The sequence below is a fragment of the Piliocolobus tephrosceles genome, chromosome 7 (genome assembly GCF_002776525.5).
Source record: "Piliocolobus tephrosceles isolate RC106 chromosome 7, ASM277652v3, whole genome shotgun sequence".
In the NCBI taxonomy this organism is placed as follows: Eukaryota; Metazoa; Chordata; class Mammalia; order Primates; family Cercopithecidae; genus Piliocolobus; species Piliocolobus tephrosceles.
This window is the reverse complement of record NC_045440.1, coordinates 8,777,808-8,921,986: the sequence shown is the minus strand read 5'-3', so window position 1 is coordinate 8,921,986 and position 144,179 is coordinate 8,777,808. Positions and strand designations below refer to the sequence as shown.

Below are 144,179 nucleotides of genomic sequence, written 5' to 3'. Positions count from 1 at the left end.
AATACTTTAAAATGTCAAACAACTACATTGATGAAATTACTGACTCTTGTGATAAAAAGTGGTTATATTTTATCCTTCACTAAACATGTTCTTATTGGCTATTAAAAGGTATCTGTACAAAAACACACTATGGGGAAAGGAATTCTTATTCCATAAATGGTGCTGGGATAACGGGTTAGCCATGTGCAGAAGATTGAAACTGGAACCCTTCCTTACCTTTTGTACATGGTACTTTTTTGTACCATGTACAAAAATCAACTCAAGCTGGACTAAAGACTTAAATGTAAAACCCAAAGTTATAAAAACCCTGGAAGACAATATAGGCAATATCATTCTGAGCATAAGAATAGTTCGAAGACTTCATGATGAAAATGCCAAAAGCAATTGCAACAAAAGCAAAATTCGACAAATCAGATCTAATTAAATGAAAGAGCTTCTCCACAGCAAAGGAAACTATTAACAGAGTGAACAGATAACCTACAGAATAAGTGAAAACATTTATGCTATGCATCTGACAAAGGTCTAATATCCAGAATCTATAAGGAACTTAAGTTTATAAGAAAAAAACAATCCCCTTAAAAAAGTGGGTGAAGGACATGAACAGGACACTTTTGAAAAGAAGACTTACATTCAGCCAACAAACATATTTAATTTTTATTTACCCATAAAATGTTTATTTCCCTATAAAAAAAAAACTGCTCAGTATCACTGATCATCAGACAAATGCAATTCAAAGCCACAATGTGATACCATCTCACACCAGTCAGAGAGGCTATTACTAAAAAGTTGAAAAATAACAGATGCTGACAAGGTTGCAGAGAAAAGGGAAACTTTAGACATTGTTGGTGGGAGTGTAAATTTGTTCAGCCATTGTGGAAGCAGTGTGGAAATTCCTCAAAGAGCTAAAAATAGAACCATCATTCAACCTAGAACTTCATTACCAGGTATACAGCCCAATGAATATAAATCATTCTACCAAAAAAACACGTGCACCCGAATGTTCATTGCAGCATTATTTACAATAATAAAGACATGGAATCAATCTAAATGCCCATCAGTGGTAGACTGGATAGAGAAAATGTGGCCCATATATACCATGGAATACTATGCAGCCATACAAATGAATGAGGTCATGTCCTTTGCAGGAACATGGATGGAGCTGGAGGCCATTATTCTTAGCAAACTAATGCAGGAAGAGAAAACCAAATACTGCATGTTCTTACTTATAAGTGGGAGCTGAAGGATGAGAACTCATGGACACAAAGACGGGGGAATAGACACTGGGAGCTACTTGAGGGTGGAGGGTGGGAAGAGGGATGGGAGCAGAAAAAATAACTATTGGGCACTGGGGTTAGTACTTGGGTGATGAGATAATCTGTACAACAGACCCTGGTGACACAGGTTTACCTATATAGCAAACCTGCACATGTGCCCCTAAACTTAAAATCAAAGTTAAAAAAATTAAAAAAAATAAAAGGTATCAGTATAAGTCTCAATGTTTATTTCCCTATTTAAAAAAGTAAAAATAAGATTAACCAAGACACAGAAGTAATTTATCATGTACAAGTCAGAATAGAAGCATAGGTTACGCTGCGATGACACGTGCGTCCCAAAACATGGAAAACGCCAACACAATTGTACTTTTCACGCATGTAATACTTACAGTGAGTCCAGGCAGTTCTTCCTCATAACTTTCCACTGTATGAGTCACACTCAGTGTTCCAGACTGCTTCCGTCTTAGAACTTTTCATCAATATGTGCTTTTCTTAGCCCAAAATGGAAAAAGCCATAGGAGAGTTGAATTTTGACAATTAAATGCTTCCGTGGGAAAATAATTAATGTTGCTTCCATTTGCATTTCATTGGCCAACACAATTCCTATTTTTTTTCCTAACTTGCAAAGTGAAAAAAGAAAAATCATCCCATGTGCCTGAAGTAGGAGAGAACCTGATATCAGTGAACAGTCAACAATGTCTCCCCTGCAGAAATAATTTTTCAAAATGTATAAAAACAAAGTACATTTTCAAAACAGTAGCAAAATTTGACAGGACAGCAAGCAGTCTCTTAGTTATGAGTTAGTTTCCATGAAGTAAATATCCATCTATCAAATGCTCCGTGTCATGGATCCACAGCAAATGTTAGTGCTTCCAATGAAATGAAAAGAAGCCAAGGATCTGTCATCAGACAAGAAGGCATCACAATGAGTTATGATAATGTTTGTTTCCAGGTGCTTAGAGTTTGGACTCTGGTCAAGAACTTCCCTTGAGTTTCCCCCTATCTCTTCATTATTTGTATTTTCCCCTGTTTTTTTTTTTGTTTGTTTGTTTTTGTTTTTTTTTTTTTTGTTTTTGTTTTTGTTTTTTTTTGCTTCAGCTTTCCTACAATATCAATACTACCTTATCTTCTAGAAAACTAAAGAATGAAAATGTTAAACTCTTCACATGGGCACTCTTCTGGGACAACAGAGCCCCACCAGCAGGCCTGCAGGGGCCCAGGAGGAAGCCCACCCCCATCCAGGGGCAAACACAAGGACAGAACTAGCAGGGTGTCCACCCAGCTCCCACAGTTTTAGAGTGAGAGTCACTCAATAGGTGGTTGACATTTTGATGAAAAATTCTATGACTGTGCTGTAGATGAGGAGTATTGATAAACTCTACTCAGAAACGCAGGGTCGTGATGTCCTTTCGGTGCAGCAGATTGATTAGCCTTGGGTCCCTAGAAAAGAAAGCCTGAAGACCGTCACACATGCCAATGCATTTTGGGGTCAATTCCCAGGCATTTGGGAAAAAGGGAAGTGAATCAGACAAGGAGTGAAGGCAGTCATTGCAATGTGAAATGTCTCCTTTCGGGCACACAAGTCACTGTCCTTCATAACTCTCTGTCGAGACGAAAGGAAGAGCTGCTCCGCTTGATTTTTTGAGTTTCAGTATCTCAGGAGTCAGTGCATTCCATGGGTCGGTGAAAGCCCTTTGCTCATCTGAGCCGTGCTGCCGGGATCCTCTAGGAAGCTGAGGAGATGGAGGTTATATCCACAACGCAGAGTTAGGTCTGCATTCAGGAGGCTTTTCCAACTCCATAAGGCTGGAGAATGAAAGATTCCTCACTGCCAGACTGCCGGACTGAAGCCAAGAAAGCCAGCAGTGCTTGGAGATGAGATTCTGGTGTCCATACCCCAGGGTGTTCCATAGAGCAGGCAGGCGGAGCTGAGGGAATCTAGGGGTATGTACAGACTGGGTTTGATGTTTAGGTTGTATCTTTCACATCACCAAATATTTAGATTTAGTAGCAGGACTTTGATCCAATAGGAAGGAGAGATGTTTTGGGTGTGAAAGTCGGGTGGAAACAGGCCCAATGTCCGTGATTTTATCTGTCATCTTGAGATAGCCACCATTATGGGGGGTGTATTTCAGGGTATTTATGCAATGGCTTCAAATACAGCTTTAAGATATAATAATTATTCCCTTAAAATGTGACATAAATATGCCAACTTCACCTACAATTTCAACTCAGTAAACTGTAAATTTGGGGTGATCTTCTTATTAGACAGAATTTTTTTTTTTCAATTTCAATTATTTTTAGTTTTTGTGCTTCTCTATTTTATGAGGGTTCTTATGGTAATCCTCATATCCTCATGCAAACTTAAATCTCTCCTTCAGTTTAATCCTTTAGTTGATCATTCGGAGGAGTAGACAAATCAGTGAATTTTGCTGCTTATGTAAATTCTCTTTTGATTCCCCGCCACGTAGATATCCACCTAAACAATTAGTCATTGAGAATTAGGACATGGTCTTCATCTTGAAGTTTTACATCATTTTTCCCCTTAAGCAAAGACATGAGTGATTTTCCAAAGTAGGTATTAGCCCTGCAGTGTATAGAGAATCTAGAATTCATGAAGGGTTTTGTTAGCTTACCTACTGAGAGAAAGGCATCCCATTTCCCATACTAAACTCCTCCCCAATAGCATATAATGTCTAACTTCAGAAACTAAGCAAGTATCTAAGAATGTCTTAATTATTTTCTCTTGAAAAACAATTATGTTTCATTACAAGGATCTTCTGGTTTAAACGTAGCAAAACAAAGTAAGTGTTTGATCGAAGCATAACTGTCATTCCCATAACCACACACTCCCAGATTGTACTAAAAACCTCAAAGACTACGCACAGAGAACCACAGAAACAGAGTTTCATTTGTCCTATGAGAAAATTTCTAAGATCAAATTATTATTATTCATAAATGTGAGAATAATGGTGACAATGGTTCTAATTTGTTCCTTTTATTAGTTCCACGGAGACATCTCTGCTTACATTACAGAGTGTCCTAATGGTTCATATGGGTGTTTACCAGGATGTGACAAATGCATTAACCTTGAGGAAAAAAATAATGATTAAGGCAAATTGTATAATTTTCATCTTTATCATTACAATGCTGTTTGGGGGAAACAATTGCCTAATAATTTCACCCCAGGAGCAATCAAGGAATAACATGAGGATGACTAATGCTATGTTTAAAATGGGACTGAAAATGCCTTTGGTGCACGTCTGCCTCCCTCCCTCACCACTTAGCCAATTATTCTCCAGGAGTAGGCACAGGTAATTACCTAGGGCTCTAACTGAGAGATGTGGCTGTGAGAGTGAAAACAGCTTAAAAGCCGGTAGAAGAGAGAATTCCGGTTTAGCGTCAAATCCATGAGCAAATGTTGAAATCAGTGTCAGAAAACGTTAAGAGAAAATGATAGATGCTATGGGCTAAATAAGAGAACAAGCAAATTAATTCCATTTTATTCCTATGTGCCCTAATCTTACACAAAATTTAAGAACATAAAATCTTCACGTGCTGGTTTTAAAACACATGTGCAAGTTCTTTGACCTGTCTCCCATCCAAAGGTTGAGCTGACATGGCTTCTTCTTGAGCCTGGGAGAGTCTTTTTAACTGCCTTGAGGAATAGAATAGAATAGAACAGAACAGAATAGAATAGAATAAAATAGCCTCTGTGTGACTTCCAAAACTAGATCAGAAAATGCCACTCAGCTTCTCCACTTTCCTTCAGAACCCAGTCACCACGGTGTGTGGAGGCCCAGCCCACAGGGAGGGGCTATGCAGGGGCTCCGGGCAGCTGCCCCGCTGGGGTCCCGGCCAACAGATGGCAGGATGACTTCAAGAGAACTCCAACCACGTGTTCTTTAGAACCTTGGAAACTCAAGGCGAGGATCACATCACTAGCCAGACAGCATAGAACCATGAGAGATCATGGAAATGTGTGATTGGCTTGTTTTCTGCCCCTGAGCCCTGAGTGGGTTGTTACGTAACTATGGATACTATCCATAGGCCACTGTCTCCTGCTTCAGTTACGGGAGTATGAGGAGAGAGCCCTGAATGACTGGGTTCCATGAATTTCACCCCAATATTTATTTTTGTATGTGGATGAATGGTGGTTTGCTCATTTATACTTTGGGTGAAAATTTAAAACAACAACAACAAAAACCCATAACTCTGTAGCTCTCTAGGGACCATCAGAGTAAAGAGCTAGCAGACATCTCTGGTCAAGGCAATGAAACGGACTTTCAGTTTTCCTCAGAGATTGTTCAGTGCAATTCCTTCAGGTAAGACAGGGCACATGTCAGTTAGAAGCTCTTCATTTAACGAGCTTACATATTTGGCAATATTGCATTAATCCTCATCCTTCATAAATGTGTGATGGGTGGAAAAAATGAATGTCTCCACAGTCCAGCAGACACCAGTATTTGTCTTCACTGAATACCGTAATATGGACTGGTTTGCTCAGCCATCACAAGCTGTAATAATGAAAGCCTTTAAACTCTGGGCCACATCCTACTGGAAGAAAGCAAAACCCTTGCACCAGGAGAAGATTGTGAGAAGGACACAGACCTATGATGGAGACAGGGCTTAGCATGAATAGTGGGACATTCCTAGGAATGTAGTGGACTTCTAATTTTCTTGTCATCAAACAAATGTGCTTAAGGTAGAATTTGGACCCTTCGCCAGTTTCATATGCATAGCACAGATTGAAACATACTACCTTTCTTTTTCTTGTTAATTTTTTCCATTTCCAGAATGGCCCAGAAATATAGGCTATTAATATAATGAGACAACTCCTTCCCTACTATCAAGAGAAATTTAAAATTTTAGATGAAAAACCTGGGCACAAGTTTGATACTGGCCATAAAACTGCATGTCTAGTACAGCCTCTATGGCAGGTCTCAGAAACGTGACCTCAGTCAGATTGGTTCTTTTTTGTTCTCAAACCAACTATATTTCTAAAGGTATTCTAAGTGTTTCCCAGTATCGATATCATAGACAAAAATAATAATAATTTAGATGATCAGTATAGAAAAGCATAGCATCTCTAAAGGAACTCTAATTTCTTACTCCTTTCTTGAATTAATATTGAACTTTTAAAAAATACTAACATTGTAAATTTACTTATTGAAGGCCATAGGAGAAGAGAAAATCAAGTTCATCGAGAGTTCTACACAAGAGTGAACTCTTACAGTGAGTAAAGAAACAGAAGTCCAACAAAACTGAGATACACTGAGAGTTTTGGATTTCACTCTTTATAAACTCTGAGGAAACAGTTGGAAAGAGCTGAATGTTTGTGATCCTCACCAAATTCATATGTTGAAATTGGCATTAGGAGGTAGAGCCTTTGGGAGGAGATTAATTCATGAGGGCAGAGCCTGTAAAGATTTGTTCCCTTATAAAAGAGGCCCCAGAGACCTTGCTTCTCCTTCAGCTATGAGAGGACTGAGAGAAAAGGTGCTATGTCTGAAGCAGGAATTGAACTCTCAGCAGACACCAAAATCCACTGGTGCCTCATGGACTTCTCCGTCCCTAGAACCATCAAAATAAATGTTGGTTGTTTACACACCCAGTTAGTGGTATTTTCTTGTAACAGCCCAAGCAGATTAAGATAAGAGTCCCTGGGTATAGCAGAGGGCACAATCTGTCCAAGCTCCACCCCTTCCTGCATATACGTATTGGCCATTTAACATTCAATCCCTTCCCACTGTGGGGAGGATGGGGCGAAGCTACCCCTCACCCGAATCCAGCCGAGGTTGTGCAAACGCTGCTAACCAGAGAGCCTCGAGTTAGCCCAGTTGAGATGAGCAAAAGCGTCCACCGTACACGCTGACCCTCAGCCAAAACAGATCCCCAAAATAAATTATAATTGCTTTTCTTAGTTTTCATTTTATATTTTCATAAAAAAATTTTAAAATTATACTTTAAGTTCTGGGGTACATGTGCAGAACGTGCAGGCTTGTTAACATAGGTATACGTGTGCCGTGGTGGATTGCTGCACTCATCAACCATAATTGTTTTAAGTCATTGACTTTAGGGTGACTGGTTTTAGAAACAATATTGTGTACACAGGTAACAGATAAAGTTGATTAATAAGGTATTAAATTGCCATGAAGAGGTTCAATTACCATGACTGCTGGCTTCTTCCCTCAGTTAATCTCAGAGGAGTTGCTGAGCAAAATTCCTAGGAAATGGTGAAAAACCCATGAGTTAAAAGATCTGTTTCAAATGAGTGTGCTTGGTTTTTGTTTTTTGAGATGGAGTCTCACTCTCTCACCCGGGCTGGAGTGCAGTGGCACTACCGACTATGTGGGATTACATGCAGGTGCCATCACACCTAGCTAATTTCTATATTTTTAGTAGAGACAGCGTTTCACCATGTTGGCCAGGATGGTCTCCAACTCCTGATCTCAAGTGATCTGCCCGCCTCGGCCTCCCAAAGTGCTGGGATTACAGGTGTGAGCCACCACACTTGGCCAGTGTGCTTGTAATGGAGGGTGAATTTGGCATAGGGATGGAAGTGGACAGGCACAACTGTGGGAGAATACCCTAACAGGAAATGAGATGTCAGAGAGCTACCTTAGCTTCCTCTCACCTGGCACTTATATCTGAAACAAATGAGACTTAGACCTCAGGTACAAAAGATTCCTAGTAAAATCAGAACCAGGCATGGTGGCTCACGCCTGTAGTCCCAGCGTTACGGGAGGCCGAGGTGGGAGGATCACTTGGATCCAGGAGTTTGAGACCAGCCTAGGCAACATAATGAGACCCTTGTCTCTACAAACAATACAAAAATTATCCAGGCGTGGTGGTGCATGCCTGTGGTCCTAGCCACTCTGGAGGCTGAAATAAGAGGATTGCTTGCAGTTTGAGGCTGCTGGGAACTATGGCTGCACACTGCATTCCAGTCTGGGTGACAGAGTGAGATCATGTTTCTAAAAAAATAAAAATAAAACATAGAAATAAAACCATATTAGCTTGGACGATGAGCTGGGAAAGGCAGATGATGAGGTCAGATAAGTTTTAGGAGGTTAATTTCTATCTATCTATCTATCTATCTATCTATCTATCTATCTATCTATCGTGTCTCTGTAGCACATGCCTTTGATTATCGTAGCTTTGTAGTGCATTTTAAAGTTAGGTGATGTGAGTACTTCACGTTGGTTTATTTTTTAAGTTCCTCTGTATGGGGGTGGGGAGGGGCTACTGTGGGTCACTTGCATTTCAATATTAACTTTAGAACAACCTTGTTAATTTCTGCTTACGCTGCTGCTGAGATTTGATAAGTATTGCATTTAATCTGTAGAGCTCTTTGGCAAGTACTCGTATGTTCCCTACTTTATGTATCCACATCTATGAATGTAGGATATTGTTCCACTTATACATATTTTTAAATTCATTCTATAGTGACTTATAGCTCAGAATGTAAGATTTGAACTTAGTTGGTGAAATTTATCCCTTCAGGTATTTTATGATTTTTATACTGTTGTAAATGGATTTTTTCTTAATTTCATCTTTAGATTATTCATTGCTAGTATATAGAAATTACATATTAATAACAGTTTGCGATTGTTAACAAACATTAATAACATTTTAAATTAATAATAGTTTTAAATAGAAGGTTGTTATTTTGAACAGACCGTTACCTGTTAGATCAAAAAAGAAAAAGAAAAAACAAAAAAATTATTTCACGGTTATTTTCCTCTTCTCAACAACCTTCATTTCTTTATGTATATCTGAGTTTCTGACCTATATCATTTTCCTTGTTTTGAAAAACGTATTTTATAAATTTCTTCTCAGTTTTACCGTTACAAACTGTGATACTTTTTTTTTTTTTAGTTAAAACTTAGTTATTTCTTTGTGGTTGATTTAAAGAAATGGAATTAGGACACTTTTGTCAAAGGGAATAAAAATATTTACAGTATTTCATAGAAGTTGCTAAATTATTTTTTTACTAATAACTGGATAGATAAACTGAAAGGCCGAGAGGAAGTTGGTGGACACAGAAGGCTATAGGAAAATGAGTCCAATTGGACCAGCCGGTATTCAGTGCCTAGCAGGTTTGGTCCATGTTACAGTAGGTCTTAAAATCAAGGCACATGTTTCAACTGGAAATAGAAGGAAAAACAAGAGACATCATGAGTGGGAAAATTGAATGATAATAATGGTATGTTTAAAACAGCATCTATCAGTGTTATGGATTGAATCTGACAGAAAGTCAGCAAACTTATTAGCCTTTGGATCCAGTACGCTTTTTTCTGTACACCAGGTTGAAGCAAGCATTCGAGTTCAAAGTGGACCTGCAGCATGCTTTGAAAGGAATGTAAACAACAACACTTAGTAAAAATCCCTTGCTGTGGAAACTTTAATATCTGTTCCTTTCATGCTGAGCATGACATTCCCTGCACAAAGCTTACGGTAATTAGCAGTGTCATGATCTAAAATTAAATTTCCCTTTCTCCACTCCTAAGAACATCTTTATGAAGTTAATAAAGCTACTGCAACTTTCTTTTCATTATTAGAGTTAGCATGGTATATCCTTCTTGATCCTTTCACTTGTAATCTGTGTTTTTATATTTAAAGTGGGTATCTTCTAGAAAACGCTGCATTTCTTTTTCTTTATTTTTTGTCTCTGATTGTTTTCTGTCTTCTCTGGTTTTATTTCAAAATTTTATATTATTTCATTTTTTTCTCTTAGATTATAAATTATGCATCTTTTTATTTTTATTTTGTTATATGTTTCTGTGGTTGCTCTTGAGTTTGCAATATACATTTGCAACTGATTGATCCCGTTTCTAACAACACAATACCACTTCCTGTGCAGTGCAAGTATTCCCAACTACTCCTTCCTCTCATGTTTTAACATTGCTATCATTCATTTCAGGTATCTATAAGCGATAATCACCAAATATATTGCTATTAGAGTTATTTTGAATAAACTGTTATCTGTTAGATAGAATAAGAATAAAAAAATAAAGATTTCATTTCACCTTAATTTTCCTCTTCTCAACACTCTTCATTTCTTTATGTGTAGCTGAGTTTCTGACCTGTACAATTTTCCTTCTTTTTGAAGAACATCTTGTAATATTCCTTACTAGCCAAATCTACTGGTGACAAATTCCCTCAATTTTTGTTTGTCGGACAAAATGTTTATTTTTTCCTTCACTGTTGAAGTATACTGTTTCCCAATAAAACACTCTAGATTGGTTTTAATCTTTTTTCTTTCAGCACTTCAACTGATTTACCCCATTCCCTTCTTGCTTTTGTGATTTCGCAGAAGAAATCCAATGTAATCCTTATACTTACAGTCTATAGGTAAGGTGTATTTTCCCTTCTGGCTATTTTTTTTTTTTTTTAAAGATTTTCTCCTTGTCTTTGATCTTCTGAACTTTGAACATGACAGGCCTCAGTAAAGATTTTTTGGTGGTTATCGTGCTTGGTGTTTGCTGAACTTCCTGGATCTTTGCTTTGGTGTCTATCACTAATTTTGAGACATAGTCATTATTGCTTAAAATATTTCTTCTGTTTCTTTCTCTCTTTCTTCTCCTTCTGGTTTTCCCATTAAACACAAGTACACTTTTTTTTTTTTTAATTGTCCCACAGTCTTGGATATTCTATTCCACCTTCTTCAGTCTTTTATCTCTTTGCATTTTGGTTTGGGAAGTTTCTATTTACCTATCCTCAAGCTCATGGCTTTCTTCCTTAGCTTTGTCTAGTCTGTTATGAAGCATCAAAAGCATTGTTTATTTCTGCTACAGTTTTTTTGTTGTTGTTGTTGTTTGTTTGTTTTGAGATGGAGTCTCGCTCTGTTGCCCACGCTGGAGTGCAGTGGCTCGATCTCAGCACACTGCAACCTCTGCCTCCCAGGTTCATGCTATTCTCCTGCCTTGGCCTCCTGAGTAGCTGAAACTATAGGCACCCGCCACCACGTGCTGTTAATTTTTGTATTTTTAGTAGAGACAAGGTTTTGCCATGTTGTCCAGGCTGGTCTCAAACTCAGGTGATCCACCCACCTCAGCCTCCCAAAGTGCTAGGATTACAGGCGTGAACCACCGCAGCACCTGGCCAGTTACAGCTCTTTTTAACTCTAGTATTTCTTTTGAATTCTTTCGTAGAGCTCCTTTGCCTTTTTCTGCATTGCCCATCTGTTCTTGTATGGTGCTCACTTTTCCATGTCAGCCCTGGGCACATACTCATTGCAGTGATTTTAAATTCCTGGTGTGTGTCTGCCCCATAGCTGAGTTCTGATGCCTGCTCTGTCTCTTCAGACTGTGCTTTCCATCTTCTAGTGCACCTTGTAACTTTTTTGTTAAAAGCCAGGCATGATGTACTAGGTAAGTGGAACTGGGGTAAATGCAACTGAGGCCAATAGGTGTTTATCTTGAGATTGTACGTTTCTATGGCAGGAGTTAGACTTTGTCTACTGTTTGCGGCAGCTGCTGGTGTCAGCAGCTGACGTTTCCTCTGGTGTCTTTGTTCTTGTCTCCCCTGTTTTCTCTGGGTTTTCCTAGAGACTTCTCCCGAAACTAGGTCTGAGGATGCGATTCTTTCAGATTGATTTCCCCTGTTGCTGGTTCCAGTGAAGCAATCTTCTGCAGTTAGATGTGATTCTCTTTATCTGCCTCTCAAATTCTTGTGGTAGCGTTTCGCCCTGTGATTTCCATTGTTTGTTGGATCTAGCAAGAGTCACTGATTTTCAGTTTATCCAGCTTTTTACTTGTTGTAGGGATGGCACTGACAATGTCTAAGCTGCTTTCCTTCCAGCCTGGAAGCAGGAAGTTTAAGAGCCATTTTATGAATTAGTCTGAGTATGTTCAAGAGCAGATTGAAAGTAAAGACTTTGTGGTTACATAGGAATTAAGAGGTCAACTCCTTTGGGGCTAAGAGCTGTAGAAGTAAAAAGAACATTTAAGTTCATCTAACCCAATTTCTTTATTATACAAATGATTAAGATTAACTGACCACTTCAAATGAGACACCATGTTTTCTGTGACAGAAATAGAGTATAACTTCATTTTCTGAACTCCTTGATCATAACCTTTCAGCCACTCCAAAACAACTCTTTCCATCTTAGGTTTCTGAAAGGACTTCTCACATCTGCAGGAGAGCTGTAACTCTAACAATTATACGGTCAAAAAGGCGAAGAAGAAAAGCGTGAAGAATAACTTTAGAATTTGAAAGTGGGTAATCCTGGAATCTAAGTATCTTGAGTGAGATCATTAGAATTAGTTTTCTTTTTTTCTTATAAGTCTGACAAGTGGGTCTTTGAATTTGACTCCATCTCAATCCCTGAGCAACGGGAGGTAATTAGAGCTCAGGCTAAAATTCAGCTTGAATAGATGAATAGACATAAACAGCAGAGTGAAAATCCCTTGAGAACAGATGGTGGGGTACAATTTGACACACAGGGAAATGTTATATTCACATTCTAAAATGAATTAAACAGCCCAATTTCTCTCCCCCTGTGTCTCCTCTCTTTTGTTCCCCTTTGTCTATTCTTTGTCTATGAAGAGTGGAAGGAAATATAGACATCCTCAAGCACCCATATCACAAGACCACACAACATCTGCATCCTCTTATTCTGATAACACATCTTGAACGTCACTCAGAAAATGGGATTTGTCTGAGTCATAGCTCGTGTCAATACACATGTGTTACAACAAGCAGAATGCTTTTGTCAGTTTTTAGAATAATGGTTACATCCAAGGTCATTTCTTTACTGCGGATCTGCACATCCTCTCAGTAAGTCTTTGTCATGTAATGATTAAAAATAGACTGTCTTCTGACGGTTAATAGCGCATTTTGAATTCTTTTTCCACAGTACAGTATTTTCCTGATAAAAATATAATACATTTTATGTTGTTATAATTAGAATTAATGTAAAGAGGAAATTGTAAAGAGGATATTAGAAATGATGCATTATTCAAACATATACAATTAACTACTGGTAACATCTACTTTGGTACAGTTACCTCTACTTTTTTTTAAGTATACATAAACAAACTCAAAGGCACAAAACCACACATTCTGCACTCTATTTTTCTCTGAGTTCATCCAGCACCTACCAGTTGATTGGTCTGACCTTTATCTTTTGCCTTGCACATTCTTCTTTTTCTATAGAGATAAATTTTGCTACCTATACTTACATAACAGCACTTTCCATTGAACTGTGACTCTGACTCATTTGCTCTTGGCTTCCTGGGTGTAAAAATCGAATCATCCCCACCTGTGCAGTCTCCCTCTGACCACAGGTCACTTGAGGATGAACCCAGGTAAGTAGAAAGAGGGGTAGTTAATGAAGAGTGTGATGACCAAGTAGCAAATTCTCCTGTAAAATGATGTGTGCTTAGTTGACAAAGACATCAGTTGAATGATACTTTGTACCTGTGTCTATCTATCTAACTCTCTCTCTCTCTCTCTCTCTCTCTGGATCTTATCAGCACTTTCCTGTGTCTTTGAATATATTTAAAATCTAAAACTTTTTATTTAAATTTGTCTTCCAACTTATTATTTTGATCATTTTCAAACAAGCAAAAAAGTTAAATCATAGAATCAACAAATATGCTTTTCACTTAGATTAAACAATGCTTAACATTTGCCATGTTTTTGTTCTATGTCTGTCCTCTCCTCCTTTTTTTGTCTCTTTCTCTCTTATCATTAATAAATAAATTTTTAAATAGCAGAAAATATTTTACTAATGAAACTCCATATAATATCATCGCTTAAAATGAGAGCATTGTCATAAATAATAACAGTACCATTTGTGAAATCTAAGAAAATTAATAATAATTAAAAATGTAATATATTTAAATATTTTCTTTTGAGTTAATGATGTTTCTTGTAAATTACATCCAAAATCTAATACTGGATCACACATTGCCTTTGCTTACTATGTATTTTTACTTTATTTTAATGGCAAATGTTCTCTCTGACTCTTTTTTTCTGTTTTTTGTTTGTTTTCACAGTAACAGTGTTCAAAGATTGAAGATCAATTGCTTTGTATAATTTTTACTTATAAAAATAAATTCACATTTGCCATATTGATTAATAGTTATAGTCACAAAAATATTTTTGGCAAGACTACTACTAAGTGATTAATTTTGCTTTTATTTACTTATGTGAGGAGGCAAATAATATGATACTATATAAATCCACTGATTGAGTGGCTGTGTTCCCACCCAAATCTCACCTTGAATTTTAATAATACCCATATGTCAAGGGCAAGCCTGGGTGGAGACAATTAAGTCATGGGGGTGGTTCTTTCTCATGCTGTTCTCGTGATAGTGAAGAAGTCTCATGAGATCTGATGGTTTTATAAAGGGGAGTTTCCCTGCACATGCTCTCTCTCTTGCTTGCCGCCATGTAAGACATGCTTTGCTTTTCCTCTGTCTTCCACCATGATTGTGAGGCGTCCCCAGCCATGTGGAACTGTGAGTCCACTAAACTTCTTTCCTTCACAAATTACCCAGTCTCGGGTATGTCTTCATAAACAATATGAGAACAGACTAATATACCCACTAATGATGATTAATTTGATCTCTTGGTTAAAATGGTAATGAGTTAGTCTCTCCATTTCTCATTTCTCTCTTTGTAATCAAGAAGTTATCTGGGAATGGGTGCAACTGACTTTTACCCCTGAAGGCTGATGTGGGTGCTCCCTTGCTGAAGGTCCTCCCTCCCAGCAGCAGTGACCAATGTTTGTTTCTTCCGATTTTTAAAGCTCATCTTTCTGTGTTTCACCTCTGTCTGCTTTGTGCACTCTCAGGAATCCGTTTCTACCTATCTTCTCCCTTTCCAGAGAATCCTTGGTCATTCTCTCTGTATTTACACAGGACGTGGTCCTCCCTTTTGCAGAATAAATGCTCACTTTAATTTGAATTTCTTTGATAGAGACATTGAGCTTTTTTTTTTTTTTTTTTTTTTTTTGGTATTCTTGTCAGCATCTGAATGTCTTCTTTTGAGAAATGTGTGTTCTGGCCTTTTGCTCTTTTTTAAATAGGGTTATTTTCACGTTATGGAGTAGTTTGAGTACTTTGTCTATTTTGGATGTTAGCCTCTTAATTGATAAAGGTTTGCAAGTATTTTCTCCCAATTTGTAAGTTGCGTTTTTACTCTGTTGTTTCTGCTCCCTTGCAGAAACTTTTCAGTTTGATGCAATCTCATTTGTCTATTTTAACTTTCATTACCTGTGCTTTTGTGTTCTTGTCCAAAAACATCACTACCCTGACCAATGTCATACATAGAGCTTTTCCTTCCTGCTTTACTTCAGTAGTTTTACAGTTTCAGGTCTTATCCTAAAGTCTTTAACTCACTTTGAGCATGGTAACTTATAATCAATATTAATATATGGATTATAGTTAATAATAATGTACTGCATATTTCAAAATAGCTAAAAAGGGAGATTTAAAATGTAATTACCACGAAGAAATGATAAATATTTGAGGTGATGGAGATGTTAATTAGCCTGATTTCATTATTTGACATAGAACAAACAACATCTTGGAGAATATGCAATTAGTTTCACCTTCCTTTTATTTGAAAGATAGGTGCTTGTTCAGCTGACAGCATGATGAAAACCAATTGCTTCAAAGAACAAAACACTTGTAAAGGTAGGACCAAGAAAATGTACTTTTTAAAACAAGATTTCCCTTGTGCAGTTATGCTTTATAACACAGCAATTCATGTCTACGTTATTTTCTATTTTCCTGTAAAATTCATAAACAGAATTTCAAAACAAACTCAAGAATTATGTGTTTCCAGAGATTTGCAGTACTTGAAAAAGTACACATGTATTGAAGTATTGCATTGTGTTACATCAACATATACAATTATTACTTGTCAATTAAAAATAAAACTTTAAAACAGAGTAAACAAACACTTCCTCAAATTCACAGTCTTCTCTAACTCAGTCCTCTCTATTCTCAGACAAACTCGAAAATGTTTTCTACAACTGCTGTTTTTCTGTGCCTACTTTGGCCTACTCCCCAAGCCTCTGCAATCTGGTTTCTGCCCATATGATTTCCTTACGTAGCAGAGTTTCCTTGGGGGGAGAAGGAGCTCTGGGAGCACAACTGTCTTTTATCTGTTTTGGTTCTGAGGCAGGAGACTCCTTGTTCTTGAGTCTTCACCATCTCATAGAGACCTTTTGTGCATCTAAACCTCATTAATTAGTGCTCTTCCATCAAATTTTTCTTAATTCTTAAGTTCTCAAGCTTCAATAATCAGCTAAAAAAAATCATGTTTCTCATGGCACGTGTGCTTATTTCATTCTCTGGGAAATGTGTGTTTTCACCTGATAGACTGAGGAGTTCATATAAGAAGAAGCTGGGGGTGGGAGGAATGACAGAAAGTGGTTTGAACACAGGCAAACTCTTTCCAGGTTTTCCTCTGAAAACCTTTAGAAGTGTAAAATTCTGAGTTAGTTTTAGAATTCTGTTCATAGATTTTATAGGAAAAGGGAAAATAACATAGACATGAATTGCTATGTTATAATGTACAACTGCATGAGGGGAATCTCGTTTTAAATAGTGAATTTTCTTTGTTCTAGCTTGACCTGTGTGTTGTTCTATGAGGCACCTTTTTCCCATTGTGCTCAGCTGAACAAGCACCTATCCTTCAAACGGAAGGAAGATAAACCAAATTACACATTCTGCTACAGTTGTTTATTCACGAGACATTTTTTTCTCCCATATTTGTACTGTTTGGCCTTCCCCCCAGCAACATCTTCTTATACGTTGGCAACTGCAGTTTTATTAATTAAAAATAAATAAACCAGTTGGGTTCAATCCATTGCCAACCAGCAGCTTTTCAGAGCCCCATTTTTCTCATTATGCAAATATTCAAGCGCCTAAAATCATGATAGAATTGACCAATAAAACCAGAAATTCTTTGAGTAAAACTCCTTAATGTGGATTAAAAGCCCACAGCATTTGGCTGGATCATAAACACTATTGATTTATCTGCTAGACAGCGAGCTCCACTGAGCTCTTCAGCTGTGGAATGGGATCGACGTTGCTCTCAGCACCTCTGCTTTATTTTACAACCTGTTTCCTTCTGATAGCTGTCCATCGTGCTTCATTGTGGGAATTTGTGTAACGCACTTCATTTACCTACCATGTTCTCAGTTCCCTGAGGACAGGCAGGGGAATGTGTCTTACTTGGAGTTGCGCCTTCTGTGTCTGGAACAGAGTGCAGAACAGAAAAAGCTGTCAGTGCCGTCATAACCCTTGGAGGTGGTGAATCTTAATATGTGCACCTGACTTGGCTGAGGGCTGCCCTGATAGCTGGTGAGGTATTACTGCTGGTGGTCCATGTGGTGTTTCTGGAAGAAATCAGCATTGGAATCAGTGGACTGAGTGAAGAGGATCCCTGTCCCCGTGTGGGCAGGCATCATCCAATCCACGAGGACCCAGGCCGAAGAGAAAGGTGGAAGAACGGTGAATTCAGGCTCTCTCCCGGTGAGCCGGGACACCCACCTTCGACTGCCCCGGGACGTGGGTGCTTCTTGTTGTCGGGCCTTCGGTCTGGACTGGAACTACACCACGGGCTTCCCCAGTTCTCAGGTTTGCAGGCAGCTTCCCATGAGACTTCTCATCCTCCGAAACCGTGGGGGCCGATCCCTCATAGTAAATGTTCGAGGCTTCTAGTGCTAATAGGCACTGTGGACCAGCGACGGAGGCCGAAACCCTGATTTCCTTGCTGCTGTGTGACACCCACTTCAACCTCGTCCTCGAACTTTGGGAATGCTTTTGGGGACGACCGTTCTGAAGAACATACATTTTACAATTGCTCTGCAGAGAAAAGAACGCTGGCTTTTCAATCACTTGGTTGAAATCTAGTATCTAACTGTCACTATTAGAAGTAAAATATTTGGCATATTTAACCCCTGCCTATATCAGTTTCTTCATCTGAAAAAATGGATTTAATGCCACTTTTCTTGAGTTGTGGAAAAGATTAATAATGATGATGCACAGAAACCGCAAACCACAGCACCGGACACATCTTCAGTCATCAGCAAGCGGACTGCCCCCGTCTCACGCCCTCTCTGAATCCCAAATTGAGATTCACATGCAAAGCTCTCTCATTCCTATGTGATGCTCTTTCCAGTTCTGCACGTAAATGAAATCGTTTTTAGACAAAATGAAAAATGAGGAAAAATAGTACATTTTGATAATGACAAAGTGTATGATGATGACGTCTGTACACACCAGTGGGTGTGTCTGTAGTGTGTGGTATGTGTGTTGTGTGTGTATATATAGTTTACTGAAAGAAAGGAAAACAGTTTTGGTTAGAGAAGAAATCAAAGCAGTTTCTCCATGGAACACAGTGTGGACTAGATTTTGTACCGATTTTTTTCGCCCCACCCTCCTCATGCCTCTGGTTTTCTAGTAGACCCTTTCCTGCCAGGGACAGACTCTGCCCACTTTTGCCACCAGAAAACACTGCAGAGAACCCACCAGCTCCCAAATGCTGGGAGACAGTAACTACTGCCTAAACACATGCATGTTGAAGAATGCTATTTTGAGCATTTCTTCATACATAATTTTATTTTTGAAATACAAGTATAACATGAAGGATACACTTTTACAATCTGCCTTTTTTGTGTGTTTGTGGCAGAGTCTTGCCGCACACACACACACAGGATCTCAATTTTGTTTTATAGATTGTTATGCTGCTGAAATAAATTATTGAAACTAAACCACTAAAATTATCCACTGACATTTCTCTTCTTTCTCCTCTTCTTCCCCCTAAAATAAACAGAAGAATATTAGGTCACCATCTTCAGTCTTTGTTTTAGTATTCACAAGACACTGCAGAAAAGGCCTGACTTGGCAATAGATTGATTACACTCTCTTTGGTCTGCAGGGCAAAGGTGAGTCTATATTTTGAATTTGGGGATTGAGAGTATACATTTATCATATCAGTTATTATGAATTGTGAAAAGTCTGAGGTTTTACTTTACTTGTAAGCTAACAGTTTAGACTACCATAGTTTCATGGACACTGGCAGAAGACATGAGAGTCCTGGGTCAGAGACAAGGACTGTATTACTCACAGCAGAGCAATGAACTTGATGTCTGCATTTCCCCCAACTTTCCTTGTTTCCCAAGTTACATGGGGAGGTGTGAAGGTCGACCCAAGTGTGAGTTGTGCTCCCAGTGGGTTTATCTCACAAATGAGCAACCCCAAGTTTAGGAAACTTCAATATTTTAAAGGTAGCTGCCCAAACTTTGCCTTAGAAAGGGACATTGTCTTCATTATCTTCATCAGAAAACAAATCCGCCCTCTGCCTGGAAGGAAGATGCTGTTGCTATTATTGTATTTCAAGGATACTTGCTATTTAAATACCCTTTTAAAAGATAGTCTGGAACATCTTTCACCTGCAGAAATGTGAGAGATGTTTCCAAGGAGAATAGTATATGCATAGCTCTGCATGCATCAATTTTCAAGTGTGTGTACATCCTAGATACAATGTTGTGTTATGGTAAGAAGATCCAAGCTTGTTGCTGTTTGCATTGATGAGAGATCTATTTAATAGTTTAAATATGCTATCAATGCAATAAATGTAAGAGTAGTAAAGGAACACCCATGTTCATAATATTTAAGTATATAATTTGAGTATATCAATCATAATTGAGTACATCAGCAATTTAGAAAAGACTTTTCACAGTACTATTGTTATACAGATGAGTAATCACTGTTACTTTTGCCTTATAGGTGAGAAAATTTCATATTTATATGATTAAATGATGAATAAATGTACACAAAGCAGCAGCAAAACACCCTACAAATATCCAGATTTGGTTTATTAATTCTTTCCTGCATTTTTACACTTAAAAATATTAATTGTGGAGCAGACTGTGGCAAGCTCCGCGCTCATTACCATGAGGTCCCCAAACCAGTTAGTAACATCAGTGTCTCCCAGGAATCTGCTAGAAATGCAGATTTTTGGCCTCTTATTGTTGGCCTAGATAATAGAAATTTAGCACTTGTATACTTTCTATTGCCTGTCTTCAAGAAAGTTACAGTCTAATTAGGGAGAGAGTTTTTCAAGTGAACTGCCTGTTGCCATACATTGCATCAGTTCCACAACAAGGCTTGCTACTGGGTACAGGGGGAGAACATTGAAAAGGCACTTGCCTGAGCCTTGACATGGCTGGAAGGAGAAAACATCAGAGGCTTCCTAAGAAGGTAAAGCTGGTCTGATCAGAAACAGGGGCAAAAGAGGACAGGTCAAGGTCAGATCATGTGGGCTCTGCTGCTGAATTTCATCTTTATCTATGGACAGTAAGTGGGTTGAAGAGTTTAAGCAGGAGAAAGACATAAATTGAATTTTTTTGGAGAAGTGGGGGAGATAGGTGGTGAGCTGATACATGGTAATGATGATGGGCATAGAAGGAGATAGAATTGAGTGAAGAACTATGGAAGTTTATGACTTGACGTGAATGGATTCTGGCAGCGAGGGAAAGGAAGGTGGAAGACGCATTTCTAGCTTCCCGATGGACCTAACTCCATGGATGATGGTGCTGTTCAACTTGGTGCCATCTTGCTGCATTTTGGCCAGTACTATTTTGGAAACTTCGGGATTTCAACTTTAGTGTTTCTTCTGAATGTCACGCACTTCCTCCTTGAGGCATCCTTCCAATAAACAAAAGGAATAGATGAAGAGTACAATTTTCTGAAAGATAGCAACCCCATAAGTTGGAAGTGTTTAAGAAAATATTTTGAGGCTGGGCATGATGGCTCATGCCTGTAATCCCAGCGGTTTGTGATGCTGAGGTGGGAAGATCACTTGAGCTCAAGAGTTTGAGACCCGCCAGGGCAGCAAGGTGAGACCCCGTCTCTACAAAACATTTTTGAAAATGTAGCCAGGCATTGTGGCATGACCTTGTGATCCCAGCTACTCAAGAAGCTGAGGTGGGAGGATTGCTTGACCCCAGGAGTTTAAGGCTGCAGTGAGCCGTGTTCATGCCACCACTCTCCAGCCTGGGCAACAGAGCAAGACACTGTCTCAAAAAAAAAAAAAAAAAAAAAAAAAAGATAAAAAGAAAAAGAAAAAGAAAAGAATATACTATAATTTCTTTTTTATCAACTCAATCTGGAAATAAACTTGAATGTGGAACTCATATTCATAATCAATTCATGAATATATATCTCATAATAGTTAAAGACTAACAACCAAAAAACTATGGGCAAAATTACTGTTCAAACTTTTCACATTCAACCAACTACATGTGTTTTCTTCTCACTTGATCTTGAACTAAAATTACCATGATTATAAAGTGATTTTAATAAGAATCTGTGGAAAAGAAAGCAAAATAATTTAAAAGTCATGAATAATTTCATATAGTGATTAAATATGCTTCCCTTGAAAGAACATTCTTCACTATGAGAGTTAATAGAATGCCTTTCATTTCACAGAATTTATTAAAATATCCTATGTGTGAAGAGCAACCCTGTTGTAATGAAGAAAAATAATTAAGAGCTGAAATTTTATTTTGAAACACTGAAAAGGACAAAGAGAAAATGAGTAATAAGAGAAATGCATGCTTGTATTACATTGAGTATGATTAAAGTACCACACTCACATCATTCATAGTTCTACTAATTTGATTTGCAATTGAAGTAGCAAAATGGAAAACAAAACAAAATAAAACACAAGCGCATACACACCTCTGACTTTACAGCGTTCAATAAAAGGGAGGCAAGATTAACATTTATCTTTAATACAAGATCTGTGAAAGGGAAAATATTTATGCATTGAATTCTTGGAAGTGTTGAACTTGGCGTGTCTTATTTTTCTAGGTATCCCAAGCAAAAATATAAGGTTCACATAATTAAAACAAATTGCTAAAATTTATACATTTAAGTTGAGGGTAAAGGCAATGCTGTGCATTGTATTTCATTGAATAAATATTTTATGTTTTCAATTTAACAGATAAATTACTAACAATGTAAATTTGTGCAATGATTCCTTTTTTTATTCAGTTCAAATACATTATGACATCCAGATTTTTTCCACGGGTATCTTAACCAGTATACTAGCAAATCTCTCCTATCAGATGATTAGCTAGCTATTAGGAGATCTCTAACAACAATTTATTTTTTTCTATTCATTTAAGCTGAGGTTAAAGGCAATGCTGTGCATTGTATTTCATTGAAGAAATATTTTATATTTTCAATTTGATGGATAAACTACTAACAATGTAAATCCGTGCGATGATTCCTTTTATTTATTTATTTATTTATTTATTTATTTATTTATTTATTTTATTATTATACTTTAAGTTCTAAGGTACATGTGCATAACGTGCAGGTTTGTTACATATGTATACTTGTGCCATGTTGGTGTGCTGCACCCATCAACTTGTCAGCACCCATCAATTCGTCATTTATATCAGGTATAACTCCCAATGCAATCCCTCCCCCCTCCCCCCCCATGATAGGCCCCGATGTGTGATATTCCCCTTCCCGAGTCCAAGTGATGTCATTGTTCAGTTCCCACCTATGAGTGAGAACATGCAGTGTTTGGTTTTCTGTTCTTGTGATAGTTTGCTAAGAATGATTAATTCAAGATGGATTAGAGACTTAAATGTTAGACCTAATACCATAAAAACCCTAGAAGAAAACCTAGGTGGTACCATTCAGGACATAGACATGGGCAAGGACTTCATGTCTAAAACACCAAAAGCAATGGCAGCAAAAGCCAGAATTGACAAATGGGATATGATTAAACTAAAGAGCTTCTGCACAGCAAAAGAAACTACCATCAGAGTGAACAGGCAACCTACAGAATGGGAGAAAATTTTTGCAATCTACTCATCTGACAAAGGGCTAACATCCAGAATCTACAAAGAACTCAAACAAATTTACAAGATTCTTTTTTTTTTAATTCAGTTCAAATACCTTATGACATCCAGATTTTTTCCACGGCTATGTTAACTGGTATACTAGCAATTCTCTCCTATCAGATGATTAGCTAACTATTAGGAAATCTCTAATAAAAATGTATTTTTTTCTAAAGAAAAAAAAGCTTAACTTTCTTATTTGCTGACTTCAGTTCCCATCATTCTTTTTCACTCTCATTAAATCTACGGCCACACTGTATGCTGAGTAAATTATCAAAGACAATTTATTGGTTTGAAAATTCTAAGATAGAAATTACAAAGTATGATTTGGTAAGTTTTCAAGCAAAAGTTTTATTTTGTTTTTTCTTTCCTTTTTTTTTTGAGACAGAGTTTCACTCTGTTATCTGGGCTGAAGTGCAGTAGTGCAATCTCAGCTCACTGCCACCTCTGCCTCCTGGATCCAAGCAATTCTCCTGCCTCAGCCTCCCTGGTAGCTGGGATTACAGACATGTGTCACCATGCCTGGCTAATTTTGCAGTTTTAGTAGAGATAGGGTTTCACCATATTTGCCAGGCTGGTCTCCAACTTCCGACCTCAAGTGATCTGCCTACCTCAGCCTCCTAAAGTGCTGGGATTTCAGACATGAGCCACCACATCTGGCTCACTATCTTTTTCTTTTTCTTTCTTTTTCTTTTTTGAGTTCAGTAATACATATTAAGAATTTCTTAATAATGAATTTCCCCTGTAAATGTAATTTTAAATGTTTAGCTATTACTTCTCAGTTTTCAGAATTTACATGAGAACTTCCTCAACAAGGAAAATTTGAAATTGAAATCAATATCATTTACATTAGCATTCCCAGAATAAAATATTTAGATATAAAACTAACAAAATACATAAAATACCTATATGAAAAAAACTCCAAAAAATCTGTTGAAAAAAATCAACTAAATGAATGGACTTCAGAATTAGTATAAAGCTGCAATAATCAGGACAGTGTGGTATTGGACAAAGAACAAACAAATCAGTCAGTAGAACAGATTAGAGAGCCCAGAAAGAGACCCACATACACTCAACTGGTTTTTGACAAAGGAACAAAAGTAGTGCAATGGAAAGGGGATGGTCCATTCAAAAAAACAGTGCTGAAAAAACCGGACATTCATATGCAAAGAATGTGAATCTAGAGACAGAAGTTACACCCTTCCCAAAACATTAACTCAAAATGAATCACAACATTTGGGGCAGCAAATTTGTTCATGCAGCCCTTTCACTACCCATAACTTCTGCCGCAGTCCAGACCCTCACAGTCCCTTAAAGGATCCCCACACCCAGTCACCACCCCAAAAACTGGAATGCTTGAAATATTGATTTTTAATGAGGCAAAAATTTTCATTTAAAAAATGAGCACTGGCAGGTGCCTGAAAGAACTTTAGATTATAAAGCACTTAAAATATATACCTATACGTGTATATATTAAAGCTTAAATGCACTAGTACCAAGAAACTTTAAGATACATTCAACAAGAACAAACTCAGGATAAGTTAAAAAAAAAAAAAAGTGCAGTGTTCAAACAAACTTTACAAAGCACTTTTTACAAAATTTCTAATATTCTTAGAAGACATTTGAACATGAATGGCTTTATAGAGAAATTATCTTAAACACTAAAGAATTCCCTTTCATAGTAAAGCAAGTATTCCAATGTTTATACAAGTGTTATACTCTATTGATGTGATTTTATTTGTTTCTTTTAAAATATGATTACTTACATTAGCTCATGGCTAGCTTATTTGTTTTATGTTTACTAAGAAGATTTTCATTTTGGGGCCAGGTCCCGTGGCTCACACCTGTAATCTCAGCAATTTGGGAGGCTGAGGCAGGCGGATCACTTGAGGTCAGGAGTTCGAGACCAGCCTGACCAACATGGCAAAACCGTGTCTCTACTAAAAATACAAAAACTAGCCGGGCGTGGTGGCGGGCGCCTGTAATTCCAGCTACTTGGGAGAATCACTTGAATCCAGGAGGCAGAGATTGCAGTGAGCTGAGATTGTGCCGCTGTATTCCATGTACTCCAGCCTGGGTGACAGAGTGGGACTGTCTGGAAAAAAAAAAAAAAGAAGTACCCTGTGAGTATCTGAATGACATGATTCTTAACATCTAGGCACACTTATTCATGAGCGCTAGACTTACGTAGGAAGCCATTACGCATTTTACTCCATATAACTGTCACTGAGCAACTCCTGGTCTTATTGAAAGATTATTAGGTAAAGCACATTCGTTTATTCACACGGTTACTTAGTAAACACCAGTATGACATTTACTTTGTGCCAAGTGCTGTCCTAAGCACTTTGCAATCTCAATTTATTTAAGAAGATTAAAGAAGTATAAGTATACACATTTAAAATAACAGCCCAATAACAATTAGGTGCATCTACCCTAGGAAAGACATTTATCAGTGGCTTTCATTTCCTGGTAATCTGTAATAATTTCACGTAGCAGTCTGTAAATTACTGGTTTAAATCTGCTGCACATCCAGATTGCTGCGTAGTTGGTCTTCTTCCCTGCCATCTATTATAATTACAGCTGACACAGCCACGAGACACAACCTCCTTCGCATATGTTGTGCATCCAATTGCTGTGCTCGGTAGTAATCCAAACATATCATTAGCAACTCAACGGCACAGCTCAAAGCTCAACAAACAAAACAGCACTGTTGATTCCCCAATATAAGAAAATTTGATGTTGCAAGAATATTTGTTATGATTCTTCAAATTATAAGTTATTTTAGGGACATAATATTATTTCTACCAAATGGTAAGGCGAAAAGGGCGAAAGTTAGATTTAGATCATCCACATTCATAGAATAAAAGAGTTAAACTACAGCCAATTATATTTTATGAGATCCTACACATCTTTATTCTTATATTCTTGACTGTATGAAAGCAGTTTGGGAGTAATATACGAATCATTCCTTTAGATTATCTTCTCCTTAGTTTTTTAGGTATGGATTTTTTCCCTGAGGTTTATATGCACAGAAAACCATCATCAAACCTATGTATGTATCTTTCACTAGTTTAAAAATGAAGAGCTGTGGTTTGTGGATTCACTACCTTAAATTTTCATTTAAAAAAAAAAAAAAAAGAATGCTTTTTTTTCATTGCCAAAAGACTCACAATGAATGTGATGGAGAATGATGCTAAGCATTTTATTACCAATTTGCGTGTTTACTAGGCTTAAGTAAACTTACTTATCGTGAAAGTCTATTTTCCTAACAGATTGCCAGAATCCTGTTTTCTACTTGTCTTGAAAATTTACAGTTCCTATGAAAAGCTTTCAAGTAACATAGGAGAAATTAATGATCATTTCCTGTCTTTAACTGCTACTGGATTCCAAAACCAAGTTATTATTTATCACAATGCTAGCAATGACAAGCACTCAACAGATATTTTTAAATTAATGAATAGATAAAAGTATCAAAAAACTGTATATACAGAGCAATAGCTATGACATAGTTGCTTTTTATGTTATTAATTATTGTCTCAAATTTGTGCAAATTATAACTTCAGAGAGATCAATTATCTTCCTTGCCTAAGGTCGCAAATGTCGGGCCTGGACTTGCATTCTGGATATTTGTGAATCCATAGCCTTTCTTCCAGACACCACACTGTATTCACTACACGTCAGTCCATATCTTACTTTTCTCATGTGAAACTCCCAGTAAACTTTAACAGATTTGTAAAATAAAAGCCCTGGTAGACAAACGGGAGGACAAATTCTATCTCAAGGCTTTCCCTCATACAGGGAAGTAGACGACCATGGAAGTACGTGCATTTAAAACATTCTGAGGGCCGGGCACAGTGGCTCACACAGCACTTTGGGAGGCTGAAGCGGGTGGATCACGAGGTCAGGAGTTTGAGAACAGCCTGGCCAACATGGCAAAACCCTGTCTCTACTAAAAATACAAAAATTAGCTGGGCGTGGTGGTGCGCATCTGTAATAGCAGCTACTTGGGAGGCTGAGGCAGGAAAATCGCTTGAACCCCGGATGCGGAAGTTGCAATGAGCCAAGATCATGCCACTGCACTCCAGCCTGGGCAACAGAGTGAGACTGCATCTCAAAAAAAAAAAAAAAAAAATTCTAAGAATCACATAGGGGAAACGAAGACAATGCAAGTGAGACCATTGGCACTAAGGCTGGGAAAAGGGCAGTGAGTCTCCTTTGTCAGAAGCTGGAACATAGTCACAACTTTCCATGCATAGTGATGGCAGGACCAGGCTACTCTCAGCCTCAACCACCTTCTCCCGAGCCCCCCACCCCGAGAAAGACACACATTCATGAAGAATGTGTGGGAAGTGCCACAGGACCACGTTAAGAGCCCTGAACTTGGAGAGGTGAGGGTGAGAATGCAAACAAGACAAGGAGGTCGCTGAAGAGCAGACTCTGTGCAAGTCCCTTGTTCCTGGGTCATCATACTAATTTGTGGAGTCACTGGATGAGAACCCCGCCTGGTGTGATATCAGAGTCCTACACCAGGACAGGGTCAGAGCTCACTGGGTGAGAACCCCGCCTGGTGATCAGAATCCTACACCGGGACAGGGTCAGAGCTCACTGGGTGGAAAAGATACTCCACAAAGCAGTAGGCAGAGAAGCAAAATCAGAACATCTAGGAGGTGTTTACTGCAAAATCTAAAATAAACATGAAATCTCCATGTTGGAAACCGATTTCTGGCCCGTGGATGAGAGATAAAAAGGGTCATTATTCCAAGAGTGCCCATGTGCCCTTGAATAAGTTTTGGATCACTGAATTGGTAATGTAACTTTACATCCATCAATACCAGATTAAAATGTAAAAGCGAGGTTTCTTCTTAACAGCTTGTGCAGAGAGGAGATCAAAGAATAAGTCGACCACCATAGATTTTGAAAAATACTTGGCTTTTATTGTATTCTTTTGTTCAAAGCTGTGACAAAAGCTCCCAACGTCGGAATGATGAAAAGAGTCAAACCTGCACGTTATGCACATGTACCCTAGAACTTAAAGTATAATTAAAAAAAAAAAAAAGAAAGAAAAGAGTCTACAGTATGAAGAAAAAAGAATATGAACCCTGCTATATTTTTACTTTATTTTATTTATTTCTTTTCAAAATTTTTTATTTTCTATTTTACTTTTCCATAAGGTATTGGGGTGCAGATGGTATTTGGTTACGAGTTAGCTCTTTAGTGGTGGTTTGTGAGATTTTGGTGCACCCATCACTCGAGCAGTATACACTGCACCCTAAGTGTAGTCTTTGATCCCGCACCTCCTTCCCATTCTTGTCCCCAAGTCCCCAGAGTCAATTGTATTGTTTTTATGCCTTTGTGTAAAAAAAATAGATTTACCGTTGAGGAAATTTTTTAAAAACTATAGAAAGTTTCTATATTGTATTTTCAGTAACGTTCAAGAAAACATGAATTTGTGAATAAGAAAAATGTCAGTGGGCTGAGATAAAAGGACTTAACTGAGTAAGATTCAGCAAAATTAAAAACAGAGCTTGGTAAGAAATCAAAATTACAAGTAATGGTATTGAAATCAGCGTAAGAAGGACTAACAAGCAAAGCCACCAATTTAGCAAAGTATAAAAGTTCTGGTGATTACAAGCATGAGATGCAAGTCTAGAATAAAAAGCAAAGGATACTGATTAGAACACAGCCCATAAACAGGAGAAAGAACAGTCTAGAATCTGGGTCAGTTTTATTCCTAAAGAAAATTTTACAAAACATCATAGAAATAACAAAGAGAGTTTCCTGGTATAAAGAGAATCTCTGTCTGTAGCTCAAAACGGGTCACCGATACTAAGAAACACTTATTTTAAATAGTCAACAACACCACCAGGTAGTTCAAATAGCTAAACACCTTCCAGCAAAGTAGCTTTACTTCCAGCAATAATCTACAGCTTGAAAAGCAATCAGGACTAGAAAGCATCAATCATGACTAGTAATGACGAGGAAACCATTGGAAGTCCCCTAAATTGGTCATTCTATTTTGTTTTCATCTCTGATTACACACACTGGCAAACAGAATGTCAATGTTCCTTGGAGTTGCCATGACTAAGTCGTTCAATACTTTAACTATATTTTACTCACCAGAAAAATAACTTTAGGTGGTCCGGGTTCTATCTATATAGTTCTACAGCTCCCGGCGGGGCGGGGGCGGGTTCTTCTCAAGAACTCTGAAGGACCTGAGATTTTACCATGCGCACAAGTTGATGAGTTAGCCTACCAGTTCCATGGTGCTGGAGGCTCCTGGGCAGCCATTCCGCACCATTGAGCAATCAGCATCAGCTTCATGTTTGCAATGTCACAGCGTTGTGTGGTGCAGTGCAGTTGGGTGCTGCACGTGAAGTGGGTTTGCATCACTGCTGAAGAATAAGGCCAGAGATTGTGCATTAAGAAAAATGAAATTATTAATAAGTTTTAGGAATTAATAAAATTTAATGCAAAGGCATTAATCTATGCAAAAATGCAAATAAAACAATATAATAACAGACCCATTTATATTTCTTTCTACATTTAGAAAAGATGGAATATTTTGTGACTCTGCTAAGGTGAATCACTAACTTTTCAAAAAAAATAAAAAGGTAAAATTGGGATTTTAATTTACACAGTACACAAAAAACTGTAAGAAGTTGATTAAAGATACAGAGAATTGCAAGCTTAGAAGCCCCCACACTTAACGCGGTGCAAGCAGAACTGTCCTGACATTTGTTCCAGATGCATAGATTATCTGTGTTACACAGTAGTCAGTAGACAAGTCAGCCCTCTGGCCTGGGCATGACCACATGTCTTCTGTCTTTTAAGGTAAATCACTATACAAACATCCTTTGGAAGATATTCCAGACCAAAGCTGCCCTTGCGTCTGCATGCCGTGTTGGCAGAAATGCAAGAGACCCGTGGAAAGGTGTCTCACAACATTTGGAACTGTTGTTGAAGAAACATGTAAGATCACTGCCTTCCGAGCAACCCTGCACATTACAAATATTCCTTCTTTCCAGATTATTGTTCTTCCCGCTGTCTGCTCACTGTCCCCCGGGGAAGCCGTCCTCCTGCAGAAGCATGTGAGCCTGCTCAATGACTGACTGACTACACAGGACATCCAAGAGAATTTGTTCAGACTAATTATTAAATTTTAATTGGGAGTTCAGTAAAATTGGATAAGAGTGCAAAAACAATAGTGTCTCTACCCTCCATAAAAAGCCAGTTTAAATTGGTGGTTATCAAAACAAAGACTCCATTCACAATAAACTCAGAACCACCTAAGAAAATTCTCACAAAAGATATACATGACTTTTATGTTGGAAACTATGTATTTTATGGGGGATTAGCATCAATTCTGAATATATTAGGGGACTTCTCCTGCATCTAGAAAAGAAAAAGAAAATATAATAAATGCTCCTCAAATTAATTCAAACATTCCAAGCAATTCTGTTTGAAAGTACAACTGATTATTTTTCAGGGACATAACAATAAAATTAATAGTTAATCTTCACAAGGAAGCATAAATGACCAAGAATATTTGGTACTAACTTGAAAATGAAGAATAAGGATAGAGACTGTACACTAAGAAAAATGAAATTATTAATGAAAAGTTTTAGGAATTAGTAAAATTTAATGAAAGAAATATATGCAAAAAACAATAAAACAATACAAGAACAGACCCATTTATATTTCTTATTACATCTAGAAAAGATGGAATAGTTTGTGACTCTGCTGAGATGAATCACTAACTCTTCAAAAAAATTGAAAGATAAAATTGGGTTTTTATTTTACACAGTACACAAAAAAACTGTAAGAAGGTGATTACAAATACATAGAAATAGTATAACTTAGATTTTTTTTGAAAATATAGAAACATTTAAAAGCTTTGATATAGATGGATTATTTTAAATAAGATACAATTTAAAGTTTAAGGAAAAATGGATAAATTTAACTCTACTGATTTACAACATCGGTAGGAAGGAACACCAAAAGTAAGTTGGGCCGGCCGCTGGGGCTCACACCTGTAACCCCAGCACTTCGGGAGGCCGAGGGCCGGGCGCGGGGGCTCACACCTGTAATCCCAGCACTTCAGGAGGCCGAGGTAGGTGGATTGCTTGAGGCCAGGATTTTGAGACCAGTCTGGCCAACATGGCAAAACCCCATCTCTACTAAAAATACAAAACTTAACTGGGCATGGTGGCGGACACCTGTGGTCCCAGCTACTCAGGAGGCTGAGGCAGGGGAATCACTTGAACCTGAGAGACAGAGGTTGCAATGAGCTGAGATCGCGCCATTGCACTCCAGCCTGGGTGACAGGGTGAGACTCAGTCTCAAAAAAAAAAAAAAAAAAAAAGTAATTCAGACAACAGTTACAGGATTTTATAAATTTCTTTTTTATTTATTTATTTATTTATTTATTTTTATTGTTATACTTTAAGTTCTAGGGTACATGTGCATAACGTGCAGGTTTGTTACATATGTATATCTGTGCCATGTTGGTGTGCTGCACGCATCAACTCGTCAGCACCCATCAATTCGTCATTTATATCAGGTATAACTCCCAATGCAATCCCTCCCCCCTACCCCCCATGATAGGCCCTGATGTGTGATGTTCCCCTTCCCGAGTCCAAGTGATGTCATTGTTCAGTTCCCACCTACGAGTGAGAACATGCGGTGTTTGGTTTTCTGTTCTTGTGATAGTTTGCTGAGAATGATGGTTTCCAGCTGCATCCATGTCCCTACAAAGGACACAAACTCATCCTTTTTTTATGGCTGCATAATATTCCATGGTGTATATGTGCCACATTTTCTTAATCCAGTCTGTCACATATAAATTTCAATAGAATTGCATGAGAACATATCTTACCATTCAGCAAAATGATATGCAATGAATTATGTAAAAAGATAAGAATCTCCTTAGGAGTCAGAAAAATGTAAATCAAAATGTCAATGACACATCATTTTAGACCCAACAAATGGGCAGAATATAAATTTTCCCTGAAAATACTAAATGCTGGCAATCATGTGAGGAGAGACTGTTTTTAGAAACTATTAATAGAATGTAACCTGTTACAAAGTCTTTGGAAATCAACTTGGCAGTATTTAAAGATTTGAATATGTACACTGTCAATGCACAGATTTCTATTTTCAGGTATGAGTCCTAAGTGACACACTGACATGGAGTCCTGAACAGTGATGTTTGTGGTAGCATTTGGTTTAGTCACCAGAAAACCCTAATATTTCACCAGATTGACAAAATGGATAACTAAATTGTGATTCATTCACAACGTTTAGTATTTTGGAACCGTTTCAATAAATAAATTAGCATACATAATTTCAGTTTGTAGAAATCACAAAATCATCATGTTGAATATAGCAAAGTACAAAATTCTACATACACCATGAGGCCATTAGTGTAGAAATAAAACACCAATGTTCACATACAAAACAAACCTGGAGTACAAGATTGTGGACATAAACATGAGAATGACATGTCCCAGCTGTCAGATCAAACAGAGGTATGTAGGTGCAATCAGCCTCTAGTTGTATTGTGATGTTTTATTCACCTTATACTAAGAAAGAAATCTGAGAAAAAAATGTTGGAAACTGTCTAATCTGTGTGATGAAAATATGGTTATTCACTACATAATATTCTACACTTTATAATTAAAATTGTGAAAATAACATGCGTTCACAGATTGAAAAACCATGAAAACGTATATTAAGCTTTTACAATTCCATAGAACATATATAATAATTTGCTTCATGTAATGACTCAGATAGAAAACAGGAAAGCAATTTGTCTCATTTCTTGAAGAAGCGATGACTGATATAATGGATTAAATGGTATCTGCCCAGGCCTGGCACGGTGGCTCATGCCTGTAATCCCTGCACTTTGGGAGGCCAAGGCAGGCAGACCACGAAGTCAGGAGTTCGAGACCAGTCTGGCTAACACGGTGAAACCCTGTCTCTACTAAAAATACAAAAGTCAGCCGGGCATGGTGGCAGACTCCTGTAATCCCAGCTACTCAAGAGGCTGAGACAGGAGAATCACTTGAACCTGGGAGGTGGAGGTTGCAGTGAGCCAAGATCGCGCCATTGAACTCCAGCTTGGGCAATAGGAGCAAAACTGCGCATCAAAAAAAAAAAAAAGGTATCTGCCCAAAATTCATGTCCAGCTGGAAGCATGGAAGGTAACCTTATTTGGAAACAGTATTTCCAGACGTAATTATGTTAAGGACCCTTGAGAAGAGATAACTTGGATTTAGGATGGACAGCTAAATCCAACGACTGATGTCCTATAAGCAAAGAAAAGGGAGACGTGAGTCACACTGAAGGTGGTGTAAGGATGGAGGCAGAGGTCATGGGGTATGCCTCTAACAGCCAGGGAACAGCCAGGATTTCCCCCAGAGGCTGGGACACACGCTTGAGCAGGTGCTGCTTCGGGGCTTCCAGAAGGAACCAATCCTGCTGACAACTTGATTTCAGACTTCTGGCCTCCCTGAAATGCGAAGGAATAAATTTCTGTTGTTTTAAAATACCCACTTTGTGGTAATTTGTTACAGCAGCCCCAGCAAACTAATAAAAGTGAGTATGCATTGAATTATGGGGGAAAGAATATACATGAAATCCAAGTATATTTTCTGTTTGCTTGGCATAATAAATCGTCCGTCACAACCACTGCTACTTTTAGAAATGCTGTCAATATATTTCTTTACTTCTTAAAATGGAAAGTCTGAATTTTAAGGATTTCCTTGAGTATACATATAATTCTAATATTATTCTAGATATCGAAGATGCATGCATCAGACGTGATGAGGTGAAGATTCTAGCTCCATCCCACCCCTCTGAATTTTAGTTTCCAGATTCATAAAATAATGCTGTTGATAGAGTTACCCTAGAGAGTTGTGGTCTAAAGTCATACAGCTGGTACTAGAAAAATTTAACCAAAATATTTACAATCCGCATGTCCATGTTGTCTTAGGCACGGCCGTCCAACGATGTTTCATTTTGTTGCTCAGATGTCTCCCCAGGATGTTTAATAACCAAACACTGTGCTTATCCCTGGCTTCTCCACCTTTTCAAAATACTTCTCAGTCGGTCATTTAAAGATAGTTTCGAACTTCTGTAAATAGATCTTACTCTTTAAAAAAATTACTGGCACTACTACTACTAATATTGTAACAAAGCCAAACACTTATAGAGTGTTCACCTGTGCTGTTTTGCAAATGTAATCTCAGTTAACTCCCACAACAACCCTATGAGGCAATAGAGATAATAATGGTATCGGCTGTAAGTATTTTTGAAGATTAAGTGGTAGTGAGTATATAATATTCGGAGGAATGCCTAGTATACATCAAATGTAATATCCAGTAAATCTCAGCCCAGACTCATGATGCACCGAGATTGCCCAATGGTGGGTTTAAGTGACTGAAGTGAGTAGCTCATTTGTAATTTAAACTTACTAGTTACCACACTAAATTTTAAGGATCAGATTTCAAGTTCTAACGTAAGAATGGAGATTCGTGTGCACTTGCAAAGACAAGAGAAAGGCGACAGTATTCACAGGGATGTCCACTCCTGCCGCCTGTGCTTTGCAGATTAATATACCATGTGGGAAATGGAACCTGCTGAGGGACTGCCTCGGGTGCCAATAGCCACAAATGCTTTCTGCCCCACTGGTGTGAAGAACATTGGGTGATATGGTTTGGCTGTGTCCCCACCCAAATCTCATCTTGAATCGTACTCCCATAATTCCCACGTGTTGTGAGAGGGTCCTGGTGGGAGATAACTGAATCACGGGGCCAGTTTACCCCCATACTGTCCTCATGGTAGTGAATAACTCTCATGAGATCTGTTGGTTTTGTAAGGGGAAACCTGTTTGCTTGGCTCTCACTCTCTCTCTTTGCCTGCTGCCATCTATGTAAGATGTGACTTGCTCCTCCTTGCCTTCTGCCACTATTGTGAGGTTCCCCAGGCATGTGGAACTCTATATCCAAATAAACCTCTTCCTTTTGTAAATTGCCCAGTCTCAGGTATGTCTTTATCAGTGGGTTGAAAATAGGCTAATATATTGGGCATAACATGGTTTTTTTTTTTTTAGAGTTTCTATTTTTTTAATTAATTTAAATTTCAATTCTGAGGTACATGTGCGGGAAGTGCAGGTTTGTTACATAGGTAAAGGTGTGTCATGGTGGTTTGCTGCACCTATCAACCTATCATCTACGTATTACGTCCAGCATGCATTAGCTATTTTTCCTGATGCTCTCCCTTCCCCCACCTCATCCCCAGACAGGCCCCAGTGGGTGTTGTTACCCTCCCTGTGTCCATATGTTCTCATTGCTCAGCTCCTACTTATAAGTGAGAACATGCAGTGCTTGATTTAAGCTCTCTATTGCTTAATTCTGAGCATGTGTTACGGTTTTGCATGGGTCATGATTGCATTTTCAGTTTCTTGGGTCAAAATATCAGAGGCTTTTCCAAATGCAGAAACTGACAGAAAACTCTAGGACAGCCTGCTGTGGTTCCGAAGAAGAAGCTCCAAGAATTCACAGTGACAGAGAGTATTTTGCATAACAGATAGAAAAGGTTTTCACAGAAATAAATTGCTTAAAACTTTCTAAACAATTTACAGAATGCATGATGAGGACTGAATAAAAAGGACCATGAAACTAAAACCAGACAGGTTTGCACAGCTCAAATCCAACGAGCAGGGGCACCATGATCTTGCACTCCCAGTGGGGCCAGGACAGAGAACAGTCATTTCATCATATTGCTTAAGAGATGAGGCCAGTTACATAAAAAAGAAAACCTGAAGATAGCTACTGTTATCCAATGTAATAGGTTTTGGTGAACTCCTACTGTTATTATAATTTTTTGGTATACAAACCAGTAAAATGAACTACATACAGTCCTAATTACAAAATATCTATTCAACCTTTCTCCACAATTTCTTTTCCCTTCATGAAGTCCAACCAAACTTTATTCTAGCTATTGTCTTTATGTGCATACAAACCAGAAAATTCTACTAAATTTGACTTCTGCTACAGTGAAAATTCTGGTAGAGTCTGTGAAACTAGATTTAATGAAACTTACTATATCCTTTTCATTTTGTATACAAATATTTTTGTAGAATTTTAGCTTTCCAAATCTTAGCTTTATCATGGCATGCTGCAAAGTAGATGATACTGAACAGAGAGCAAGTTTGATTTACATTTACACAAAACACGCACACAGTGCCCCTCACAGGGCCATTGGCTAGCACTCCTGTACAATTTCTAAGACTTTGATAGGAGGGTATCTGAAAAGTTGACCTAAAAGATAGGGAAGAGGATAAGTAACTATTAGCTAATAAATAGGGAACATGTCAGTTTGTGGAGTTCGAAGTACAGGAAAATATCTGTGCTGGCTGCTCTGGTCCCCAGATATAGCCTTAGACCCACAAGAGCTGTGAATCCTTAGAAATTACCCCCTACTGGAGAGAGCATAGTGGGAGACCTGGAATAGAGTGTAGGTTGACTTAATTATGTCGAAAAATACAGGCCGGTGTTTCTTTCTCTGTTAAAGACACCATTTTTGCTTATTCATATATTTAATCCTTTATGGCCTAAGGGAAACAATGTTAAGCCCTAGGCTAACAGGAAATAATTTATTTCTGTGATTTTATTAAAGTGTTGGAAAATAAACATTCTGAGAACTAGGGGAAAAGAAAAAAAATTGAGCTATTTAGATTTGAGTGGAAAACAGGAGTTAGCTTATAATTACTTCAAAATAAATAGTCTGTTATATAACATACACTTACCAATTGTTCACTGTCTCACAATGAACTGAAGGACAGAAAAGAAAAATGAGATTTAGGTTAAGACTAGGAACAAACATCTTAAAGCGTGATTAAAAACAAAAAACAAAGTTTCCCAAAGGAACACACAAATTACTTTTCAAGGAGTATATTAGTCCGGTCTCACACTGCTATAAAGTAATACCCGAGACTGGGTAATTTATAAAGAAAAGAGGTTTACTTCGCTCCTGGTTCTGCGGGTTGTACAGGAAGCATGGCTGGGGAGGCCTCAAGAAACTTACAATCATGGCAGAAGGAGAAGAAGGCACACTTTTAAACAACCAGATTTCCTGAGAACTCTATCATGAGACCAACACTAGTCAGATGGGGCTAAACCACTAGAAACTGCCCACAAGATCCAATCACTTCCCACCAGGCCCCACCTCTAAACTTGGGGATTACCATTTAAAATGAGATTTGGGTGAGAACACAGATCCAAACCATATCAAAGAGTGTTTTACATAGAATAGTGTTTCCCTTGCTTAATATTTCTATACATTTGTCAGTGTGTTACACGTGTGAACATGTAATATCCCACGTAGTTTATCTCACAATATCTGCCAAAAGAAGAGGCCAAAAGTTTGAAAATTTACGCTGAAACTATTTGCCATTAATTGTCACAACGAAACAAACACAGATGTGCTAATCCCCACAATCTCTGTGCAACCTTAGTTTCTTGAAACACAATTTCTTCTCATTTGATTTTAAAACCTGTGTTTACAATTTCTGACAAATACAAACATGTTTATTTTACATGCGTTTACATTTGGATACATGCATTTAAATTATGACAGCTTAGCATTTTCTCTTGAATTATAAACAATTCCATGAATACACCACTCTTCTAAAATTAAACAAAATAATCTTGGCCTGTATTTTAGTTTGCTTGTCAGCTAATAAAAAGCAAATACAGGCTGGATGCAATGACTCACACCTGTAATGGGGGGGCTGAGGCAGGAGGATTGCTTGAGCCCAGGAGCTCCAGGCTACAGTGAGCTGTAATCACGCCACTGCACTCTATCCTGGGCAACAGGGTGAGACCCTGTCTCAGAAAGAAAAGTAAATACATGTGGCACACACCTGTATAAAGTCACTGTACTCGTTTTCTGTAGCTAGAATATAGAATTTATACCTGCTTTTCTGACTTCAATAAACAAAAACACTGCTGGAGATAAGATTATCCATTTCACTATTATTTTCTGCCTTTTTCTTCAAAGTCAGATCTCCTTTTACCTGAGCCAAGGTAAGTGAAGACCTTCCTGCTAAACTCAGATGGCAGTTGCTACCAGTGAGGCTCCCTGAGAATCTTACAACCTGGGGTACAAATTTGCTGGTCTCAGTTTATTCATTTATATTTAAATAATGAGTTAATAGAAAAGCAAATTTAAACATGTTATGCAGCATATTGCATTACATTTAACAATACAAACCTTACCAAATTATTACTAAGTAATTTCAACTGTAATCAAGCAAGATTCAAGGGATGAAATCATCAAACTTGATTTTTGTCTCTTCTTACCTCTTTAAAATTGTTCCGGGAAAGCCTGTTCTTTAATGACTCCCATCATTTCCAGGGAATAAATAAATCTCTTTTATTTGTCCAGGGCGCTTTCTACATGAAGATGTCAGATTATTAAACTCCCTTCATCATGACCCCAATTCCTGACTCTCAGGAGTGCAGTTGGAGCGAGCCTTGGAGGGTGCAGGTTTTCCCTCTCGTTTCGCCCACTCTCCCCATTTTTCACGGCTTTGCTTTTCCTCCCTGCCTCACATCTGCAGGTTTTACCCCATCATGACCTCTGGAAGGAGAGCTCACATGGAGTCTGCCCCTGTGCCGCTGAGTCCCTCAAAGACGGACCCTGTTCTTTCCTTCCCCTTACTTAGGCTCTTTCCTATCCTGCTGATAGTGGCAGGTGCCCAGTCTCTGTTGCTCACAACCTTCCCTGTTGCTCTCTTCTCGCTGCCCCACAAACTCAGGAGAGTTCAGAGTGGGCTCCCATAATAATAATATGATTATGGGAGCCCATGATGGACGTTAATCATAGCATAATTTTGACTCTAGTGGCCGTATCTTTACTGAGCCATCAACGCTGGTGGCAGGAAAGCCAGTCACTTACCTGTGTTTCTCAGGCGTGACTCGGACTTCAGCAGCTCCAGAAGTGGCATATTTGTCTCTGAGAGCTTCTTAAGTATCTCCTTCTTGAGGTGGATCTGCCTTTGACATCAGTAATAGTCTCATGATTTCACTTTCCTGACCCTTTGTACCTGAAACATGGAGGAGAGACTAGGTTAGAAGCAATCTTACATCTTTACAAATATTGCATGTCTGTATTTCTCAGCTGAAATAGAAACCAAAATAGTTCAATTTTAACATCCTAGTATATATAGTAAAAGTTGTGACTTCGGGGCACAAAAAGAGGAAATAAATCATTCATTTCTCTGAGTTATGACAAATATTTCTCAAATACAGTTTATCTGGGGAGAAGGAATCCAGGGAGAATGCTCCAATGAACTACTTCTGAAAGACCTTTAATGAACAGAAGAATTAAAATTAGTATGTGTTATCAATGCATTCGTTTTATTAAACATAATTTAAGATTGTTGGATTTTTTTCAAAAATACCAAACATTAGGCATTGTTTCTCCAAAAACAGAAGTAAATTATGGTAACAGATAAAGAGTTCCAGGATTTAGAGAGTAAGGGATAGGCAGAGAACTAGAAAGAAAACAAAATATCAGTAAAGAGAGTAATTAGATATTTTATGGAGAGGAAGCAACACAATGATGACTATTTGGTGCAGAAATACTGGAACAAGGTATGGGTAGAGGTTCTTGCTTTGCAGAATAGACAGACTGATGATGGGTGATACCCTCACAGACGTTCTCAAAGCCCCCTCCCACTGCTGACCCCACATCGAGAAGCTCAGCCTCCACTTTTCTCAAACTCATCCTTCCCCTAACTCCTGCCACCACATCGCTGTTCAAGACCCCTGGCCTAGAAGAGCCTAGCCGACCCCTCACGGCTCTGCCTCACCCAGCTCCGAGAACGCAGCCATGTTGCAGCACAGTACTTTCAAATCAGCATTCCTAAAACACATTTATTACAACGTGTCCTCTTGTAAATTCATCAGTGCTTCTCGGCAAAACATTTCCGTAAAAATGCTCTCCACAATCTTTCTCCACCCCTTATTTTCCACAATTATCTTCTCCTCCCCTACAGGCAGAGGCCACCAAAGATCAGCCCCGCATTTTACTAAACACAATTTTTATTTATCCAATCGCTGCAAAACAGTAACAATGATATTGACCCATGCATTCCACATAACAAAATCCAGTATGAGAACTACCTGGGGGCCCCTTTGAGAACATGGTACCCCAATATATGGCATGTTAGAGATTAAGAAAATGCAGGAGCAAGGTCTGACCTTCCTTTGCCTTTCTCCCCAAAAGCAGGCCATAAAGGAATTTTCTGACCAATCTTGCCTGAAATACCCTCATTCCAGATGGGTCCTGCCCTATACCCAGAAGCCAGGGGAACTCTGAACACACAGGCCCTGCTAAAGTCGCCCTAGTTTGTCCAAACCTGTTTCCTCACGGTTGTCCTTTCTTCATTGAACCAAAGCATAAACATGTACAACTTTCCCTGGGTCTTTGGGTTTCATTTCTAAAGGCTCCCATGTCATATAAAATTTTGATTAAATAAATGTGTTGGGCTTTTGGGTTTTTCTCTCATTGATCTGTCTTTTGTTGTGGGATGTCAGTATGAACCTTGCAGTGGGAAAGGGAAAGATTTCTGTCTCCCTTACACATATTAGCATTCAAATCTACTGCATTACCAGGTTTGCTTTTAAGGTCAAATTCAAAGATTACCTCCTTCTTAAAACTGTCATTGATTAACACACTTCCCTGGTCAGAAGAAATGCCTCACTCCTCTACCCTCTCAATGCCTGTAAGGATAGCTTTTCTCTCTTCTTCAAACTCACTAGCACACAATTTGTGCATCTGGTTTTTTATTTACCAGATTTAAAAAATGTGACAGTAGTTCCTAAATAAATATTATTGGATTAAATGTGCTATTTGTACTGGTACCACGCACCAAAGTATTAGATTGATGCAAATGTACTTCTGTATTTTGCCACTGTAATTGCAAAAAACGCAATAATTTTTGCACCTCCCTACTACTAAAGCATATGTTGTGAAGTGTGTGTGTGTGTAGTGTGTTGAGAAAAATCTAGCAAATTCCCTTAGTGATCTGTTTTTAATAGAAATTGGTTTTACACTCCCAATCCTACTGACTCCTGCTTCTAATCAAATCATAAAATGGAGACAGATTTGGTTTTTGGAAATTTTTCTTTCTAATATGTACTACTTCAAAATGAGAAGAAAAGATAACTCACAGTCATGTAGGAATGGCAGAACCTCTCAGCCTGCAGGCTGCTGCTTCCCACGCACCTTGTGCTTTGCCTAATTCATACTGTATAAGCACACAGTGATGAATATGCATTGTTTCTTGGTGAGCACAGGATGGTCCCACAGAGGAACACTGATTCTTGTTCTCTCATTTGCACTGTGCTCTTGAAAGCATTTAACACATTCCACACCTTGGATTATATCCTTTTCCAAAAATAGCTTTAAAAAATACATTTTGCTGGAAGTATCCTACATTCTCTTTTTATATATAAAAAATAAAATAAAAATCTGCGCCCTTATGGTATTCTGCAACATTTTATGTAGAACTTTGTACTGTTGTTTTCAACGTTCAAATGATGGGAGGAAATTTACACCTGGACTCCACAGTCTCCCATCACTTGTGGAGAAAGGATTTATAGCAAATCAATCTATGACCAGAAGATAGATGTGGGTACATTTTCCTCAATTCGAGAAGCAACATTAATCTACTGTCAGCGGCCATGGAAAAACAATGCAGAGAAAGATTGTGGAAGACAAAGCCAGAGGAGAACAGGAGCTGGAATCCTCTACCAAGGGCGGCAGCTCCGATGTGGGATTCATTAATGCAGTTAGAGAAAGACAATGCTTTGTTTATAGTCTGGCATCCCCTGGTGAAGACAATTTTGTATGGGATTTAGCATTGTCATCAGACTTCTTAAGCCCTGCAGGGGAATTAATATGGTATTAGGGGATTCTTCTGCAGTTTTCGCCTCTAGTGTTGTTTTTTTAGGTGAGTTTCAGGCTCCTTCCATTCTAATGAAGGCATTAAGAATTCTCTTGGGAGTGTTGTAAGTTAGAACTGAAACTTATGCAAATATTTTTCCCTGTAGCAGTTTGGGTGTACCACAGTCTCTAGCTTCCAGTCTTTGCTCGCTGAAATGAATGTTTCAACAGCTTCATGCCAGTCTGGTCACCACAAAACCCTAAGTTGTGTGTAATATTTTATGCTAGTGATCAGTCGCATGCAACACAAATAAGACTGTTAGGCTCATAAAGTTGTTCAGCTGACATATTTCAAAGGAACCTCTTCTAAAATAAAACCTTTCTTAAGGTTAAAAATGCATTTTTCGTAGTACAGAAAAATAAACAATAACTCTGTAAAATGCTGTTATTGTTGACTTTAAAAATCACACATTTTTGTCTTTGATTTTTATCATGCCCTTATTTGAATATGACAATTGTTTTTAATTTTTTTATTTTTTTTATTATACTTTAAGTTCTAGGGTACATGTGCATAACGTGCAGGTTTGTTACATATGTATACTTGTGCCATGCTGGTGTGCTGCACCCATCAACTCATCAGCACCCATCAATTCGTCATTTATATCAGGTATAACTCCCAATGCAATCCCTCCCCCCTCCCCCCTCCCCATGATAGGCCCCGATGTGTGATGTTCCCCTTCCCGAGTCCAAGTGATGTCATTGTTCAGTTCCCACCTATGAGTGAGAACATGCAGTGTTTGGTTTTCTGTTCTTGTGATAGTTTGCTAAGAATGATGGTTTCCAGCTGCATCCATGTCCCTACAAAGGACGCAAACTCATCCATTTTTATGGCTGCATAATATTCCATGGTGTATATGTGCCACATTTTCTTAATCCAGTCTGTCACAGATGGACATTTGGGTTGATTCCAAGACTTTGCTATCGTGAATAGTGCCGCAATAAACATACGTGTGCATATGTCTTTATAGCAGCATGATTTATAATCCTTTGGGTATATATCCAGTAGTTGGCACCCTTATCAAGCATCATTTGACCATGTATGTGAGGTTCTATTTCTGGGCTCTTTCTTCTCTCCCATTGGCCTATATGTCTATCTTTTTGTCAGTAACCACAGTGTTTGATTACTATAGCTCTGTAGTAAATTCTGAAAGAAGGAAGTGTGAGTCCTTCAACTATGTTCTTCTTTTTTAAAATTATTTTGAGCTGAGCACTGTGGCTTACACTGTGGGAGGCCAAATTGGGGAGATCACTTCAGCCCAGGAGTTCTAGGCCAGCCAGGGGAATAAAGCAAGACCTCATCCTTACAAAAAAAAAAAAAAAAAAAAAAATGTTGGCTATTCAGGATCCCCTAATACTTCACACAAATTTTAGGAAAATTCATTTCTATTTCTGCAAAAAAATGCTGTTGGGATTTGTACAGAGATTGCACTACATTTGATCTTTCTGGGTAGTATTGGCATCCTTAACAATACAGCCATGTCTATAAGTATTTGTTAGAAAAACAAAAAAAAGCTAAATATTCCAACTTGTGCTACTGCACATAGGAACTGGATGGCTAGGTAAAAGCCGTTCCAGAAAAAGACTATTCAAAGACATTAAATATATTTACAGGAAAAATACAAAACTACAGAAAAGTACAACTGTTAGAGTAGGCAGACAGCCAGACATAAGCAGGAGATGGGGATACCTGAGAAAAGGAGGTCTGGAAAATCTCTCACCCCAGGGACCACCCAAAACCTGCATGCTGGGTATATGCAGAGAGTGGGGGAAATACCTAGGCAGAAGGGAACACCCCTTAAGATGCCCAGCAGTCGCTCACTCTGCAGTTAACCTGTCAGAATGCAGCTGGGTGTCAGTTGATAAGGGGAAGAGGGCAAAGAAGAAATTCCTAGGCGATAACACAGGCACCGTTTATATCCAACACTTGGCCTGTGCATGTGCACTAATAGTAAGGGAGGGTCCCACAAACCTGGGAAGGAAACTTAGTGGGGAGAACGGGAGGACTTAAGGCAGGAGTGGAAACACTAGTCAAAGAAAAAAGGAGGGGACTTAAGGCAGAGGTAAGAACTTCAAGAGAGTATTTTTCATCATGAAAACCCAATACAGAACTCACAGGCTGCTGCGGGCTCACTCCCCTCAGCAGCGAGCTCTGCCTCTTCTTTTCAGCATGCATTGTCTCTCTAAATAAATTCTCTACTATTTTCCTTTAATTTTTTTTTTTTGATAAATCAGTCACTTGGCAGAATTCTTTCTCCAAGAATAAGAACTGATGATTCTTGCACTTCCTGTAACACAAGGGGAGAAAAGCAGTATGATCATCTTAAATGGTATTCCAGATTAGAAATTACACAACTGAGCCAAGTGTAGTGGCATCCCAGCTACTCAGGAGGTTGAGGCAGGAGGATTTCTGGAGGCCAAGGGTTTGAGGCTGCAGTGGGTTATGAGTGCACCATTGCGCTGTAGCTTGGGCAACAGAGCAACATGCTCTTTCTAAAAGTTAAATGAATAAATAAACAAGCAAAAGGAAGGAAGGAAGGAAAGAAGGAAGGAAGGAAGAAAGGAGGGAAGGAAGGAAGGAAGGGAGACAAGAAAGGAAGGAAGGAAAGGAAAGAAGGAAGGAAGGAAGACAAGAAAGGAAGGAAGGAAGGGAAAGGAAAGAAGGGAGGGAGGAAGGGAGGCAGGGAGGGAGGAGAAATCATAACAAAGAAATGTTAGAAAGAAAAACAAGAAATAGAGTATTTGATATTTATTTTAGGAATAATTTGGAGAAAAGAAATGAAGTTAGTAAATAGATTAATAGAAAACTAAGGAAGAAAAAACTAAGGATATTACAAACGTATAAAGGTATACTTAAAGACAAAAGAAAAATAAATTTTGGGGGCATATATTGCTGTGTAAGAAACCACCCCAAATCATTGTGGCTTAAAACAACATGCATTTTGTCTTGTCAAAGCTGTTAAAGGCCGAGCCGTGTTTTCAGGGGAAGAAACATGAACTTTAACTACTGGTGAGGGGAGAGATCCTTGTACCAGGAGAACTGCGGGGAGGTCATATCTGGAAACCTCCTACCACCCAAGATAGAGCCGTAAATCCAAACGAGAGAGCAAAGAAAATAAACCACATAGGATGCAGATGAACAACAGAAACAACAGCAATGTAGCAAATACATATGAGTGTGTAGCCTGTGTCCGGTGTGTAGCATAATGGGCACAGTAAATACACGTGAATATGTAGCCTGTCTGCAATCATGAGGAAACAATTAGAGAATTGGAAAAACCGAGCTGTGACACAGACCAAAAGATGACCTGGTCTTTAAAACAATAAAAATAAACCTATGTTGTGAAAGACAGAAGAGGGGAGAAAAGAGATACTGGTTCAGACAGCACTGACCAAAGAGACTTGTCAACCAAATGCTCTGGGGGAGACACTGATAATGAACAGTGATTCTTATAGTCATTTGGGAAATTTGAATTAGGATTTTATTTTAAATATTAATATTTTATCAACGAATTGTTGGCTATGATTACAAAGTGTTGACATATAGGATATCAAATGATCCTAAGTGAACAGGGAATGAGACAAGGAAGAACAATATTGTATCCACAAAATTTACTACTTCAGAAATAAATCCTAAGTGAAACATAGAATCTTTCTGTTTGACTATTTCCTCAAACTATTTTTCCTTGGACAGCAGGCATCTGCAAATAAGAAATTGAAAGGGAAGCTTCATTAAACACTCAATGAGATTTACCAGGACTCCTGAAGCTCTGTTTTGTGTTGTGGTTAACAGATCCGTGGTTATGTCAGAAGCCCTGGTCTGACCTGATGAGAGTCCAGGTCGTGGGGGAAGGGGGTAAAGCAATTGATTCCCTGTAGTAACACTGAGACAGGAGACTTCTCTTGACCCCCTCACAGGACTTGTGACAGGGTGGCCCATTTGTTTGGCCACCATGCTGAAACCCTTTGTGGGAGGGGGAGCATGCAGGTGAGCAGGTGCAGGAACCAGGGTGAGTGCCTTTGCACACCAGCAGGAATGAAACCTGTATCAGCCTGTGGCAGCATCTAAGAGTTGCCCGTGACCTATGAAGCCCCAGAGGGTGTGTTACAAACAATGCTCTTTTAACTTTGCCATCTGTGGATGGTTTAAGTGTTAAACAGCTCAGTGAAGAGTCAGTGTGACAGCCTTTTTGGGTTCCTACTCCCAGTGCATCCCAAATTCTTGTCTGGCATCCAGGAAGAATCAGGTCACACAAACAGACTGAGGGTGGTATATGTGGAGGGTTTTATTGAGTGACGGGAGTGACAGAAGTGACTCTCAGCAGGATGGGGAGGTGGAAAGGGGATGGAGTGGGAAGATAATCTTCCCCTGAAGTTTGGCAATCCCCAGCCAAACTCCTCTCTGACCATCCCCAGCCAAACTCTTCTCTGACTGTCCCCAGCTGAACTCCTCTCTGACCTTCCCCAGCTGAAATTCTCTCTGACCGTCCTCGGCCGAACTCCACTCTGACCATAGTCTCTGATATCCAGCTGCCTCTTCTCTCAACATTCAGATGCATCTTCCTTCTCTCCTTTTCTGTTATTCCACTCTGCTCTTCTGCCAGTGAAATTTGGGGGTTTTATAGGTACAGGTTGGGAGTGAGGTAGGCCAGGGTTGTTTTGGAAAAGGCAACCCTTGGGTAGGAAAACAGGAATGCATGTTCTCATTTAGAGCTGCGGGTCTGGGCTTGAGGGTGGTGCCCTTGTCAGGGACCCCCCTCTCTTCTACTGAGTATTTCCCTTCCTCCTGTCCAGATCATTGAGAAACCAAGCCATGCAAATATGTGTTACCTTCTAGCATGTAGAGAAACCCTCTAGATAGCAACTGATAGGACCAGGGGCCAGGCCTAGCAAAGGGCAGAGCTGATGAAAAGCAAGACAGTCTAAGAATTAATCCTGCCTGTCTTAACATAAAAGATTCTTATATCATTTTTAATTTTAATTGAATATATAATGAACTAATTCAGTCTACTATGAAAAGTCATGGGAAAAAACCGTATTCGCCAAATTTTAGAATATTATTCCATCTGTCCCCACTGACCACTCATACTTTCTCTTTTCTTTTCCCCCTTCTAACTTATTAGAGTTATTATAAGGACAAAACTAACAACAAAATATTTATAAATCATAAAACATCATTTATTTTGAAGTATTTTTCTTGTTCTATTTCTATATTCTTCCCTGATTCATTTTCTGTTTATCCCTCTCTCATTCCTCTTTTAAGCACAGATAAAAGATGTGTTTCCTTATCTTAAAAGATACCACCCCAAGAGATTAATTAACATACAGAGAAATCATTAACATGCAAATTAACCTACTAAATGCCATGTTTTCTCATGAAAGAAGCCTGAGGCGACAGTTGCTCAACAGCAACCAGCAACCTGTGGCCTCAGGGAAACGTGGCAATGACTGTCTTCCCCAAGAGAATGCTGGCACGTGAATTATATCCGGCAAGCAGGATACAGAAAGTTTCTCATTGGAAGATGCTCTTCCCACTTTTATTGCTGGAATTTTGCTAAAACAAAGAAATCTGTATTAAGATGAGTGCAGCTGCATTAGAAACAAGTGTCATACATGTTGAAATGTATTTATTTTTCCAACTCATACCAACAGAAACTCAATTATTCTTCATTCTGGAAGATCTGCTAAGTTTCCTTAACTTACCGTGTCCTGATATCTGTGGTGAAGGCATGGACTGCATTGACTGCGCCGCAGAAGAACTCTGATGTCAAGAGCTGCATTTTATTTAATTCATTATTATTATTATTATTAATAAATGTAAAAGGAAAATAAAATCTCAGGACTCCAAATTCACTGTGCCAGAAGGTAAAAGTTAAGTTGGAAGCTGAGTCATGAAAAAACCCAAAAAATCAAACTCCTTTAAAGAGTTTGATTCTTTTTTATAAAAGACTTTAAAGACTTTAGCTGTGATAACAACACTTAACATGAGCTCTATCCTCTTCAGTGTTTAAGTGCTATCCATTGTTGTTGATTATTCGTATAATGCCATACAGAAAATCTTAAGAGCTTATTTATCTTACTTGGGTAAAACTTTATGCCTCTTAATTGGTAACTCTCCATCTTCCTCTCCCCTGCAATTCTCTGCCCCTGAGTCTCTGAAAACCACTCATTGATTCTATGATTTGAGTATTGAAGGTCTCGCATATAAATGGAATCATGCAGTATTTATCTTTCTGAGACGGCTTTAGTTCACTTAGAATAATATCCTCAAGATTTAAGCATGTTGTTACAGAAGATAAATTCTCTTCTGTTTTTCAGGGCTGAATAGTATTTTATTGTATATATGTAATGGGAGCATTATCTGACCACCCTTGCAGGGAATGCAACAAGGTAGTGGCTCATCTGTTCAGCCAGGGATGCTTAAACCCCCGGTGGGGGGAGCGGGGGACAGGGGGCATGAGGACAGTCAGGTGCAGGAGATTTGGTGAGCACTTCTGAGCTCCATCCCCATGGTAGCATCTAGGGGTGGGTGTCTGGGACTCCCAAAACCCCAGTGTGCATGTTACAGTGCTCTTTTAAGCTCTGACCCCATGATAGCATCTAGGGGTGGGTGCCTGCAACTCCTGAAGCCCCCGTGGGCATGCTACAGTGTTCTCTTGAGCTCTGATGTCTGCAGACAGCTCAAGTGTTAACCAGCTCAGTGCCCTCTTGGTCCCTGGGTTCTTGTCTGGCATCCAGGAAGAATCAGGTCCCATACGAACTTGAAGGATGGTGAATGCAGGGATTTGGCTGGGCAATGGAGATGGCTCTCGACAGGATGAGTGGGGTGCTGGAAAGGGGATGGAGTGGGGAGATGATCTTGCCCTGGAGTTTGGTTGCCCTGTGGCCAATATTCTCTCTGACCATTTCCAGCATATCTCCTCTCAACATTCATACACTCCTTCTCTGCTGCTCTTCTGCTCCCTTCTGTTCTGTTTGTCTGCTTATGTGCTTGTGGAGTGTGGGGTTTGGAGTTTATATGGGTACAGGATAGGGGGATATGGCTGGCCAAAGAGGTATATTTTTAAAATGTTCAATGTTACTGCTAATCAGGAAAATTCTAAGAAAAACCATAATGAGATACCACCTGTCAGGATGGCTATCAACAACAACAACAAAAACAACAATGACATACACGCACATACAAAAGAGAGCAGGTTTTGGTAAAGATGAGAAGACGCTGGAGGGACACTTGCACACTGTTGGTGGGAAAACAAAGCAAAGAAACTGCTATGGGAAACAGTTGGAACAGTACTCCCAACGCTAGAAACAGAAGTGCCATTGGATTCAGTTATTCCACTTCTGGGTATTTATCCAAAATTATTGAAATTCAGGATCTTGATACTAGAAAGACTTTAAGGCAGTTATTATAAATATGTTCAAAGCTTTCAAAGGAAATATAAACATGTTGAAGAGAGAAATAGAAGATACCATAGTGTAACAGAATTTCTTGAGATGAAACAATGAAATATCTGAAAGAGTTATTTAACTTACTAGGATTCATAGCAGTTTATAAAATGCAAAAGAAAAAATCAGTGAAATTTTAGAACATTAGAAACTATCCACACAGAAACAGAACTTACACCTCAAATATGTGAAGAATAATTGTATTACAATAACATAGAATATCCCCCAAAATCCTTAATAGATTTTAGAACAGAAAGAAACAATAATTTAGAATATCCCTCAAAATCTGTAATCGATTTTAGCAAAGAAATAAACAGAAAACAGATTTTAGAAACAGAAAGAACTGGAAGTGGGAGCATGCTCAATATCATTAAGAATGTGAAAGGAAAATAAATCTTGGGACCCCGAACTCACTGAGCCAAAGGGAAAGTCAAACTAGAAACTGCATCATGAAAATCTGCCTCCCATTTTATTCCTAAATAAAACAGCTACAAAAATAAAAAAGCAACATACCTCCCCCACGGTTTTCCCAGTAAGAAATCCCTTGTGGGCCCCAAGATTCTTACCCTAAAACAGTCCTGTTGAATTTCACCCCAGCAGGAAAAATTGACACCTTATCTTCAGAGGTATGACACAAAGGATGAGACTCAAAGTCATATCTCTGCTCACTCGAGACAATGCATATTTGATTGCTTCCCCTGACCTATGCTTATTTCATTTTATGTAAAAATGCAGATTCAGTGAGCTAGATGAATATATAATTGACTATTCCTCTACCGCCTCTCACATGTGAATGTCTGATCAAAGACTCAAAGGAATGAAACCATTTGCCTCTTACCTACCCACACCTTTTAAAATGTCTTCCTCTTTTCCCAGTATCTGTCCTTTCCTCTTTAAATGTTGAAGCCTTCAAAATCATCTTTAGAGAAAGGTACCTTTCTCTAAAAGTGGGATGTATCTCCCATGCTCACATCCTCATCCTTGGCAAAATAAACTTCTCCATTGATTAAGACTTGTCTCAGATACTTTTAATTAGTATCTGTCTCAGACACTAGGTAAATGCAAATGAAAACTACATCAAGATGCTACTACATACATATTACAACAGCTGAAATTTAAAAGATTGAAAATCCCATTGGTAGTGACCATGTGGATCAGTGAGAGAACTCATCCATTGTTGGTGGGAATGGAACATGGTTAAGTGTCTTAGAGAAAATTTTAATTAATTTGTATTAAAAATTAAATATATGCCATGTGACACAGTCATTCCATTCTTGGGGAACAGATGGAATTTTTAAATATTATGCATATTGTCTAAAGTTCACTCAGACTTTCCAAAACATGAGAGTTAAACACCTTTAATACTGTATTTTGTGAAAGCAAGCCTTAAATGAGAGTCCACTTCTGGTCAGAGTGTTGTGAGGGGTCAGTTGATTCCCCTCTGAATAAAACAAGTATAATCTTAGACAAATTTGTCAAAACAACTATTTTTATTCTCTGAACATTTACGTTATCCAGAGAATCAGACACCAGTGAAACAATGTCCACAAATTAGAAAGCATTAATCTTTAAAAAACAAAAAACAAAACAAAAAAAAAAATAGAAAAACCAAAACAGTTATAATTTTAGGCAAGCAATGAGCAGATGGCTTTCTTGACCACCATGGCCAAAGCTTTCTCTGACTGGGATTGGATGGAATCACAAGCAGCTTTGAAGAATTGCTAGAGATTGCTAAGCTCACTGAGTTAGGACATAGGTCATTCATAAACTCATAAATTTGTTGGCTAACAGTAGCAGATTTGGTACAGAACAGATGCAAAAAATCACGCAGCTTTCTTAGCCTGAGTTTGCAGACTAGGTTCTGGGTAAGTGGCAGTGCAGCCACAGACTTAATGGGAAGATTCTAGAAGTAAGAGAACCATGGAAGGGCTGAGATATGCTGGCCTCCACTCTCTGCCTGTCCGCCACACTACGCTATGCAAGTGTGAGGAGACCCAAGGCATTCTGACAAAGGAGAGCCAAGACAGACTTAAAAACTGTATGCAAATTCAAATGTGTTTCTCAACCCGTGAACAACTCAGTTGGAAGGTTTACAAAATGAAATATCTGACTGCAACCCCTGTCCAAATCACTGGAACTGATCACCAAAATCTGCAGAGATAGGAACAACCCCAAGGACCTAAGGAAAAAAAGACAACAAAAAAGGGAGCATAACACATCAACAGCTGAGCTTCGGAGAAGAGATGAGGTTTTCCAGTGACGTCCAGGGAGGTTTCCTAAAAATAGTCCAGCAGCCCTTAGGAAAAAAAAAAAAAATATATATATATATATATATATATGCTTTCTGTTTTCTTTTCCTTTTATCTTGAATGTCAGTTTTTAACCAAAAATTACACAATACACAAAGACTCAGGGAAGTGTGAGGCATATTGGAAAATAAATTTTAAAAAGATAGCATGAACTGACTGGGTAGGGCCAGTTGTTGAATGTAGCATAAAAAGAAAGGCAGTTGTACATAAATTCAGCACATTGTCCTTTCATAAAAGCCAGTGCTCCTCTACAAGCTCTACAAGGAGATGGTCTGTTTTCCAAAGGTGTGTGCTATACAAATTTTCTTTAAGACGGTGCCAAACAGAAGGCAGTCTGTGCTTGTGCTGTGCAGATGTGCGTGACACCTATGGGTCATTGTTTTCTGACAGACATAGCAGGCAAATCTTAAACACTACAATTGTGCCTTTACTTACATTTTCATTGGATTGCCCTCTGCTCCATATTTGTAAAATCTCATGACAAGGATGGTAAAATTTTAGTTCCTTTCCATTGATATCTATCCCTCAAAAAGTAGGAAGCCCAATACAGGCCTTATCCCAGACCTGCCACTTTAGAAGCTCTTCAGGGAAGCCGTGGAGTTTGCATTCAATTAAAAATCACTTGACTCCTAAACACAGTAAAATTTCGGAATCTCTGCCTACAGAATCAAACAGAAACTTGTAAGCCTGACGTAGAAAGCCTTGTTGCACTGACTGCCCCTTATGTCCCTCTCAGTCTTTCCTGTTCTCACATCCTGCAATCCCACGGTATCAAAGTGCACACAGCTGCCAGTACTCACCATGTTCCTACATGGCTATCCTTTGAAAGTAAGTGGAAAATAAGCCCCAGTTTGAAATGATTGGTTTGATTCTAAGGTGTTCACAGATTGAAATACTGAGTTTCCTATTCATCAATGAGGAATTAAGCTCCAATTCTAAAATGTGATTTAATTTCTTATTCCCATAGAAATATAGGGTTTTTGCGTTTTATACATAGTGGCTGGAGTTATAAATCCTAACCGATATGTTACTTGTTCTAGGCCAATATAACTAACATGTCTTTGAGAGTAAAAATAAAATGTATAACTTTAACTTTTTTCTAACAAAGAAAAGGAAGGTGATTTATAAACCAGAAAGGTCACAGTCAGAGTATAATGTCTTATCTCTAGTCTGATAAACTGTTTTAGCTCAATTCAAATACCCATTTGCTCAAAATTTTACCTAGCCATGTGCAGATATTATGCAAAGCAAAAAAAAAAAAAAAAAGATGAATTTATATTGAATATTCTGTGTGTATCCTAATATTTCTTATGTCAGCTGTAAAAGAAATTTTTCTATTTCTATAGATTCTGAAGCTATAGTCAGATACGTATGGGCATAGATCTCTTGGATTTGTTTCTCTGAAGAATTCTGATTAATGCAGTCGGCAGGTCTGTAAAATAAGCAGACATGTATCTGCAATAGTTAAGTTCTGTGCTACTTAGACAAAAAAATTTAAAAAATAAAAATTACAAAAGACTTTTAAAAAGGAAAAGGTCCCTGACCAGATCCCAAGCATCATCAATTAAGGCATTATTAACTATATGTTATAGGGAACCACCTTGTATAGGAGAGAAAGTAGGCAGTGTGCCGTGACTCACGCCTATAATCCCAGCATTTTGGGAGGCTGAGGCAGGTGGATTACCTGAGGTCAGAAGTTTGAGACCAGCCTGGCCAACATGGTGAAAACCCATCTCTACTAAAAATGCAAAAAAATTAGACGGGTGTGGTGGCATGCACCTGTAATCCCAGGTACTTGAGAGGCTGAGACAGGAGAATCGCTTGAACCTGGGATGCGGAGGTTGCAGTGAGCTGAGATCGTGTCACTGCACTCCATCCTGGGCAACAAGAGCGAAACTCAGTCTTAAAAAAAAAGAGAGAGAGAGAGAGAGAAAGTAAACAGGAATTGTATCCTCTGCCTCTCATATAAATCTCCTCTTTCTAAATTAAGATGCTCTTTTTTTCTGGGGATAATGGTTTTTCCAAAAGGAACAAAAATTCAAGCCTGGTAGAAACTAACCACGATGATTCTCTTTTGGTTGCAATAATATGTGGGACTTTCACTTTCCATATAATAGAATTCTATGATAATTGCATTTTGTAAGAAGCATGTATAAAGCCAGAAAGGGAACTGAAAAAATGTATGTATTTCTTTCATAAACATTTAAAACATAAAGATATCAAATATGAAAATCTTTTGGGATAAGAGAAATTGCCAGCATGAAAATCAAACCATTATTCTCTATTGTTTTAATTATCAAATTGGTTGACTTAGTTCATTTGTGCTGTTGATAACAAGACACCTGTGACAGACTAAGTCATTTATGAACAGACATTTCTAGATCGCAGTTCTGGAGGCTGGAGGTCTGAGGTCACGATTCCAGCAGATTTGGTGTTTGGTGAAGGCCTGGTCTTTGCTTCATAGATGGTGCTTCTGATTTTATCCTCACATGGCAGAAGGGGCAGAAGGAAGGACCAGGCAGCTTTGGTAAGATCATTTTATAAGGTCGTTTAATCCCATTCGGGAGAGTGGAGCCCTCAGGACGTAACCACTTTTGCAAAGGTCCTACATTTTACTACCACAGCATGGGGCATTCAGTTTCAACATGAATTTTGGAGGGACACAAACATTCAAACCCTAACCCTGTTTTTGTTGATAGTTTGTTAAAGTTTATTTCTGTGTTTTGAAACTGAAGTATCTCATGTAATTGGCAACAGTCCTTGGAAGAGGGTTCAATAGTGAATGGAAACCTTAGGAATCTGTTTCTTATTTACAGATCCTCCTGGATTGCAGCAGGGAACACTGCAACAGCAGCAGCACACTGTTTTAGAGTGAAAATTGATTTTCCTTGCTAAGTTCTCTTTCAATTAACCTCGTTTCTTATTTCTCATACAGTTAATATATTATTTTTCCCTCTATGCCTAAAAACTTTCTGAGAGATCTGAGAAACCCCACAGCTAACTCATCACCACTACAACATGCAGCTTTCTTATACTGACCACAATTTTAAATTCAACTGAACATACGGAGTCAACTTACTAAAGGCTCCATATATTGTCTTGTTAGCACAATCTCATTTATAAAAATCTCACACCCAAAATGTTTTTAAAGTTAATATATAAAATAACCCATTTAATTTCTAATATTTATCTTTTAGCACTTATCGTCTCAGCCATTAGTAGGCATCAAAAAGAATAACCCTGTTCCAAGTTTTCCTTCCTTCTGACTTTCAACTTCATATCAATAAACAAAATACTGAAAATCACCTAACTTTACCAATTACTATAGCATACTGGTCTGTTTTCATGCTGCTGATAAAGACATACACGAGATGGGGCAATTTACAAAAGAAAGAGGTTTGATTGAACTTACAGTTCCACATAGCTGGGGAAGGTCCCACAATCATGGTGAAGGGTGAAGGCACTTCCTACATGGTGGCAGCAAGAGAGAAATGAGGAGGAAACAAAAGGGGAAACCCCTTATTAACCCATCATATCTCATGAGACTTATTCACTTTCAGGAGAACAGCACAGGAAAGACCAGCCCTGATGATTCAATTACGTCCCCCTGGGTCCCTCCCATAACACGTGGGAATCCTGGGAGATACAATTCAAGTTGAGATTTGGGTGGGGACACAGCCAAAGCATATCAAATAGTGATGAACAATTAATACGTGTGAATTAAAAGTCTTTCTTCTCTAATTGACACTAAAGTTCAATGTTATTATGTGTTCTTTCTGAACTTTTCTATGAAAATGATAATGCATTTGTATATGACAAAATATATTTGCTTTTTAGTTTGAGTTTCTGTTTTCACACTAGGGATTAGATTAAGTAAATATACATTAATGAGCAAATAAGTTTGATGTATAAAGATACTCTAAAATAAAATTGAAAGTATTGTATTTGTCAATTATAAATAAATATAAAACACAAAAGAAAAAATGCAGTTGTACTGCCTAATAACTCAATAATTAGTTTTGGGTATAGAAATCAACAGAAGTACAGTATGATAACGACAGGTATTTTGAAGGAGAGGACAGATTATGAGGGTAAAGAGGACTGCACATTCTTTGTTACTTCTACAAACAGAAATGAAATCAAATTATTCTTCCTTTGATTTCTGGTCTTGGTCTCACTGTGAGTTGCTTGACCAATTGAAGTGACACTCTGGGTCCTTCAAGCCTGACCCGTAAGAAGCCTTGCAGCTTCTGCCTGGCCTCTTGGAATCTTCTGTGGTGGGCTGTTCCTGCCTGCCAGCTATTCTTACCAAGGCCCCAGACTTAGAACCATGTGGACCCTTCATCCCAGCCAACCTGCCATTGGAGGAGGGCTAGGAGATTCCTCCCACCTCCAGTGCCAAGTGGAACACCCGGTGCCCAGGATGATGTCATGAAGCAGTGAGTTTAACCACGGCCCTCAGCCAGCAGTGGGCTGAGTAAGGATCCCCCAGAGGTGCCGATATCCAGCTCCCTGGACCTGAGACTGTGTTAATGACATAGGAGTTCAAAAGAAATTATTTAGGCAGGTAGTGAGGGTAAGAAAATCCTCTGTAAGGTTTTCCTGTTAATGAAAGGCAGCCTCCAAATCATTTCTTTTCTAACAAAAGCAGCCTGTAAAATCAAGCTGCAGACATGAATAAGCAAACTGGAAGCTTGCAGGGGTGAATGCCGGCAGCTACGCCAGTGGGCAAGGGGCTACCTGGGAGCTGGGCATGCTCTACACAGTGGCGCCATCTTCTTTGTCACAGAAGCAATGGGAAATCAATACACACTGTGATGGAAGAAGTTGCAACTCCTTGGAAATCTAAAACACATACAATGATAAAGGCTTTAAAACATCCATTAATTGTGTTTTTACTGCTTGTTGATACACTCTGGACTGAATTGTTCCTCTTTAAAATACATACATTGAAACTTTAATCCCCAGTCTGACTGGTTTTGGAGATTGGGCTTTTAGAGGATAATGAAGGTCAAAGGGGGTAGTAAGGGTGGAATCCTAATCCTACAGACTTGGTGGCCTTATAAGAAGACGGAGAGAGACACTTTTCTCCCCCTTCTAGTGCATACACTGAGAAAAGGCCATGGGAGGCCACAGCAAGAAGGCAGCCACCTGCAAGCCACGGAAGGCGGCCGCACCAGGAACCAAATCAGCTGGAAACTTGGTCTTGGACCATAAACATCTGTTGTTGAAGCCTCCCCCCATCTGTGGTACTTAGTTACAGCAACTCTAGAAGGCAAATGCATGAAAATGGATGCGGTTTTACTGACTGAAGCAGTTAATATTTGTAAGCAGCTTCCAGAGAGGTAGGATAACCTGGTGATTATGAAGCAGGCTCTGGACTGCCCAAGTTTGAGTCCAGGAATTCCTATTTACTGTAAGTGACTATGGGCAAGAAACTGAATGTCTGTATTTCGACTTCTTCATCTGTAAAATGGGATTCGTAACAGTGTGGGAATTTGTGATGACCACAAAGATAACACACGTAAGACTTAGGGCATAGCTGGCCTGCACTAACAGATTCCTATTACCACATTTCAGTTCACTGAAGCAATAAAATGTTTGTATTTTTAAGTAAAATAGGATGGCATGGTGGTGAAAACAAAGGACTAAGATACAGAAAACTTAAATTCAAATTGTTTTGAACTTGAGTACATTACAATCTCTCTGTAAATTCTGTCCTTTTCCCACCCTTATAAATGAGGGCATTGAAATTTAAATATCACAAGATCATTGAGAGGATTAAATGAAATGATATCCGTGACTGCATTGAGAACTAAGAAGCACTATAAAAGTGAAATTAATAGGTGTCATTTAATGAATGTGATTATTCATGTTACTGTTACATCTCAGGAAACAGAAAATACCACGCTCTTACATGTTCTCACATTTACTGTGCCATTTGGGAAACTTGACCCTTAGAAGTTTTCATATGAAGTTTTCTTCTCCTTTCTGCCGAGCTCGCTTGGGTGGTGGTCACCCTGCCATTACCTCCCTGAAGCAGAAGGGGTTGAGGAGGAGCCACAGGGCTGTCCCTGGCAGTCTCACCAAAGCCCTGAGCTGTGCAGATAAACCAATGCCTGCAGGTGGAGGGGTGGAAAGAAAGCTTCCCTGCTGTCTACTCTGAAGGTTCTCTGCAAAGAACTAAGGGCAGACAGTTCAAAAAAAGGCAAGCAATAACTAACTTATTAGTGTGTACAGGGCACAGGAATTCCACAAATATGAGATGCAAAGAAGGTCTTGAATGCAGCTTCGATGTCCCACATGTGGGAAATCCTGGAGGCCTGTGCTGTGGACTGGTCTGCAGTGTCTCAGAGAGCAGCATTCACACTCCTGACAGAAACATAAAGCACCTTGATTTTCTGCCCCACGTGCTGAAACTGCGTGAAAAATTAATGAATCATTGAGTGTTGTATTTCACAGATTATCAAGCACTCATATACTCCCCCTAAACACCCTAGTTCTTCCTTTCTACCTCATTATATGTACTTTTATTTTATCCTGAACAAAACCCAAAACTCTACAAAACTGTTATTTCTCAGAGACACCAAGGAGGAGTAAGTGCAAAGCCTGGGGATTGCATGGTCAGGGTGTGATACAGCTGGAATACGAAACCCAATGTATTATTGACCCTTTCCTCCTTTATACTTTATCCCCTTTTGCTGGTCTTTATCAATACTTCCAGTTTGAATGTGGTTAAACTGGAATCTACATTGAAGAATCTGGTGGACGGGGAGACGGCTCAGAATACATCAGCGTTTGGATATTCTGCAAGTAAAATGAGGTATGTTTTATGTCATCATTGATGTTTTTCTCATAGTGGTGATTTATTTTGCTCTCATTCTGACGATAATTACTTTAGAAAAAGAAAAAGAGAAACAGCAGTGAAGTCCTCAGTCTTTTCAGTACTTAAACTAAGCTCTGAGGTCCTCCCAGGACTGAGAGAGGATGGAGTGAAGGAGGCACTTAGCTTAGCTCAGGCACAAAAGTTAGAGGGAAAAAAAGTCATCAAAACATATAATATTTAATGCAATTTTTTCTTTCTTTTTTTGAGATGGAGTCTTGCTCTGTCGCCCAGGCTGGAGTGCAGTGGCACAATCTCAGCCCACTGCAACCTCTGCCTCCTAGGTTCAAGTGATTCTCCCACCTCAACCAAACAAGTAGCTGGGGTTATAAGCACCTGCCACCACACCTGGCTAACTTTTGTTTTTTGAGTAGAGTCAGGGTTTCAGCATGTTGGCCAGGCTGGTTTCAAGCTCCTTACCTCAGTTGATCCACCTGCCATGGCCTCCCAAAGTGCTGGGATTACAGGTGTGAGCCACCATGCCTGGCATGCCCATCAATTTTATCATTGACTCAGGAGTCTAGTAGTTCTTCGTAATTCTGTAGATAGCTATGACCTCACTCTGTGTCATTATTTTATTTTATTTTTTTTATTTTTTGAGAAAGTCTTGCTCTCTCACCCAGGTTGGAGTGCACTGACATAATCTTGGATCACTGCAACCTCCACCTCCTGGATTCAAGCGATTCTCCTGCCTCAGCCTCCTGAGTAGCTGGGATTACAGGCACCTGCCACCACACCTGGCTAACTTTTGTGTTTTTGGTAGAGATGGGGTTTGGCAATGTTGGCCAGGCTGGTCTGGAACTCCTGACTTCAGGTGATCCACTCTCCTTGGCCTCCCAAATTGCTGGGATTACAGGCATGAGCCACCATGTTCGGCCCTAATGCAGTATTTTAAAGTCTTAGTGCAAAAAATACATGATAAATAAAATTCTAAGACTTTAAAGTCAGGATCCGTTTTCTACCAGAATAATGAACATAGACACATAAACCACACCCCATGAACCCACACAGTTTTGCCCTTTGCTTCCAGGAATTCATGAACCCACAGTTTTGCCCTTTGCTTCCAGGAATTCAAGCAAGTACTTAGTACAACCAATTCAGCACACTCCTAAAGGTCATGAAAACACATTTAAGAACCACTAGCGTAGAGCATTTGTGCCTTTAATTCGTTGGCTTTGAACTTTTTTGTAACATAAAATAAACGATACCTTAATTGTTTTAATTGAATGATTTTCTGATTAGATTTCACAAGGCAATAATAAAAAAAAAAAAAAAGTAGTTAGGTTTTAGCCCCTGGGACATCTCATTCCTAGTAAACAGCAGGTAGCTTGTCTTCCCTGAGGGTAATAGGCTCTGAAAGAAAAAAAAAAATCCATACTCTCTTTTCAAGATCGATGGTTATGGAGATTTATGGATGGTAAAATGTGGGACGGGACAGCAGCCTCAGCAGCATCTCCCCCAGTCATATGTGGGTGGGTGTCTGTGATAACAGAGTTAAGAGGAAATCATTTAGACAGATAGTGAGGATACAGAAGTCCCCTGTAAGTCTTTCTCTTTAATGAAAAGCAGCCCTAAATCACCCTCTTAACAAAGAGCAGCCTGTAAGGCCAAGCTTCAGACACAGACAAGCCAGCTAGGAGCCTGCACTGGTGAATGCCGGCAGGAAGCTGGGACTAGACGTGTTCAAGATGGCGGCTCCATCTTCCCTTCTCTGTGTCAGCCACGTGTACAGGAAGAACCAAACAAGATGGCTCCTAACAACTGGAAAGCCTATTTGCATAATAAGATTAGGGTGGGTCCACCAGCCTTCCCCAAGGCTATGTAGACCTCATGCCTGAAGGAACCAGTCTGGGAGCCCTAGTAAATCAGACACCGCCTCCTCAAACTTGACTATAAAATTTGGACCGCCCACCACCTCCCTTGTTTCTTTCTGCTCAGGGGTTTCTCTCTCTCTAGAGAGAACTGTTTCTCATCCTCTTCTCTTCTGCCCATGAAACCTCTGCTCCTAAATTCCTTGTGTGTCTGTGTACTAAATTTTCCTGGTGCGTGGTGGGGAACTCCAGGCTATATACCCCAGTCAGCATAGCCACTTCATTTGCACATGTGTGTGCTTATGTGTGTGTTTGTGTAGGGGGGAGAGAGAGGACAAAGGGGAAGAGGAGGAGGAAGGGGAGAGGAGGAAAAAGGGGAGGAGGAGGAGGAAAAAACGGAGGAAGAGGAGAAGGAGAAGAAGAAGGGATAGAGATAGGCAGATAGATAGAAAGACAGATAGTTAGATAGAGAGGTACATAGGCCAGCTGTGGAGGTTCATGCCTGCAGTCCCAGCACCTTGGGAGGCCAAACTTGAGGCTAGGATTTCTATACCAGCCTGGGCAACAAAGTGAGACACCATATCTATAAATAAATAAATAAATAAATACATAAATACATAAATACATAAATAAAAAGGTAGATTGACAGATAAACACTTTCAGGATATGTCATAGAGTATTTAATAGTACTAGAATATTTCTTTTTCCTAAATCAGGAACATGTTTCCTACCTTTTCGGTAACATTCAGTATGGAAGGAAAATTAAAGAAAATATGAAATTAAGAGGGTGCAATTCTTGTCAGAAGTAGAATAGGGGAATTCTAGTTGAAGAAAACAGGTATCCTTGACTATCACAGAAATCTTGGAGGGCTGTTCCTCTGAAATATACAAAGCATAATCTTAAGCCTACCTGTGTGTATTTCTTTGTTTTAGGAATCTCTGAGTTGAGAAGTATGGAGAAAACCTCAGATGCTTAACTTAGAAAATGACTCTTGTAATGCAAGTATGGAATGGTACAATGCATGACAAAACTGGAATTTTTTTGAGGCGGAGTTTTGCTCTTCTTGCCCAGGCTGGAGTGCAGTGGTGCAATCTTGGCTCACCACAACCTCCGCCTCCCGGTTTCTAGTGATTCTACGGCCTCAGCCTCCTGAGTAGCTGGAATTACAGGCATAAGCCACCATGCTTGGCTAATTTTGTATTTTTAGTATAGACAGGATTTCTCCACGTTGATCAGGCTGGTCTCGAACTTCCGACCTCAGGTGATCTGCTGGCCTTGGCCTCCCGAAGTGCTGGGATTACAGGCGTGAACCACTGCTCCCGGCCCTGGAATATTTTTAAACTGTTATTGTTTAAGGGAAGGAAACATTGAAAGAAAGGAGACATTTGATTTTGTCTGAAGAATGTTCCTGCTGAGAGAGACTAAGTAATGCCAAAGTGCACACACCGTTTTCATTCCCATTAGTATTTAAATGATTTGATTACAAATGATAAGACTCCTAATTGAACTTTCAGAATAATAACTAAGCAAAACTGTTTTCCATTATTAAAATGAAACAAAAATAGGAAATTAATGAACACAAAGTTTCTGAACAGTGTGGTCTTCTAAGGTAAAGCTTGGCTTCCCTGGGAAAGAGGACAGAGGAGGTGACCAGCAGCCCACATTGGAAGGTGACGGGGGCAGAGAGTATTGCAGGAAGGAGGGGCAAGTTAAACACTGGGACAGAGCTTCTTCAGAGCACTTCCTACTAATAACATATTTTCCATTTTTGTCTACATTATACACATTTGAAGAGTTTTAATGGAGAGGATCTTCCCCATGGATCATTCATGTAAAATTGCTTCATACTATAAGGGTCATTTCAAAATTATTTCATGTGAATTTCATGTGACATGCCCTACACTTAATCAGGTTGGGTTTTCTCCCCCTACTTCTCACTGATCTCATTAATTTCATCTGCTCCTTTTTTTTTTTTTTTTTTTTTCGCGGAGTTTCACTCTTGTCACCAACCAGGCTGTAGTGCAATGGTGCGATCTTGGCTCACTGCAACCTCCACCTCCCAGGTTCAAGCAATTCTCCTGCCTCAACCTCCCAAGTAGCTGGGAACACGGGCAGCCGCCACCATGCCTGGCTAATTTTTGTATTTTTAGTAGAGGTGGGGTTTCACCATGTTGGCCAGGCAGGTCTCAAACTCCTGACCTCAGGTGATTTGCCCACCTCGACCTCCCAAAGTGCTGGGATTACAGGTGTGAACCATCATGCCTGGCCTCATTTGCTACTTGAAAGGTTGCCCGTAGGAAACGTGGATATGCCAAGGACAAGAGCCGTTTTCTGTTTTTATTCCTAATATCTAGTATCCTTTACAAATATTTTTAAGTAAGAGAACAAATAGATGAATTAATTTCATGATTTGGAAAGTATTTCTCCTTTCACACAAACAAAATAGGAAGCAAGTCCTTAAGATTTAACACAGAGATTTTTTTTCCAAATCTACATTAGATGCACAGATGAGGGCACAATTCACAAATGTAATTAATTTGGATAAGCTGCTGGTTACCCTAGAATTCAAATGGCAGACTTCTGAGGAAAAACACTTATAGGGTAAAGAAAGAATAGCTCTATCAATTTCCAATAAGTATTACACTCGCCCAGGGTGGGTGCAGTGACTCAAACCTGTAATCTCAACTCTTCAGGGGCTGAGGCAGGAGGATCACCTGAGCCCAGGATTTCAAGGCAGCAGTGAGCTATGTTTGCACCACTGTATTCCAGCCTAGGCAACAGAGTGAGACCCTGTGTCCATTCTCTGAGTCCATTCTCAGGCTGCTATGAAGAAACACCAGAGACTGAGTAATTTATAAAGAAAAGAGATTTAATTGACTCGGAGTTCCACGTGGCTGGGGAGGCCTCAGGAAGCTTACAATCATGGCAGAAGGCACCTCTTCACAGGACAGGAGAAGAAGCGGGAAATCTCTGCCTTTATTTTCAACAGGGACAATTAAGACTCTTTGTAGCAATAAGATACCAAATTCCAACCTGACCATAGCATAGCATCACATGACAGGTAGCCGTTCCTGAAATAAATAAAAATATTTTGCCCCAAAATATATCTTTAACAAAAATTGAAATGACACTGCAGTGCTGTCTCTGGTGGAGGAAATCTACATTCTGTAGAAAATCACCTTCCCTGTCCAGGTCTTTTTCTGCTCCTGCAGAGGTGATCTGAGAGTCTTGTAGCTTTTAAAGGTCTAAATAGAAAACATTTGCCATCTATTGCCTCTATGGGTGGCCACCTATGAGACTTCGTCTACATAATAAGACCTGTGGGCTCCACGACACCTGATGTTAAACCAGACACTCCTTTCTATTGATTCCAGATTCTCAGATACTAACTTAACTAATTCTACCAATTGCCAATCATAGAATCTTTGAATCTACCTCGACTAGTAAGCCCTCACCTCCAGTTGTCTTGCCTACTGGGACCAAACCAGTGTATACCTTACATGTATTGATTGATGTTTTACATCCCCCTAAAGTGTATGAAACCAAGCTGTAACCCGACCACCCTGGGCATGTTCTCAGGACCTCTTGAGACTGTGCCTCAGGTCATGGTCACCCACATTTGGCCCAGAATAAACCTCTATAAAATGTTTTACAGAGTTTGACCCTTTTTATCAACAACATTAAGAAAAAAGCTATGTAATAAAGTACTTCAGCCTTGGTAAACTCTATTTCTTTTCTTTTTTTTTGAGACAGGGTCTCGCTCTGTCACCCAGGCTGGAGTGCAGTGGCCGGATCTCAGCTCACTGCAAGCTCCACCTCCTGGATTTATGTCATTCTCCTGCTTCAGCCTCCTGAGTAGCTGGGACTATAGGCGCCCACCACCCCACCTCGCCTGGCTAGTTTTTTTTTTTTTTTTTTTTTGGATTTTTTAGTAGAGATGGGGTTTCACCGTGTTAGCCAGGATGGTCTCGATCTCCTGACCTCGTGATCCACCCGTCTCGGCCTCCCAAGGTGCTGGGATTACAGGCGTGAGCCACCGCGCCCAGCCCAGTAAACCCTATTTCTAATGAGTCTTTTCTGTCTTCAAAGACTCCTTTTTCAGAGACATGGGCTGGTAAAGATCACTCATAGAGAAAGAAGAAACCTAAATTTTTAAATTCAAATACCCCTCCAGGTAGCCTAAGACAGACAGGTGGGGACTGGGCAGACCCAACATTAATTGTCCCCTAAGGAAGCCAGAAAAAGGACAACTATCAAAAGATCTGGAGAGGAACAGAGCGAAAGTGGAATGTCACTGGTCTTCTCACCATTTTAATTTACCGAAAACTGACTGCATCCAAGGGAAGGAGCCACTGGCTAGGAACCACACAAGGACAGAATTAACATTTCTGTTAACTTAAAATTACATTTAAAAGTTGGGTAAATTGATGCACACAGGCCACAGTGTAGTCCACCCTTGTATTTGTATGTCTACACTTTCCTCTAGATCAACTCCAGCTCTGGCCGTGTGTTTAGGCATTGCTGTCTGTCTACCTGACTTCCTCTGGTGGACCCAGAAAAGGATTCAGCTGCTGCTGCTAGTCTGCAACTTCAAAATGACACATAATCATCTTAGCCATCTCCACAGAGTTTTACACCACAGAACAATGCAGGACACACCTAGATAAATGCCTTCTTTATACCTGACAGTGGCTGGCTGAGTGGGTCATGGTGACAAGGATCAGAAAGGCAGGGCATTCTCCTCACTGCTGAATTTGCTTCTCACAAAAGAGGGTGGAGGAGAGCTGTCAGTCAGCAGCAGAAATGTTGAATAAGTTTTATTTATTTAAATCCTAATGCCTTAATTAATTGCATCTCAGAGTACTAAGGAAAGGCAAAGCAAAATCTACTGTTCTAGAAAAGAAACATTAGACAAGTTCAGGGACATTTGATTATTTGGAAAGGATTCTTTGTGGAAATAATTTATTAATAAACTAAGCTTTCATACTGAAGTCATGACTAAGATTTATACAAAGATTTATACAAAGAAGCTTATTTGTTACAGAAAGTACACACACACACACACACACATGCATATATACAATATGTGATTATTAGCCAGAATTTTTTGTTGCTGTTGTTTGTTGTTTGAGACAGAGTCTCCCTCTGTCGCCCAGGCTGGAGCGCAGTAATGTGATCTTGGCTCACTGCAGCCTCTGCCTCCCAGGTTCAAGTGATTCTCCTGCCTCAGCCTCCTGAGTAGCTGGGGCTACAGGCATGCACCACTATTCCTAGCTAGTTTTTGCAGTTTTAGTAGAGATGGGGTTTCGTCATCTTGGCCAGGCTGGTCTCGAACTCCTGATCTCAGGTGATCACCCACCTCCACCTCCTGAAGTGCTGAGATTACAGGCATGAGCCACAGCTCTCAGCCTAACCACAGGTTTTAGAACCCAGAGATTCACAATTCGCACTGCATAGTACCATGTGATTCTTGATGTATTTTCTAGCTCTTTGATGCATTCATTTTCAAGCTAACGTGGGGAAGGAGTATGATTGTTAGTTCATCTTCAGATATTGTGTACGAAGTAATGGGTGAACATCACGAGTGAGACGCCCATGGAGCTTGCAAACACTTCCCTTAGCCAATGTCAGCATTAGGGATCTTCAATCCAAGAAGTCCACTTTCATTTCCTCACTCTTTCCTCACCCGCTGGTAATGTGCTGACATCCTGTGAAATCGCCTGAGGGTGAGGAGCTCTGGGGAGAAAAGAAAAAAGAGTATGATCACTTTAAATATAACTAAATTGATAATATTTGGGTATTTTCCTCTCTAAACTCAATACAATACAGCTATCGAATCCACTGTAGCTATAAGAGTACATGTATTTTTTGGATTTGAGGTAGATATCCGGAAGAGATTTTTTTCCTCTGTGTCCCTAGACCTGCGTTCTTTCTAAAACCGTTCTGAGATGAAGGCCTCCCTCCTGTGGTCCTGAGGATGGTGTTGCTAGGCAGCGACAAGATCCTCTTGCACCATTTCCAGAGCCAGTCACTGCAGCCTGCCTCAGTGCACACCTGGGCGCCAGGCAGGTGTTTGGAAGTGACTCATTCTCTAAAGAACATTTGCCTCTAGAATTTTTTTTAGAAATTCATTTTAAATCAGGGCATATAAAATAAGCCTTAATAACCGTGAAGGTATTAATATAGTTTTGAGAAATACAGGGATTGACAGCTTGGATAATCAGGAAAGAGTGAGAATTAAATATAGAGAAGAGGATGGTAACTAATGTTAGCTGAACAAGTCATTTCAACTGTGATTTTAAGATAATAGCTTTTGAAGTATGGTCCTTGTGGAAAAGTCGAAGCAAAAGTTTATGTGACTCTAAGGCAGAAGCTCAGTGTTTAAGAGAACAGAAATATGCTTTTAATTAATGTGATGACTAAAAATACAAAATGCTTTGGTGGGTCTTTTCTTATTTGATTACAAGTCTTTGTTGAAGCTGTTATATGTCACTTTTAGCCATTTCATGTAATAATTTTATGCCGCAAATTAAAAATCTGGTATATCAATGAAGAACATGTTGATTAAATGGTTTATATGAAAAGAAAGCAGGAAAACAACTTGAAAATATTAAAAGCATTTAGCATTGTGATGATTACCAAAATGACTAATTAATAATACTGGTATTTTTCCTTCTGTCCATTTCACAAATATAAAGATTAGAAAGCATATTAATTATATTAAAAGGTACCAATCAGAAATTGACTTTTTTTACTTGTGGAAATGTCTAGGCAAAGACTAGGTACATCTGTCTTTTTATTCCTATTTTCAGAATGAAGATTCATTACTCTTAAGAGTTGAATTGTCTCCCCCATAAAAAGAGATAAGGTGAAATCCTAACTCCGGCAACGTCAGACTGTCACTTTCTGTGGAAATAGCATCCTGATAGAGAAAGTCAAATTAAAATGATGAAGGAGGAACCCAATCCTGTATAACTGGCATCCCATATAAAAAGGGGACTTTTGCACACAGGCAAACGCAGGAGGAAGATGACGTGAAGACACAGACAGAAAGTCACGTGAGGCTGGATTGATGTGGCCACAAGCCAGGAGTCCCTGGTTGACCAAGAGCTGGAACAGGCAGGAAGGACCCTTTATCTCCAAGTCTCAGAGGGAGCATGGCTCTGCTGACACCTTGATTTTGAACTTCCAGCCTCAGAACTGTGAGACGATATATTTTATTTTAAGCCACCTACTTTATGGAAATTTTTATGGCAGCCCTAAAAAACGGATACAATCGTACTTCTGATAATATAAAAATGCACCCTCAGCCTAAAAATAATCTCATTATAAAAATACACATAAGTATATATAAAAAAGAAGAGATTAAAAATCTTCAAATATCCATCCAGCCTTTAAACAAAAGCCTCTTTTGGTGATCATTCTTTTATTTCATCTGTCTATGAACATATGCCATCATGCAGTATATGATTTTAGCCTATGCATTTCAAACAGATATTGATTTTGAAGATGAATTAGAAGTATTTGTAGTCCTCTTACACAGCAAAGCATAGTACTTGTGATATATAGAGGCTGACCTGTAAAGTTATATTTTGAAGTTCCAATGTGTGCATGCGTGTTCTTCTCAAACATCCTGTAGCAGGACTGGATTCCAGGGACATCAAAAGAGATTACCTTTACCATTTACCAGTCAATTTCTGAAAATGTTCTTCTATTAGAATCCCAGGCATTTATTATAAAATTATTATCTCTGTGAGAATAAAAAAAACCTATGTGAAGGTAAAATACTTTAAACTTGCCAAAGTTTGATGATTAATGTAATAGGATTATTGAAATAATAATCCTGTATTAAGCAAATTTTTCATAAGAAAGAAGGAAGGGCTTGTCATCTGAAAATAGCTTGAGAGATCATGATGAAGGGCAGGTGGAGAGAACTGTGCGTTAGAGATGAAATATTCCCACTCAGAACTTTGCACATCCTGACAGGTATTATTTGAAATACTTTCATGAGTTTGCAGTTTATTTTCCATTTTCTATGGCCAATACATTGTCACATTTAATAATCTCCATCTTGATTACATGTGTAATTACCATTTCTCATTTAGTGAGACAATATTTATGCAGCGTGAGGATTCTCCTTACTCGCTACTTCTTTTATGACTTTTTAACAAAGCTTTAATATTTTAATATATATGTATATGTAATTATATTTTTAAAACACAGCAGCACGATTTCCATCCTGAATGCATATAAATTGGAAATACTGACCAGAAGCAGCTTCCTTTATCGTACACTTCCTGGTGACTTCAACTTGGCCGTGATCTCCTCAGGGTAGGAACTTTGTCTACCAGGTATTTCTGTGCACACATGTACATATTTATCTGCTGTAACATAGTTCATACGTGCTCCTGAAATGTTAGTTTCACTGCATTTTCTATGCGTTAAAATCAATGAATCAATGAAATCTTGGGTTGGATAAAGAGGAGTAAAAGGACAGTATCTGGCAGGTATGAGATGCGATTACACCTCACAGAGGAATGAGGTAAGAAAGCAGGAGAATTCTTTCACAGCTTCCACTTTAATGTGTAAGAAATGTGTCTTTCTAGTGGGTGTGGATTATTCATCACTATTTCTCTCAGGTTGATGGTTATCTTCAAATTTGTTCTAGAAGTAGAAGTGGTTTTGTATTATAGACAGGTGCTGAGACCTTCCTGCCGTCTTCACTCGAGGGATACTTGCTGAGCAGCTGTTCTGTAGCAGACATTGTTCTGGGGGCTGGGGATAAATAGCAGAAGATAGCCAGAGCCTCTCCGCCCTGGCATCTGATAGCAAAGGGCAGTAAGTGATTGTGACAATTTCAGGTGTTAAAAATTCTACTGGTAGAAAAGGGACTGGAAAAGGACTAGATAGAGAAAGGATCAACCAATAAGCTCAGGGCAGAGTAGGTAGAGACCTGCCCCCTTCTGTTAGCCAAATCCAGACACTTTTCACTAGATCACAATGTTTTCTGGTTAAAAGGAGGGATGGGAAGAGTCGTCATTTTTATTATTATTATACTTTAAGTTCTAGGGTACATGTGCACAACGTGCAGGTTTGTTACATATGTATACATGTGGCATGTTGGTGTGCTGCACCCATTAACTCGTCATTTACATTAGGTGTATCTCCTAATGCTATCCCTCCCCCCTCCCCCCACCCCACGACAGGCCCCAGTGTGTGATGTTCCCCTTCCTGTGTCCAAGTGATCTCATTGCTCAATTCCCAACTATGAGTGAGAACATGTGGTATTTGGTTTTCTGTTCCTGCCATAGTTTGCTGAGAATGATGGTTTCCAGCTGTGTCCATGTCCCTACAAAGGACACGAACGCATCCTTTTTTATGGCTGCATAGTATTCCATGGTGTATATGTGCCACATTTTCTTAATCCAGTCTGTCACTGATGGACATTTGGGTTGATTCCAAGTCTTTGCTATTGTGAATAGTGCTGCAATAAACATACTTGTGCATGTGTCTTTATAGCAGCATGATTTATAATCCTTTGGGTATATACCCAGTAATGGGATGGCTGTGACCCTGTTTTTCTTTTCTTTAATTAAAAAGATCATAGTAGTTAGCCTAGCTATTCAGCTTAGTAAAAATTGCATGGTGCTCAAATTTAAATAAATAAAAAGCAAATGAACACTTTTTTCTGAAAAATATTAAAGAATATGAGAAACAATACCCTGAAATAATTTTCTCAAGAACATAAAAAACCTTGCATCAGCCTGGCGTGATGGCTCACACCTGTAATCTCAGCACTTTGGGAGGCTGAGGCAGCCATATCACAAGGTCAGGAGTTCAAGACCAGCCTGACTAATGTGGCAAAACCCCGTCTATATTAAAAACACAAAAATTAGCCGGGCATGGTGGTGGGTGCCTGTAGTCCCAGCTACTTGGGAGGCTGAGGCAGGAGAATGACTTGAACCCAGGAGGCAGAGATTGCAGTGAGCCGAGATGGCACCACTGCACTGCAGCTTGGGCGACAGACAGAGTGAGACTCCACCTCAAGAAAAATAAAATAAAATAAATAAATAAAACTTGCATCATAGAATAATGAAAAAACGAAAAGATGACCATTAGAATCTTCTAATGTAATTATCTCTGGGGAAAGAAGCAGAGAAGGAGAATGAAAAATCCATTCATTTAACAACAACAAAAAATACGATCTGGACTTTGCTCTCAGTCCTGGCAATGTAGCTACTGAAAAACATTTTCCTTCATTGAAATTACATTCGAGTGACTCACAATGCATGAAGGTTCCTGCCTGTTTTCCACAGCGGGCACAGGGATCTTTAGGGGTCTTGCCGTCCATCCATCCTTGCAGCTCTTTGGGGGTAGGTGGGTCCATTGGTTTCAATGGAGAAGAAACTGTCTAAGGTGATGTGCCTTGTCCAGCATCACACTCAGGCTCTACACCTTAGCCAGTGCCACACACTGGGCTACGCCGTGGACCTTCCTCTGACACCTGCGTCCCCTTTCCCTGAGGTCAGCCCCATCCACAATGGCTGTAGCCCCCAGCATCCGCCTGCAGACTGATGTCTTCTGTGTGACACTCAGGGATGGAGCAGGGGGAGGGTTCGCAGGGAGAGGACCTCTGGAACCAAGCCAATGACCTTCATTGGTGTTAGCAGTTGTGCTGTCTGGTAAGCTCTGCATTCACTTTCCCAAGGATGGCCCTTCACTGTCCCGGAGCTGTAGAACTTGGTCTGTTCACACCCTTGAATACAGAAATGAATAGGGTTTTCCAGGAAAACTTCTGGACAGTGTAGAAGTCCTTACAGGATTGTGGAAGATGTGCGCTTTCCAAACAAAAATATCACCCAAGAAAGAGAGAGACATTGTTTCCGGGAATACTGGGTTGGACCTCATGGTGCTGTCTGGGCCACAGGCCTGAAAGTAACCATTCGCCATCAGACCGGAAGCAGGGAACCCGGGAGGAAGGCTGCCTCTCAGAAGACGATTTGGGAGAATGGAAATATGATGGTTAAAATTGTGGAATACCCAGAATACAATGTAGATACATATAGAAAAATATGCAAATAAAACAGCATAGTTAATGCAAAAAAACCACAACTCTGCAGAAAAGAAAACGCAATTTTAACATACTAGACCCACACAAAGTTTGTAATTTGACTAAGAGGGTGATATAATTGTAGTAGCGAGGGTGAGGAACGAAACAGACCCAAGGAAGAGCTGATCTGCCACGGTCATTAAAAAACAGTTCGTATGCCCCAAATGGATACATCCCTAAAGGACAGTGTGAGAGTCTGTTTAATAAATCTGAAGGGTACCACGGGAAGATTCCGGTGACGGAGTTCACAGCCATTGTGTCTAGTGTCCAGTGAGCTGGAGTGTGAGAAGGAACAGAAAAACAACTTTTTATTTCTCAAAATGATAAATAAATCTCACCACTAGTTAAATTCTTAATATTGGATAAGTACTAGTCTGATAAAAATTAAAATACAGGGTGGGTGCGGTAGCTCACATGTGTAATCCCAGCACTTTGGGAGGCCGAGGTGGGCAGATCACCTGAGGTCAGGAGTTCGAGACCAGCCTGGACAACATGGTGAAACCCCTTCTCTACTAAAAATACAGAAATTAGTTGGGTGTAGTGACAGGTGCCTGTAGTCCCAGCTACTTGGGAGGCTGAGGCAGGAGAATCGCTTGAACCTAAGAGGTGGAGGTTGCAGCGAGTCAAGATCATGCCACTGCACTCCAGCCTGGGTGACAGAGTGAGACTCTGTCTCAAAAAAAAAAAAAAAAAAATTAAAACACAAAGAATTCATTTTATTTAATTGAACTTGCTCTTTTAAATGCATTAAAAAATTGTGAAAAATTCAGAAACAGAACGTGTTTCTCCAGATTCCCAAAAATCTCAGGATGACACATATATATATATGTATTTTTTTTTTTTTTGCCCTGTTAAATACATATTTTTAGTGATCCAGCCACTGCACTGGGCACCAAGGACTCCAAGTGGAAGATGATGTCATCCATAATGGCCTCTCCAGGGGAATCGATTTTGATGACTCCAATCAAGGACGGTGAGTCAATAACAGTGAGCACTGAAGATGCTATGGCTTGAGAGGGAAGGAGAGAGGCAGCCGCTGCCTGAGGTGAGCTGTGGTGATTCTGGACTAGGAGGAGGGCTAAGGCAACTGGCGGGGGCACTGGGTCAGGGCAGAGAGTCAGATCCACATTTTTTTTTTTTCTTTTTTTTGAGACGGAGTTTTCCTCTTGTTGTTGCCTAGGCTGGAGTGCAGTGGCGCTATCTCGGCTCACTGCAACCTCTGCCTCCTGGTTGCAAGTGATTCTCCTGCCTCAGCCTCCTGAGGGACTTTAGCTGGGACTACAGGCGCCTGCCACCATACCCGAATAATTTTTGTATTTTTAGTAGAGACAGGGTTTCACCATGTTGGCCAGGCTGGTCTCCAACTCCTGACCTCATGCTCCTCCCTCCCCAGCCTCCCACAGTGCTGTGATTACAGGTGTGAACCACCGCGCCCAGCCCAGGCCCACATCATACAAGGCTTTCTGCCTGTGGGAACTGCAAACGCATTAGGACTAGTGGCAGCTGAGCTCAAAAGCAATGGAGAAAAGGGAACAGGTTAGAAAGGCACCATGCCTTTTCCTATCATTCCCACCTAAATCAACTGTAGAGGAAACAGATATCTATACTGGAACCAATAATGTATAAATGCTGTTACTGGTCATTTATTTTAATATTTCTATCTGGATTTTTCAGTTAAAGATGCAGCTGGTATGTTTCATTTCTTGAGGTAAAATTCATAGGGCAAACCTGGTTTTTAATATAAAAGTAGTGGTTAAGACTATGAGCTTCAGACTCCAGGCTAACATAATATTTGAGTAAGGTTTATAACCCTTCTTGAATCTGATGGTCTTCACCATCAGAAGAACTATCAATTGTATTTACTTAATGGTGTTGCAATGTGGTTTAATTGAGATAACATATCAGAGTAATCCAAAGGAGCCTAGCAAATAAGAAATTCTCACAGAATTCATCTCGGTCCTTCTCAGATTCTGGGTTTATTGAATCCTTCCCTCTTCCTCTGTCTCCCACTGGCTAAAAGGAATAGAAAAATGGATTAGCTCACTTTTAACAGACAGATCCAGGATTTAAGATAAACATTTTAATATAAAATATATCCTTCTTTATACTCTTTTGCAATGAGTAATCCTGTAAGATTGAATATAACATGGAAACGTAAGCCAGAATATGTTAAATTATTCTTGGCTTTATATAATGTTCAAAAACACTTAGCATCCAAATGTGCAAAGTATGCTTTAAAATTCACGTTAAGAATTACTTTTGCTAGACATTTCTTTCTATCAGACATTATTTCAGAAGTGTTAGTATAAGTAGGGTAGAAATAGTCTGACAAAAATCTTTCATGACATTTAGTCTTGAATATCCTTGCTTACAAATGCAGGAATACATTGCATTCTATGCTTCTTTAATACTTTGTCATTTCATCCTTTTAAAACACATATTTTTTCTTTTACGTCATATTTGTAATAACTAAAATTTATCTTTTTCACTGAATGAGGAATCAACATATAAATGAAATGCATTCAGTTACCTTAGTCACTTTAGCATGATTTCGCCTTTAGAAGCCTTGCACACCTCGATAGATGTCAAGGCAAAATCAAGAGAGGATGCAGATGCTGGGAGCTCCCAGTGGGACAGCCCTTCCGGGGTCCTTACCAGCCCACTGAGCACGTCTTTGGAGTCAGCTTTTGCGACAGCTGTGAGATATTTTGCAGGTGTAGCAAAAATAATCTGTGAGCAAGGGAGGAATTCAGGACAGTGATTTTCACATTTTCTTGGTATTCCTAATTTTTGTATTTTTTTCTGTATCTTTCATTTTACTTTAAGTTCCGAGATACATGTGCAGAATGTGCAGCTTTGTTACATAGGTGTACATGTGCCATGGTGGTTTGCTACACCTACCAACCCATCATCTAGGTTTTAAGCCCCGTGTGCATTAGGTATTTGTCCTAATGCCCTCCCTCCCCTTGCCCCTCACCCCCAACAGGGTCCTGTGTGTGTTGTTCCCCTCCCTGTGTTCATGTGTTCTCACTGTTTAACTCCCACTTATGAGTGAGAGCAATCGGTGGTTGGTTTTCTGTTCTTGTGTCAGTTTGCTGAGAATGATGGCTTCCAGCTTCATTCATGTCCCTGCAAAGGACACAATCTCATTCTTTTTTATGGCTGCATAGTATTCCATGGTGTATATGTGCCACATTTTATTTATCCAGTCTATTATTGATGGGCATTTGGGTTGGTTCCAAGTCTTTGCTATTGCAAATAATGCTATAATAAACATACATGTGCATGTGTCTTTATAGTAGAATGATTTGTAATCCTTTGGGTGTATATCCACTAATGGGATTGCTGGGTCAAATGGTATTTCTAGTTCTAGATCCTTGAGGAATCACCACACTGTCTTCCACAATGGTTGAACTAATTTACACGCCCACCAGCAGCGTAAAAGCATTCCTATTTCTCCACAGCCTCGCCAGCATCTATTGTTTCCTGACTTTCTAATCATAGCCATTCTGACTGGAGTGAGATGGTGTCTGAATGTGGTTTTGATGTGCATTTCTCTAATGATTGGTGATGATGAGCTTTTTTGTCATATGTTTGCTGTCCACATAAATATATACAAAAATTACCTCAAGTTGGATTAAAAACTTAAAAGTAAAACCAAAAACCATAAAAATTCTAGAAGAAAACCTAGGCAATACCATTCAGGACACAGGCATGGGCAAAGACTTTAAGACCAAAACACCAAAAGCAATTGCGACAAAAGCCACAATTGACAAATGGGATCTAATTAAACTAAAGAGCTTCTACACAGCACAAGAAACTAGCATCAGAGTGAAAGGGCAGCCTACAGAATGGGAGAAAATTTTCACAATCTACCCATCTACAGGAACTTAAGCAAATTTACAAGAAAAAAACAACCCCATCAAAAAGTGGGCAAAGGATATGAAAAGATACTTCTCAAAAGTCTTCTTAATTAAAGAAGTCTTCTTTTTTAAATGGAGTCTCATCTCCCTCTGTCGCCCAGGCTGGAGCTCACTGAAACCTCCACCTCCTGGGTTCAAGCAATTTTCCTGGCTCAGCCTCCCGAGTAGCTGGGATTACAGGTAACTGCTACCATGCCCAGCTAATTTTTATATTTTTAGTAGAGATGGGGTTTTGCCATGGTGAACAGGCTGGTCTTGAACTCCTGACCTCAGGTGATCAGTCGGTCTCGGTCTCTCAAAGTACTGGGATTACAGGCATGAGCCATCTCGCACAGTCTCTTCCTAATTTTTAATACTAAATATCTCATGGGGATTGAGAATAAAGCAAGTATTTCCAAAGTGGCAATGCCCCTGTTGTAGACCATAAAGGTCTTGGTGGAAATTTGGAGTCACACAGACCTGGGTTTTCATGGAGTTTTACTCACTTTACAGATTACAGACCCTTTGACAGGGTATTCTCTCCCTGCCTCTAGTACTGCCTCATCATATTGTTTCTTGGATATTTTTAATAGAACACAGCCAGTGACAGGCACTCCACATAATGACGCTGTGTGCGTGGCCTGTGAGCCTGGAGCTCAACGTGTGTCACCCTTGGGTGCTTCACACCCCTCCCCAAGCCCACATAAATTCAATGTACTCAACCAGAAGGACATAATCAGAGAGAATAGCCTGGCATTTCTTTGATTTGGTACTTATCTTTTCAGTTCAATAGAATGGAAAGAAAATAAAACCTTTCTGAGCTCCTACTTATATGACTGAATATACAGAAATGAAGAAAGAAATAGACTCACATTTTCAATAACTTGAAGACTAAAGAGAAAAGAGAAGCACCGGCCACCTGGGGAGCCCTGACGTTGGAAAACACTAGACCAGGTCTGCACAACATGGCAGAAGAGTCAGACCTCGGGGTGGAGCAGCTTGTTGACCTGAGATGAGACTAAGGCAAGAACATTCGGAGACGGAACAGCCTGAGCAAAGTGAACCATGTGAACGGTTCCGTGATCCTGAAGAACAAAGTGGGTGCGGCAGGACAGGAGGCTGATCAGGCAGAGGCTGTGAGGAGGAATCTCGTCTGTTGCCCTGAGACCTGGTGGACAAGGTGGAAACACTGAAAGGCACCTCCCTTCAGGCACACACATTAAAGACTGACTGAAGGACGTTGGTTGGCATAAAGTTAAAAAAGCCCTTATCACAAAATGTGTATATGCAATGCCTGGTACCCGTAATTAGTGTTGTGGAAACAGTTCTCAGTCAATATCTCTAAGTCAGAGATAGCAGTGGATTATTCCTGTCTGTATTTTACATTATCATAATTTTTGTATAGACAAAGCCAGTATCTTTAGCTTGTCTCCCTCATCTGTGCATATGTACAGAGCATCATCACCACCTGTTGGAATGACCTGAAGTGCAACAAAACTCCGTGTCAAAAAACCAGATCTCTAACAGTGAGGCCAACAAGTACCATTCTTATTGGAGGCAAGCACCCAATTCAATTAGCATCCAAATGTACAAAAATGCATAATGTCCATGTCATCAAAGTAATGTGTGTGTTCTGAGGCCACGTTCCCTTTAGTCACAAACAATGTCAACACATGTGAATCTCTGTCTTGTGTTTACAGATTCACAGTGTGTAACTTACAACAAGAAAATCATATCAGAACATTTTATGGATATTGTTCTCAAGTATTTTAGTGTGACTCGGCATAAGGTAAATGAGAAGGCACCACAGAGGGAACTTGAGTTGATTGCATCTGGTGGGATAAACCCCAAGAAATTCTGGCTTGAAGACATCAGGCTGATGGGAGCAGAGAGAATGTGAGCCTGGGAATCATCAGTGGGAGAATTTAATGAGATAAAATGCTTTGAAGTGGTTTAAAGTAATTCTTAAAGTGATTTTTAAATTGCACAGCTAAAACTTGTAGAAAAATACAGCTGTTTTGTAACAAGTTGAACTCAGGAACAATATTTGTCACTTTTGTTTTTCTTCTATGCCATGGAATCTGTCTTTGCAGTTTTCAGAGTCTTCAAATAAAAGAAAGAGCCATTGTTATTATTCAGGCAGATAAAACTCAATGACAAACATAGCTTATTTAAGCTAGAAATCTGGGAAAAATAAAAAATGGAAATACCCCTCGCACCTTCAGGGACAAATCAACTTGAAGAATGAAACTCTTCATGGAATCCCTACTAGGGCCATCCAACCACTTCCCAGTGAGAGCATATTTCGTTCAACACAGGCTGATGTGCAAAGTATAAAAGACGTTGCTATTCCCATCTTCACTGTAAACATACAGTCAAATGTCACAGCAAATTAATTAAATCGATTAATTAACTAAACCTGCGCTACTTCTGATTTGGATTTTGTCTTTCCATTGCTCCTGCCATCCCAAGATCAAATCCTGCCAAACAAGCTCTATCTAAGCTGTTTTAGGTGGTTTTTACTCTTCATTTTTTCTTTCATACTCTTACCTTTCTGTATGAAATATTTTGTGGTGAACACAGCTATGTTTAATCTTGCCTGGCCTCAGTATTTTTTTGTGTGTGTGCTGCTGTTTTTAAACACAGGAATAGGAAATTACATTTATAGGGAAAGAAAATTATTCCAAGTCTCATAATTGTTTAACTTGGGAACAGAAAATTATGTTGCTTTCAGGCTTCATGCCCTAAACATTTCAAATTGGTCTTACCTTTTCTAATCTAAATTATGAGCCCTGCGTCCTTCTCAATCATGTGCTGTATTCCATACACAATAATACAAACCACAGTCATCCGTTGGTACGTGCATTTGCCTATCAGATTTCTCTAGAATAGAATCGCAATAAGGGTGGTGCTCAAACACCTCTTGTAAACACTGACTCTCAAATACCTAACTCAGAGCCTGAGACATGTCTTGTGCTAATAAATATGTGACTAATTAGATAAATTTACTTTAAGGCATAAGAAGGGCACATGTAGACAGTGGCACGTGATTTATAACATATATAAGGAATTATCTTTGCTTGCTATTTATAAGATAGCGTGCAAAACTCCTGCTCATTAAACAGGTGTTTATACAACACCCACTCATTGAACTGTGAGATTTCTCCCAGTGGCAGAACGTCCATTTCCGGAGAGGGTGTCGTGTCTGAAGGGCTGAGCTCTGGAAGCCTAGGCTGTGCTCAATATTTCTGCTCACTCTCTGTCCCTCCTTTTCTTTCCATGTGCTGTCTCTGTCAGAGGATTTTGATGTATGTAAAAAAATCACATTTCGCCAAATTCCTGGTTGGCTGGATTATGGATGCAGCTTAATTTTTCATATGAGACATTCTTCTGAGGGATTAGGAAGTCAAAACAGAAGTGGAGACGTAGAGATATGTGTGGATTCTCAGGCTGCAAGAGAAGGCATACAGGAATGGAATATTTAACTGATCTTGTCAGATTTTCTGAAATAAATACATTAGCTTCCATAGCTGAAAGGCGATCCAGTTTAGTGTCTAGTAGTTGGATAAATTTAGGTCTAACTGGCGACCTGTATCAAATATGTGTGCAGTACTTGAGCATCCCTGGTATAAGGCAGAGAGAAGTATTTAAAGGCTTGGATGGAAATCCTGGGATAAGTGACCATGAACAGCTCCCACCTGCCTCCTCTGCTTACATCTCCAGGAGAGTCCAGGAGTCACTCAGGTAATTAAGGTGCATGAGTGACGGGAACTCCAACATCCTTAAAGAGCTCAGTAGTAACTGATTTTGAAGGCCAGTGATAATGGAGGGGAAATGACATCACCAAAATGAGGTTCTGGATGTCAATAAGCATGACGGTACACCAGAGGACGGGGCGGGCATGATGGTCCCAGAGGGTGGCGGGGGTGGTGGGGAGCCTGACAGCACCAGAAGGTGGTGGTGGGGGGGCTGATAGCACCAGAGGACAGGACAGGAGCTGGCATGATGGCACCAGAGGATGGTGGTGGGGGGAGGCATGATGGTCCCAGAGGACCGGGAGTAGGGCGTGATGGTACCAGAAGGTGGGGGTGGCCGTGATGGCTTCCCAGAGAGCTGACACACAGAGCTGGAGCTCACCAACCAGAGAGAAGGTAGACCTGGTTACTGTAGTGAATAGTAAGGTTGGGATAACAATTGGGATGGTTTGACCTGCAGGGAGCTGCAGCTAATTGATTATGGTATCTATATGAGTGTAAAAGAGAGGCTGAAAATTAAACTTCGCTTGATTTTTTTTTACCTTGGCCTCTTATGTTCTATTTATCCTGTGAGATATAGGTTTTATTCTTTTCTAAAGTGATCTGGGTCAAAATTAAAACAACAATAGGAACAAACCTCCTTGTCATTGGCTTCAGTTGGGTTTGTTCAATGAGGAGACCTGGTTTGGTGGTAGAAACTAAAGGGAAGCAACAATAAAGGCCAGGGTATTTATTTCCCATAACACCTAGCCAGGCCCTCTCAGGACAGCCACATCCCTGGATTAAAGGTAACTGTTCTCCTCATTGCAGCCAGACAATAGGAACATCTACTTGCATTTTCTTCAACCCAAACTCTCCCCCTTATCAGGTCTGGAGTAAGTGAGATTTGAGAGAAAGGCTCTCCTGCTGCTAGTCTCAGAATTATTTCTTGAACATCTCCCACACCCTAACCTACACCTTTATAAACAGTCCCTCTCCTTGCCAAGGTTCTGGAGAAGGCACAGCCCAAGGCTATGATGTCAAGGTATCAGCTTAACTGGGAGGGAGAAGCACCCAGCAGTGAATGCGAGGGGTTGGGGAGTGAGAGAGCTTCACAGAGGCAGCCGGTTCGTCTTCCAGCTCTGCTGTCTTGGTGCTCAGGAATTATCCTGGGGGGATGCAAGTAGAACCACACCTCGGTCTCCAAGAGAGGAAAGGATGGGAAATGTATCTGACTAAATCTCACTAGTGTCCCATTCTCCCAGTTTGCACCATGGGTCCGTGGCTAATTCCACACACCTGCCCTCTGGCCTGGCATTCGCACCAAAAGCAGTTATCCTGTGTGGTGCTGTATCCACGTGTGGAGGCTGAGGGGCCACCTCATTTAGGTGTCGTCCCAACTGAAGTAGGGAGATGATCAGAAGAGTATGAGAAAAAACACAAGATTGGTGTACAAGCCGTTTCGAATATTAACTCTTCTTGAGCAATCTCATTTCAAATGAATGCTTCATTTCCTGACGCTACTCTAAGTGATACGGTAAGAAAAAAGAAAAAAAAAAAACCAATATGCAGGTTGATGATCACGAGTGACTTGACATGGGTCCACATGGAGAGTCTAGTCCCTCCATACCGACAAAGCTAAAGCTGAAAGGTTGTCACACTTTCAGTCTCCCGCAGGTAAGCACAGGTGATGGAGGAGCTTTGGAATGATGGAAGTCTCCCAGGTCACCCCGGAATATGCTGCCATTCCTTTTGCCACCAGACTCACTAGGCTTCCAGCTCTAAGTAGAGACCAGAGCAGAGAGGGTTCTGCTGCCACTCGAGGCATGGGGCAGCTGCTGTTTCTGCGGAAGACTTAGGACTCAGGAGGTCACATGTTTCTGAAAGGGCTATGGGAGCACAGAGGGTTCCTGGTCAGTGGCAGAGCCGGCAACGCTGCAGATCTGGGGAGCATCTGGGGAAATCGTTAGTTGCAGAGACTCATGGGCTGGGAGGGAGAGGGTGCATCCACCTGAATGGGTGTTTCCACAAGGCTTGTTCTCCGGATCCCTGGGTGTGGCACACTTGAGTTCTGGAGCAACAAAACAATGGCTAGCGCTCGTATTGACAGATTTCTTCAGTAGTTCTCAGGATCAATGATTAAAAACAAAACATCAGCAACCACAAAACAAAAAGAAAAATAAACAAAACAAACCGCACACATACAGGGATATTATAATAAAAGTTAATGTCTCTAAAGCTAAACAATAACTGGTAAGATCTCAATGAGTAAAAAAAGTTACACAGAAGAGAAAAACTGAATCAGACTAGCAGTAGTCAGGGGTGCCAGATAAAATACAGAACACAAGTTATTTTTAAATTTCCAAAGAATAATATATATTATATATTTTTATTAGGTTGGTGCAAAAGTAATTGCAGTTTTTGTCATTCAAAGGAATGGCAAAAACCGCAATCACTTTTGCACCAACCAATATATAAAAATATGTATTATGTATCTATAATGGGCATGCATTATATATCTCAGATACTGAGATATATATTATATAAGTATATCTATCTCAGATATTGTACAGGATATACTTAAAGGATATTACTTGTTTGTTCCATAAAAATAAGTTTGAAAGTTAAATGATAGAACTTGAACAAATCCGATATCCATCAAAGTGAAATTTAAGATTAAAACATGAATTCGTGAAATAAGTTGAAGACAAACATTAAATAAAATTTCATATGGTATGAAATGGCATAATGAAGGGGGCATACCAAACATTAACCACTGTAGTCCAAAGAAAATAGCAGTTCAATTTTCAAAGGAAAGATGGTTCTAAATTTGGGAGAACTTTATAATTTATAATCTTGGTAGATGATAATCATACATCTCTTCTAGAATATAGCTGATATAATAAGGCAAAAATTAGTAAGAATACAGAGAAACAAAAACATATAATAAACACGTTTGGTTTAACAAATGTCTGTGAAATGATATAGCCTATACATAACTAAAATCAATATTTATGTCCATGGAGAAGTTCCAACATTTTTTCAAGGACTGACAAAGTAATTTTGAAATGCTGGAGATTACCTTTTTAAAAAATCTAATAAAAATACCAATTAACAATAAAAACAATAAACCTTTAGCATCTGTGAAGTTACTCAAGTCTCTCCAAGATATCCTTACATCAAAAGATGCAATTGTAAATTGCATAGAATTCAATGAAAAGCAGAGTACCACTTACTAAAATGATGCTTAGTTATCAATGGTTGTGCAGTTTAATAAAAAGGAAAATTTTCCTGCCATTGTATCATATTTGAACAACATCACCAGAATAAACCAAATGGAACACAAACTATAAAATAATAAGAAAAAAGTTTAAATTAATAAAGTAAGAAACGAAAAGTAGAAATAATAAGTAAGTATAAACCCTGGTTCTTTGTAAAAATGAAATAAAAAAGGTATTGAGCACAGTAATGCAAAAACAGAAAATATAATTAGAAATGAGGAAAACATAAACATAATATAACCATAGATATAGAAGAGATGAAGTATTATAGGCTAGTAATGCATGCAACTGTAGCGTTATATCATCTAATTCAGAAGCCTGGACAAATAGCTTGATTTTCTACACAGAATATATATTACCAACGTTGATTCAAAATTTAATAGAACATTTGAATTAATCACTGAAAGTACCACTGAAATTTTTGGAAAGGTGATTAAGGAGATATCATTAAAGAGAGGTTCATTTTGTTACTGAAGTACAACTTAGGCATGGATTGTTGTATATGCTGGGATGTTGGACAGCTCCCTGGTTCATTTTATGGTGGCAAAACCTAACTATGGGAACAAGACAAAGTCAAAAACAAGTCAAACCAAACTAAACCCAAAGAGACAAAGAAGTACCCAGAGATCATTTCCCTTTTCCACTGGATTCGAGAGCTCCTCCACCACTGGTGTCCTCGGACGAATATTCAACATGAGCCACACCACCCACCCCAAGGCATCTGTTCATGTGTTCATGTTTCTCTTTGGGGTGAGTTCTATCCTTTTTTTTTTCTTCAATTCCCTAACCATTTACCCAAACAACTGCAGTCTTCCAGCAAAGGGGGCTTGTCTCCCTCGGGAGAAACTGGAGAACAGCTTCACTGGCAAGGGAGACATGGGAGGGAATTCAGAACACACATGTCTAAAAATCATCTGAATTTTCCCAACAGCTCCATTCTAAAGCTTGGCAGCCCACTACCTCTCAAACAGTGTCGTCATTTGTACATGACGTCCTCGAAGCCCTGGGGGTTCAATTTACATCACAATTTTGCAAAAACACAATTAGATTTAGAGTCTTGTTTATATCCATATAAAAACTCTATAGTTAAAGAGATAAGAAATCCCTTTGGCTCCTCTGTAGAAACTCCGGTCCGACTGTACTTTGGGCTGAGAGTTCAAGTTTCTCATTTTCCATGTCTATTTGTCCAGCGCAGTTGGACGCAAGCGTTCCCTCCATAGACCTGAGTTAGAAACACTCAGCACCCCTGGGGTCCCTTCACGGGCCACTCTGACAGAGCAACCGCAAGGAAAGCTACGTGGTTATGAGGCCACTGAGCCAGGCATTACGCACTATCATGGAGTGGCAAACAAGGGCCCCAGGCACAGTCCTGAGACCATTACTGCCACAAATCACTGCACCTGAAAGCATCCCCTCAGGAGAAGCGAGTCACTCTCAGTTCCACACAGAGGACGTGTAACATAGGGCCCGGGTGATATGCTGGGGGAACTAGGAAAGTGGAAAGGAAACAGGGAGAGGTTGAGGAGCAAAAGGGAGACATGGAAAGATAAGAGATTGTGTATTCATGGAGATACAGGGAAGGGGACAAGATATTTCAAAGCCTAAAGGAGCAGACCTGGAAATAAACAAGACTGGGATTCAGGCACAGCTACACACCTGCTTTGACAGAGGTCTTGCTCCAGCAAAGGCTGCGACCAGCGTTCAACCTGACTCCACTTACAATGAGCAACAGAAACACTGAGCTACACAGAGCCAGGGCGCACAGACACCGGGAGTCCGTGTGTACAATGAGGAGAGAGAAGGCCCCTGGGCTGCTCAGGGAGTCCTAGTTTCTGAATGAAAATGAAGCCACTTTGTGTCTCTGCCACCCTTTCTCCCTTTCTCTGCCTCTGTGTCTCTGTTTCTCTCCTTCTCTAACTCCCCACCTTCCCTGTTTCTCTTGCTTTCCGCTGTTCTCTCTCTTCCCCCCACTGTCTGTGCTGCCGTCTCCTCTCCTGCCTTTCTCTATTTCTGTTTTGTCTCCTCTCTCTCTCTGTGTCTTTTCTCTTTCTCGTGGTTTCTCTCTATACATTCCTCTCTCTCTAGATGTAGCTCTGGCTCTACACCTCTCTGTGAACTAGTAACAAGATGCAGCATCTAAAGTTATTTTCTCAAGTATATATTAGTCTCTGTAAAAAACATTATTTTTTCTCTCACAGTATTGTACATGTCAATGTGATTTTATTAAAACCTATTCCACTCTTTGATTTATAAAGGCTTTTCCCCCAAACTCTATTATTTATAATTCACATGATGGTATAAATCATTTTGTAGGTCAAATAAGTTTGGGACCTGACTTCATAATCTTTACTGCCCTGATAATATATAATAAGCTCAGCGGGAACTATTTTAAACTCAAATGGAATTTCTGTCAGCTAATTCCTGAGATTTTTAATCTGACTTATAAATTGTCAAGTCTCAACAAGTATCAGTCACAAAAATATGTATAAAGCACATGAAGAAAATGATTTCAGTGGTAATACCAGTTAATTTGTCAATTATCACATCATGATAGAAAATAATGTATTTAATTAAATTTTCTTAGGTGTTGATTATTTCTTGTGGGTCAGAAATGATATTTTGCTGGAAAATAAATCACATTGCATTGTATAAAATTGGCAGAAAATTAACTATTTTTGCTGTTCTGTACATATTTTAAACAAGACATTTTCTTTCTACAAAATCAAAAGATGGACTTTTTGGGCTAGAACTTTCAAGTATGATGTCTTGTGTTGACATAGAGAAATCTTATTTTAAGAACTGATTATATGAGGCAGCACCAACGCATGCTAATTATTTATCAGCCTGACTAACGGTTATGCTTTTAAGCTACTGAGACTATGTCATTGTGCTTGCAAATACTATTTTAGCTGCAGCAGTTGGTTTCTGGTGGAATTGTATCAGCGATTTACTCCAAATAAATTTAAATGCATCAATTTCAAATGCAAACAGGACAATGTTACATCAGATGACCTAAATGGAAAGGACTAAAATAACGACACAGAGGGATGGTCCAAGGTTGACCAGACACCAAAGACCCTGAGATGGACAGCGGGACCGAGGGGAGTTCTCTTGGGTGCAGGCTATGTAGTAACAGAGACCTACCCCCAGGTTCAGGACATATGCGGGGCAGTCCCTGGACAAGATTTGGGCATCGATGTAGAATCAGAATCAGAATAAATGATTACATCTTCAGACTAAGAGGGAGTAGCCCTTTTAAATAGCAGATGAAGACGATGAGAAGCCATTTGTTCACCTGTCTGTCACACACATTGAAAAGTTACCCGGACTTCAAAACACAGAATGGAAATGTGGGGGGTGTTTGTGCCACGCCCTTGCCACTCCGAGGTGAACAAGCCCACAGCTAGGAACACAACAAGAATTGTAATATCACCACGGGGTGGAGAGCTGAGTCCACCGTGGCTCTGGCTGTGGGCTGCAGCTCTGAAATTCTCAAGGAAGGTGGTCTGGGTCACTCTGCTGTCGTTGAAGGGGTTGGAACTGCATTACCTGCAAGAAAACAAGAATTACAATGTTCTCCTCATTGTCTGTGAAGTGAGTAGGAAATACAGAGGAGAAAAGCAAGAAGAATCTCTCCTATTAAGTCTTAAAAAAATAGCACAGGCCGGGTGCAGTGGCTCAAGCCTGCAATCCCAGCACTTTGGGAGGCCGAAGCGGGCGGATCACCTGAGGTGAGGAGATGGAGACCAGTCTGGCCAGCATGGTGAAATACTATCTCCACTAAAAATACAAAAAAAAAAAGGCCGGGCGCGGTGGCTCAGGCCTGTAATCCCAGCACTTTGGGAGGCCGAGGCGGGCGGATCACGAAGTCAGGAGATCCAGACCATCCTGACCAACATGGTGAAACCCTGTATCTAGTAAAATTACAAAAAACTAGCTGGGCGTAATGGCGGCGCCTGTAGCCCCAGCTTCTCGGGAGGCTGAGGCTGGAGAATGGCATGACCCTGGGAGGCGGAGCTTGCAGTGAGCTGAGATCGCGCCACTCACTCCAGCCTGGGCAACACAGCGAGACTCCATCTCAAAAAAACAACAACAAAAAAGGACAGCCTGTCAAATGGGCAGGGCCATGACTGGAGACAGAAAGAACTATTGACAGGGGGGGCCCTGATTTCTCCCACGCACCTGCTGAACTGCTGGAGCCTCCCCCGGAGCCATCCCTCACAGCTTCCCGAGGTGGGGCCATAGCGGGTGAGCCTGACACAGGTTCCCAATGACACAAGACACAAACAGCATGAGGAACACCAGAAAATAATCCTCCTCCCAAATAAAGTAATTATGAGTGAGAAACTAAAATAAACATCTTCACATGTTCAAAAAGATTAAAAAAACCAGTAAAGCAAAATCAAATTGTTTAAAATGATCAGAGAAATGACTTTTGAAATGAGAAATAAAATCATTGAAGTTAATAGCTCAATGGATGATTTGAAGTAGGAGCCAAAAAAGCCAAATAAAGCACTAGTGATTCATTAAATAGAGCAGAAAAAAATACAGACGAGAAAAAATATGGAAAATATTGAAATGATCTAAAGGCATAGAAATGATAGAACAAGAAAATCCAATATACATCATAAAAATTAATGGAAGATTTGGGGAAAATGTAATATTCCAAGGTACACTTCATGGCAGTTATTCAGACATGAAGAAAGGAAATATGTTCTCATATTAAAATTTTACAAAGCTTTTTTAAAAGGTGTTTTACAAAAACACCTACTCCTGAAGATATTACAGTAACATTACTGAGTATTAAAAAAAAAAAAAATCTTCATAGCCACAGAAAAATCAACCAGCCAACCAAACACAATCTAAAACAGAAGTTGGAGGACAGCAGATTTCTCATCAGAGCATGATCTAACAGTCCTCCTCCTTTCCCCTGTGGTTTTTTGTTTGTTTGTTTGTTTGTTTTTTGAGACGGAGTCTTGCTCTGTCGCCCAGGCTGAAGTGAGCGGCGCGATCTCGGCTCACCGCAAGCTCCGCCTCCCGGGTTCCCGCCATTCTCCTAGCTCAGCCTCCGGAGTAGCTGGGACTACAGGCGCCGCCAACGCACCCGGCTAATTTTTTGTATTTTTTTAGTAGAGACGGGGTTTCACCGTGTTAGCCAGGATGGTCTGGATCTCCTGACCTCGCGATCCACCCGCCTCGGCCTCCCAAAGTGCTGGGATTACAGGCGTGAGCTACCGCGCCCGGCCCCTCCATGGAGATTAGTGATGACGGTTGGAGACTGCATTACCTTTTGAACTGTGACTTTCCACTAAAATCACAAAGGAAAATGTAGAAAGGAAAACTCGTGACTGAGGAAACCAACCACAAAGATGATTTACATGCAGCAGGCTCTTAGAAAGCATCGCACGAGTTCATGATGTCTAAACTCTCCGCTAGCCTTAGAGTGTAACTCCCTCTCCACCTTCGGCCCAGCATTCGGGGTCCTTCCCAGGCGTCTCATAGCTCCACCCTCTCCTCCATCACCAGGAGGTGCCCTGCTCGTGCATCCTGACCTCAGCAGACAGAAAATCTCTCTCGACTTCCCCAACTCTTCCTGTGCCATCCACACAATCTTGCCTTCAATTTTTTTTTTTTTTTTTTTTAGGAGGTAGGGTCTTGCTCTGTTGCCCAGGCCAGAGTGCAGTGGTATGAACAGGGCTCACTGCAGCCTTGATCTCCTGAAGTTCAAGCCATACTCCCACCTCAGCCTCCATAGTAGCTGGGACTACAGGTACGTGCCACCACACCCAGCTAATTTTTATATTTTTTGTAGACATGGGTTTTTGCCGTGTTGCCCAGGCTGGTCTTGAACTCCTGGGCTCAAGCGATCTGCCCACCTCAGCCTCCCAAATTGCTGGGATGACAGGCGTGAGCTACCATGCCCGGCCTTGCCTGGATTTAAATCAAAAGAGGTACAGAAGTCTTTGTATAGTCCACAGCAGGCCACAGGTGTTTGCTATCACTGTCATTGCGTCCTTAGGTCACAAGATTTTGCTAGATAATCGTATGTTTTCTTTAAACTTTATTCTTCTGGTGAATACTAATAGTCATCTTTCTACTCCCCCCCAAAATTAAGTTTTTTGAGTTAAAAAAACTAAAAGAAACAAAGAAACATTTTTTACTCTCATCCATTTTCAAGAACTCATTCTACATTTTCCAGACACACCAAGAAAGCACTTGAAAATGTAATGCACTTAATTTTCAAACTCATGTATTTGATGTATGAAGCTTCACCGTAACAATGGAATTTTCATTTTTCTAATCCTCTTTATTTTAATCCAGACATGAAGATTTTAGAAGACGTTCTGCCTGTGTTGAGGCTTACGCAGAAACCACCCAGCAAGCAGGACCCTGACCAGATGTTCTTGTTTGACTGGTTTCTGACTAAACACTGATTTGCTTCTTCAGTGTCTTCTGTCTGAATAAAGAACATTTAGAGTCTGACTCAATGTGTTACTCATAAATCCTGAAATCTCCAACTTAAAAAAATATATTTAGGATGGATCTTAATTTAGCCCACTTTTGAAAACCTCATAAACCTCATTTATTTTTATTTTGCATTTTAAATAGGGAATAAATGTATGATTCTAATTAAAAAGGTAAATTCTGCCATATACAAATAATTCTTAGAAGCTGAAATTCTCCAAATGCACTTTTCTTCTTGTAAGAAAAATATAACGAATACTGAATTCCTCAAGATTACTTTGCCACGTACAACAGTCTTTGAATGTGAGAAAGCAGAATATGTGTGAGATGATGGGTGTGTAATTTGGGTTCAAATGTGGCATTTATCAATCTGTTTTATGTTGATTGTTCTCGTGTCAATTCTGGACTTTTCTCATTTCAATTCTGGCTATTTTGATGTCTTTTCTGACCACTGTGTATTCAAAATGCTTATGCACAGCTACTGTGGACATCTAAACCTTTGGGCACTTTAGACAAGAAAGTATCAAATAGGCTTTGGTGAAGAAAGAACAAAGATTATATTAAATTATTTCTCTGGAATAGGTTGTTTTAAACTATGAACTTTGCAATTGGCTCATGTATTTTAGAAGCACAGATACGTATACACAAGGCCCCTTCATATATATATATGTACATATACATGTGTGTATATACATATATACACATATACACACACATATATAATACATATATAACTATTTTATCATTTTTATATATATAATTAAAAGCTATAAAGGAATGGTTATAGCTGTTTGTATCTGTTGCATATTCATCATAATGGGCCAATAAATAATAATGTTAATTCAACATTTTGGACTTACAGTGTAATGAGAAATAACATTTAGTTCATATGAAAATCAAAAGAGGAAGTCATTTGAGGTTTTTATAATTTGGAATCATCAAATTAAATAATGTAAATATTTCTGATCCTGAGTGAAAAATACCTATTTTTACATATTTTTAGTTATTAAAATATATTATGATTGTTAATTATTACATAAAATAGTTGATGTTTCCTTTATGACACGACATAGTGAACATTAGTAAAGAATAAGGATGCTTCGATTAGAAGCTGTCAATGGAACAGCATTTCCAGCTTTACATTTTTAACTGAGTATCTTAATCTGAGAGGTTTTTCGTTGTTGCTATTTTTGGTCTGGTAAAAAGAGATATGCCTATTTGCCTATGATTTATAAGATTCCTGATATCTAAGGAATCCAGTTAAAATCCATATGGCTAGCAATTTTGAGTTCTGTGAGGCGATGGTTTTCTTAGCTTATTTCAGACAGATTTTTCCAGTTGGGGATGCACTCCCAGGTCCCAGGAAGACACCTACGAGAAGTCAATCGTTGTGGCTTATTGCTGACCGGCTCAGATAAGGTCCTTAATGGAGCCATGATCCCAGTTCATCCGCAGAGAAGAAAATGGGGGAGCGTTGAATCACAAAGACACAAGGATTGTGTCATTGGAAAATGTACACTCAAAGCAGTTGAGGAAATGATTGTATTTGCTGATTTTTCAAAGAATGCTAATATATATATACACACACACACATGTACACATACACACACACACACCACAACAGAGAGAAATGTGTTTGATCCCCCTCAGAACCAGTGCACTAGCAAGGGAGGAAACCACAGCTGGACTCACTGTTAGTGGAAGTAGCTTTGAGCAGAACCTGTGAACAGTGGTAGGAAGCAGGGAAAACAGCACACCCAAATCAGTTCTCATGTGCTAAGTCTTCCTTGCAAACTAAATGTGGCATTTGCACAAAACATTGTAATCCTTGTCATCAGTGGGGTACTAACAAAATGTAAAAATTTTGTTTATACTTCATTCCATCTATTAATCCAATCCATCTGTCCATCATCCATCCTTTTTTTTTTTTTTTTTTTGAGATGGAGTCTTGCTCTGTCACACAGGCTGGAGTGCAGGGGCGTGATATCAGCTCACTGCAACCTCCACCTCCCAGGTTCAAGGGATTCCCCTACCTCAGCCTCCCAAGTAGCTGGGATTACAGGCACCCACCACCATGCCCGGCTATTTTTTGTATTTTTAGTAGAGATGGGGTTTCACCATGTTGGCCAGGCTGGTCTCGAACTCCTGACCTCAGGTGATCTGCCCGCCTCGGCCTTTCAAAGTGCTAGGATCACAGGTGTGAGCCACCGTACCCGGCTAATCCACTCATTTTCTGTAAGAATACTGTAGAGATTTTGCCCCTCGTTGTGCAGGGACCTGGACTGCCAGTCTTGTCTCCTTAGTACAGAAATAGTGTCATCTAGCGGCCTTTAACTGCAGCCCAGCTCCCCCACCTGCTTCCTGGAGCCATGGCTGGTCAACTGTTCTATTGGGATGCAGTGGCTCGGGCACCCATCACCCCATCATGTGGCAGCTGCTGTTCACTGAAAATACACTTAAAAAATGAGTGACCACCTTCCCTATGTAGAGTGGTTCTCTGCCAGGACAGCTGTTTGAAATTGGCAGTTACACACATGAGTCCATTTTATACAATACCTGAGTAGCTGGAATTGAAAATAGTTGTAGGAAGATTATATTTTAGACCATTTCATCATAATTCCATTTTTCTTTTCTGGGGCCTGAAAAGATGTCATAACTGGCTTCTCTAACCTGCTTCGTGTTCACCACTTTTGCCACTGAGAGGAGATCGGGTACCAAGCATTGTGGTGTGCATGCCCCTTGTGTGCAGATGTCATTTCTGAAAACAATTTGAGCACTTCTAAATTGTCCCCACACACTGGTCCATGTCCCGGAAGGGCTCCGATCTTTCTTGTGTGGGCAGGATTGCCAATCCTCATGCTGATTCCTGACTGCAGGGTTCGTCGCAGAGATCGTGGGATGCCTGTGTGAGTGGATTATTAGGAGCCTTTCAGAGACTTGATTGTGCTCGAGCTTCCGTAAAGACCACTGGAGCCTCTGCCTTCCCTGCGGCTATTTCTAACTGCCCAGGCATCCAACGAGCAAACAGGGCCAGCAGCAAATTATCCCGTGGACATCTCATCCTACTGAAACATGACAAGACTGTTTTGAACCTTTCTGCCTAAAATATATTTATGTTACCTTCAGACTGAAAATCCTGCAATTTGACTTGCATAACATTGACATGACTCCAAAATAAAATAGCCTCCTTTCCTAATAATTGAGTTAACACTACGGTGTAAAAGTCAATAGAACAAATATTGCTAAGAAATGGAACTTTCCATTGATTTGTTCAGGAATAGACCCAACAAGTATGTGCATACTACCTGGAGAAAAGCCATGCTTTGCTTTCAGAATCAAAACATTTTAGGGGAATAGTGTAGAATTAATCTTCAGTTTCTGCACTGGGCACCAGAGTATGCTGGAAACAAAATTAAGCATAAATTACAACTTTACATAAAAGAGTTTGGGAAGGAAACAGATGACGGATGAGTAACTATAATAATAATTATAACAGGATTTCTTTAATTTTCAGTTAGCATTATACCTCATTCATCACTTAACACCTAATTTTCTTGATTCAACTAATTGTTACTTTATGTACTCCTCAAACCATGCAACCAGTATTGATCTAACACCTCCCAGGCATTAGGCAATATCATGTATTAATAAACAGTGTTTTCACTTACCTCATTTCTGATTCTACTAAGGACGAAACACCTTCTTTATTTAATCTTTTCTGCCTAAAATGCAAAATAACCTTGAATGAGTTTTTCAAAGCTCCAAAATGAGGAAAATGCATTCGATTATGTTTTTATAAGGTCAATAATTTTAAATTTTTGATCAAAACTTCTTTTAATGCCACTTTGAATTGTGGTTCCAAGTGTTTTGCTGGGTAAACAGCATATTACACAGCCAGATTTTTCTACCATTTGATCCGCTGACTTCATTACACCATGTTTTGAGTACACAAAACTAGGATGGTCTTGGTTGCATTTGCTGCACTGAGGAAAAGCTAAACTTTTTCTCTAAAAGGAAATGATAGCAAGGGAGACAAACATCGCACATTTTGAAGACTAACCAAAATAACTGTTGATACCATTATTTTATGAATGAAAACTGATTTGTAATCTAAGGCATGTGGATTGTATGCTAGTTCTGCCAGTCATCGGTTGTGTTATTTCGAGTCATTCTCACCATGGCTTGGTTTCTGTATGTGTACAATGAAAATAACTATTTTTACTTACAGAATATAGGCCATAATTATACTAAATACATTACAGTGAAATTTATGTATGTCAAGAACTATGTTAAAATATTTTGATTCTGTCTTACTGAAAATAATGAGTATTAATGACTCTAAAGAAAATGGTCTCAACGTTTAACTTACCCATCATCATGGGCAAAAACAGATCATGGGCAATTTGATCAGATAGTCTTCCCGGGGGCCATCAGGAGTCCCTAGATGTTAGAAATTGTAGCAACAACAGTCAAACCCCTTGAAACTGTATTTGGCACCCACTTTTTCCAGCTCTCAGCACTTGAAGTACCTGCAAGCTCCCGCCTTTCCTGTCTTTTGAATGCTATCTGGTATTACAGTCTTTTCAAATTGAGAATTGTATTATTTGTGTTTTGCAACTTCTGCAAGAAATAATGACTAAACATATTTCAATACTGAATACTAAAATTAATAGATCAGGTTTAAATATGATCTGGGGTTAGAGAACGTACTCATTTTGAAAACAGATGAATACATAAATCTCCAAACTATTGATGGTTTAAATCTAATAGCTTTCTTCAGAGATCAGTAAAATTGCCATTCTTCTTCCACTCATCCCTAATCATTCCAATAAATGTTGTACTCTCTAATTAATTTTTGAAAACATCAAGACTTAATGAGTTGCAGATTTTTTAAATCAGGGACAATTTGGGAGGCCCATAAAGAGTGAAATAGGTTTCCTGTGTTTATGTTACACGTACTTGGAAGCAAAGAGTAATTACTTCAAATCAGACCCTGGAGGAGACGAAAGGAGGTGAAAAGAGATTACTAGCTAATTTTAATATTGATCTTAATAGGAATATAAACAATGACAGAATGACAACAGTGATAATAATAACAATAATTCGGCAAAACAGGATTAAGTGTATCATATAAAGGTACTTGTGTAAGAGTGATTGCTAGAATAATAACATAAACTTCCATAATAACCAAAACATACTAAAAAAGGAGAAAAGAAACTCCTTAGTGAAAAAAAGGTGAACCCAGAGAACGTGGATATGTATAATATAATGACACTCAGAAATGATGTCAAACACATTGATTATATCAGTGAGTGCAGTCATGTGGGTAAATATCTACACACACAACTAAACAGCATAAGTTCACAGAGTCAGAGTTTCTAGGAGAGGTCAGGAGAAGCAGACATCCACATTCTCTAACAACGTGGAAATTTCATCATCAAAATAGAGCCAGTGGACAAAAGTTAACGAAGACATATAAAATTTAAAGATCATTCACAAAATAAATTTTAAAGAATATTATATGCCAATCTCTGAGACCCCCCCACCAAATAAGCTAAATATCCTTCTAGTGTTCATGGAACTTTTTAAAAAATCATACATTAAACCAGAAAACTTGTCTCAGAGAAGAAATTAAAAAAAAAAAAAAAAAACAGCATTCACATTTCTGGACGCCAGTGAGGTATGCATGAAGCTCCGAAGTTGCCACTCTGTCCTAACAAGGAGAAAACTGAACACACTGAAAATCCACAATGCTTCTCAGGTGCATAAGAGAAGCAAAGTCACAGGCAAACTGCTGAGTCCAAGATGGAAGTGAGACAGGCAGGTGGCTACAGAGAACCACAGCTTCTGAGAGCAGAAAGCTGCAGGGAGCCGGTGCAGGGGAGGAAACCCAAACTGTCATTGAGGAACTGCTGCAGACTCCCAGTGGGTGAGTCTGAGAAAGAAAAACACAGGGAGACCCAGTTAACGGGGGCACATTTTTCAGTTTTACTTCTAAGAGCTTGGCAGTTTCTCACAGTGAAGATCAGAGAAGAATCTCCTTGTGCATCTCGAGGGCAGAGGGGAGAAGCAATTTTGAAATGCCCAGAGCAGCCATTCTTAGCAAGGTTTGCTCTCAGGAGAAACCAGAGCTAACCAGAGCGTGGTGTGCTGGAGTTTAGGGATGCCTGGTGGTCCTGGGACAAAGGAAACAATTCCATGGGCCACAGTGATCCTGCCCCACCTCTGGAGAGAAACCTGAGCAGTACTGGCAAAGCTTCCACTCCCAGGACACAGGCTTATCAAAGCTTTGGACCTGATCACAGGAGTGGGAAATGCTTTCCCTCCCCGACATCTTACCACTAATCTACTAAAGGCCAATTTACCCAGTGCATATGTCCAGCTCTCAGAGAAAAATCACAAGGCATACAAATAGCAACAATCACAACAACAACAACAAAACACAGTTTGAAGAGATAGAGCAAGTGTTAACAGCAGACCCTAATATGGATGTCAGTATCATCAAACCATGAATTCAGAGAAGCAGTGATTAATATGCTGAGAGTTCTTTTTTTTTTTTTTGAGATGGAGTCTCACTCTGTCACCCAGGCTAGAGAGCAGTGGCTCGATCTCAGCTCACTGCAAGTTCTGCCTCTTGGGTTCATGCCATTTTTCCTGCCTCAGCTTCCTGAGTAGCTGGGACTACAGGCTCCTGCCAACACACCCAGCTAATTTTTTGTATTTTTTTTAGTAGAGACGGGGTTTCACTGTCTTAGCCAGGATGGTCTCAATCTCCTGACCTTGTGATCCACCCACCTCAGCCTCCCAAAGTGCTGGGATTACAGCTGTGAGCCACCGCGCCTGGCCACGCTGAGAGTTCTAATGGTAGAAAAAGAAAACATGCAAGAACAGATGGGTAACATAATCAAAGAGATGGAAGTTCTAAGAGAGGACCAAAAATAAAAGCTGGAGATAAAAATATGATAACAGAAATGAAGACTGATTAATAACGATGATAATAAATCCAATAGGTAAGGAGAAAAGAGATTAGCAGTTTAAGGAAAATTGTCCAAGAGTTGATAATGATAAACCTGGTGTTGAAAAAAACAAGTACTTCCAGGCCAGGCGCAGTGGTTCATGCCTGCAATCCCAGCACTTTGGGAGGCTGAGGAGGGTGGATCACCTGAGGTCAGGAGTTCAAGACCAGCCTGACCAACACGGTGAAACCCCGGCTGTACTAAAAACACAAAAATTAGCTGGGTGTGGTGTGGGTGCCTGTAATCCCAGCTACTTGTGAGGCTGAGGCATCAGAATCATTTGAATCCAGAAGGTAGAGGTTGCAGTGAGCTGAGATCATGCCACTGCACTCCAGCCTGGGCAACAAAAGGAAAACTCCATCTCAAAAAAAAAAAAAAAAAAAAAGATAGTACTTCCTTATATTATTCTGTCAACATTTGAAATAAGTTTTGAAATTTTCTGTAACTGGAAGTTCAACAAACTAAAAGGCCCATCCTAGATAATACGTTAGAATAGCCGGGAGAACGATGGAGGGCAGGGGAAAAAGCAGGATGATCTCTTGGGAAGCTACCAGATCAAAGCTATTAGGGGTTGGGACCAAATGGAAGCAGAGCAAGTGGTGAGGAGAAGAGAGGTCTGGCCACGGGCTAAAGGTAATATCATCAGGAGTTTCCGCTGTATGACTTGAGGTGTGAAAGCAAGAGGAGATTGAGCTCAGCAATGGGAAGAATGAAATTACCATCCCCAAGATCTGGAAGGTTATGGGTTGGACATCTTTGTGAGGGGAGGATCCGAGTTCACTGTTGGTCCTACTGAGTTCATGTACCATTTTACGAGGATGATCCTCTGCCTCTCGATTCAGTACAACAGATAACAGCATGAACTCTGCAGAAATTTGGGGAGAAGCGACAGACTTGCTTACGTTTCTACTTTTAATTGAATGCCTTTTCTTTCTTCTTGTACCAGAAACAGAGAAAGACCTCGCTCAGCTTCCAAAAGAGAAGAATACATGAATGAAACTCCTCTAAAAATAATTTTTTAAAGTTATCTTATACCAAACAGATTTCTCACTGTAAGACATTGCTTGAAACATATATTCAAGAATTTCTGTATGTTTGCAATTTGCCTCCTATACTTTATAAATCCTAACCCACATCTGGCCACTGAATTATTAAGAAGCACTAACCCAAATTTTAAAAAACCAAGCTGTTAATGCAACATTTTTAAGCGAACATAATTTAAATGTTTCTGTATATGTAATTTGCAGTGCTAAAAACAGCATTTGCAGTATGATCTATTTTTTACAAGGATAGAAATAAAATATAAAGTTTCACACCAGACAAGCAGTGTGTGTCTTATTCCAGAATAAAATTGTAAATGAAAAGAGGAAATGGCAATGTATACATTTTCATACTGTTCTAATTCCTTTATAAGAATTAGGTATTGCATTTAAAACAAAATTTATCTGAAAATAATCTATTCTGCTTTCAAAAAGGTCTTGGTTGGGCACAGTGGCTCACACCTGTAATCCCAGCACTTTGGGAGGCCAAGGCGGGTGTGGATCACGAGGTCAGGAGATGGAGACCATCCTGGCTAACAGAGTGAAACCCCATCTCTACTAAAACTACAAAAAAAAAAACAAAAAACAAAAAAAACAAAAAACAAAAAAAAGCAAAAATTAACCGGGCGAGGTGGCGGGCGCCTGTAGTCCCGCCGGAGGCTGAGGCAGGAGATCGACGTGGACCCAGGAGGCAGAGCTTGCAGTGAGTCAAGATCGTGCCACTGCACTCCAGTCAGCCTGGGCAACAGAGTGAGACTCCGTCTCAGAAAAAGAAAAAAAAAAAGTGTTAGAAATAAAGACTTCACAGCAACTTAAAGCATTCTTAACACTGGTTTAGCACTCACTATAGTTGCTTATAGGTGGTTTGTAATGTGTCAACTTGTCTAGGCTGAGCTATAGTTCCACAAATTCCCTTATGGTGTGTTTCAAGTATGTGTGGGCTTTGTTTTTCTTTTGCATACAGGATACAGGTTTTTGGGTTTGTTTTTTTTTTTTTTTTTGCATCAGATTTGAAGAGCAAAGTGAAGTGTAGTTCTTTCATTTTTTTTGCTGATAATGTATGGGCAGGTGTGGGTGCGGCTCAGAGTGTGGTCACTCACCTGCTGGCAGACTTCCCAGTGGGGTCACACCTGCTCCACCTTCCCCTGGGTCCTCCCTCAAGTTCACCAACTCCTGGGCCAGGACCAAAAGCACTTTCCCCTTACTTGGCTGTGTTGCAAGACAGAACAGATCAGAACCCCAGGGCTGATTATCCATGAGAGACAGCAGAGGATCATGAGGAGCATTGAGGCTTCCAGCCACCACTCTCACACGTGCGCTCGGTATGTGTTTTCTCTGGGACAAAGGATGTCAGCCTCTGTTGCAAGACATTTGAGAACAGAGACGGTGGGAGCTGACAGCTTCCCTTTTGTCCTGTGGGCTTCAGCCTGTGTGTGAGGCTCCAGTTCACCCTCCCTCTCACCTGTGGGTGCCGACTCCGGCACCTGGTATGGACACAGCAGGGTTCCAGATCCAGAGACTCTTCTCCTAGTCCATCAGCCGCATAAGATTGGGTCCCTGTAAGAAACACTGCTTCAGGGTCCTGCTTCTCTGATTAAATCCTGGCAAACACACTCACATGTTATCCTTCATTGTTATCTTACTTTTCACATACTGTCTCTTTTTTTATCAAATGAGTACAAAATTCTTAATGACCGACAACGGATAAATTTTTAACTTTCTGCAATTACCCAAGATTTACAAGTATGACATGATTTAAAATCCTTTTGCAAATTTTGGATGCTAGAGAGATGTTTGTGACCATTCTGATTTGTGTGTTTCTCCAGTAATTCTCTAAAGCACTGCTGTATGGATATTTCAGATCTGCAAATATACATAGATTCAATCTGTTTACACTTTAATTAAAGTCATTACATAAATACACTCTTGGAGACAGAGAGGGAATTAAAAAGACTTATAGTTTCTCTCTCCTCCATACTTCCTTCCTTTGGTCCTCCTCCTCCTTGTCTCCTCCTCAAACTCCTTCTCCTCCTACTTCTTTCCCTTCCCTCAAAGAGAAGGACCATTCTCTAGAAAGTGGAGAACTTGGCAGAGTTTTTATAAAACAAGGTCAATAATAATTAGGAAAGATCACATGAAAACAGAATTATCACAGTTTCCTGTCTATATAAAACTGCATTTCTCAAGCGGGTGTCATTTTGCTCTCCCAGGGACTATCTGATCATGGCTGCAGGCATTTCCTGTTCTCAGGACAGGGGTGGGGCATGTGACTGACCCCTACTGACATCTCCTGGGTGGAGGTCAGGGATGCTGCTAAACGTCTACAACGCATAGGGCCACTCCCCAAAACAAAGGATTCTCCCTCTGGCGGTATCATTAGTACTGAGGTTAAGGGTGAGGAACGTCGATTTGTTATTCAGTAAATATTGATTATAACAAACAAAATTCAAAACACTAGACCTGATTAACCGCAGTCATATTATTCTAACTAAACCAAATAACATTTATTGAAGACTGTGAATTGAAAATTATACAATACAGTATTATTTACTAAATTCACTACCTTGTGCGACTTACCTTAAAAAAAAAATACACCTTATTCTTCCTGTCGAATTGAGACTTTGTATCTTTTGACCATCATCTCGACTGCTTAGAGTTTGATTGTTCTATACTCCACATGTATGTGAGGTCATGCGATATTTGTTTTTCTGTATCTGGTTTATTTCACTTAACATAATGTCCTACAATTAAATCCATATTGTCGTGAATGACAAAAATGTCTTTTTTTTTAAAGGCTGAACACTATTCTATTGTATATAGGTCCATATTTTCTTTATCCGTTCTGGAGCCTTCTAGGTGACTTATTTTTGAGAATCCAAAGTTCCTTTCCCATGCTAAATATTTTTATACCAGTTCAGCTTGTATTCTCTCTTAAGAAAATCTACAGAATGTTAAGCAGAGAAGGAAACTTCGGTCACGAAAAGGACCTAAATGGTCCTTTAGGAGATGGAGAAACTATCTTTTCATGCCCTGGCCACTGGACTATCCTGAAACTCCATCTCAGTGGAAGGTACCTGAATTGTTATGTGATCATATTTCACCTTCCGCTATGTAAATGTCTTCCCAAGGGGTCTAGGATGTTCATTCCTCTCTGGCTTACCGTGAATGTCAATAATGTCCTAGGAAGATGTCATTTAAACCAACTTCATGCCGTAGAAAATAAAGACCACTAAGGCTGATAAAGAATAGATAAGTTATTCAAAGGGACAGTTCAATGGTGACAGACAAGTCACCCAGACCTGCTTAACCCGAATCCTCCAGCGATAGCGTGATAATTTAAAAATATTGAATTATATTTGCATTGCCTTATATACTTGAGTAAATATCTTTACAAAATCTGAAGTTTCTTAAATGTTACTCTATGACTTACCAGCATAGAATAACCTAAATTATGATGATTAGAGATTATTTACATGAATTTAAAAATATATTTTTAAAATTCAAATTTCTTCAGAAAACACTTCTTTAGAATATTTTTCAGTACCAGGAATAAAAGCTGTAGAAAGGAAAACTCTCAACTGCGTGATGAGTCTTACATTATCTGACTCTAAACATTTACCGTCAAATCCTGCACTGTTGCTTCTATTGTCTTGGAATGCAGAAGTGGAGGAACTTCTGCTTCAAATCACCTCCTCGGGTGTCCAGCTCTTCGAGCCTCACAGCTGTGGCTTGCTCACAGTGCTTGTGACCTTGCATACATATTGCGTCGGATCAATGAAATACACTGAGCAGCTGGTGAGTTCTTTGAAGTTCCATCATGTTAGTCCATTTAAAAGAATGGTATGCTGGAAAAAAATCATGGAGGTTTTACCCTACTCTGATTTTGGACAACAGACAATGACAAATAATGGCTATTTAAGACATAATAGATAAGAGAGAGAGAAATAACAGGTTGAGAAATAGATATAGATAAAGATTGTCCCATGTTGTTTGAATAACAAACACAACGTCACTGTCAAAAATTTCCCTCAAGTGCTCTATCATTTGCAAGAAGAGGAGACACGATTGAGGCTCTTGAAACCACCTGACTGCTTATGTATTGACACCTTTATGTGTGTTGCACATTTTATAGAAATAATTTCACGTAATTGTTTTGCACATTTTATTGCAACATCACCAAGTTATTACATGCTATACATACATGTCTTGCTGAAACCAGTGTTTTAGGAACCAAAGCCTAATGGATATCTTGGTATTTATTTATAATCTTACAGCGTCATTTCATGTTTTGAAAGCTGTATTAGTCAGGGTTCTCTAGAGGGACAAAATTAATAGTGTGTGTATATATATATGCACACATACACATATACATATATATATCTATAGAGAGAGAGAGAGAGTTTATTAAGTGTTAACTTACACAATCACAAGGTCCCACAATAGGCTGTCTGCAAGTCTGCAAGCTGAGGAGCAAGGAGAGCTGGTCCAAGTCCCAAAACTGAAGAACCTGGAGTCTGATGTTTGAGGGCAGGAAGCATCCAGCATGGGAGAAAGACGTAGGTGGGAGGCTAGGTCAGTCTCTCCTTTTCACATTTTTTTGCCTGCTTTATATTCACTGCCAGCTATTAGACTTTGCCCACCAGATTAAGGGTGGATCTGTCTTCCCCAGCCCACTGACTCAAATGTTCATCTCTTTCGGCAACACCTTCACTCAGGATCAGTATTTTGTATCCTTTAATCCAATCAAGCTAACACTCAGTATTAACCATCACAATAGCTGTATATCATATTCTGCCATATGCACTTGTCATAATTTATATATCACTTACCATCCTAGGGGACCTTTTCCTTCTTCTCAAACATTTCTCCAATAAAAAGACTGCTATAATGAGCAGCCCGTGTTCGTCTTCTTGTACATATGGTTGAGGTTTTTCTCCCCTCTAGGGTATATACTTAGAATCAAATTAATTGGTGCAAGCATGCACATTTTAATTTAACTAGACATTGTCAAATTTAATTCCAGCATGGCAATCCCAGTTTCCACTCTAACCTGTTAGCCTGGGATGCCTTGTTTCTCTGCATTTTCCAACTTTTATTTTTGTAGATTAGAATTTTGCCTGCATGTGGGGAGAAAATGGTTTTATCTGGCAATGACGTTACTTCACGGACTTCTGACATCTAATTTTTCTGGTGATCGGTCTACAGCATATTGAAATATAGGTGGTTTTAGTTCATATATATTTTATCTCTTGCAATTTTAATACATTTTATTTAAATACATACTGAAGTTTCATAGTGTGCCTACACATTCTTTTTGGTTTTGTTTGTTTGTTTGTTGTGTGTGTGTTGCTTTTTTACTCCTACCCAGCTCTCAATGGCCTTTTTAAAAATGTGACAATTTTCATCACTCCTTAAGGAAAATGTTGAGACATTGTGCTGAATCCCACAGCCCCTTCCTTTCCCCTGTGATTCTTTTCAGGAACTTTTCAGAGGTTTTTTGGACCTCTCCCATTCTCCAGGGTCCTAATTCTTTTCCGCTTTCCTTCGCCAATGAATACACAGGGTTCATCATCGGATATGATCTCAGCAGATATAAAATGTCTATAAATGAGAGTCATCTACTGTTGTGAAATTATTTTTATAAAACGTAAAGCTTAGATGTGTACATGCCTGCTTCCGCTTAGTGCACTAAATAAATACTTGGTAGAGCCAAACCACTTACCTGTGCTCTAGCGCACTGATTTCTACCAGGAAAATACGAGGCTTCTCTTTCTAGAAATAGGTTTTTCATAGATATTACCTTTTCATGGGAATGTAGAGTAGGAGGGAAGATTCTTTAAATTGGCATGGTGTGGGTAGAGGAAAGAGTTATATTTTCCAAACAGACTTTGAAGAATCTCTTTCCCAGATAATGGTTTGTATGCAAATTAAAATGCATCAAAGAAATGACTGCAATACAATTACTCATTTTTCACCTTTGTATTTATAAAGGGATTCTTTCTCCAACCCCAGGCTATTTCATCATCAATTCTTGAACTCCAGGATGATGACTAGTCATTTTTACTTATCTCCATACACCCTTCAGAATGTACTATCCACTTCTGACTTTAGTTGCCAACAGGCACTTCCAAATTCTCCCTTCACTTCCCATCTTCAGTCTCTTATGGAAGAATGTTGGGCAAACAACAGCTTTAAACTTTGTTTCTTCTGAGGTGCCTTCCTTATACTACATTAACCACCCTCCCATGTGTGTTATCTATACCTGGACCCTGAATATCTTCAGAACAACTTGTATGCAGATTGTGAATCTTCATCTAGTTGCTGGTTTAACTTGTTTTTTGCTGCTGCTCCACTTGGTTGTAAACTCCGCAGAGAGCAGGACTCTGTCTGATTGATTGATTGATTGATTGATTGACTGATTTTGAGATGGAGTCTTGCTGTCACCCAGGCTGGAGTGCACTGGCATGATCTGGGCTCACTGCAACCTCTACCTCCCGCGTTCATGCAATTCTCCTGCTTCAGCCTCCTGAGTATCTGGAATTACAGGCACGTACCACCATGCCCAGCTAATTTTTGTATTTTTAGTAGAGACGGGGTTTCACCATGTTGACCAGGATGGTCTCTGTTTCTTGACCTTGAGATTCATCTGCCTCGGCCTCCCAAAGTGCTGGGATTACAGGTATGGGCCACCGTGCTCGGCCAGCTGTACCTTTTCTTTAACCAAGATCTATGTAGGATTTGTTGTGTTATTAAATATAATAACATTATAGTTTCTGAACAAATAAAACATGAACAAACATAAGTTCCTTTAGGCTCAGGATATAGAAATAAATGAAGAACATTGAACCACATGCTTAGATAACCACCTATGTAAGGAGGCTGACTGACATACTTCAACATGAGGTCAGTCTTCTCCTATACTACAGGTTTAGCACAGAGCCAACCAGGAGTAGCAACAGCAAGATAATTACATTTTCACCAATTGATCAAAGTTGGCAGGAGGAAGAAAGTGATAAAGATTAGAGCAGAGATAAATAAAACAGAACGAGAAAATTAACAAAACCTAGAGTTGGTTCTTCAAAAGGATAGACAAATCAATGTATTTATTCATGAGATTGACTAAGAAAAGATGAAAGAAGACTCTTAATTAAAAATTACTAGATAAAAAATGAAAGAGGAGATATTAGTACAAATTTTACAGAAATAAATAAAAAGGATTATAAGACAGTACTATGAATAATTCTACACCAAAAAAAAAATAGGTAAACTAGATGAAATGGATTAAATTCCTAGGAATACTCAACCTACGAAGGCTGAATCATGGAGAATAGAAAAATTCGAAGAGACCTAAAATGAAGGCAATTGACTCGTATTAGAAAACCATCCAACCAAAAGAAGCTCAGGACAAGATGGCTTTGCTGGTAAATTACACTGAACACTATGTCAAAATGAAATTGTAATGTGAGTAGAGATGTTATAATCAAAATCCTCCCTCGTTTAAAAAGGAAGCTTTTTCCTCCTCCGCTTTTTTCTTTTCCCACAGATTGCAATTCAAAGGTGGAAATGATGCAATTAGTTCGCTCAGGTGATGAGTGCGCCTTCATCAATGTGAGCAGGGAGGCAGGAAGAACTGGCCTCTGGACACTCCCCGGGAAGCGGAGTTGCTGTTGGCCCTGAGCAGCCCATGGCCTCCCTGTCGTTACGTAAGAGAGAAATAAACCTCCATCTTGTCTAAGTCACTTTCTTGGTTACAGCAACTCAGACTATCTCTGAAAAATACTGATGCTCGTTGGTAATGAGGTGGTATGGTTCTGGTGTGTATATGATCGTTCATAGCGAGATGTTATGGCTCTGGTGTGCATATGAGCATCGTGTGTAGCTGCACAAACAAGCTTTTTAGAGAAGAAAAGCAGGCATCATTTTAGAGCCCAAAGACAAGGCAATATTCTGTTCTGCAAGCTTTTTGTTTTTCTTTGTTGTTTACTCTAAAATTAGGATAAATTTATACCGTAGAAAGCTAACAGCAAGTTATAAAGGGTATTTCATAAGTTTTCTCCATTCTTTCCTGTAGAACCTACTGTGTTTCAGACATCTGAATTCAAGTAGCTCATAAGGCCCTTACACCTAATATATAGAAAAGTAAAATATTTATTTTTCCAAAATCATTTTCTCTTCCAGAATTACTTCTTGCAGCAAACACCACCATAAGGTCATCTGTGATTGCTGCCTCTCCTTCACCATACCAATGTATCACCACATCCTATTTTCTACATCCAAAATATTTTTGGATCGCATCTATTTGTCGCCAGCATTGATGTCTGAGCCAGCCCCGTTTCTCAATCAGATCCATGTGTCTATTCTAAGTGGCTTTTCTGCTCCCACAGCTGCCCCATTGTCTCCTCCCCAATCTGTTCTCAAATCTGCAGCCAGGGCAATGCTTTAAAAATGCAAGTTGATCATAATTGTCTCTTGCTCACCACTCATCCAAGGCTTCATATTCACTTCTGAGAATAATTATTAAAATCCTAACATCTGAGTTACAAGGTCCATCAAGATCTCAACCAATTTTCTTTTCAATCTCATCCCTTGTTCTTGCTCTCTTTGCACCCCTTGTGTCAAACTTCCGAAAACTCCCTCCAAAGCACTACTCCTTCCATTGTCTTCAAAGCCTCACTGTGTTCCTCTTCTTGGTACAGGCTTCTCCTACACGTCCCCTGGGTCTCCCTGACTTGGTTAGGCATTGCATGACCCCCAAGGCTAGGGTGGATATGTTGCTAGAAACTTTCACAAAATCTGGCCACTTCTCTCATGTATCACAGTTGTAATTATATTGTAATGTCTTTGTACCTCCAACATAGGGTGGCTCTTATAAGAGCAGTGGCCATGTTTATTTTTTCTCATATCTTGATACTGGAAATAAAATTCGTGAATGAATGGGTAACTGAGAGTCTCTTAAATAATGACTTGATTGAAATCTTTTACTGCACTGTAAAACCAGAAAAATACACAAAATTCCTTTAAGTCCAGGCAAAAGCAAGTCATGGAACATAGTCCCAATAGAAGATATTTACTTAATTGACAAATGATAACTACATATTTAAGGGTAACCATGATATTTCAATACTTATATACAATGTATAAATGATCAAATCAGGGTAATTGGCATATCCATCACCTCAAACAATTATTTTTGCTTCATGCCGCAAACATTCACAATCCTCTCTTCTAGCTATTTGAAAACACACACTAAACTCTTGCTAACTATAGTTACCCTATGATGACTAATAAATAAATGGCATTGTAAATATGTCTCCAACATACTGATTTCATTTCCTTTGGCTATATACTCAGTTGTGGGATGGCTGGATCATGCGAAGGTTCTATGTTTAATTTTTCAAGAACCTGCACACTGTTCTCCCTAGGTGCTGTACAAAATTCCATTCCCACCAACAATGTATGAGTTCCCTTCTCTCCAAATTCTCACCAGCATTTGTTATTATTATTTTTCTTTGTTATAAACATCATAGAAGGCATTCTAAATGAGCTTTTTTGGGGAATAGAATCAAACTCCTTGCTCCTTAAGTATTGGATAAATCAATGAGTTGCCAGAAATGAAAGAAAATGCCCAAAGCCTTGTCATTACAGATGAGGGAAAATCTACATATTTGAAGCTGCAAAGTCGATGATTTAGAGACTGAATTTTGAAACATTATGAGTGTCATGACACTATATAATTATTATTGACTAGTAAAATATGGGTCAACCAATACTCAGTTTAGGGTAAGGGCCAGAAGAAACTAGAAGGAAATTTGAATCAGAGAAACACAGAGTATGCTAACAAGGAGAGTGATAACGAGGTACTGTGGACAAATGGTCAGTTTTTCTTCAAGCAGTGTTCAAATCATTTTCCCACTTACTATGTAACAAACTAGAAAATCTCTTTAAGTGGAGGCTTTCTCATCTGCTAAATCACGGTGATAATGCATACAGCTAAGGCTGCTTGGAAAATCCAATGAACTTACCTCTACACTCTCTCTGGCAGGTTGCGGATTCTCAGTGATGGCTCCCTCCCCTTCCCTTCCTAACTGCGTGTTTCATTCATAGTCATGCAGAGGGACTATTGATTTACCTTGAACACACCTTTTTATTATAAATCTATATTCTTGCTTTTTAATATGCATGTTTAATATTTGTATAGTTAATTATATGTTTACCAGTTCAGTTCTTTTCAATTAATTCTTGCTTATCTTTGTAATGTACATTAATAATAAGAAAAATATATTTGGTTATCTAAACAGATGGCTTAAACCTTCATTTGTGATCACCCTTTATGGAATGACCTTTCTTCAGGGATTGCTTTTGCAATGATACATAATCTCTTGGAGTTTGTGTTTGTTTCTCTTTGTTTCTGAGGCATAAAATAAAATGAGATTCCTCAGTGGCAATAAACTATGAAGTCATTCAACATAAAATAATTTATCTCGGCTAAAAGAATGTGGCACAGAAAGTAGATGTTTTTCTGAAGCATAATACTGTACAATAAAGTCTATCTTTCACATAGTATTTACATTAAGTCAGTTGTATTTTGCAAAACATAAAATGTTCTACATTACAGATCATTATTCCAGAAAGAAAATTTGTGTCATAGAAACTCTGTGTCAAGCATACTTCAAATGACTCATGAAGAGCCGCAGTTCTTCCCCTTAGAAGTATTCATGAAAAATAATCTTCATAAACTATTTCTGATCTAAAACAAACAAATTAAAACAAACTTTAGAAATACATTATCCAGTTTGGCTCACAGTGAGATAAATTGGATTTTTTAACATAAGAAAATTATTCTTTAAGAGGAGTAGAAGATGGGAATATTTTAGAGTTGTTTGATATTTCAGCGTTCACAGAAATATACTAAGGCCAGGCACAGTGGCTCACGCCTGTAATCCCAGCACTTTGAGAGGCCGAGGCAGGTCGATTGATTGAGCTCAGGAGTTCAAGACCAGGCTGGGCAACATGGCCAAATCTCATCACCACAAGAAAGTGACAAACATCAGGTGAGCATGGTGACACATGCCTGTGGTCCTAGCACCTTGGGAGGCTGAGGTAGGAGGATGGCTTCAGCTTGGAAGGCCGAGGTTGCAGTGAGCTAAAATCATGCCACTACACTCCAGCCTGGGTGACAGAGCCAGATCCTGTCTCAAATAAAACCAAACCAAAACAACAACAACAACAACAACAACAAAGAAAAACTGTTAAGAAAATTATATAAGAAGCACGAAAAAGAAAGATATTTTGATGTCTACTGTTATTTAACAGGGTATTTATTTCTCTACTCAACATAAGCAAGATTCTACTTTCATTTTAAAGGCAGGTAGGTCAGAGAAATAAAGAGAGTATATTTTATAACCTACTTCTAAAGACAGTATTGGTTTATCGCCTTGTCTCAGACAAGCTGCAATAAACAACTTGTAGCTTAATTATTCTGATAGAGATTCTAAACATAGAACACAAGTGTGAAAACTCCAAACCCCTCACTGGGGGAATTTCCAGTTTTCTACATGGACTCAGTGTTAGTTCCTGTGACAGCTCTTCTTCGACAAAATTCAATTCATATAGGTTAGGCCTGTCTCTCTGTATTGATTTCTTTATTTGAAAAACAGCACCTAACTGAAGCCCCGGACAAATAAGGAAATGAAAGAATTATAGACTCCTTGTCTACCTGCAATGGTGTCATGAACCAGCCAGTGACCCTGGACTTTTGCAAAGACAAAATAAACCTCAAAGTCCTTTCTGACAATGAAACATAGTTACAAAAGCCAAGAGATTTTGTCTATGGTAGGGCCTGGTGTACTTCTGGGAAAATACACAAGGCTACTCCAAGAATAGTGCAATGTATGAATCTATGCATCCAATAAATACTGAACATGTAATATGCATTTGACATTATGCTAATTGCTTGAAATGAGACATTATCTTGCCAGCTAGCCTCTTTACAACACAATGTGGGGAGCAACTAGGAAAGTGATTCTCATTTTAGATATTAATTATTAATCAATAGTGAGACCTATTCTCAGCGATAATAATTGCCAGGAAGAGTAAAGAGCCTGAGGTCTTGATGAGTACAGGGCAACTGTAAACAAGATTCATTTTGATATAAGCAAAGAGTTTTTTATTAAGTTGAAGAAAAATCTTACTGAAAGTAAAATCACAGTGTGTTGGATGAAAAACATGGGGCAGAGGCTGTTGCCCACAGAGAAAAGTGCTCAACAATCCACCCTTCTCTGAATGTCTTCCCTTCTTCATGCCATCCTCAACTTCCCTATAGATGCCTCTAGAATAGTCTCTCACATAAACTGCTGGTTTTCAGTTGTTTCAACACACCACCTAAGATACATTTTGTGGTGGCCCTCCATATAAAAAGGGCTAAGTCCATTTGTCCTGAGTAACCTGGGGGTGCCATGTTGAATGCTCTCTGTCAAGGTCATTCTTAGAACCAAGGGCATCATTAGGATTGTGTAGTGGGAGCAGCGGAGTTCTGGGAGGACTTCATTTTCTCCTCCCTGTGTCCTCACTCAGTGTCCCTGTCCTACCTGTTGACTGGTGCTCCCTTGTCCTTTGACCTTTCCTTCACCTGGCATGAGCTTTGGCTGAACAGTTTGGCACTGGTCATTGATGCCATGAGATAGCTGCAATTCGAACCTGTGCCTCATCTCTTCCTATGCTTCTGAATCTCTTTTTTCCCCTTATCTTGTGGCCATGCAATTCTGCTCTTGGTAAACATTTGAAGGGAAAAGTATGTTGTGAGGTCTCATGGGCTTGGGATGAGCTTCACATTGTTTGAGACCTTTACCAGCGATGGAGATGACAGAGGATTCATGTTGAAAATCATGCCTGCTGAGTGACTGCAGACGGGGCAGGTTGACAACACGAGTCATCCAGCAGGCATGGCCACGTCTCTGACATAGTTGCTGCACAGCAGTCTCAGTGCACTTCATGGAACTTGCATTCAAACTTTAAGCGATTTTTGTGGCAGGGCTAAGACGCTGTTCCTGACAGATAGCAGCATTGGTCAACACCTCTTCATGCTATGAGACAAGTGTTCTCATCACTTATATCTGACATTTCAGCCCAAAGAAATTTACTAGAGTTTTTGAACAGAAAGATTTAGGTGAAGTGTTCCTCTTTGTATCCTATTTCCACCAAACCAGAACATAAACCATGATACTTGGCTAAAGACAATGAGTATTTTATTGATATCAGTTCATTTTTTTTAACCTGTACGTGACCAGTATTGCTTCAAGCATGGTTTAGACCGACTTAGAAAGAAGACTGATTCTTGCAATAATCAAAGCCTTCAGAAAGTTTTAAAGCTGTGTTATCAGCAAAAGGCCAATTAACTAATTTTGAATATCTAGACAGTAAAAGTGAAGTGTCTCTGAATGGTGCCCATTGAATTCCACATAAAATATGATCAGTATTAATTAACAGTACAAAGTAAAACCACAAATATTTACATTATGCTTTCCGCAGATATCTGGTAGTTTTCACTGAGATAATTTGACAAAAATATGGATTTTCTTGTTGTTGACAAGACAGGAGGGAATCTGATTTTTGAAAAAAAACTTTGGCAACGAAACTAAATCTAACACATTAGAAATTTGTCAATTTGACAAACTGCATTTTAATGAGAGGCATCATATGAGAAAAACATGTTGATAATTATTTCTGATCAGATGCTACCCTGTTGCTAGCATCTGTGAATCCTCATTGCTACCATCATTCAGTTATCCAGGGAGACGTCAGATTGTCTGTTACGTATTTTGAAGTTTATTCCAGAGTTTTGTTGTTATTGTTGTGGGGCAGATTTTTTTTTCATTGAAATAAAGTAAATGTACCATTTGCTCCAAATTTAATATGTATTTCCAGTGTAATTCTTACCTAAAGTTTTATTTACAACAAACCCGTTTAAAATCAGAAATGCCCAGGATATAATACTTTTTCCTCCTAAACACTGACAAAATAATTATAGTCCATTTAAATGGAAAATAGTCACCAAGATACTTTTTTTATCCCCATCAGTTTCTTAATATTGACAAAAGTTGCCAGTTTTGAAGTGGTCAGTGTTTTTACACACCAGAAGCTGGGCTCAGAATGTGCTTTTATGGAGGTATAATTGGTATACAAAAACCTGCATATATTTAATGTATGCCATTTGATGGGTCTGGACGGATGCCAACACCGGCGAAACCATCAACACAGTCCAGATGACAGACACATCCAATACCTCCAAAAGCTTCTTCCAGCATTTTTGTTCTAGACCTGTGGTTGCATAACTTCAAAGATCTTTACAGGTAGCAACACAGTGATAATAGGACCAGATCCAAGCTGTCATTCAGACTTTAACCCTTGCAGGTGTCTCTCTCTGCTGTCTTCCTCTCTGAGGTGGACTCTAGACTCACCTGTGCCATCCCCAGCCCCAAAGTCAAGGGTTGCTACTTAAAGAATCTGTCACTCTGCAGGGGCAAAATGTCCAATTCTCCCAGGTCACATTTTGTTAAGTTTAATCATTCCTTCCATTTGTCAATGAAATAAAAAAGTCAGCCTTTTAAGTAATTAAAATTAGTTTTGGCCGGGTGCAGTGGCTCACGCCTGCAATCCCAGCACATGGGGAGGCAGAGGCCAGCAGATCACAAGGTCAAGAGATCAAGACCATCCTGGCCAACATGGTGAAACCCCGTTTCTACTAAAAATTAAAAAATTAGCTGGGAGTGGTAGTGCATGCCTATAGTCCCAGCTACTCGGGAGGCTGAGGCAGGATAATCACTTGAATCCGGGAGGTGGAGGTTGCAATGAGCCGAGATCGTGCCAGTGCACTCCAGCCTGGTGACAGAACGAGACTCTGTCTCAAAAAACAAACAAACAAACAAACAAACAAACAATTAGTCTTATTCAGAGTCTTACTGATGATTGCATTCCGGGCAAGTCTTTTAGAGAGTTTCTGTCGGATTGCTCCAAAGCAGAGTTTCAGCCCACAGCTTCTCTGCTGGCGATGGGGGCTCTGCAGACGTTCAGAGGTTCCTTTAGAGCAAAGCTCATCAATGTTTGGGTGCAAGAGTCCATATGGTTATAGATTGCAGGGGCATAATCTCTAATCCTGGTGGATGTTGTCTTATGTACAGAAAAAGGCAAGGACTAGGATCATTGGACTTATCTTTACTTTTTTTTTTTTTTTTTTTTTTTTTTTTTGAGATGGAGTTTTGCTCTTGTTGCCCAGGCTGGAGTGCAATGGTGCAATCTTTACTCACTACAACCTCTGCTTCCCAGGGTTCAAGCAATTCTCCTGCCTCAGCCTCCCTACTAGTTGGGATTACAGGCATGTGCCACCATACTCAGCTAATTTATTGTAGTTAGTAGAGATGGGGTTTCACCATGTTGGTCAGGCTGGTCTCGAACTCCTGACCCCAGATGATCCCCCTGCCTCAGTCTCCCAAAGTGTTGGGATTACAGGTGTGAGCCACCACGACCGGCCTGGACTTATCTTTTCTAAAAATGCATTAATGTAGGCAAAAGAGTCACGGGGACCAAGGCTCTTCCCTTATTGCCCTTGGGGCATTCTCTCGGAGGACCGCGCTCAGTCACTGAGTCAGGGGTTTATGAAGTTATGCAGAAAAGCAAAATATGCCCAGGTGGCTTCTTCACGGCAGAGGCCAACCCTGTGACTGGCCAGAGGCAGGCGTTTGCTTTTTCTCACACATCAAAGCCACTGTCTCCAAGAAACTTTTCTCAATTCTTTTGGATGTTGTTCTGTTTTCACTTTGCTAAATTCGAAACTATAGATTGTTTTTTGCCAGACTATTTATTTTATATCTATAATATGAACCATTCCATAAATAAATACATATTTAACATGTGTGTGAATAGTGGGTGTGAGATACAATAATGATATTAAAATGAACATCCATGAAGCCTGAAACCAGATTGCAAAATGCAATTACCGCTGCCCTTACATCCACAGTGAGCACCATTAATCCTGATGTCTGTGCTGTTTATTATTTAAAATACTGTTTATTCTTTTAAAATATATATGGGCCATGACTCTCCAAGTCGTCTGCAAATACTTAGGGGTTGTAAAGTTCTTCCTCACCCCCGTGTGCCTAACGAGTAACCATCACTCAAAAAGCACTTGCTCCTTTGTTTGACCCACTTATGGGTTTACACAGCTTCCGCTAGGATTATTTGGTTTATTCTTACCCAGAATTTCAGTTCACATTGGTGACTTTATTCCCCATTTTATGTTAATAATTTCTTAGGCCGGTCGCGGTGGCTCAAGCCTGTAATCCCAGCACTTTGGGAGGCCGAGACGGGCGGATCACGAGGTCAGGAGATCGAGACCATCCTGGCTAACACGGTGAAACCCCATCTCTACTAAAAATACAAAAAACTAGCTGGGCGAGGTGGCGGCGCCTGTAGTCCCGGCTACTCGGGAGGCTGAGGCAGGAGAATGGCGTGAACCCGGGAGGCAGAGCTTGCAGTGAGCTGAGATCTGGCCACTGCACTCCAGCCTGGGCGACAGGGCAAGACTCCGTGTCAAAAAAAAAAACACAAAAAACAAAAAACAAAAATTTCTTCCCCAGGGGTATGACTGGACATCTTTGCTTTAGAAAAACAAATATAGCAACCTTCACTTCTTGTATTGAAAACTCTACAACAGCTTCTAATCTCTCTCATGATACAAGCGAGATTCTTGGCTGTGTCCCCAGAAGCTCTCCCCAAGCCCTCCCTTCCTGAGGAGACCTCAGCCTCACTCTGCGTCTCAGACACATCATCAGCGGAGAATCCTGTGAACCACAGAGATTTGTTTCTTACAGTTCCGGAGGCTGGAAGTCCAGGATCCAGGCAGATTTGGTGTCTGGTGAGGCCCCCTTCCTGCCTCCTAGATGGCGCCTCTCACTGCATCCTCACATCCTGAGGGGTGAGGGAGCTCTCTGAGGGCCTGCTGGAAGGACCCTAGTCCCACTTGTGAGGACTCCACCTTCACGACGTCATCACCTCCTGAAGCCCCGCCTCCTAACACCAACACTTCCGTGTTAGGATTTCCACCTCCCGAAGCCCCGCCTCCTAACACCAACACTTCCGTGTTAGGATTGCTACCTCCCGAAGCCCCGCCTCCTAACACCAACACTTCAGTGTTAGGCGTTCCAAACGCCCGGACCTCTGCGCCCTACCGTGGTGGCACTCCGTGGTCCTGGCCCCTTATCACTGCTCCCAGGCCCAGAGAGGACATCCCTCCCGGCCTGGCCCTCCTGGCCTTTCTGCCTCTTCTGCCCGAGATTCTCCGCTGAGGGTCTCACCTCGCTTTCCAGGCCGGTCCAGAGCTCCTAGGATAACACAGAAACCCGCCACTCTAGCCGCTGCCTTCCTACTCTCTACTTTATTTTTACACGTAGTACTTATAATCATGCAACTTTCTAAAATCTGCAAAATGTGCCAATGTATTTGTTATTATCTATCTCCCCCGCAAAATGAATTTTCCTGTTTTACTTATTCCTCTGTTCCCAGATCTAGAAAAGCACCTGGCACATATTAGCACAAAACAAATATTTTTTAATTAATTGGATAAAACACAAAATGCTTAACGAGGCTGTGAAAAGGTGGAGAAAATCATTAAATTGAATATGGCAACCTGCACCAGTTCATACAAGCTACTTTACATAGTAAAATAAAATAAAATTAACATAATTAATGAACTCTTAAAACTGAGATCTAATAATTATATTAATTGGGTCCATAAAGTTATCATAAATGCTATGTTTTTGCCATGAACACACTCTACAAGGATGGTTTTCTTTTGTATGTAAGAAAATTAATAAACATTAAGTATATGTGCCTATTTTCAGGCATTTTGTGAAGAGTGGGTCATTCTTAATATGGAAGTAATTTTGACGTTAAGAGTGAATGATGTATATTAGTAAAAATGAAAGAAGCAAGGAATTCTCTCTCTTTTTTTTTGTTTTGAGACTGAATCTTGCTCTGTCACACAGGTTGGAGTGCAATGGCACAATCTCAACTCACTGCAAACTCCACCTCCTGGGTTCAAGCGATTCTCCTGCCTCAGCCTTCTGAGTAGGTGGTATTACAGGCACACACCACCACACTCAGCTAATTTTTTTTTGTATTTTTAGTAGAGATGAGGGTTCACCGTGTTAGCCAGGATGGTCTCGAACTCCTGACCTCATGATCCCCCCAGCCTCTGCCTCCAAAGTGCTGGGATTACAGGCGTGAGTCACTGTGCCCGGCTGGAGTTCTCAAATAGCAAGCCTCAGCCTGACTGTTTAATGATCTCTCTGACATTATTTAATAAATCAAAAACAGGTGCTGAGTGCCACTTTCAACACTCTACAAGACTGAAGCGTAAAAGAGATGGTTTCCCATCGGGAGTGTTAGGGGAAGGGGGATAAAGAAAAGACAGGCTTGTGCACTGCCCACTCAGAGCAGCATGATCAGGCCGGGTGCAGCAGCTCACACCTATAATCCCAGCACTTTGGGAGGCAGGGGCAGGGGGACTGGTTGAGGGAAGGAGTTCGAGACCAGCCTGAGAAATATACTGAGACCTCATCTCTACAAAAAAAGTTAGCAAAACATATTTAGCAAACAAATGACCATGGGCTGAAGCCAACGGAGACATGTTCTCTATGTAGCTGGGTTATGAACTGTGCCTCAAGGAGGAGGCCAGCTCCCAACAAGAATCAGACCCCAGCACTGGCACAGAGACCAAGAGTCTCTTTTTCTGGAGAGAGAAGGAGGTCTGCAGAGGGAGAGGGGCCTGGAGCAGAGGCTTCTCTGTGAGCTGTGGGAAAGTTGTCTATTTCCAAAGGAAGGGAAGGGTGATTCAGGAACATGCTTTGTAGGATTCAACTAATTATGTAACTACACAATGTCTCATTATTTTTCAGATGACTAATGTATATATATTATTCCAATTCAAAAAGTCAGGTCACAACATGATTTACATGACTATTTCTCAATCATTAAATTTAGAGAGATAGATACATATGTGAATAAAGCTAGAGAGATGATAGGTGATAGATTTTATAGAGTTAGATCAGTAGATACATAGAGTTAGAATAGCTGGATGGATAAAATATAAAAATTACCATGATTTAACAGTAAGAATGTAGTTGAAAGTGTGTCATTGCTACAGGTTCTTTTTTTAAAATTTTGTTACAATTGAGGAAAGAGAGATATGGTGGGCAAAGGTAAATTTTAAAAAAGAGGATTAAAAATAATTTTAGGGAAAAAATCAACATGCAATTGCATAGAAATAAAAAGATCAGAATTTGAGTCAGTTTTAAAGAAAATTATAATGCCAAGCCTAATAAACCTGGTGCAAATCCCCTTACTTTTCCTAGCCAAGGGTGCAGGGAGAAGCCAGCTGCAAAAACCCTTGCAGCCCGTAACAAAAGCTTCCTCCCTAACACCCAGATGTTAGGTGGCTTTAAAAGAAAACAGGCACAGAAATAACCTCCAAGGAAGCAGAATCATGTTCCATGAAGCACACTGGGGAGGGACAAAAAATTAGCTGGGCGTGGCGGCGGGCACCTATAGTCCCAGCCACTCAGGAGGCTGAGGCAGGAGAATCACTTGAACCCGGGATGCAGAGGTTGCAGTGAGCCGAGATCTGCCATTGCATCATTTCAGCCTGGGTGACATAGCGAGGCTCCATCTCAAAAAATAAAAATAAAAATAAAAAAAATAGCCTGTAATCCCAGCACTTTGGAAGGCCGACGCGGGCGGATCACGAGGTCAGGAGATCGAGACCACGGTGAAACCCCGTCTCTACTAAAAGTACACAAAAAAATTAACTGGACGTGGTGGCGGCGCCTGTGGTCCCAGCTACTCGGAGGCTGAGGCAGGAGAATGGCGGAAACCTGGGAGGCGGAGCTTGCAGTGAGCCGAGATCGCGCCACTCACTCCAGCCTGGGCGACAGAGCAAGACTGTCTCGTAAGTAAGTAAGTAAGTAAGTAAGTAAGTAAGTAAGTAAGTAAGTAAATAAATAAATAAATAAATAAATAAATAAATAAAGAGAAAACAGAAAAGTCAGAGAACCTTCTCCCATGACCATCGCCAGGGCGGAGAATCTTCACCAAGCCTGCTTAGCAGTATCTGATTATCGCTGTGGAGCAGAGACTGTTGCGTGCTTCCAATCCCCACCCCCTTTTTGAAACGCAGTTAACGGTGTCCGCTTTTCACAGCCCATCAATGCACGCTGGGCATTTGGTGGACAGGCAACTTGCCCAGCAATGTGTGTTTTTAGCAGACCACAGGCATCCAAGCATGACCCAGAGGACGCAGCCGCCCCCGGGGGTCTTAGATCTTGGGTTGATGATATGAGAGGATGGGGTGTGGTGTAGTCACCCCAGGGAGGGAATGAATGTGTACCACGTGTGAAAATGAAGCTACACACAGTTTACAGGTACAGTTTACAGGGGGTGCTGGGGACACACGGCACCGATGTCTACTTATTCCCTCGGTTATCTCCCTTTGAACCCTAATGATTGAATTCCAGGGGGAATTCACGCACGATCACTCAGGAAGGGATACACCCCAGGCTTCCTCGCAGATCACCGTGGCCACGTGCCTACATCATGGCCAAGGGGCAGTGAGCCGCGCTCCCTCCAGAGGTCGTCTTTCCACGTGGGGTGTAGGCTCTTCTGGGCATTTTGGTTTCCTCCCTTTCCCACATGCAGGAATTTAGACAGCAGCCGCGCAGCCGTGACCCTGAAGACAGGAAGGAACAGGCGGGGGCTGACAGAGCACCACGGTGGAGGGAAGCTGTGTTACATCAAACTGAACTTCACAGAGTTCCCCATGGGGAAAATGCAAATGACTTGCTGGAAACACACTGGATACTAACCCTAATATTTCCTTTCTCTTGCTCTTCTGTTAGCAGACCTAATCTCTAAACACAGTTAGTTTTAGTAAAACATTGCAGTTAGTATAATCCTTGCTTCCCTGGCAGCTCCAGCAAATCCTACTCTGTTGGCATCACAGTAGCTTTGATGGAACCGCTAACGCTCATGTGGACCTCCTCTGGAGACAGGCAATTGCAATTTTCTAAAATGCATTGAAATGGGATTCACACTGGAGTATTTAATAGAAATTTCTCATATTCCCATTTGCCCTCACTAGCTTGAAAATGACCTTCAAATAAATGATTTTATTTATTTTATCTCAGAGCTCTCCTTGCATTGCACCTTTATTTCATAGAAAATTGATCTGGTCCTTGAAAAGGTCAGCCAACCCTTGGAAGAAATTTTGTGATTTATTATTGATTTATACAAGAGTAGACCGAGGTGATACTTGGCACACAGCAATGCATCACTGGTGATGGTGCCAGCTCAACCTTATGAGCTTGGATTTTCATTTTCTTCTCCATTCTCCTTATGCTTAGGAGTACTCCTGTGTTACTTGTGTTATGCATTGCCCTACATATTCCTTTACAGTGGAAAGCTGTAGTTTTTGTTTTGCTTTAATAGTACTCAACATAATAAAATATTTATTTAATGAATTTAAGGCCATTCTCACCGTTAAGAAATTGCAGCCTGTAAATAGTTGAACTATTTTTTTTCAGTGTTCACATTTCCCGTTAAGAAAATAAAACTAATTTTTTACATGCATCATCATTAATTAGTGCAGTTTAATTAGTGTTTAGCTAAAAAGTAAACAGGGACCTAAATTAAGTTTGTTAGACAGTTGCTAGAATTTACTGGGCTCCAGTAAATTTCACCTGGGTTTCAGGCAGGAAGAAAGTAACGATGTGTTTGGAAAAACCATTTTTTAATAAAGACTTATCTGGCTCTTTTACAATACTATGTTTTTTTTTTTTTTTTTTTTTTGAGGCGGAGTCTTGCTCTGTCGCCTGGACTGGAGTGCAGTGGCCGGATCTCAGCTCACTGCAAGCTCCGCCTCCCGGGTTTATGCCATTCTCCTGCCTCAGCCTCCCGAGTAGCTGAGACTACAGGCGCCCGCCACCTCGCCCGGCTAGTTTTTGTATTTTTAGTAGAGACGGGGTTTCACCGTGTTAGCCAGGATGGTCTCGATCTCCTGACCTCGTGATCCGCCCGTCTCGGCCTCCCAAAGTGCTGGGATTACAGGCTTGAGCCACCGCGCCCGGCCCGCAATACTATGTTTAATAAAGATTTGTTTGACTCTTTTATAATACTGTGCACATCATAATATTAGTAAGGAGTAAAAGCCCTAAAAGCTGGTTGTTTAATGATGAAATTTGGCCAACAATTAAGCTTAATCATTTTTAAAACAACTAAATTCCATGAATAATATTTCCATGATCCTATATTGGGATGCTGCCAAATTACCTTAAAGGTTGTTGACATTAAGAAATCACCCTGCAGATATATGGGCTAAGTACTGAGAGCTACTGTTTTTATTACTGTTGTTGTTGTTGTTATTATTATTATTATTATTATTTTGAGACAGAGTCTCACTCCGTCACCCAGGCTGGAGTGCAGTGGCATGATCTTGGCTCACTGCAACCTCAGCCTCCCAGGTTCAAGCGATTCTCCTGCCTCAGCCTCCCGAGTAGCTGGGAAGACAGGCACACATGCCAGTTAATTTTTGTATTTTTAATAGAGACGAGGTTTCACCATGTTGGCCAGGCTGGTCTTGAACTCCTGGCCTCAAGTGAACCACCGGCCTCAGCCTCCCAAAGTGCTGGGATTACAGGCATGAGCCATCATGCCAGGCTGTGTTACAATTAATATTATCATTATTATTTTTCTTTAGTTATTGTTTGGTCTCAATGGCTTCCCAATCACCCATGTAATTTGCTCTGTACTAAGAGATACCTTTAATCACAGTTAGTACTACATAGCATTTAGTAATTCATTATTTCCTTTTAAAAAGTATTTATTATTTTTAGAGAAGGGGTCTCACTGTGTTGCCCACGTTGGAGTGCAGTGGCTATTCACAAGCAGGATCATAGTGCACCACAGCCTTGAACTCCTGGACTGAAGAGGTCCTCCCTTCTCAGCCTCCAGAGCAGCTGGGACTACACGTGTGCATCCCAGAGCCTGGCTGTAATTTATTCTTTCTATACTCACACCTGGGACTGCTGATAATGTAATGATTGCCTATTCTGGCTGATTTTCTGCTTTAAGCGGAGATGGAAAAGTGTTTGAGGTCAGTTTCAAATACCTTTAGGCTGTTAATTCCTGGGTTATCAAATTCTATGTCATTGAAGGCATGGGAGCAAGATCAGATTGACTTTGTTGCATGAAGCCTACAAATAAATACTTGGGATTACCTAGGAGAAAAGGGACAGTTACGGAGGAACAGGGGCAGCGATAATGGCACCATCTGTGGGTTTTCCCCAAAGGTAAACGAAGAGCCCTGGGAGAAAAGGAGGCTGGCTGTGCAGTAGCCCTGGGAGAAAAAGAGGCTCACTGTACACTAGCCCTGGGAGGAAGGGAGGCTGGCTGTGCGGTAGCCCTGGGAGGAAGGGAGGCTGGCTCTGCACTAGCCCTGGGAGAAAAGGAGGCTGGCTGTGCAGTAGCTGGCACCGCTAAGAGTTGGGTTGTGGTGTGAGATTACCCTGCTCAGGGTTTGACAGATTACAGATATTCTTCCAAATAAAAGAGGCTTTCTAAAAAACAGTGGATCCTACAAACACTCATTTATACTCTCAATCAAAACAATTAAGTTGGGAATTGACCAGGTGCGGTGGCTTATGCCTGTAATCCCAGCACTTTGGGAGGCTGTGGCAGGCAGATCACCTGAGGTTAAGAGTTCGAGACCAGCCTGACCAACATGATGAAACCCCCATCTGTACTAAAAACGTACAAAAAATTAGCCAGGTGTGGTGGCGGGTGCCTGTAACCCCAGCTACTCGGGAGGCTGAGGCAGGAGAATTGCTTGAACCCAGGGGGCAGAGACTGTGGTGAGTCAAGATCATGCCATTGCACTCCAGCCTGGGCAACAGGAGTAAAACTCTGTCTAATATATATATATATGGAATTACGCTCCTTACCAAAAGTCTCAGTTCTCTTCCTGTTATTTTCACAGAGTGGTTTTGCCTAATGATAGCAAGTAATTCGTTCTAATCCTCCCAAGAAAAGATGCAGAGGCTGAGAAGAAGTGAGGAATAGGAAAAATCACCCAAGACTAGATGGAAGGGAATTATATCCCTAAATCTTCTGTGTTTCTCTTACCGCTGACACTGCTGCCTTTTACTTGGAAAGTGTTTACAGTAGGGACAGTTTTTGAAAACCCAATATCAAGACTCATCAGGCCCAGGTTGTCTCTCTTCAGTTCCAAGTTCCTAAATCCCTTAATTGTGTTTCAATTTTCTCCACTCTGGAATAAGATTTTAATAGTGCACTTTTCTCTATAGATAGCTGATTTTCATCAAGGAAAAGACTTTTAGAAAAAACAACATAAAATTACAACTGATTAGTGTATTAGTTTGCTAGGGCTCTTGTGGAAGTCCCTAAACTGTGTGTCTTAAATCACAGAACTGTATTCTCTCATAGTTCTGGAGACTGAAAGATCAAGGTGTCCACAGAGTTGGCTGTGAGGAAGAATGCAGGTTTTTCTCCAAACTACTGGGGTTTTCTGGCAATCTTTGGCATCCCTGGGCTTGCAAATAGCCAACCTCTGCCTTCATCTTCAGGTGCCATTCTCTCTGCATACAGATCTGTCTCCAAACTTTCTTTTTCAAAATGACACCAGTCGTCAGGGTCCCCTCTGCTCCAATATGACCTCATCTTAACTAATTATATTGGAAACAACTCTACTTCCAAATGAGGTCATATTCTGGAGTACTAGAGATTAGGATTTCAGCATCTGAATTGTGTGGTGGGGACACAGTTCAACTCATAAAATCCATATAAATTAGAATCATTAAATCACTCTGTCTCCTTGTTTTTAGTACGTCATTAAATAGTATGAGAAATATCTTACTTACATAACATAAATACTCCTTTTTTTCCCTAAGAAAATATCTTCTTTGAGTGAAAAGAAATTCCCCTCATTTCTCAAAAGCAGCTTCCTGTGGATGATCAAGAACTCTTTCCTTCCTTTGTTTGTGTTTAGAAATTTGTTTTTAAATTAATGTATTTCCTAAAGATTTGAAAAATGTAATGTTTGTTTTTTACAGCAAGATGAAAAATACACCCCTGACAGCATTCACCAGATTTCACCTTGAGGCTATGGAGGCTTCAACAATTTTACAACTCAGGGATTGTTTCTGCACTACTTTCAGGGTAAAACCCTGAAGACAATTCACATGTAACAAAAGCACATCCACTGAATAGCTTGGGCTCCTGAAACTATTGCATTATTAAGAGTGACTTTGAATAACTTGTACATATTCACTCTATTCTGAAAATAAACACACTAAATGTGTGTATTAAGTTAGGGAACAGAAATAATTCAGGGACTTACCTCACATAGCCACAATCCACCACAGGCATCTAGAAGCAGTGTGACAATTTCTCTGTGTCCATATGAAAGGAAGCGAGTGTAATTCGCATTCTCTCCATCATCTCTTTTCTAAGCCATCTAAAATGGACATCTCTCTCCTCTACAAATCAAACGTTTCATGCTTTTATCTGTATTCAACGATTTACATCTTTATTTTCTATCTAGATCTTGATTCTATGTTAAAAATAGTGTTTTATACGTTTTTGACCAAGTATTTTAAAATTTATAAAAAGCTTTTAATGATATGAATGAATACATAGTGCTAAAAGAGGAAATAAAAATATATTGTTATTAGGATTATATAGTTAAATATCCCTCTTAAGGAAACTGATTAGAGGAAGCCTGGGATGGTGGTTCTTAAGCATCCAATATGAAATCATTAACAGTGGCTGCCTCTAGACTGTGATACCATACAAATATTTTATTTGATTCTTTAAATTTTTAATATCTTGCAAATTTTATGCCACATAATATTTTATACATAGATTAGTTTATAAACACTTGAAATACTGCTTTGAAAGATAAAATAGAAAAACAAGGGAAAGAAGAGAGGATGGGCCAGCCAGCTCAGCAAGCATCTCTTCATTTATGCCGAGTGCCTCCTCTGTACTCAGCAAGAGATGCACAGGTGAGGCCCTGAGAACCAGGACTCCGGTTGCAAGAGGCAGATAAGTCAAGTACAGATCCCATTTCCTACAGAGGGTTCCGGCGTCTTCCACGTCTCATGTGGCTCTGCAAGGTGACCTTGGTCCTCCTCCATCCGGAGGTAGGGGCTGCATCTCCTTCCCTGAATCTTGGAGGGAGGCTTGTGAATCTCTAGGAATGAGTAAAATGCAGACTGCATGACTGTTGACATTATGTTTGAGAAGGTGACATACCTGCTGCCTGTTCTCAGAAGTCGTAGCACCCAGGCCCTGAAAGCATTGCAGTGTGAGGAAGCAGGGCTGAGTGGAAAGGCTGAAAGGTGGTTCTCACATCCCTCCAGCCCAAGTGCCAGACATAGGCATGCACCAGCCTGTGGATGAGACCAGCTCCAGCCTTGGGGTCTTCCCACTGCAAACCCTAGACATTGTGGGCAGAATCAAGCCACTCCACTGGGCCCTTTTGAAATTCCTGACCCCCAGGATTCCTGGCATAACCAAAAGGTTGCTGCTTCATGACACGAATTTTGGGGAGGTGTGTTACACAGAAATAGTACCCAGAACACGTAACTCAAGCTGAATTAGGAAAAGCAAATCCATTCACTGCAGTAACTCGTCAACGACAGATTTTAACTCTGGTGCGCTGTGTCCCTAACCAAGCTCTTGGACTTCCTTCCGCATTTGGTCTTCTGCATGGTTAACTGTTGTATTGAGTCTTTTCCACACAGTCCAGATCCTGGCTATCAGCCACAAGTCATCCTCCTTTGTGCCCACCACAATACCCGATTCATTACCAATGACTTTCCATTGTATCTTCTAAATTTGTAATGCATTCTCTTCTCTCCATTTTCACAACTAATCAGCAAACTATGAAGCATGTCTGTCTCTGCAGGACGACTGCATAACCCTGGGACTAAGTTTCCAGGTCATTCTTGCTCTACTCTGAGTCAGTCAATTCTCTTTACAAAATAAAAATCTTATGTTACTTTTCCTTTTATCTTTCGTTCACTCTGACTGATCACAAAATTAATACTAAAATGTTTAAGATGTCCTTCGATGCCCAAAGTCTACTCCATCCCTCCCCTGTCTCATCAGGATCTGCTACTCTTTGCCCTCATGACACAATCTTTCCTGGTTTCCTGAATGAGTTTTGCTGTTTCCCATCCCAGAATGATGTGCATGCTGTTTCCTGGAGAACGTCTTGGATTGCTCTCCCACCCCTTTCCCATAATATACAATATACTTTTGTCCTAGTTAGATAGAACTAATCTTTCAAGTCTCAGGTTCTCTCACTTGCTTTGATACGACTTCCCTGAAGCCATTTCATTGAGTTTAAATGAGAACAAAGTAATATTTTATTCATGGAAGGAAACATTCAATGAAACATGATAAATATACCTTCCTTGACAAAAGACTTTTCTTATGAAAAAGCAAACGTGCATTGACATGTACGATGAACGCATAAAGAAGTGTAGTCATTTTGAAGTCAACAAGATAATAAGCCACAATGATTTTGATTGACTTGCATGAGAAAGTGTGCCTGGCATGAATACTTAATACCCATGTGGACTAGGTCCCTTTTCCTTGCATCAAATAAGTGCTACTGTTAGAAGTCGCCGAGAAGAGTCTTCTAAACTTGGAGAAGGAACATGTGCTAATTTCCCGCATGCTTTAAATGATGATGCTGTGCCTCATGGAGGCTGTCCTGCTGCTCTCTGAGATTTCGCACCAGCTACCTTCTCTTCTTCACAAACAACCATCGTGTTTCCTAATGCATAAAGAGTTCCTTGGAGCTAATTAGTGGCAGAGGGAGGAGAGAGGCCCAGAGCATTTGTCTGGCAACCTCCATCCTATCATACCTGACATTTAACTTCAGATTCCATGAACATTTGTGTGCAAAATGACCTATGTGCAAGTACCCTGGGCTGATATTTTTATAAACATTTTGTCATTTAATTATCACCGAAATCTGAGAGATAGGTGGCATGAATGTATGTGTCAAGGGAGGTCCACAGTAATTTAGTAAATACTTACCAAATTCCTCCTACATCTTAGAGGAAGTACAGGAGATACAATGGTAAACATGATTGCGCCACTGAGTTTCAAATCTTCAAGCAAGAGCAATTAAACTATCCATTAAAATAAGTGCACAAAGTGCTTTAATACATGAATCTTGAGTATAAATCATTGAATATGGCTTAGTGGGGTTCTGATATACATTTCTATATGAAAGAAAATGCAGTGGGAGTAATAGCCTTGTCTCATATATATATATATATATATTTTTTTTTTTTTCCCCTGTGGTGGAGTTTCACTCTGTTGCCCAGGCTGGAGTGCCATGGAGCAATTTTAGCTCACTGCAACCACCACCTCCCAGGTTCAAGCAATTCTTGTGCCTCAGCCTCCCGAGTAGCTGAGATTACAGGCATGCACCACCAGGCCCAGCTAATTTTTGTATTTTTAGTAGAGATAGGGTTTCACCATGTTGGCCAGGTTGGTCTCGAACTCCTGGCCTCAAGCTATTCACCCGCGTTGGCCTCTCAAAGTGCTGGGATGATATGTGTGAGCCACCATGCCTGGCCCTAATAATGTAATTTTAATTTTGGTTCTGTCTAGGTTTTTTTTTTTTTTTTTTTTTTTTTCCTGGTCCTGAGTTCTTGTTCTGAGTGGGTCATTTATCTCTTGTTCTGCAAAGGCCTGTACTAAAATAGGCACATCCTTGAATTGGGCTCTTATGATTACATGAAAAATTGTTTCTAATCAGTCATGAGAAGCAGGCGCGTTCCTCACTGCACTACTTAAAAGGCTTTGTTTACTTGAATAAACACACACCCAAAAAAAAAAAAAAATTCTTTACTGTTTGGTTTACGTGTTACTCCAAAGGAAAAAGGAAAGAAAAGAAAGATGAGCATCACATCTTTGTTTTGCTTTGTTTTTCACATCTGTTTGAGTCCAGGGTGTCTTTTTTAGCTAGGTAATATTTCTGCTCAGCTGAGGTGTGGGAAGCAGCAATAACCCTGTGGAAAGAAGCATACACCTTCCATGCAGCCACAGCCTCCTGACTGAGTGTGGTCACCTTACCCAATAGTAGCAAAACCATTGAGTTCTATGATATTATGTAATTCATATGGTCACCTTACCCGATAGCAGGAGAACCATTGAGTTCTGTGATATTATGTAATTCATATGGTTACCTTACTCAATAGCAGGAGAACCATTCAGTTCTATGATATTATGTAATTTGCCTTGAAGAAGTTCATTATATTTTCACAGGAGGAAAGAGCATCTTTATTACATCCCTAGCACTGTACAGATTTTTTAACCCAGTTTAACCAATATCTGTTACCGTTGATTGCTTCCCTTTTTGGTTGTCCACAGAAATGTAAAAATGTGAGCCTGGGATTTTTGAGAACCCAAACACATTTAGTCTCTTTGCTTATAGGAAGGGAACAGAATTTTATGTTGTACATGATTTTAACCTCATCTGCAGTCCTCTTAGGACATTACCAGTCCCTTCTTAGTTAGCCTGAGCACTCTGTAATTCGTCGTTCCTCTGATTTAACAAACAAGGATGGAAAAAGAGTTCTATAGATTTACTATTTTGTTTCATTAAACCATTTAACTTAATAAACCTGTTTATTAAAGGTGTTTATCTTCATTTTTCTGTAAAAGGCTTTTTGCTAAGTGCTGGGGGAGATCAAAGAGAAACAAAACAACAACTTCGCCCTCCTCCATTATATTACAATTTTCTCAGTAGCAATGATATTTATTGTATATTTCTCATTTCCAATATATAATTTTTTTTCTTATAATTCGGTTTTAAAAACTGAATGAATGATTGCTTTCTGCCTGTGAAGAGTTTACTGGCTGCCATGAAAATTGGCATAAGAGGTGAGATCTGCAATTCCTTGGAACACAGAGGAAGAAATAATTGTGGTGCTGGTCTGGCCGGGACTTCAGGAAGGCCCTGTGGAGGTAGTATAACCTGAGTTGGGTCTTGGTGGATGCGAAGGTAAGTGGAAAAAGAAGAAGTCTTGCAATTCTTGCAAAATCTTAAACAAGTCATTCTCCCCTCTTAGTTTCTTCATGTGTAAAAGTAAAATCCTTAAGACAGAAGTATGCAGAAGTGTTGTGAAAATAAAATATAAAGTGTGGTTGCTGTAAGATAAAGGGAAATTCAGGTGATGGAAAAATACTGCGCCCAGCAAGGATATAATGTGCTTTATGTGTTAAGTGACTAGAGACCCCAGGGCTGTCTCTCCAGCATCAGGTGTGCAGGGAATCTCAGTAAAATACTTTGGGCAAAGATTTCACACAGATCATGGCTTTTGTTTCTTTCTCAATTGTTAAGTGAATGAATATAATACAGTGTTTGTTAATTCCTTAATTTATTAGGGCTTGGGTTATGCAGCGGTGTGAGAAAGTAACTGTATGTCATTCACAGTAGCCAAAAGATACAAACATTCCAACTGTCCATCAATAAGTGAATGAATTGATAAGCAAAATATAACATATACTTACAATGGAATATGACTCAGCCTTAAAAAGGAGAGAATTGTGTCACATGCCACAAGACGAATGAACCTGAGAGACACCATGCAAAGTGAAATAAGCCAGACAGAAAAGGGAAAATACTGTAAGACTTTACTTCTACAAAGTACCTAAGTGATCATATTCCTGGAGAAGAAAGTAGATTAGAGGTTCCCAGGAGATGGGGGAGGAGGGAATGAGTTTTGCTCAATGGATACTATTTCTATTAGGGATGAAAATATTCTAAAATTAAATAGTGGTGCTGGTTACATAACATTGTGAATGCACTTAATACTACTGAATTGTGCACCTGCACCTAAAAATGTTAAAATGCTAAATTTTATGCTATGTATATCTTACCATAACAAACTTATTTTTCCAAAAATGTGATACAAGAAAGAAAGTAAAAAGGAAAAAAAAAAATTCTGCTCCAACCAGCTCCTGTAACACATGCTGTCCAATATGTACCAGTCACAAATGTAGGACCCTCAAGTCTTTTTTCCCTTCATTCTACAAAGAATACGAAAAGAGAACTGAAAAAAAGGATCCATAGAGTAGTCAAAACGCCTTTCTCATACTGAGACACTTCTGGTAGAAAGTAGCCTCTCACCATTAGAGAATGCATTCCACTTTGTGTTAACAGATGTATGTTGCACTATTGTTGGGCTACTGTTTTGTTTACATAATAAAGATGTCTTCTTATGCAAGGAACTAACCTTAGTGTTTCTCTTGAGGTTTCTAAGATTCCTTTATTTGTAACAGGAGAAATAGATGTTTTGGAAGATGGAGGTTTCTAGAGAACTGAGCTAAAACTAGAAGACCGAAGGCTTTGAATGCTGGCCTCAGTTGCAACAATGTGTCTGAGAAAATCCCTCTCATGTGTTCCCATCACCTGCACCTTCAAACCCAGAGAAAATGGCCTGGCTTATTTCACTGAAACTCTCAGCGACACTTATTACTAAAGGTTACTTTGAAATATAAGGGTAAAATATACTTTGCAATTTTATGTACTTTTAAATAATTCTTAAACTAATTTAAGAGAAGGCTGCAAATACCAAAACATTAGATCTGCTCAGCCATTTGGGGGAAAGAAGAATGCATGCAGAATAATTAGGTAACAGTGACTCTCCATTTCCTGCCAATGTTAAAGCTGTTCTCAAATAAAGTATCTGTACCTAAGTCCGTAAGTCAGGGAGAAGCCAGAGGACACTGTGATAAAGAAGGGGGAAAACACACAAAAGTAGGGTACATTTTTTGTTTTTGAGATGGAGTCTTGCTCTATCGCCCAGGCTGGGGTGCAGTGGTGTAATTCCAGCTCACTGCAACCTCCACCTCTCAGGTTCAAGCAATTCTCCTGCCTTAGCCTCCCGAGTTGCTGGAATTACAGGTGCCCACCATGATGCCCGGCTAATTTTTGTATTTTTAGTTGAGATGGGGTTTCACCATGTTGGCCAGGCTGGTCTTGAACTCCTGACCTCGTGATCCACCCACCTCAGCCTCCCAAAGTGCTGGGATTACATGCATGAGCCACTGCGCCCAGTCAAGTAGAGTACATTTTTGCCAAGTACTTTACATACATTATTCTTCTGAGCCTCGCGATTATTTTCCAAGGTAAGTTGTTTATACAGAAGAATAAACAGAGGTTATGTTGCATGTGCAAAGAAGTGGAATTTCATCTTAAACTTAGGTTTAATTGGATCCAATCTCCCTGGGATATTACTATCTTGAGATCTGTTGCCTTTTATACTTCTTTGAATCCTGAAGACTGTGGAGGAAATATACAGCTCTTTTGATGTCCCACAGTCTCATTCTTAGATATTCCTGTGTTGTTGAATCAGGAATAAGAGAGAGACTGGATTAGACCTCCTGTTGCCTTAGCCAATACTAATAATAAGATTTAGGAACAAAGGAAGCAAAGGCGATATTTCATCACTACAGAGAGCTTTATAACATGGATATTTTTAATAATCATTGCTTCATGTTTTTCTTTCAATGCTATGATTACACAATGGTGTATTTTTAGCCAACATTTTTCCATAACTGCCTAGGAGAGTCAGTGGTAGGGCTTAGGCTAGTGCTGGCTTCTCTGGGATGTCCTCTGAATGATGTAGACAGATGTTGAGAAGCTGGATGCTTGGAAAGGATACACAGCCAACCCCAAGCACATACGTGATTCCTGGGAGTATATTTAAGACTCACAGTACACCTATCTGTGTGCCTGTAAACTTGATAAGAGAAGCAGCGAGCTTTCTTAGAAGTGTTTCTGACCATCGGGAATCAAAAGGTCGATAGCGCACTCTTTAATACTTTAATTAAAACAAGGTCTTTACTTTTAAAAATCGCACATTCTTCCTCCGAAGAGTCCATGAGCTCTGTGTCCATGTGATCCTGTTTCTTCTAATGCCATCGCTGAGCAGTTCACTCAGGAGTCATTTTCCACTTGTACCTCGGCCATCATGGAAACAGACGTCCTAAACCACTAAAGTGTGTGCAGAAGAAAAGGCTTTCCATTTGTTCGCATTGTTTATACACCACAGAGTGTAGAACTCTGAATCTAGTCTAGTGTTATAAGTTCCAGTAAAGCAAATTTGCTATTGGACCATGGTCTCAGCACAATTTTGAGTTCTGAGAATCATCAAAAATATGTTTTGTTTTGGTTTTTGCTGTTTTGTAAAACAAAGCAATTGAAAAATTACAACATTTCATTTATAACTTAAGCTAACACTATAACACTCATATTCAGATAGTCTCCAATTCACAATGGTTTGACTTCATGATTTTTTTGACTTCACAATGGTCTACAGTGATACATAGTTGGTAGGAAGTATAGGATACTCTCTCATAATGCCAGGATGCAGCAGGGACCAGGTGCCAGCCAGCCACGCTATCTGGAGGGTAAACGCGGATATTCTACAATGTACTGTGTGGCCAGATGATTTTGCCTGACTTATGCTCATTTCATCCCCCATGAATGTATTTTTTAAATACCATATTACTGCTTGGTTACTGTGTTTAAAATAATTTTGAAAATCTTGGGTGCTGATCACTGTTCATTACTATTTTGACCACCACCATCTACTGCTTTAAAATAAATTTTGTTTCTAACTTTGGTCCAGGGTTCAAAAGAAAACATGAATAAATAAATAAAAATCTGTTTCTGAAACAAGTGTCAGATTTTTCATGATTTTCTAAAACATGAATTTTAACACAATTCTATTAGTATATATTATACATGTAGTTTGACATAAAATTAGATCACTGCTATATCCACTGAATGAATTAACAATGATAGAGAAACGGGTAAAAGGCTTTTTCTTACTCATTCTTCTCTCTTACATGCATATATCCTCTTTTTTTGCTTAGACACTCTCAACAGAATTATTACTCACTGATAATAACAGCCCTTGGTACCCAAAATATTAAAATCACATTCCTCTACATTTCAACTGTAAGCCTAATTCAGTCTATCAAGCGATTTTTAATTCAAGAGTCGGGCTAAAGCGTGGTCTTGAAAGCACCGTGGAAACCTGCAGCCCTGTTGAGAACAAGGAAGAGAAAGTTTTTGATGCCAACTTGACCATCCCTCTGTCCTTGGCCATTGCCATGTATTCTTTAGAACACGGCTAGAAAAGGGACCAGTCAGGGGTGGAGGAGGTGAAAGAAACTCTTAACTGAATTTAGTAGGCATTGATTCAAGGAGACAAAGGAAAAAAGTGACAGGGAATCCTCAGCCTACGAAAGCAACGAAGAATGAATTGTCACAACCAAAGGCCTCTCAGGCATCCATTTGTTGTTAAATATATGTGGTTGAAACATATGCTTAACGTATAAGTTGAGAATTTTCCTGAAATTATCTATCATGCAGCTTCTATGGTGAAAATATTCTCAAGGAAACTCCCAGGAATTTCAGGGTACCAATATTCCCACACTTGAAACAGCCACCTTTAAATCTTTATTTTAATGTACGCATTGTAGCAGTGGCTACGATGTTACATATAGCCCTAAAACTGGAAATCAAACACAAGTTTTAAGTTGCAGAATGTAATGGATAATCTTATGTGTCAACTTTGACTGGGGTATAGGGTGTCAAGTTGTAGCAGTGGCTATGATGTTACTTATGGCCCTAAAACTGGAAATCAAACCCCAGTTCTAAGTTGCAGAATGTCATGGATAATCTTAAGTGTCAACTTGACTGGGGTATGGGGTGCCCAGACATTTGGCCACACATTTTTCTGGGCGTGGCTATAAGGGTGTTTCTGGATGAGATGTACACGTGAGTCCTGAGACAGAGCCAGCGGAGCGCCCTCCCCATCCTGGCTCGGCCTTATGCCACCAACTAGAGACTTGAATAGAACAAAAGGATGGCCTTCCCAGGAGCTGGCAGGAACTCCTCCTGCCTGAGGGCCTTGAGCTGGGACGCAGGTTATGTTCTATCTGCTGATTCAAACTGATGCATTGGCTTTTTCTGGGTTTCAAGAATGCTGGCATTGTGACAGGAATTTACACCCTCAGACATCCTGGTTCTCAGCCCTCAGCCCTCAGATGAAAACTACAACGTCAGTTTTCCTGGGTCTCCAGCTTGTGGACTGCAGATCTTGAGATCTGTCTGACTCCATAATCCTGTGAGCCAATTCCTTATCATTAATCTCTCTCTCTATCCATATCTCTATCTCATCTATTTATAAATCCATATATCTCCTAGTGTACATATATACATATACGTACCTGTATTTTACACACACACGTAATATATAATATAATAAATAAATATGTGTGTATATAGGTATATGTATATATGTATATGTTCTGTTTTTCTGGAGAACCCTGAATAATATATTGAGAGTCTCCACAATTCACTGTACAATGAGAGTTCAACCTACTTCTAGAATTATTTTTTAAGTTCTGGTTTCTCTAAAATTATGGTTTGTAAAAGAATTCATCATTTTTAAATTTGTGACTGAGGAAACAATTAAAAAATTACACAAGGCCAATACATATTTTAATCTAAACTCTCTTCAGTGCATTTCAGTAAAGTTGTATTTTCTATCATAAAAGACATATCTGAATGATTGAATAGGGTAGAGGTTCTATTGAACTTTGGATAGTTTGGAAAGAGAACAATAATGCAGAAGTTTAACTTTTTTAAAGTCATTAAAATTATCTGGTCATGTCAGTGTCTTTTTTTCTCTCTCTCTCTCTCTCTTTTTTTCCTTTCTTTACTTCTTTGCTTTTTTGCTTTTTTTTTTTATTTTTATTTTTTTTTATAAAGTCTCGTTCTGTCACCTAGGCTGGAATGCAGTAGTGCAGCCATAGCTCACTGCAGCCTCCACCTCCTGGGCTCAAGTGATCCTCCTGACTCAGCCTCTTTAGTAGCTTAGACTACAGGTGCAGGTGTGCACCACCATGCCCATTTATTTATTATTTATTATTTATTATTTATTTTCAGAGAAGGGCTGGGTTCAAGCGATCCTCCTGACTCAGCCTCTTTGGTAGCTTGGACTACAGGTGTGCACCACCATGCTCGTTTATTTATTTATTAATTATTTTTAGAGATAGGGCCTTGATTTGTTGCTCAGGCTGGCCTCAAACCCCTGGGACCATGCTGTCTTTCCACCTCAGCCTCCAAAACTTCTGGAATTACATGTGTGAGCCACTGCACCTGGCCTTGCTTTTCATTTATTAATGCTGTTATCTGTAGTTAAATGTAGTAATCACTAATCACATCTGTCTTACATCTTCCATAAAATTTTTTGAAAAATTAAGTCTGAATGTTTTCCTCTTATCAAAATCATATTAATTAGCCATAAAGTTATTCAATTACATTACATAATTTATCTCAGTAAATGTGTGGAAAACTTATGCAATTATATGAGAGTACCTTTTACATTTCAGATGTCTACTCAAATAAAATTCTGTAAGCAAGATTTTGAAAAGCATATTACCTTTTGTTTTCAATTTCTCTTTATTCTTTTTGTAAATTTTCTTGACTAGAGACAGGGTATTTTTGCTATTTTCAACGTCACAATAGCTTTAAACAATTAAGTAATTTTTTATTCTGCTACTCAATAAAAAGCCAAAAACATATGGTAATATATCTGAATTCTTCAATTCAAAGCCTGGGTTTTTTAACTGTGGGATTTTTTTTCTCTAGAACAAGGAACCCTTGCCTGATACTCTAACGACATATTCTAACAAGTTAAATCCTACTTTAGAACAACCATACATGTTAAGCAAAACATTTATATGTTGGTTTTCTATGATAGTAGATTTATGAATGAGCGATAACTAAATTAGGGAAAAAATTAAAGACTTGAAATTTGAAGATAACAGGTTAAAACAAACCAATTTGAGTTCAAAAGTCCAAGGATTTATGTTTCGGTTTGCAAGAGATGCAGTTCAGAACATTTCTCAACCTCATGCAAACAGAACAGACAACTAAGACAACTCAATGTATCATGCATGACAGCAATGCAATTAAACAATACCATGTATCTCAAGCGGATATTATGGTCACTAATCTTTAAAGTGCACTGATTTTATTTTCCCCTCATGACCTGTAGTAGATAATTGAAAATTAAAAATTGAAATCAGTGAACACATTCAAGTGATTCTCCCTGCTATCAAAATTTGCCCACACCAAGCGAGTAAGCTGGCTGTAGATATTTTTTTCATTCTCTTTGTCCTTTACAAACAAAATCTTAAAATTATGTAGGACCAAATGTAAGTCAAAATTATAAGTACAAGAATGACTTTCACATGCATTAGCTGAAATTTTAATCGTGAAGGGCAAGAGATGACTTTTTAAGTTGTTGCTCTGTGGCCGGGCGCGGTGGCTCAAGCCTGTAATCCCGGCACTTTGGGAGGCTGAGACGGGCGGATCACGAGGTCAGGAGTTCGAGACCATCCTGGCTAACACGGTGAAACCCCGTCTCTACTAAAAAATACAAAGAGCTAGCTGGGCGAGGTGGCTGGTGCCTGTAGTCCCAGCTACTCGGGAGGCTGAGGCAGGAGAATGGCATAAACCTGGGAGGCGGAGCTTGCAGTGAGCTGAGATCTGGCCACTGCACTCCAGCCCGGGTGACAGAGCGAGACTCCGTCTCAAAAAAAAAAAAAAAAAAAAAGTTGTTGCTTTGTCTCTTATTAGTCTATGCAGCCTTAGGGATATAATTCATCTTTCACGGGCATCAATTTTTTCATCTGCAGCATGGAAGTCATAATACCTTTTTGTCATAACTCACAAGTTCCTATGAATAACAAATGAGATCAAATTTGAAAATGCTTTCTAAAAATTTATATTCTCTGTAAATAATATGTATTTATTATTTTTTTTCCATTTCTTTTTTTCTTTCTTTTTTTTAAGAGATGGGATCTCTCTCTATCACCCAAGCTGGAGTGCAGTGGCGCAATCACAGCTCACTGCAGCCTTGACCTCCTGGGTTCAAGTGATCCTCTTGCCTCAGCCTCCTGAGTATCTGGGACTATGGGCACAAATGACTACACCCAGCTCATTTTTGTATTTTTTGTAGAGATAGGGTTTCACCATGTTGCCCAGGCTTGTCTCAAACTCCTGGGCTCAAACCACCCTCCTGCCTCAGTTTTCCAAAGTGCTGGGATTACAGGCATGAGCTGTCACACCTGACCAATAATTTATTATTATTATAGATTATTTTTTAGAATTGAAAATTGAGAGGTTTCATTGATATTAATGGGATTACAGGCATGAGCCACAGTACCTGACCAATAATTTATTATTATTACAGATTATTTTTAGAATTGAAAATTGAGAGGTTTCATTGATATTAATGGGATTACAGGCATGAGCCACTGTACCTGACCAATAATTTATTATTATCATAGATTATTTTTTAGAATTGAAAATTGAAAGGTTTCATTGATATCAATAAAATATAGAAAAACGTATTTATAGAAAATATAAAAATGAAGTCACCATAAATCCAGGACGTAGTCCTTTGTGAAAAACCAAGTGCTGCAGGAGATAAAAGTTGAGACATGAAAAGACAACATAAATCTCAACTGGAAGAAAGGTAAAATCTTCGATTGGAAACAAAAAAAATATAAAGGCCAAAGACTGCTTTGTTGAAGCTCAATATTTGAAAAGAATGAAAAGTTGTGAAAAACACTCTGAATTACACATAGTTACTTTACAGAAATGACATTCTTGTCTACTCATTAGCACCATTCATAAAACAAGAGGCAGTGGCTTTCTCTTTTCCTCTTTGCTGACAAGGTAGGAAGAGTTTGATTACAAACTGGGCTACTACTGGCAGTAATAAATTGAGGAAAATACACAACATGACTTCTTTTCAAATTGACAATAGCCACAATAAGTTCATAAATTTGGGAGATAATCATATAGACTCCCAGGTCCCTGGTGTTTTAGTTTTGTGCCAGTTTAATCTTGTCCCCTGTCAACTTTCAAAACTCAGTGATATAATTTATGAATTTGTTTAAGTGGTAAGAAAAAAGCTGATTAAGTTTTATATTCCATCTTCAACTATGTAAAAAAATAAGGCCCAGCATCCTTTGAGATCTTCTTGAATGTTTAATGAAAACTAAGTTTGTTTTTACAAGACAGAAAACATTTCACTTTGAAAATGAGAATTCATGATTTAGACAGATTGAAATGAGGGAATCATGTCATGAATATTTATTGTAGCATTAATGTTTGCAAAAGCTATTCATAAAGCAGAAAATGGTTATCATTCAAAATTCAAGTGATGGGTTAGGGTATAAAATATACAACTTCAAATTAATCGAATTTTTCTGAGTCACAGAAGCTGAATGTATGTATATAACTGAATTCGCCAAGCTTATTCCTCAGAAGTATGTAAAGTGTACCTACAACCAACTAAACCCACACAAAGCCTTCTTTCCTTTTAACCTAAACTGAAGTTAAATACAGTATATTGTATCATTTCTTTTTTTTTTTTTTTTTTTTTTTTTTGAGACGGAGTCTTGCTCTGTCGCCCAGGCTGGAGTGCAGTGGCCAGACCTCAGCTCACTGCAAGCTCCGCCTCCCGGTTTACGCCATTCTCCTGCCTCAGCCTCCCGAGTAGCTGGGACTACAGGCACCAGTTTTTTGTATTTTTTAGTAGAGACGGGGTTTCACCGTGTTAGCCAGGATGGTCTCGATCTCCTGACCTCGTGATCCGCCCGTCTCGGCCTCCCAAAGTGCTGGGATTACAGGCTTGAGCCACCGCGCCCGGCCGTATCATTTCTTAATTAGGGGTCTTTTACCATTATAATATTATCACAGTATTTATAACTTTCTTTCAAAATGTTTTACAAAAACAAGCAAACCAAAATAAATCCCACACATGTATTTTAAGTTTAATCTGTTTCTACATCAGCTGGTCTCACATTGAGTAAAAAGATTTTAATTTGAGTAGAGGGGACCGAACAATTTAATTACATGTATTCTCCCCGCTGGAGTAGGTGAGAAAACATATGTCAGAATGATTTGATCCTATGGAGAAAGTTCCAATAATTCTTTATGCATTTTAAGTTTTACCTAACTGGACAAAAGAGAGTCATAGGATCTGTTGGGTAAAAATCTATTATGTGTGTAACATACGTGTAGTTTAGTTTCCTTTAGTTTAGACTGGGACATCCTATTCAGTCTATTCTTCCATTTAAATTTCAGTTGAGGAGGAAAGCAGATAATGATTAATGAAGATGGCTTGGTATTGAGTTTTAGCACCATAGTAAGTAATCTTGAAAAAAATATTCTCAAGTTAACTCTAAAGTTGATTGATCATGTAAGGTGGAGTACACAACAAACACTAAAACAACAAATCGCTTTCACGTGTGTGTGTGAGTTCACATAAAAATAGATTGTTAGATTAATGTATTTCCTGGCATTTTTTCATTCTTTCTGTAATCTATAATAAAATAGAACATTCCTACAAAACATATACATACCATGTTCCTTAGCTTAACTGAAGTACCAGAAAGTGTAAACATTCACATAACCACCACAAAGAACAAAGCATTTTGCATCAAACCTCCCTGCTGTCCCGCCATTCTATTCCCTCTCCATATACGCCCTCCTTCCTTTCTCAGGATAATCACTCTCCCAAGATCATAGATTGTTTTTCTAAGATCATAGATTGTTTTTTCCTGCTTTTGTATTTCACAGGATGTCATCATAGAGTAAGTAGGCACTCTTTTTCCTCAGGATTCTTTCACTTGGCATTGGGTTGATGAGGTCGCCCTGTACTACCAGGAGCAGCGCTTCATCCTGTTGATCGCTGAGTAGCCTGCCATCAACATGATGGGCCAGAATTTGCATATCCATTCTGCCACTGAGGAACAGTTTGGTGGTTTTCAGGTTTTGTCTATTATGAGTAATGCTGCTACGAACCTTTTATTACATATCTTTTGGTGGGTGGGTGTGCACATTTCTGTTGCTTAGGAGCCCTCCTGCTGAATAACAGGACACAGTTAATAATAAGCTTTAGTGAACATCGACAAAGTTAATGTCCAACGTATTCCAATCTCTTCATTTTCCCAAGAACAGCATATGAGAGTTGCAGTGACCTCACATTCTCAGCAATGTTTGATAATTCCAGCTTTCAAATTTCAGCTATTCTGTGAATGTGTGTGTGTGAGAGAAAGAGAGAGAGATCCTCTTTGTGTGTGTATGTGGTGTGATATCTATTGTGTTAATTTAAAAGTCCTTGATAGCTATTTGGGGATTACAGGTGTGTACTACCACAACCATCTAATATTTGTATTTTTAATATATTTCATGACAATTGGTCATGTGTAGATCCTATATATTTGTAAAGTGCCTGTTTGCCTGTTCAACGATTTTGCTCATCTTATTTATCTATTTTTCTATTTTTGAGAAAGAGTCTTGCTTTGTTTCCCAGGCTGGAGTGCAGTGGCACAATCTCAGCTCACTGCAACCTCTGCCTCCCAGGTTTAAGCGATTCTCCCACCTTAGCCTCCCAAGTAGCTGGGATTACAGGCACCTGACACCATGCCCAGCTAATTTTTGTTTTCTGAATAGAGACGGAGTTTCGCATGTTGGCCAGTCTGGTCTCGAACTCCTGACCTCAGGTGATCCGTCCGCCTTGGCCTCCTAAAGTGCTGGGATTATAGTAGTGAGCCAATGTACCCAGTCTGTCCATCATTTAATCATCAATTTTATCATTGACTCAGGAGTCTAGGAGATCTTCATAAATTCTGGAGATAGCTATGACCTCACTCTATATCTTTTTATTTTTTGAGACAGAGTCTTGCTCTGTTACCCAGGCTGGAGTGCGATGGTGGGATCTTGGTTCACTGCAACCTCAGCCTCCCAGGTTCAAGTGATTCTCATGCCTTAGCCTCCTGAGTAACTGGGATTATAGGTGTGCGCTACCACACCCATCTAATATTTGTATTTTTAATAGAAACGGGGTTTTACTATGTTGGCCGGGCTGCTCTTGAACTCCTGACCTCAGGTGATCCACATGCTCATGCCTTGGCCTCCCAAAGTGCTGGGATTACAGGCATGAGCCATTGCACCCGGCCTGTGTAATTTTTTTTCTTCAACTTTCCTTAGCATGTATTTTGATCAATGAAATTAATTAAAATTAGTTAAATCCAATTTATCCGTAATTTCCTTTGCAGTTAATGCTTTTAATCCTGTTGTAAAATATCTCCCTATTTCAAGTCATAAAGATATTTCACTGTGAAAAACTCTAGAGCTTTATTGCTTTACCTTCATATGCAGATCTACAAACTATTTGAATGTTACTATTTGTATAGCATATGGTAGTTCACCTTTTTCTTTGACTTTGCAATGATGCCAGTACTACATAGTGAAAATGCTGTCTTTTCTCTATTGATTTTGTTCATCACCCTATGGTAAGCTAATAATGTTCAGTACATGTGGGCCTCTTTTTATATTCTACTATTCTGTTCCCATAGTTCTATACCAGTGATTCTCAAACACTAGCATGCATCAGAAATACTTTGAGGGTTTGTTACAACAGTTTCATACTGGGTGGGTTGGGGGACAGAAGTCTAATGTGACCTCCTAACTACCTATGCTGCTGTTGCTGCCCCAGAGACTACACTTGAAAGACCACTGGTCTTTACATCTATCCTGTACTGAATCAGTGTCTTCATGTGGTTAGGTGTATAAGTCTTGGTACCCAGTGGTATAAATTCCCTAACAATTATTTTCTTTATGATTACCTATTTTTAGTCCTAATACTTTTCACATAAATTTAAAAATCTCAGTGTCATTTGGTGAAAAAAGCTTTCTGTTCTAACCACTATTGTACCACATTGAATAGTGCATATATTTGATGTTGAATCATCTTTAATCTTCCAGTCCATGCATGTGATGTTCTCTCTCACTTAGGTTTTCTCCATTGAATTGTCTTGCATACTTATCCTCAATATGTTTTAGTTTTCTATAGGTGTCTTTTGCATATTTTGTTAGACTTATTCTTAGCTGTTTTAATTTACATCCTGTATTTAAATGTTGTTTTGTGTTTTCTGTTACTGGTAGAGTGAAAAAAAAATTTTTTGTATATTTACCTTATATCTAGTAACCTTGCTAAAATGTTAAATATAAGAGTTTATTGTGGCTTCTTTAGACTTTCTACATATAAAATCATCTGTGTGTCACGGGTGATTTTACTATTTTCTTCTTTTCAATCTTTATTTTTTTTATGTCTCATTTTTGCCTCATTTTACTGGTTAGACCTTCCTCTTCAAAGTTAAGTAGAAGTGGTGATCATTTGTCTTCCTGATCTCAGAGGAAAGCTTCAGAAATAACCCATTGCATGTGATATATTTTGTAGGGTTTTATTATATTAAAGATATTCCATTTTATCCCTAGTTTGCTATTTCCTTTTTCATGAATGGATATCCAGTATCACCAAGTGTCTTTTCTGTATCCATTTAAAAGATCAGGCAGTTTTCTTTTTTTGCCATTTGTTATGTTAATGTAGTCTACTTAATTGATTGATTTTTTTTTTTTTTTAATGTAAAAGTTAGCTTGCTTTCCTGGAATAAACTGAAATTGGTCAGAATGTATTATTATTTTCATATTCTGTTTAAATTCATCTGTTAATATTTTGCTTAGGATTATTGAATCTGTATTTATGAGAGGGACTGGCCTGCAATTTTCCTTTCTTTTGATAACTGGTCAAGGTTGAATTTCAAGATTCTGCTGATTGAACATAATGATTTGGGAAGTATTCCCTTCTTTTTTATTTTTAATTTTCTGGAAGAATTTGTTTAAAATTGGTAATGTTGCTTTCTTAAATGTTTTGAAAATTGACTGAACCTAGACTTTTCTTGGAGGAGAGCATTTTAGTTACACACTCAATTTACTTTGCAGAAAGACGACTCGTTTGGGTGAAAAGATTTTAGAGGTGGAAAAGCAAGCCTTAAACAAGCGAAAATCCAGGACATGCTGGAACCGCTCTTAGCTCCGGTGAGCAGACAACGCGGGGCTGTGGCCGGGGGCGGCGTCTGTGGGTCTTCACTGGAATCTGACTTTGGGCTCCCGGGGTGGCCTGGGCTTCCTCGGGACATGCCAGCCCTCGGCCTGGTCAGCTCCTCACGGGCCTCCCCAAATGAAGGCTTCATCAGCCTAGCCACAGGGAGCTGGGGAGTTTGCAGCACGGGTTTCAGGCAACACCTCCGCCCCGCGCCCACGGCCTCTCCTGCCTCCTGGCCCCGCGCCTCTGTTCTGCGCCTGCGGCTCCCGCTCTGATCTCGGAGGCACAGCCTGGACACCCTGTCCAAGGAAGACACCTGGAACCGCGCCTTGGGCCCCCTGGCCCCTACACAGTGGCGAGGCCCAGGCTCAGAGTGCGTGTTCCTGGCTGGCCCTGAGACCCTGTGCTGCGCGAGGTCAACTCACTGCCTCCATCCCTGCCCAGAGGCCCCAGGGCAGGAACCCCGTCCTTTGTTAGCTCAGCAAGGCCGCCTGCCCGGGGCGCTCTGCTCAGCACGGGTGTCCAGGAATCCGAGTTCACCACCCCACGCCGTGTGCGGGCTGCACCTGTGCTCACAGCCACACGTGTGTGCATGTACAAGTGTAGACGCGCACATGCACACACACACACCACACGCCACAGATACACACAGAACACACACCACACATACAGAACATACACACACACCAGAAACATGTACACACATACCACATACACACAACACATGCCTGCTACACACTAAACACATACATACCACACACATGTTAAAACACACACACCACACACATGCACACCACACACACATACACACAAGCACACACGGACACCAAACACACCACACACAACACACACCACACACACACCAATCACACATACCACATACATCACACATAAGTAAAAACCACAGACACACCACACATACCACATATGTACCACCCGCACATACACATCATAAACACATCCACACACACCCATACATATTCTGCCTAGATAGTAAGATCTATGTGAATTGTGTAGTTTTATTTAAAGGAACAGAATACTATGAATAATTTAGAAACACAATTCTATTAAACACTGGATTTAATCATGTTTACCTTTTTTGAAGATTTACAATTAAGCATTATATCAGTTGACTGCATGAGCTGTTATGTTGAACATTATCTGAGCTCAGACCTCTTTTATGAGCTTGCTATGTAACATCAAATCTGTAAATGTTTAATCAAAAATGCAAAAAATTTAAATTCACAGATACAGAAAGTATCATTATACATAGATGGAAGCACAGAAGCAGATGTATTGTACTGTCTAATATGTAAGGCAGCTGTGAACTCCAGCTGAGCAGTAATTGATGAACCTCCATCTTCTATAATCAGCGACTTGGCAATAAGGAAAACTTAATAATTGGGGTGATAATAAAGTCCTATGAGCAGTATTCTTTTTGACCGACCTTTAGATTTTTAATTTTCCAGAGCTTTCAAAAAGTACTGTGTCAGTTTTCTTGGTAAATCCATGATGTCCATGGGGATGGGCCTTCTGGTTCTGGAACTCACATACTCCTGAGCAATTCCTTCCATTCTCATTGATTTAGAATAAACCACAGAATGAGTAGCCATTTTCTCTGAATTATTTTCCACAGAGCTTCGAAAGAGAACAAGGAGCCTAATCCATCATCTCTTTGATGAGTGGGGTGGTGGTTGCTCCAGGTGAGGGGGAATCAAGAGGCAGGTGTCTCAGCCTCAACCCCCACCCCACACTGCCCTAGGAAGAATGATTTCCTGCGTGCCACCTCAGAGCACCTGGCCATGTTCCTTCTTTCATTGTTTTTCCTTCACAACAACAGCAACAACTGGGTTGTTCTTCCCAGTGTAAGCAAATACATGCAGTTCACCCTTGTAGGTAGACTCCAGTATTGTATGGTACACTCCAAAAGTACAAGCGTAAAGATGCTGCATCTGAAAAAATAACCTTAATGGTGGCTGGCAGAGAGTTGTCTGGCCAATCATTTGACCATAGTCAGGTAAAATGTTACATTCTTAATTATAGCTCTTGTCTCAATATGTGATAACTACACCATCTGATTTGACAATTTAGGGATACACAAAAGACTGATAAATCTGTGAGTATTTAAATTGATTAGAAGAAAAGTAGTGTGTTATTTTGTGTCTCCTTTTATTGGTACCCTGCATTCTTAGTCAGACTGAGAATGAAAAATCACATTACATCCAAACAGAATAAGGCTACTTAAAATATTTACATATATTTTAAAATATTATAACATATATTTTAAAAAAATTATATGTATTTCAATATATATATTTTAATATATCATATATTATATATTTTAAAATTTGAATTTAATGAAATATATTTTAAAATATAGATCATATTTTATGTTTAAAATATATATATTTTTAATATATCGTATTTCATGTTTGAAAAATTTGACATATATTTTGGGTTTTTATAAACCGACTTTTTCACTTAGCCAGTCACAATGATATATAAACAATTTCATGTTTATGAAATGTGATATATTTTTAAAATGATAAATATTTGGGTCTCTATAAACCAATTATTTTCACTCATATTAGCCAGTCATAATGATATATATATCGTAAATATAAATACGTATATTTATGTGAGACTAAATATATGAGACACGTCTTCTCAGTGTCAATAGACAACTCTGGCTGTGATCCCCAGGAAAGCTCTGCATTGACTCTGGGATTCTGCCAGAAAGCACAGCGCAGATGGTGAAATACAGAGAGGAAGATGTATTAAATAAATCTGAGCAAAGTAAATATACAAGTTTAGGAGACAGTTTGAAGGTCAAGAACTCTAAGGTAGCTAGAGATCACAAGGCAGA

At 39.6% G+C, this 144,179-nt stretch overlaps 1 long non-coding RNA gene across 1 annotated transcript; it reads right to left on the bottom strand.

The window, feature by feature from the left end:
- Window positions 1-29,416: 29,416 nt before the first annotated feature.
- On the bottom strand, window positions 29,417-86,209 carry LOC111547365. Its single transcript, XR_002733112.2, has 4 exons — window positions 86,088-86,209; window positions 39,127-39,274; window positions 30,477-30,555; window positions 29,417-29,555 (listed from the first exon to the last, which is right to left on the bottom strand). It is a non-coding gene; the product is annotated as an uncharacterized LOC111547365 (long non-coding RNA).
- Between the last annotated feature and the right edge of the window lie 57,970 nt (window positions 86,210-144,179).